The sequence below is a fragment of the Medicago sativa genome, chromosome 3, assembly GCF_051527215.1.
Source record: "Medicago sativa cultivar Bolivia chromosome 3, Bolivia_mono, whole genome shotgun sequence".
Classification (NCBI taxonomy): Eukaryota; Viridiplantae; Streptophyta; class Magnoliopsida; order Fabales; family Fabaceae; genus Medicago; species Medicago sativa.
The window spans coordinates 51,586,262-51,729,840 of record NC_140751.1 but is presented as its reverse complement, the minus strand read 5'-3'; the positions used below and the strand labels follow the sequence as shown (position 1 = coordinate 51,729,840).

Below are 143,579 nucleotides of genomic sequence, written 5' to 3'. Positions count from 1 at the left end.
CACTTACTCGAAAAAAACACCTACTTCATATCCCCTATTATCATCGTCTTATACCCCTTTTACTAAATCGTCTGTATTTAGACCCACCACGTACCCACACTATTTGCTCTACTAAATTCTCGTCTTATTAACGTTAATTAACATGATATCTTTTCTCACTGTTATTATCATCACTGGCCTTACCCAATGCTTTAACTCCTACCCACAACATAACCTTCTTCATCATTTACTCGTCACCCTAAAATAAGATACGTCGTCGGTATTACTCGTCATTTACAAATATCATTCATTACATCATTCATCATCACCATTCAACAATTGTTATTGTAATATCCCACTTTTATGATACGAAAAATTACTTGTTAACGATAGATTAAACGCGGTTAAGACTAAGGGTAAAATGGTAATTTCTCATGGAGGGGCTATTTAAGGATTTTTGGCTCAATAATTTCATAATTCTCACCATTTTCTCTCTCTAGGGTAAAGATTCAATTCTTCTCTCCCTTCTCTCTAGGAAAAAAATCGGTTCCCTCCTTCTCTCACTCTGCACAATCTTTGATTTTCATCTTTCCTCATGAAATTAAAGACAAAGATGGCTAGGGTTTATGGTGTTGGTTAGGGAAGTGATGAAGAAATCTTCTCTTTTCCCCTCTATTCATAATCTTTGCTCAATCTTCTTCTTAATCCTTTAAGAAACAAGAATCTAAGTTAGATTAGGGTTGGAACTTGTTGGTGACAAGTTGGAAGCAAGCTTCACCAACATCCCTCTTTCAACTAGGGTTTGAGCTTAGGGTTTGTTGTCAAGAACTTGGAGTTGTGTGCATATTCTCAGGTTAAACCAAGGTGAGTTCTAGGGTAGTTCCATTCATGGGATGATTGTTAAAGCTTGCAAGAAAACTATATATTTTTTTCTAGGGTTAATGTATAGGAAAGTTACCCCTTTGATGCCATGCATCTTTATACTTGTGAATACTTGCATAATAGCTGTTTTATAGGTTCTATATGACTTCTAGTACTATGGTATGCCTTGGGATGCCCTTGCTTTGAGGTTTTTTTGGGTGCAAAATGTCATTTTTACATGTTCTGAACTGACATAACTCGCCACGGCGAGCTATTACTCGCCACGGCGAGCTAGAAGTGCGAATGGGGGGTTCCACTCGCCCCCAACTCGCCTAGGCGAGTAACTACTCGCCTCCCACACCATTTTACTCGCCATGGCGAGCAGACAATGGGGGAGAGTCCTTGTTTTGCTCGTCATGGGTGGTTTGGGCGTTTCGCGGGCGGTTTTCTTAGAACAAATCTTGAAACGGTAACCTCTCAATTCAAGACACCAAGGCATAGTTTCCAAAAGAATGTTTCTTGAATGTTAAGCAAGTATTCATTATGCATAAATGAGCATGGCATACGAGGGAGTTTATTAGATAAGTTGAATGGGCATTATGTAATAGTGAAGGAGGGAAATGGAACTAGAGCCTCGACGTAGATGTTGAGAACTAGGATGTAGATCATGATAAATTATGTTAAGGGTAATGAATGTCTTTTATGCTTATGAACTTATATGTATTACCCTCAGGATCGATCAAGGATCCAAGTTAAAGGAATTTAACTCAAGTGGTTATAGATTAATCATTCATGTATGCATAAGATTATGACTAATACAAGATGTAGGTGTTCGTGTCTCTCGCTATCCACGTTAGGGGGATACGAGAGGTTCTCGACCTAAGGGGAACGGTTCAAGCCGCAAGGGACCCGCACGACACCGAGAGAGTCCGATGTACGTACATCGGTCATGTATGGGAGTGTACTCAGGGTTACTCCACCCGGGACTCTCCGTAAAATGAACCAAGATTATGTTTGATTGTTCAACCCTAACATAATGATATAATGAATGTATTCATGCATGATTATGATATGATAGATATGAGCAAGTTATTAAGGATTGCCAAGGACGATCCTAGGTTACCCTATTCGTCCGGTATAGGTTGTGCAATGATTTAATTCATGTTTAGGCTTCGATGCATTTAGTGTATCTTAGCAAAGCGGTTCTAGGAACCCTTAACCGCCATGGCACGCATGTTGTTAGCAAGCCTATAACAAATAGGAAAGACCTAAGACGAATATAGCATGCACGACCGTCAAAGGTACAAGTCCACACACGTATAATCAACCGCCAGGTTGTAAAGTAGACACGTGATAACCATAGGTTATCCCCGAGGTTATCACTAGCCTAGGGCTAGAAAGAACTCACTGAGACATTATGTCTCACCCAACTCCTTATTTGTTCAGGTTTACAGGTTGCGCAAGGAAAAGGTAAAGAAAAAGTCTTGGATTGATCGTGACTTCATGGAATCGCTTTGTTGTGAATTAGAGATGTATATGTTATATTATAAGATGTGTATTTATGGGTTTTGTATTTACCCTATGTATGTTAAACCTTTTGGTGTAATAATGTAACATAGAAGCTTTGGATGGTGTTGTAACCGAACTTCCGACTTGATGGCGTGTCTTGTATTTGTATAATTAATGTATCCAATATCAGTTTAACGCTTATTTGATTATTCTAGACACTTTCAAATTTAGGCGTTACAATTTGATTATCCAACGCACCAGCAGTCTTCATGGATTATATGAACCGGATTTTCCAACCTTATCTAGATCAGTTTGTTATTATTTTCATTGATGACATTCTGATTTATTCTAAGAATCCACAAGAGCATGCTCAGCATCTAAGAATAGTGTTGGATATCCTTCGGGAGAAGCAATTGTTTGCAAAGTTCAGTAAGTGCGAGTTTTGGTTATCGGAAGTCAAATTTCTGGGCCATGTTATTTCTCAAGGTGGTGTAGCAGTTGATCAATCCAAGGTTGAGGCTGTTCAAAGTTGGGCAAGGCCGAAGAATGTTTCTGAAGTTCGGAGCTTTTTGGGACTAGCAAGATATTACCGACGGTTCATCATGAAGTTTTCTGAAATCGCTTTGCCTTTAACTCGACTCACGAGGAAAGAGGTACCTTTTGTGTGGGATGAGGAATGTGAAAAGAGTTTTAGGACCCTGAAGACGAAGTTGACTCAAGCTCCTGTGTTGACAATTCCAGATCCAGAAAAGAAATATGTGGTATTTTGTGATGCATCGTCTAAGGGACTCAGAGAAGTACTTATGCAAGAAAACAATGTAGTAGCTTATGCATCTAGACAACTCAAGACGCATGAAGTAAATTATCCCGCCCATGATCTAGAGTTGGCTGCTATAATCTTCGTTTTGAAGATATGGAGGCATCACCTTTATGGAACGCATTTTGAATTGTTTAGTGATCACAAGAGTCTGAAATATTTATTTGATCAGAGGGATTTGAATATGAGGCAGAGGCGTTGGATGGAATACCTTAAGGACTTCGACTTTGATTTGAAATATCATCCAGGAAAGGCCAATGTTGTAGCGGATGCTTTGAGTAGTAAGGCCTTAGTTCAAGCCGAAGTTATGATGCACACTTGTAAGATGTATGAAAAGGTTCGTGATCTTAACCTTGGAGTTACTGATGTCGGTGATGGTATTTGTTTGTATAATTTGGAAGTCTCGTGTGACTTGCGATCAAGAATCGTACAAGCACAAAGTGATGATTTGGAACTTCGGAAACGAAGTGGTTACCCAGAATTCTCTATGGCTGCAGATGGAGCAATTTTGTATGAAGGAAGATTATGTGTTCCAAATAATCAAGAGCTTAGAAGATTGATTTTGGAAGAAGCTCATAAAAGCAGTTTTTCAATTCACCCTGGTACAACTAAGATGTATCAAGATTTAAAGAAAGAGTATTGGTGGCCCGGCATGAAAAAGGATATTGCTGAATTTGTAGCACGGTTTGTTGTATGTCAGCAAGTCAAGATAGAGCATCAGAGACCAGCTGGTATGTTGCAACCATTAGAGATTCCTCAATGGAAATGGGAGCACACTACCATGGATTTTGTAGGAGGTTTACCCCGTACTCAAAGAGGTCATGATTCAATTTGGGTAATAGTAGATAGGCTAACCAAATCATCTCATTTCTTACCGGTAAGGTCTACCTACAAGACATCACAATATGCATATTTGTTTATTTCCGAGATTGTCAAGCTACACGATGTTCCTGTGAGTATCGTATCAGATAGGGATCCAATCTTCACTTCGCATTTTTGGAGGGCTTTTAATAAAGCCTTAGGGACTAAATTGAAACTAAGCACGTCACATCATCCGCAAACCGATGGTCAATCAGAAAGAACTATCCAAACCTTAGAAGATATGTTACGTGCTTGTGTTTTGGAAGATGGAGGAAGTTGGAACCATCATCTACCTTTGATAGAATTTTCCTACAACAATAGCTATCATGCAAGTATCGGAATGGCACCATATGAAGCTTTGTATGGTAGGAAGTGTAGGACCCCATTGTGTTGGGCTGAGGTTGGAGACAAGAGCATCCTTGGACCGGAGATCATTCAAGAAACGACTTTGAAGATTAAGTCAATTCAAGAGAAAATGAAGATAGCTCAAAGTCGTCAGAAAAGCTATGCGGATCAGAGGTGGAGACCTTTGGAGTTTAATGAAGGTGATCGTGTGTTTCTAAGAGTTACGCCTAAGCTGGGTTTGAGAGGTGTTTTTAGAACCAAGAAATTAAGTCCTAGATATGTGGGACCACTTTTGATACTCAAGCGTATCGGACCAGTAGCTTATCAGTTGGCCTTACCTCCAGCTATGTCGGGTTTGCATGATGTATTCCATGTGTCGCAGCTGAAGAAGTATGTTCCAGATCTCTTTCAGCCAGTTGAATTAGACTCTATAGAGTTAAGATCAAATTTGACATTTCAGCCGGAACCAGAGGGTATAGTAGATTGTGACGTCAAATCTCTCAGGAACAAAGAGATTCCCATAGTCAAGGTTGTATGGAAAGGATCTCCAGATGGTGAAGCAACATGGGAACTTGAATCAGAGATGTGGAGTCAGTATCCGCATTTGTTTTCAGGTAAATTTCAAATTTCGAGGACGAAATTTTTTTTTAGGGGGGTAGGATGTAATATCCCACTTTTATGATACGAAGAATTACTTGTTAATGATAGATTAAACGCGGTTAAGACTAAGGGTAAAATGGTAATTTCTCATGGAGGGGCTATTTAAGGATTTTTGGCTCAATAATTTCATAATTCTCACCATTTTCTCTCTCTAGGGTAAAGATTCAATTCTTTTCTCCCTTCTCTCTAGGAAAAAAATCGGTTCCCTCCTTCTCTCACTCTACACAATCTTTGATTTTCATCTTTCCTCATGAAATTAAAGACAAAGATGGCTAGGGTTTATGGTGTTGGTTAGGGAAGTGATGAAGAAATCTTCTCTTTTCCCCTCTATTCATAATCTTTGCTCAATCTTCTTCTTAATCCTTCAAGAAACAAGAATCTAAGTTAGATTAGGGTTGGAACTTGTTGGTGACAAGTTGGAAGCAAGCTTCACCAACATCCCTCTTTCAACTAGGGTTTGAGCTTAGGGTTTGTTGTCAAGAACTTGGAGTTGTGTGCATATTCTCAGGTTAAACCAAGGTGAGTTCTAGGGTAGTTCCATTCCATGGGATGAGTGTTAAAGCTTGCAAGAAAACTATATATTTTTTTCTAGGGTTAATGTATAGGAAAGTTACCCCTTTTATGCCATGCATCTTTATACTTGTGAATACTTGCATAATAGCTGTTTTACAGGTTCTATATGACTTCTAGTACTATGGTATGCCTTGGGATGCCTTGCTTTGAGGTTTTTTTGGTGCAAAATGTCATTTTTACATGTTCTGAACTGACATAACTCGCCACGGCGAGCTAGAAGTGCGAATGGGGGGTTCCACTCGCCCCCAACTCGCCTAGGCGAGTACCTACTCGCCTCCCACACCATTTTACTCGCCATGGCGAGCAGACAATGGGGGAGACTCATTGTTTTGCTCGTCATGGGTGGTTTGGGCATTTCGCGGGCGGTTTTCTTAGAACAAATCTTGAAACGGTAACCCCTCAATTCAAGACACCAAGGCATAGTTTCCAAAAGAATGTTTCTTGAATGTTAAGCAAGTATTCATTATGCATAAATGAGCATGGCATACGAGGGAGTTTATTAGATAAGTTGAATGGGCATTATGTAATAGTGAAGGAGGGAAATGGAACTAGAGCCTCGACGTAGATGTTGAGAACTAGGATGTAGATCATGATAAATTATGTTAAGGGTAATGAATGTCTTTTATGCTTATGAACTTATATGTATTACCCTCAGGATCGATCAAGGATCCGAGTTAAAGGAATTTAACTCAAGTGGTTATAGATTAATCATTCATGTATGCATAAGATTATGACTAATACAAGATGTAGGTGTTCGTGTCTCTCGCTATCCACGTTAGGGGGATACGAGAGGTTCTCGACCTAAGGGGAACGGTTCAAGCCGCAAGGGACCCACACGACACCGAGGGAGTCCGATGTACGTACATCGGTCATGTATGGGAGTGTACTCGGGGTTACTCCACCCGGGACCGTAAAATGAACCAAGATTATGTTTGATTGTTCAACCCTAACATAATGATATAATGAATGTATTCATGCATGATTATGATATGATAGATATGAGCAAGTTATTAAGGATTGCCAAGGACGATCCTAGGTTACCCTATTCGTCCGGTATAGGTTGTGCCATGAATTAATTCATGTTTAGGCTTCGATACATTTAGTGTATCTTAGCAAAGCGGTTCTAGGAACCCTTAACCGCCATGGCACGCATGTTGTTAGCAAGCCTATAACAAATAGGAAAGACCTAAGACGGATATAGCATGCACGACCGTCAAAGGTACAAGTCCACACACGTATAATCAACCGCCAGGTTGTAAAGTAGACACGTGATAACCATAGGTTATCCCCAAGGTTATCACTAGCCTAGGGCTAGAAAGAACTCACTGACACATTATGTCTCACCCAACTCCTTATTTGTTCAGGTTTACAGGTTACGCAAGGAAAAGGTAAAGAAAAAGTCTTGGATTGATCGTGACTTCATGGAATCGCTTTGTTGTGAATTAGAGATGTATATGTTATATTATAAGATGTGTATTTATGGGTTTTGTATTTACCCTATGTATGTTAAACCTTTTGGTGTAATAATGTAACATAGAAGCTTTGGATGGTATTGTAACCGAACTTCCGACTTGATGTCGTGTCTTGTATTTGTATAATTAATGTATCCAATATCAGTTTAACGCTTATTTGATTATTCTAGACACTTTCAAATTTAGGCGTTACAGTTATCTTAGCATAGATCTTCATCATACGACAGTAACTTCTCATCATTAATCATCATGAAAACACACATCTATATCTCCCTAGATTTCTCATTCCACTATTTAACTACTTCTCTCTTTAGGCTCACTATTGTCTTTGGGATGATCACTTCTAATTATTCCTAACCACACTCCCTCATTTAATTATATATTTCCTCTTACCTTACACTCTAACGGCTTTCTTAAACTCACTATTGCTTTCATAGGCGTCTTAGAGTTAATTGAAAGGATTATGCTAAAAATTCACAAGGAACGAAGAATGACCCATGTGCGGTGTTTTAAGTCCAACTAAAGGAATATCAAAGTTAACATCCATCTCTATTAATTTCACGAAGGCACTCAAACCTAATTCGAAACAAAAAAAATGGTAGAAAGGTTGATTTTCCTAAGCCTGGGAAAATAGCTCGACCTGCAGACTCCCGTGTAGTATTTTAATCATATCTTGAGTTCTATATTTCTAAATTAAGCCCCTCCAAAGGCCAGTGAAATCCAACATCCATATCTACAACTTTCATGTTTACATCGAAACCCAGTTTGGAACGGAAAATGGTTAAAAAAAAACAGTTTTTGTTTGTTAAGTTGGGCTGACAAAATCGGGGGCCGAATTTCCAAAATCGGGGCCCGATTTTTGACGAATCAAAACTCCCAAAATCAGTCAAAAAATGCAGTTTTTACCCAGTAATCACTTTTAAATCAATTAAACTCAATCCCAACACACCCAAATCGTCCCTAATCATCGTATCTAGGGTTAGCCTACTGTTTGGGAGTTAATTCTCTCTTAACCTATCCAATGTTACATTCTTTCAGGATTAAGTTCATAACACTATTCTCTAAACTAGGTTCCCTTAGTTTTACCCTTTCCACAACAATTTTACATTCATTCATCATAATTTTCAGCGAAATACTTCATCATAACAACAATCATATCTTAAGAATTGATTAACCCCATCAACATTCTCATCACCATCATAACAACACTCATACTCTAATCCCTTTACAACCCCATAACAAAATATTAAACCCTAGAGATAAAGAGATTCTCCCCCTTACCTCGAATCCTTCGAAAATTCTGGTTTGTGGCTTGACCTCGCTGCCGCTAGGTTTTCTCCTCCTCTTTTCTTTCTTTTCCACGTTAAGCAATACTGACTCTTCTAACTCCTAACCTTTCTATTTATATTAGGGACGGTCGCTTGTTACGACTCTCTTCTCCTGTACTCACTGTTCTTTTACTCCTCCCCTCCCCCACTTATTTAAAAGTTATATTCTACACCCCCGACTCCACATTATTTTATTTTGACTCCTCCCTTCATTTTATTTAAATTCTCATACTAATTCTCAATCAACATCAATATTTCATTTTCTCAACAACAAAACAATACGCAAGCACAAGCAACATCAATAATAATATTAATCAAAACTTCACCTATTAAATATCATTGAATCAATTATAAATTGAAAGTTGGGGTGTTACACATATCACATATCAGGGCTTCGTAGGATGGAAGGAATGCCATTTGGGTATAAAACTAGTTAAATTTAATAGGGAGAAATGACGCTTAGAGGAGGCCATACAGCTTGTTAAACCCATTAAGATGAAAAATTATAGATGCAAGGACTGAGCTTGTGTCCAGTCCCAAACGTTCGGAAAGGATGATGAGAACAATACAAACCTTATGAAAAAAAAAAACCTTTTATCTCCTTTTTTTTTTGTAAACCTTCACAAGGTTTTTATTGTTCTCATTATCCTTTCCCAACATTTGGGCATGCACACGAGCTCAGTCCCAGCATCTGTGATTTCCCAATTTCAGTTCTCTATCATTATAGAGAACTGAAATTGTATATGAATAAAAATAAAATAAAATAAAATAATGGATTTGGGGGAAAAGAATGGTAAAAGAAGGCGTCACAATCACTTCTAATCCAAGAAGAAATGCCAAGCCAAGATGAATCGTCACAATGGTAAGGACGCCGTTAATAAGATTCGATAAACGAGTTCTAATCCAAGAACTCAAAGAGGAGAAAAATCTCACTCAAAATACACAGTGTAATTCTTATCCAAATTCAAGCTTCTTTTATTCATGAAATCACCCCCTATATATAGGAAAGGCTAAACTGGTTGCAAAAGACTCGTAACTCAATACATTTATGCCTCATAAAGAAAATAAAATAAATTGACTTTTATGCCTCCTAAATAATATTAAGACCTGACAAAAATGCAAGGAAGACTTTTAATTCCCAAATGAATTCACTGTTAATTAATGATCTTCCAATTATCCTTAATCCACCTTTGAATTCTAACGTGAGCTGTCCAAATATAATTCCACTAAAAGTCTTTCTTCACAATCAAATAGGCAACTTGTGGAAATGATAGTCTATAGAAAAATATAAGATGGTAGCTTGAAATTAAACGTAAAACGATGGATTAAACATGAATAAATCATTTTTAGTGCATCTTTTATATGTTTCTTTCCATATGCTTATTGAGCTTTTGATCTCATCACTTGTCCTTACTTCGCTTCCTGTCTATGTCATTTCCTTCTTCAAAACTTCATCGGATATCATCTCCTCTATTGTATCTCTTTTTATGTGAATATTAAACTCCTCTCCTTTTGATGTATTAAAGCAAAATTTGCTATCTTTCATTATAGTTTTCATAACTAGTGCCAAACTCATTTGTGTATTTGGGAATTAGCTAATTTATCCTTCAAATTTTTGAATTTATACTATATTTTTTAGCTATCTTAACTAGTACATCTTGTGTTGGGTTGATAAGCGGTTGGTAGTAATATATTTCATTTTTATCTTTAAAAAAAAATTCTATACATGTATCCAAAGAAAATCAATAAGTGAATTTTTTTTTTTTTTAGGGGTCAATAAGTGAATTGTATCCTAAAAGAAACTAACGAATGATAATTTCTTTATTATTTTTTATAAGATAAAAAGGGGGTGATTTTCACTAGAAGAATCGTGTTTGAGATAAGGATTGATGAGTAGGGCATTTTTATTTTTAGTGTTTTACGCTTGACACGCAAACAAGACAGCAACAACGAAGAAACAACATAAGGATTAACAAAAACGTCATCATTCGTGAACAACAAGCAAACAGCGCTTGTTTTAATGTTGCTGTCACTGTTACCGAATCCAACAAAATTCATTCCCTTTCTTCTTGTTCTTCTTCATTTTCATTCTCATTCTTCAATCACCATTCAATCTTCTTCGTTTTTTCTCCGACCACTTGGTACGTACATGTTTTTACTATTTTTCTTATCAAATTTATTTATTTTTTGTCTTCTATTTATTAATTTTCGTTATTTTTGTAGAGTTTGATTGGGTTTATTTGTTGAAAATGTTGGAGTTTGGTTCACTTTCATTATTTTGCCACTAAACCTTCAATTTTGTCCTTAAACTATTATTAGTTTAGTTATGAATTAAGGAGAGTGGTAATTTAGAGGCTAACTTGATAAATTGAGAGTTCTTTATTTGCATAAGCTATTATTCATAAGCTTGTCAAATAGTTTATGAAAAATCAGTTTATGAAGATACAATTTGAACTTATGAATTGACATAGGAAGTTATTTATTTACATAAGCTATTTTGCATAAGCTTAAAAATAAGCTGATCCAAACTGGCCTTATATTGCAATATCTACTCAGTTTTTGTATAGTAGCTTGCCAGGGACATATTGATTTAGAAAACGGTCCGTTGCCGAGGAAAATGCCGCAACAAAAGGTATAGCCGTATAGGTAGCCGACGTTATTGGTTTTCACCACTTTTACAATGTGAACAAAAACCACGACAAAACACTGTTACAGCCGCGACGAAACGCTTTTACGCCACAAAAAATGTTGTTCATGACAATAGACATAGAATCCGGATATTCAGTTTTTAGAATATGGTTTAGCATCCTCAATCTAGATTGAAGTTACACCAGTTATGATAGGCATGTGTAACTCTGCAGATTACAATCTCTATTTTTTGTTTCACTGGATTATGAATTTCAATTTACCGCTCAGTGATACTAGTTTATGTTACCTTGCAGTATTTAGTGAATAAACTATTCATCAATCGTCTTAACTTGTATGAAATTCTATCTTTCTTTTGTCCGAACATTAGTAATTAAATTTCATGACAGCATTGCTGCAATTTTAGTCTCATTCATTTGCAATAAAAGCTTTTACAGTTTACTTTCTTTTAATTAGATTCCACCATATGATTCATTGGTGCACTTTTTTTTTATACATCAAAATTACAGTCTTTATTAAACCCTCCGGTTGTAGTTATTTCAACTTCTCGCACGTTTTTCTAGGCATATTAATTTAAGGCGCGCCTTTGTTGTTGCTTCTCCTCAGAAACTTGTCTTCATATTGCTGTCAACAATCACTCCATGTACTTGCTGAACAGGCTTTGGTTTGGTAGCACAAGGGCAACAGAAAAGATGGATTCATCCATTGCTCAAGGACCAGATGACAACACACCAGCACTAGATCAACAGTTTGCCCAGTTTGGTGCCGGCTGCTTTTGGAGTGTCGAGTTGGCCTTCCAGAGAGTGGCTGGGGTGACCAAGACCGAGGTTGGTTATAGCCAGGGGCTTTTGCATAATCCAAGATATCAGGATGTGTGTTCAGGGACCACAAGACATTCGGAGGTTGTCAGAGTCCAGTATGATCCTAATGAATGTAGCTATGAGACTCTGCTTGATGTGTTCTGGGCTAAACACGATCCTACCACACTGAATCGACAGGTACATATAAAGTTTGTTATTTGGTCTATAACCCTTATAGTGTTTGATTATTTAATTGAATTGATCTTGTTTCTAATTTATATCATTTCTATCATATTCAAATGCGATCTCAAGATTTTTCTGATCTTGAATTTTATTCTTGGACTTTGGATTATCAATGTATTGGTTTTGGTTTCTCAACGATTAAGGTTTCTTTAGAATTATCCAATGACTCCTCCTAACAAGTTAACCATCTTGTAATACTTGTTTGTTTGTTGAGGTACTTGTCTAGGATGTTTTATTTTTTTGACCAAAATTTGTTTAGGATGTTATCGATTCTGTCTATTGCAAATTTTTATTAGATGATTTTGTGTTTGAGCTCTGGTATCATTTTTCGCAAGTTCTGTTTCAATGTTATCTAACTCTGAACTATTTGGCCAAGCCAAACCACTGATACATACCATCACACCTACACATCGTCCTTTTACATATTATTACAAGATTGCTCAACGAGTTGCTTTGTGTGAGTTCACTGCAAGTGCTAGCTTTTCCTTTTGCTTTAGATTGCAGTATAGAACAAGTTACTAAACTAGATAGTACTCATCATAGATATACTTCATAACATTGTTATCAATACGAACCTCTAGTTTGTACCGATTTTCTACATGAATCTCATCTTGAGTCCCAATACATTATGTGATGAACCATGATTCACTATCATAATCCCTAATTCATTTTAATGAATCACTATCTAAACTTAGCGTAACCAGCCACTCTTTCTGTCAATTTTGTTTAGCCGAACACTTTTGTTTTGTCGTTTGATTTCAGACTGAGTCTTGAATTATCGAGGTTGGATAAACCTCCAATAAAACTTGTGAACGTCTAGGCTAACTAGTTCGATATGGAATCATGGATATCTTTTATTGCATTTCTGTCTTCTCCTTTGTCTCTTCATCACAGTCATTTCTATCTTCAATTTTTCCCTTAAAGCACACCGCTTTTGCCGATTCTTTTTTATATTCAAATGCATCCATGTATGAACTTCAAATATACGATGAAAACTCACATGCCTCATTCACTCTTTGCCTTAAGCGATAAGTAACCTTTTGATCTTTCTATGCAACAGGGGAATGATGTGGGAACGCAATACAGGTCTGGAATATACTATTACACCCCTGAACAAGAGAAAGCAGCGCGAGAGTCATTGGAACAACAACAAAAGAAATTAAACAGGAAGATTGTTACTGAGATCCTTCCTGCCAAGAAGTTCTACAGGGCAGAAGAGTATCATCAACAATACCTGGAGAAAGGTGGCCGATTTGGTCGCAAACAATCTTCTTCCAAGGGATGCAATGATCCTATCCGATGCTATGGTTAAATAATGTGCTAATCACCACCAAGAACTAGATGACTAGTTTAGATGATGGAAATTGATATAATTTTGTTGATAAGTATTTGTTAATACTGTTGATAAAACAAAGTTGCACACGATATGCTCTATTCTATTTTTAGGTTGAAGATCACCATAAAATCAGTTCTGTAACTAGTGCTTTCCATGTATAATTTTGCAATGAAGTGTTCTAAATTTCTAATACCTTTAAATAGTGGCACTTTTTGAGTCACAATATTATTCTACCTTTGCACTTTTTTTTTCATCCACATTTAAGAGAGATTTTTCTGGATCTCATTAGTTAGTGTCACATGTCACAGCTCATAATGAAGACTTATGTGTCAACTACCAAATCAATGTGTGGCTAATGATGCAATTTCGTGGAACCTTTAAATCATTTTGGATTACAAATGCATTACTTTCGGTTGGTTATTCAGATTTATGTTAAGTCTCTTCTGCATACTAACAGAAAATTAAGATTAAGGCAATGATAAGAGAGAGATGAGTATTTCTACCATGGTACATCGGTTCTGCTAGCTTATCTCTTTACATTCGAGGAGTCTGAAGACTGCAATGAATTGTACTATGCATCCGATGCAAAGGATCATACAAATCATTATTGAATATGAATCTTCTGCAGCGGCGGTTGTGCAACCCACTTTAGAGCTGTCAGATCAAGAGAGATAAATAATCTAGTTTTTCTCTCTTAATACAACAACTCTGCAGTGAATTGTATTATGTAACCGCTGTAGAGGATCCACATATAATATTGTTGAATGTGAACCATTGCCGTGGTTGCACGTAAGCACGTTGCCACCCACTTCGGAACTGTTAGATTAAAAAAGATAAAATAATTTGATTTTGCTCTCTTTTAATGTAACGACATTGCAGTATTTTGCAATAGGGTTAAACGTAAGGCTACTAAAACTCTCGTTTTAGACTCACCATTAAATAATAAATTTTCATTAGATTTTAATAACAAAAAATCTCGTATATCAACATAAAAGGTTTCTTATATTAAAACTTGTTTTAGGCCATAGTTACCGCTAAAGTTTATATTGGCTGACCTTGCTATGAAATTGTTTCATATATCCATTAGACATTGATGATGAAGAAATTGTAAAATGAAATGAAATAGGCCTTTTACAAAGAGGGTGATTATATTAACCAGCTTTTATGATACGGTTAGTTGATCAATCACAATTCACAAGTTTGACACCAAACTAAACAATGGACCCAAAACGTAAGAGATATATTGCTTAGAAATAATTTGAAATCCTAGTGGTGGCATTTGCCCCACATCTATAGATTGTGTTGTGGAGGCTCTCTACAAGATTATTATTCTAAATTCTAAATGGTGCACAATTTGGAGTCATGACTAACGAGAATGGTGGCCCACATGTAAGGGTGGACCTTGTAGAGAGCCTCGTAGGATCGGATTTTTAATCAAAATAAACTCCTTTGTCTATTGTCTATGTGGTCATGTCTTTGCATGCATAGACATAATGAAACATATATTAATTTAACTAGCTTATTAAACAAATCTCTTAAAAATTAATTGGTAAGGATTAGTAGCCGTTAGCCACTTTATCATAGTTTAAAGACCACCTAGATCTAACTAGAAATAAATATCACACATATATGAATAAAAAATGTTACAACTATTAGATCTAATATAATTAAGCTATTCTTTGTTGTCAAAAAAAATATTGATTGAAGAATTAACCTGCATATAAGAAAGAGTATGGCACAAAATTAAAGTTGGGGATTTTTGGCAAGAAACCCATGTGGGTGCAGTTGGAATTTTGTTTGATGTGGCGTACCCTAGGATGGCCAAGTGGAAACTCCCTCGGATTCCTTGTTTGTTTAGTTGGACACTCTAAACATTAATTGAAGGGTTGAATTTATCTACTGAGTGTGTAGATATTTTCTGCACATGTATTCAACAATCAGTCCTCCAATCAATAGATAAAAATATTTTGCATTTGTAATTTATAAAAAAAAAAAATAGTTCTGATTTTTTTCTTATTATTATTATTATATATATATATATATATATATATATATATACACACACACACACACACACCATTATTTACACTTGAATAGAAGACAAGCGAACAACAAGTTGCACTTCAGGCCTTTTTGGATGACAAAATCAATCCTCGTAAACACAATATTCATGGATCTAAGAGAAATGACATTGTTATGCATGACCTTTTGTATGCAGAAGGTTAACAACTCTGGTGTTAGGAAATCGAAAGTGTCAAAAACAAATGGTATAAAAGCATTTTAATTGTCAGAATACGCTTTTTCATGTTTGATCACTTTGTTTGACGCAACTTTTAGAGCTACATGTCCTACCGTAAAAGACCCGATACCAGGGGCGGTTCTAAGGCCCGGCGAGCCCGGGCTCCGGCCCAAATTTTTTGCAATTTCTTATGTAAATCCCCTTGAATTTCTTATATAATCCCCTATAAATTGGGCAATTTCTTTAAATTTTTTATTATTTGCTTGCAATTTCTTATGTAAAACCCTATAAATGTATTGCAAATTTTTTTTCGCCCGGGCTTTATAAAAATCCTGGCTCTGCCACTGCCCGATACCTAATCCCACAAGTAGTGAAACCCCAGTCAAGTCTACACATGCATGTTCTCCTACCCATCCATACACCATAACATCCGCATGTCATCTTCTATCTAGTGGGTCAGTCAGAAAGTTCAGTTACACCTCCTTCTTCACTGATACTCCCGCCCGTCTGAATCGAATGTGTACGATATGAAAGCGAGCACAAACAGTCTAGTACCTGCACTCGCATAGATAAATATATATTAATTAATCTTTAAATAAATATATATAACTATAACAAATAAATTTTAAATATTAAATTGATCTAGCCGTAGTTTTAACAAATTATTTTTACATAATGACAATATAAATTCCTATACACCAACATCTAATAATTTTTATCTTTTCGACACATCATCTTAAAATAAATACTTAAATAAATCCAATGATCTATATTTCCTATATGCCATTTTCTTTCACATTGCGGTGGATTTTTTCTTCTCTTTGTCGGTGAAAATTAGGTATGCAACATAAGGAAACTTACCAAAACTTGTCAACCAAAAACATATTGCTAACAAAAAACTAGACACACAGGCAAAGTAAAACACCCTCTAATAATTGTTTGAGATATAATGTTTTGGTTCGTAAAAGACACACCAAGGTCTTTTGAACGAAAATTGAGAAAGAAAAATCATGTGTATATTGTAATAGATAAATCATCTGAACGGGAAGAAAATAAATGACTTAATTCTTACAAAGTATAAGATAAATGACTATAGGGGAATTTTTATCAATAATAAAAGAGTATGGGTAACAAGTATAAGTACGAACACTTATGTACCAAATTGGTATGAATGTGAGTATTGAAGTTGCTACCAACGCGGTCATATGGACACATGTTAGTGTACAAGTAATTTTCCGAATTGTGGATATGGAGATGTACACCATAGTACCCTACCCATACTCTACCGATTGTCATCCACACATGCGGTTGTAAAAGCTAATCTTTTTAGTCAAATAAAATCATAGTCTGTGGTAATGTTTTTTCTCTAAAGATTTATCAATGTTGTATTCAAACACAGATACATGATTAAACGGAAAGAGATATCTTATCGTATCATCCAAGTGCTCTCGCTTTAGTAATTGTTTTCTCTTTGCCCATCATCTATTTTATTTCCCTCCTCTTATTTGCAATAAGCCAGTCACACATGGTCACACGTTTGTTAATGTGTGTGAAGGAATCTTTTTGAACAATAATAATGGAAAAAACAAAGAGATGAATCTGTCTCGTTTCTACGGCCAAGGAGACAAGTGCATGAACAGATTACTGTGTACGAACATTTTCTATGTGACGACATTTGCGATAAAACCTTCACTCGCTGGCCCATGATTCTCTGCTAGCCTTAGATTCTTTTTTGTGGTAAATAAAACCTTCACTCTATTTTTAAACCCTCTACATGATATTTCAATATATATATATATATATATATATATATATATATATATATATATATATATATATATGGGGTTTGCTAGAACACACCCACTAGTTTTTATGTGGGAGTGTTTTAGCAAGTTATAACTAAAAAGTTAATAAATACACCTTAAGGTGTATGTTGCTATAACACACCTTCTAACAAAAACAAGTGGGTGTGTTCTAGCAAATCCTATAGGGGTTTGCTAGGATACACCCACTTACTTTTTAGAAGGAGTATTTTAGCAAGTGAATAACTAAAAAGTGGTTAAATACACCCTAAGGTGTAGCTTTGCTAAAACACTCCCACATAAAAACTAGTGGGTGTGTTCTAGCAAATCCCTATATATATATAGGGTCTTGCTACAAGCCACCCTTTGGTGGTGTCTTTTAGCAAGTCACACCTCAAGGTGTGATTTGCACTTTTTAGTTATAACTTTGCTAAAAGACACCTTCATAAAAGTAAGTTGGTGTCTTTTCGCAAATGCTTATAGAGTAACTTGCTAAAAGACACCTTCACAAAAGGTGTCTTCTAGCAAAACCCATATATATATATATATATATAATATGGTAATTAACTAGTACGTATAGATATACGTAATTTTTATTTTAAGCTTAAAGGAAAGGAAGACCTAAATCTAAATGGAATTATGGAGGCGGGGGAAGCTAATTGCTTTTATAATCCTAGAATGGACCTAATCTAAATTGAATAGCCATAAAGAAAAACACGTTAACGTACATGTGCCGTTTGTTCTGCTGAAAAGCATATTACTAATAACTTCTTTTTTTTACAAAATTAACTAATAACTTATGAAGTGATGATATGATTAATATTGTAACAAAAATAAAATAAAGTAATATAGTAACACTAAAGAAAACAAATTAGTGCCAAAAAAATATCATTCTAAATTTTTTTAAAAACCGATACAACAAAAATCAACATAACCAACCAAGCCCAAAGCAATTCTGACATAAATCCAACACGACAACATAAGTTAGTCACTCTCAATAACTAAGCACAAGTTTAGTTCACCGTTGATGAAAAATAAAATTAAACTCCTTCATTCGATTTTTTATTTTTGTTTTTAAGTCAACTTCACGTTAACAATTTAATATTAATACTTCTTTCAAAAAAAAATTAATATTAATACCGACAATGTCACACACCTTAGCCTCCATGTATTTAAAAATGCATCATTCTTTGATTTCCAAATGAAACATAAGTTGTTAAGTAGATAATTAGATAGGTAAGTAAATATTTTACAGGACACAATAGTGTTGCATATATAGTCTACAAACTACAATAGACATATGCTTAAAAATCGTTCATAATGTGTAACAGTAGACCAATTTTATTTGGAGTAATAGTCAATTTGATTTTGGAATGAATGTACCGCAAATTTTTAGATAGTTCTTGATTGTGCACTATATTAATAAAAACAATCTCTTGCGTTAAAATACTTTGTTAATATTGTATATTGATACTTCAATATACTTACTTATAGTCAATTAAAAACTATTTTAAAATTTTGATATATTAAAGACAATTGTAGTGTGACTACTTGCAACCAATTTAAGGACCAAAATTACTATTACCTTATAAGTTGTAGTTTATGTTATAACTTATATAAAATAAAAAGAAAAAAGAGATAAATATAAACATATAAGATATCATAATATAAGTGATTGAAATCGCAAGATTGAATATTATTTACCTTCTATTCAAGTGTAAATAAATGTTTATATATTATTATAGTAGGAAATGAAATAAGTTTTACTATATTCTTGTTCAAATTTTGATTTTCAAATAATATAAATGCTCTTTAAAAAAAAATATAAATGCAAAACAACTACTTACCTATAAAGTAAAGAAATAAATATTGAGTCAAAAAGAAATAAACACTTTTGCATCAAAAAAAGGAAAATAAATAACCACCAGTCAAAAAGTAAAAGAGATCACCACCACCACACCATTTACCAAGTTAAAACTACACAGTAGTACTACTGCAGTAAAGATTTTTCCATCTACATCATAGAAAATCTAAGGTAAAAATAGATTATACGTTGACCGTACACAAACACACTCCAATCTCCCTCTCTCTATGCTTCATTTTCTCACACACAACTCAACTTCCACAATCACACACAAAAAATAACAACCTCTTCTTCTCACTCATTTTCTCTCACAAACCTCAACACACACACACATACATTATTTGTAGCATTAACAGCCTTTAAACTTTAAACTTTGTATCCGACTCAAATACCGACTAATCCGAGAGAACCAATCTCACCGTAGCCGAGCAAATAACTACTACTTACTGAGAGGTTATTATATTTTTCTTAAATGGCTGATACTCGCCGGTGATAATGAAGATCTCCGGCGAATCTCACCGACATACTCCGTCATTCACGGCGAGCATTGCTTCCAACAACTCTCCCGATTCAGATCTTCGACCTCACCGGAGAACTTCTCGCCGGAAGTTCAAGACGCCGGGGAGTCGTTTGAGGAGAAGCGGTACGTCTTCCGGGAGACGGAGTAGGCCGGAAACTCCTTCGTCGAAGTGGAAAGTCCCTGAAGATGGAGAGGGGAGTGTTGTTGACGGTGGTGGTGATCTGGTGGAAGAGGTTTGTCGGAAAAGTGAGCAGAAGCAGAAGCAGAAGCCGGTGGTGACTGTGTCGGCGAGGAAGCTTGGTGCTGGACTTTGGCGGTTGCAGTTGCCGGAGGTTGCGGTGGGTGGTGATTGTGGAACACGTGGTGGTTTGAGACTCCAGGTAACTATGTTTTTTTGAAGATTATTTGTTTTTTGTTGCTTGATTTTGCTATTTTTGTTTGAAATTCGAGTTTTTGATTCAGCTTTGTGATTTCTATTCTAGTCTTTAGTTGTTTATAAACATATTTAAGTGCTTATCATATAAGTGTTTATGTATAAGCTATTTCTGTAACAAAGGATAAAATGAAGTCTAATTATTTACATATAAATTGTAAGAGTTGTTTTCATAATCTCTTACAAACAGTTTCACAAGTAAGTAAGCTCGAATGAGTCAATCTAAAATGAGCCATTTGTTGAATGTTTTTGTATGTTTTATGCATATTGTTTTTCAAGTTTGAGTTTGACCTTTGTGATTGCATCCTTTTTCGAGTTTTCATCATTCTGCATGTTCTATTTTGTGTCTCCAGAGGGAACTTTTATTCAGCTTTCATTTTCCATGATACCCTTTTTTTATTGGTTGTTGTTTATTGCTTTAAAAGTTAGAAGTTCATTTGAAGTAAATGGTTGATTGTTAATGATTAAAAAAATATGCAAGAAGCCATTATTGTGATCCATTATCTTCATTGAAAAGGAATCTGAAACCTCAAAAGTGTTGTGTTGTTGGTTAGCTCATGATTGGCTTAGGGACATTGCAGAAGCCATTATTGTTTTAGGTTATAATTGAAGAAATGAATTAGGGTTTGTTTGTTACTTGAGATTATTTAATTCATGGTATAAATGATGTGAATCATATCTATAGTGTCAATGTATTTGCATTCTGAATTCATGCTTTCAATGCTTACACTTAACAGAACTATGCAATCTGATGAATTGTAATCCTTATTTACTAGATTCCTTAACTGAACTGTACAAGTCTATTCGGTATATAATTATATATATATATATATATGCATTCATGTTGATGTCAAAAAATTTCAATGCACAATGTCATGTATTATTATTTTCAGATCTTGGCAGTTTGTTTGGTCAATAAGTTCAATAGCTTTCCACTTCTAGTTTATAACTGACATGACTTATATGCAGCAGAATGGAATTGGTTATGCAGACCACCCATGTCTTAGTAATCAAAATGCCGTTATGCATGGATCTGATATCAAGAATCCATCACAAACCCGTCGTTCCATTTCTAGGACAAAGGATGGACATTTTTGTGAGGTATTGTGTTTCCTATTTATTTCATAATTATAGCCATCACAATCATAAATGGCTCTGATAATTGGAGATTAATGAGTGAAGGCCATATTAAAATAAAGATCAAAAACTGAATTTAAATTGTACTCTTTCTTGCATGACAATATGTTTTGTTTTTTGTTTTTTTTTTTTTTTTTATATCAATTAAAGTGATACAGATAGAATTTTTACAATTGTCTCCGAGGGGATTTGACTTTGTTCCTTAAGGTTGGTCAAACTCTTACGATTGAGCTGACACCTTATGGACAACTAATAAACTAATCCTACGAGAAAAACTAAGACACTCTTAACATAATATTAAGATATTACAAAATATTTCATTTTACTCTATCAAGCTCCTTAGTTACTTTCTTCATTCCTGATGTTATATGATTTCCAGTAGTATTATCACCTTCGAACGTATAAAACAAAGCAACTTGCAAATGCATGTCTAATTTTGATAGTTGTATTCTTTGTGCCAAAGGAAGCTATTTCGCGTAGTTAGGCTATATATACCTAGTAGATACATATCAAACTGTACATGTGGCTGTGTTCTACAACCAAGGAATTTTGACAAGATGCCAAATCCATGCGCCATGGTACCTGTGTTTTCTCGAGGCTTATATGATAGCCACCCTAGTTTAACTTTCAAATGTAGATAGATCTAATGAATGTTATTTCTTGGAGCTGAGAAACGAAATATAGTGTTGCTTAGATACATGCTAAGGTAAAGTGCATGGGAAAACATTTTCATATTGCTTTGTAAACTGATATGGGTGAAAATAGCTTTTAAAATTACAGCCAGTGAAGGGAGTTTTTTTTTTTTGTTTGGCCATAAAGGAAAGAGTTCGAAATTGTCTAACTTACACTTTCAGAAGTGAAAGAACCAACAATTCAATTGAAGTGCTAATCTTAAACCTTCTTTGTTCTCTTGCAGCTCGACCCTTCCTTCCAGTTTTCCTCTGCTGCAATGGAGGGAATGACAAAGTGGGATCCTGTTAGTTTAAAAACATCCGATGAAGGGCAGCATATCTACAGCCAGATGGAACTTCTAGACCAAAAGGATAGCACTGTTTCTGCTCTTGAAGCAGAGTTAGAGCAGGCTCGTGTGCGGATTCAGGAGCTCGAGACTGAACGCCATTCCTCGAAAAAGAAACTTGAGCATTTCTTAAAGAAAGTCAGTGAGGAAAGAGCCTCGTGGAGAAGCAAAGAGCATGAGAAAATCCGTGCATATGTTGATGACATTAAAACAGATTTAAATCGAGAAAGGAAAAGTCGTCAAAGGGCTGAAATTGTCAATTCCAGGTTGGTTAATGAGTTGGCTGATGCTAAGTTATTAGCAAAACGCTGCATGCAGGACTATGAGAAAGAAAGGAAGGCCAGAGAATTGATTGAGGAGGTATGTGACGAGCTTGCTAAGGAAATTGGAGAAGACAAGGCTGAAGTTGAAGAATTAAAGCGAGAGTCTATGAATCTTAGGGAAGAAATGGATGAGGAGAGAAGGATGTTACAGATGGCTGAAGTATGGCGTGAAGAACGTGTTCATATGAAACTGATAGACGCAAAAGTTGCTCTTGACGAGAAGTATTCACAGATGAATGAACTTGTGGCATATTTGGAAACCTTTCTTAAGTCAGTAAATATGAACTCAGATGCTAAGGAGATCAGAGAGGCACAATCTCTTCAACAGGCTGCAGCTTCCGTGAACATTCAAGACCTCAAGGGATTTTCCTATGAGCCATCCAATCCAGACGATATTTTTGCCATTTTTGAAGATGTAAATTCTGGTGAACCCAACGAGAGGGAGACTGAATCATGCATTGCTTACTCTCCGGTGAGTCATGCCTCAAAGATTCACACGGTTAGTCCCGAAGCCAAATCCATAAATAAGAATAGCTTTCAGAGACGTTCTGACATATATATTGATAACAACTGTGATATTGAAGAAGATGAAAGTGGATGGGAAACTGTGAGCCATGTTGAAGATCAAGGATCAAGTTGTTCACTAGAAGGAAGTGCCCCTTCAGTGACTAAGAAAGGTCGTAAGAGCAATGTCTCGGGGATGAGTGTGATAGAATGGGAAGGAAATGCAGGTGAAGAGACCCCATTAACTGAAATAAGTGAAGTTTGTTCAGTACCAACGAAGCAATCGAAGCGAATATCATCCATAGCTAGGCTTTGGAGGTCAGGACCAACCAATGAGGACAATTACAAGATAATCTCTATGGAGGGAATGAACGGGAGACTTTCAAATGGAAAGGTATCTAATGGTGGCATCATGTCTCCTGAATGGGGACTTGATAAAGGTGGACTAAGCCCCCAAGACATTTTATGCCAGTTAAGTTCTCCCGATTCAGGAAGCGTGCATAATCGAGGCATGAAAGGATGCATTCCTCGCACAGGACCGAAGGGTAGTTTGAAAGCAAGACTTATGGAGGCTAGGATAGAAAGCAACAAGGTTCAGCTGCGCCATGTTCTGAAACAGAAGATTTAGATGTGAACTTAACCAAAGATTGCTCATTTGCATAACTGAAGAACGACACACATACAGCATTTTGGTTTGAATTGTTGGGAGTACAAATCTGCTGCTTTCTGGAAAAACTGCTCAGAAATGGCGGGGGTTCATAAATAAACGCAATTTTACTGCCTCAGAATTTACCCATGTTTTAATTCTTCATTTTCACTCATTAAGCATTTAGCAGATAATATTTTCCTCCCATTGTGCCAATGCCTCAATAATATACTCTTGGGAAATTTTGTAATCTATCATGAACTGGCCTTGCTTCATTTTTTGTAATGAAAACTATGAGAAGCATGTTGCTTTTGTTGTATCAAGACATATATCCAGGGAAACTAGATTAACATAAATTATAAATTATATCATTTTCTTTACCCCAATTTGATTTCTATCATGTGTGTGGATGTGGTTTGAATGTGTCATAGATTTAAGAATATAGTGAGTATGATTTTAGGTGCTATCATTTAAGGTGATGAAACTTCATACCTGAGCGCTTAGATAGGGACCACTTCCCCCATTTATGTTTCATTGTCCCTTGGAATGATGAGGTCTGTTTTAACGATACATTGATAAAGAATGAAAATAATAATTTTTTTTTTTCCTTGCCTTTTGTTTCCTGATTAATAATTTATATATTGTGGGAGTTTACTAAAACGGTTATTATGAGAAGCATTTTTCTTGAATTGTATCATTGTCAAGTCTAAGGACAACTCTATCATTACTCTATTTCTTCAAAAAAAAAAAAAAAAAAAAACTCTATCATTACTCAATGTTATGTTTGAGGTCTCTACATTGTACACGTTTATGAGAAATTGCGTCTAGTATTGGACTAACCCATTTCTCAGGCAACTCTATAAAAGCTGAATAAGACTTTAATTTGTACATCACAAGCTTGCTGTTGTTGTTTGGAGTTTAGACCTTACATCATTTTCAAGTGGAGAAGAAGCATATGGGAAGACTTTGTTTTAATTGAGTTTGAAACAGACAGTGTTGTCGATTTTCGGCCTCGAGCCAAATATGGTGACTTTAATGTATAGGAGATTGATGAATGATTAAAATAAATTATTTAAATGAGAGAGAATGATTGGTTCTTTGGTTTTTATTTCATTGCGTACTTGGGTGGTTATCTGTTTTATTGCCACGAACAAGAAATTCAGTAATTAATGTTACACTCCCAAGTTTGGAGTTACATGGGAAGACCTTGACTATAAGCTCGACTCTAAACATCGAATTTGGAATTTGATAAAATGAAAATAACGAGGAAAAATCGACACAAACACAATGGAGAACCATAATAAGGTGCTAATGCTAATGGTGTTTACTTTCTTCTTTTGCTTCATGGCCATGCCAACTTACTCTAAACATAAAACTTTTACTACCATTGCTTCAAATCAGTTTATGCAATACAGTGATACACTTGTTTCTGGAGCTGGATTGTTTGAAGCAGGATTTTTCAACTTTGGAGGTCCACTACGCCAATACTTCGGTATATGGTACAAGAGCATATCACCAAGGACTATTGTGTGGGTTGCCAATAGAAATACGCCTGTACAAAACTCAACAGCGATGCTGAAACTCAATGGTCAGGGAACTCTTGTTATTGTTGATGGCTCCAAAGGCGTTATCTGGTCCTCCAATTCATCAAGAATTGTGGGAAAATCAGTAGTGCAGTTGTTGGATTCGGGAAACCTTGTTGTAAAAGATGCAAATAGCAGCAGCGAGAATGAGGAGTTTTTGTGGGAAAGCTTTGATTATCCTGGTGACACATTGCTTGCTGGAATGAAGCTGAAAAGTAACTTAGTGACTGGTCCATATAGATATCTCACTTCTTGGAGAACCTCTCAAGATCCTGCTGTAGGTGAGTTTTCATATAGGATTGATACTCATGGTTTTCCTCAACAGGTTATTGCAAAGGGAACAACAATTATTTATAGAGGAGGGTCATGGAATGGATATGAGTTTTGGCAAAGAATTCATAGGGTCTTGAATTACTCATTTGTGATTACTGACAAAGAAGTCACTTATCAATATCAAGCATGGACCAATTTCATTATTACTAGATTTGTGCTAGATACATATGGAACTCCACAACGTTTTATATGGTCGGATTGGACACAAAATTGGGAGGCTACAGCTACTCGTCCTATAGACCAGTGTGAAAAGTATGCTTGGTGTGGTATCAACTCTAACTGCAATATTAATAAATTTCCAATATGTGAATGCTTGGAAGGTTTCACGCCAAAATTTCAATCAAAATGGAAGTCATCAGATTGGTCTGGCGGGTGTCTGAGGAGAACAAAATTGAATTGTCTCGATGGAGATGGCTTTTTGAAGTACACAAACATGAAGTTGCCAGACACGTCGGCATCTTGGTACGACAAGAGCTTGAGCCTTGAGGAATGTAAGAAAACGTGTTTGAAAAATTGTACTTGCACTGCATATGCAAATTTAGATATCAGATACGGTGGGAGTGGTTGCTTACTTTGGTTTGACAATATTTTGGACATGAGAAAACATCGAGACCGAGGACAAGACATTTATATACGGCTAGCATCTTCAGAACTTGGTATTTTCATTTCCTATTACATCTTTTTCCTTTCCAGTTAGATATATTGCACATATTTCATATATTTCAGCATTTATCTTGATAGTATTAAGTCGTGTTGAATACTTTTAAATTCTTATTTTGAGTAAGCTTCTATACGTGCTTGTTGACTGACATTTATTTCAACCCTCAGATCATAAAAAGAATAAGAGGAACTTGAAGCTTTCTGGGACTTTTGCAGGGGTTATTGCATTCATTATAGGACTAACCGTTCTCGTATTGGTCACGTCAGCATATAGAAAGAAGCTTGGTAAGACAAGTGAACAAGTCATGATAAATAATTCTTAACATTAGAATTAGTTATAACTTACAATGAACTCTGAAGTTTTATTGATGTGTTCGTGTACATTGTTAACATTAGACCAATTTAATTGTTACTTCAGGCCATATAAAAAAGTTATTTCACTGGAAGCAGAAGAAGGAGAAGGAAGATGATGACTTGGCCACAATATTTGATTTTTCAACCATCACTAATGCAACAAATAACTTCTCTATCAGAAACAAATTGGGAGAAGGTGGTTTTGGACCAGTGTACAAGGTAAAGTCTTGGCTACGAAGTTAGTTTATCCCCTTATTTCGCCAAGTACTATAAGTACTAAAATTTCCTAAAATATTCCTAGGGCATAATGGTAGATGGCCAAGAGATCGCTGTTAAGAGGCTTTCTAAAACATCGGGACAAGGAATTGAGGAGTTCAAAAATGAAGTAAAGTTGATGGCAACACTTCAGCACCGTAATCTTGTAAAACTTCTTGGTTGTTCTATTCAAGAAGATGAAAAGATGTTGATCTATGAATTCATGCCCAACAGAAGCTTGGATTTCTTTATTTTTGGTTTGAATTTTCACACCAACCCAATTTATTGATCTCAATTTTTCTCTTGCTAAAAGCTTAAAATGTAGTTCTCATGCTAACTTAAGAAAGTGAAATCTGTTAGATGCTATGCGAAGCAAGTTACTTGATTGGACTAAACGTTTGGAAATTATTAATGGTATTGCTCGGGGGCTGCTGTATCTCCATCAAGATTCTACACTACGAATCATACATAGAGATCTCAAGACAAGCAACATTCTTCTTGATATTGATATGATCCCAAAGATATCAGATTTTGGTTTAGCCAGATCATTTATGGGAGACCAAGCTGAGGCTAATACAAATAGAGTGATGGGAACCTAGTAAGTTCGACTTATTTTTCTTCTGTTTAAGGTTTAAATATCTCATTTGCTTATGTAGTATTATACATTGCAGTGGATATATGCCTCCAGAATATGCTGTGCATGGATATTTCTCAATAAAATCTGATGTTTTTAGTTTTGGAGTCGTTGTGCTTGAAATAATTAGCGGTAGGAAGAATCGCGGATTTTGTGACCCTCTACATCATCTAAACCTCCTTGGTTATGTAAGTTTTGAAGTGTATATGTTCTATCTTATGACACAAGAAATAAACCAATCAATCAAAATCCACTTCATAAATGTTGAGCTTACTCTTTTTGTAACCTTGATGTCATTTTAGGCATGGAGACTATGGATTGAAGAAAGGCCAAAGGAGTTAATAGCTGACATATCATATGATGAGGCCATATATTCAGAAATAATAAGATTTATTCATGTGGGTTTATTGTGTACACAACAGAAAGCAGAAAATAGGCCTAACATGTCATCTGTGGTTTTTATGTTGAAGGGTGAGAAGTTACTCCCAACACCAAGTGAACCTGGGTTCTATGCAGGAAGAGATAACAATACAATCAGCACAGCATCTTCTTCAAAAGTCTGTTCAATAAATGAAGCTTCAATCTCATTGTTAGAGGCCCGATAGAATGCCACTTGTTGCAGTTGGTTTTGAAGTTCTTTGTATTTTGTTATCACTTAAGCATTACTCAGGTTCTCGGGGTGTTGAGTACCCTCATCCTTTGAACTAGCTTCTGGGATGAGATGCAAGCCCATTTAACACCACTGTGACACTTATATGGATGAAATATTGTTAAAAACGCGCTAATATTTTTCTTTTGGCGAATATGAAGATAGATAGATCCCTAAAAAAGAATGAAGATAGATAGATAGATTATATTAGTATGTGACGCAGTACGGAAGCGTAGGGTTAGCAAGCGCTAAACCTAGATAGAAAAGAACAAGTTTGCAAGCGACAAACTTGTGAAAATAGGGTTGCAAGCGACAAACCTATCAAAATAAGGGTTCCGGAATCCACCAGAAATTGAGAGAAAATCTCGAATATTATTAATGAATAAAAAAGTGTACCTCTTAGGCTACATAAGTTCTGCTTATATAGTGAAAGAAATAACAAACCCGTGGGTCAAAATAAAATAAAACGTAATAATAATAGAAAATTCTAGAAAACTACTAAGATTTGGCTAAATAATAAATACTACTAAATTACTAGTAAAACCCTCCTGCATCAGTCTCTTCCACCTCTGAAGAACTCGACCCCGAGTTCTCGTTCTAATAAAGAGCTCTCCATTCATTGTTGACTCCTTCAATGAACAAGCGGCACCCACCTGGATCCCATTGAAAAAATGTAGTAGCATGTCGAATATTTTCTAGATCCTCCGTTTTACAAAACTCAGACAAATAATAAGAGTGACAAGACGGAAGCTCCTCGGGTTGGTTGCAACTAGCATTATCCAAGCACCTTGAATCCACTTGAGACTCCATGCCTTCATCTGCTTGAGACCCTTCCAGTATAGCGTATGCCAATTCCTTGCATTTTATGTCTTGAGCTTCAAATTCTTTTATCTTGTCCTGTTGGTCACTTATGACCACAAACATATCACCATTAGCAGCAAACTTCCAAGTTCCGTGCTTAGGAGGTAAAGTCTTCCATTTGAGTATAATTGTTGGAGCACGAATACTTCCCCTATCAATCATTTTTCTGTGTAGATCAGCCACAACATAATGTTTTTGACATTCAGACATAATCATATATTTGAAGTAATTTTCATGATATTGCAGAACACGTTTAAAATTTAGCTTCTGCCACTTCAGGGAATTTAGCTCTAGATTTAGAAACAAAACAACATTCTCTCCAATAACTTCTTTTAAAGGAGATTCACTTATTACCATTGTATCATCACAACTTTCTTTCTCCAAACTAACATCAATGAGAGAAACACAAGACTTTGCAACCGGGAGGTAGCCCAAGTGATGATGGAGTGACCAACTATTTGATAATTCTGAATTCTTTCCATCATTCATCAGTACTATATCATGTATCTCAACACTTGAGCAAAAGGAAATTAGATAGAGAGATTGAGACGCCTCATAAACAAGATTTATTTTCCAATTCTTCAATCCATAGGTAGCAAGAAGAAACAATAAAAATTCTACAGCATAAAAATTCCTTTTGCTAGTAGTATCAAGCCATTTTTGGACTGAACGGAACTCAATGGCAGTTCCTATATCTTCCTTTTCTTCTGAACTTTGAGAGGTCAAATGCACAAACACTAAATCTCCAACATGTTTATTCCACATGATATATACTCCAACAGAAACTTTTATTGCAGCAAAGAATTCCAAGCCTAACACAAGCCACATTGTAATAAAGACATCATCAATTGACATGCCAAAACATTCAAAGCTAGAATTCATATTCACATAAACCATCTTGAATCCATAACATCTTTCAACTAACCACTTATTGAACTTCATGAAAGGTAGCAGTGAAGTGATTTCATTACTACTAGCTTTAGAAACAAGCACATATCCTCTGCCCCTTGCATTATGATTAAAATAGTAGAGAATATTTGTCGAAACATAACAACAACCATGAAGAAAATAATCAATTAAGTAGCTCCAAGTGTGGACATGATACAGTTTGGTGATCATGTTAGAATTGCAATTAGGAACCTCCAATTTATTACTGAACTTAACCATGTAAATAAGGCACGTTTGAGCTCCTTGTAGGCCAATCTGAGAAAAGGACTTGTTGATCAAATTAATCCCAAGACAAACTGCTCTCACTGTTTTGCTAATAGAACCAACATGCCTAACAACCAAAATTCCCCTTTCAACAAAAGTATCCATATGTCTTACAAGTCCATTCAACCAAGAATCTCCCAATATATTTTCAAATTCAATATCCTTCAAATTGTAGAAGTGAGAATGTTTATTTAGGCATGACAAAGTGTTAGTGTCATAGTATTTTTGCAAAGCAACGAATAGTATAACAACGTTATTCATCTCTTTGTTTCCAACCGATAGAGATTCTTCTAACATGGAACATAATGGACAGGGAACGAAATCAAAATAGGCAGAAACACGAACAATAATGATATGTCGGGATCGAAACTTCGGTGACTGTCACTACAAACAATCAATTTGAGAGCACAATCTTGCACAAAGTTAAGACTGTACCTGAGGGGTATTTCAACAAACATGTAATGGGCACAAGAAACCGATGTTGTTGTGATGAATTTCCCCGATCTATTTCCGGTGTCTAACGGTGCGGGAAGTGGTGGAGGCAAGGTGAAATTATGTGTCACTTGAAAATCCACGAGAATCTTCTGATAGCTTCGATCCGGAGGTTTGGGTAATGGCGGCAGTGTCGGAGCGAATATACATGGATGTGAAGGTTTCGGTGGTGGCGCCGGAACAAACAATTTTGCAATATCACTGCCAGAAATTACCGATGGCTTTGGCTTTGTAGGTATACTCCATGACTGAAAATCAACATATGTGGCTTGCACAATTTTCCGTTTGATAGCTTGCTTTGTAGCTTCAGCAACTCTTTGCAGCACTATAAATGAATATTCATCCGAAAATTGCATTGATGTCATACCTTTTGTAGTAATTGAGAAAGGCAGACTGAGTGATGATGTGTGAATGACATCAGGTGGTTTCAGAGGCAGTGCAATCAGGTGATTAGATGAGAATGGTTTACATTTTACTTCACTTAAACATTGCAGATTGGAGGGAGAGGTCTGATTTTGAAAACATGATCTCAACGCAACTAGAAATCCGCCGGGATCGTAACATCGGAGACTGTTGAAACTTAAAAGCACTAATTGCTCGGTTCCGCCGATTGTGTTATGTGAGAGGGATTGGAACTTTACCTCACCCCAAGCGTTGCGGAACGAATGACGAGAATGCTTTAGTTGGAATTTGTTTGTCCAACAACGTGGGTTTCTCTATCTCCATGTTTATTTCTGAAATTGAATTCGAACCCGAGTTAACGACTAAATCAGAATCAATTTCCGAATTAGGATCCAAAAACTGAGAACTTGAATCTAATTGCTGCGATAATTTCCGAATTGTTGGTGCCACTGACATTGAGATTGAACTCTCAATTGTCCAAGATACAGATGAACAAGTTGCCTCCTTGAGGATTGTTGATACTTTTAAGCAATATTCATCGTTATTTTCTTTTACTGTCGCTGGCCTTTCCTCATCTTTATGGTCCTCTGAAAGTGATTCTTTCTCAAAATCCATTGCTTGATTACCATGTGTAGTATCTATTGTTACGTCTTCACATGTTACCTTACTTTTTGCTTCCTGATCCTTTTCAATAGATTTAGCAGAATCGGTCTGTTCTCGTAAAATCTGCAGCTTCTTCCAATGATTCGACATTATCTCTTCAAAATCAGTTTTCTCCACCGTTGAAGAATTTGAATCCTCAATAATTCGATTGTTTTCACCACGAACCCTAATTGGTTCACCTCTCCTGTTCTGATTGTTTTTGTCGTCGTAGTTGTGGTTGTTGCGGTTGTTGTTGTTGTTGATGTTGCCGATCTTAGCTGTTAATGCCACCATCTGATCTAACAGAGCTTTGGCGGCCATATGTAAACCGTCAAATTCTGCTCTCGTCACCGGCTGATCACGTTAGAAAAAGAACAGGAGAAACCTGCTCTGATACCAACTGACGCAGTACGGAATCGTAGGGTTAGCAAGCGCTAAACCTAGATAGAAAAGAACAAGTTTGCAAGCGACAAACTTGTGAAAATAGGGTTGCAAGCGACAAACCTATCAAAATAAGGGTTCCGGAATCCACCAGAAATTGAGAGAAAATCTCGAATATTATTAATGAATAAAAAAGTGTACCTCTTAGGCTACATAAGTTCTGCTTATATAGTGAAAGAAATAACAAACCCGTGGGTCAAAATAAAATAAAACGTAATAATAATAGAAAATTCTAGAAAACTACTAAGATTTGGCTAAATAATAAATACTACTAAATTACTAGTAAAACCCTCCTGCATCAGTATGAGTCTAGATAAGTTCCTTGAGTAAAAAGCAATGTTCAAAAACTTGTTTGAAAGGAGATGCCTTCTGTATCTGGTATTATAAATCAGATGTTGTTGCAAATTTTGCAATGTAATAGAATTTTAAAGAGAAAATTGAAATTACTACTCGAAATCATACATGTGCCGACCATTTTGGAATCGTTTGATATCTGAAATCTCCTTTTCCAGCTTATCAAGTGTGATTGGTTATATGTAGCCATCAACCATGACAGATACGGTGCGCAAACATTATTGTGTTAAAAATGTTTTTTGTCCTTACAAAATAAAAGACCTCTTAAGTTTAGCCCTTAATTACTTAATTTTGCTAGTTGTTTTAGGACTTACAAAAAATTTCGACACAGTTTTAATGCTTGGTAAAACCAAATTTGTTTAATTATCCTTAAACTTTTGTACAATCTTTTGTATTCCTCGCACTGGAGGCTATAATAGAAAGCAACAAAGTTCAGCTGCGCCATGTTCTAAAACAGAAAATTTAGCTGTGAACTTAGCAAAAGATTGCTCATTTGCATAAACTAAAGAATGACACACAAAATAGTTAAAAACTAAATGTCCTATTGTTGACTCAATAATAAGTCTCATAAGAGACCTAAAGGTGCTAAGCACCAAACTAGCGGACACAAAATCTATTTATGGTAGGTTAGCATTTTTTCTCTCTTCTAATTTTAACTATCTTTCTCCTTGTCAATGTAATAAACAGGTAATTGAATTATATGAACTTGCTCAATGAGAATAAAATAGTTATTAAAAGTTTTAAAATCAATATAATTTGAATTTTACTTATATTTGTTTGGGCATATTTGTTTAAAAAAATGGAAAAGAAGAAAAAAAATATATATTAATAAAAGTGAAACTAATGACCATTTTACAACCGTTTCAAAGGGAAATTAAACTTTGTCCCTTGAGATTACAAAATCAAACTCTTACCATTGAACTAACACCTCATATTTACTTATATTTTTTCGAATGATTTTTACTTATATTTTGGATCATCTCTTATTTGAGAATCATCACTTATATTTTGAATCATCGCAAATTAGATTAGTCGTTAATTTTGATGTTTCTAGCACTTAGAAAATTAAACATGTTTCTTTGTGTCTAACTTTTTTAGATAGTCAACTTTTTATTTGTTTCTAACTTCTATTTATCTATGCAGGGAGATTAGATCAACATAAATTATAAATGATAGCATTTTCTTTTCCAAAATTTGGTTTTCTATCATGTGTAGATATGGCTTAGAATTCGTCAAAGATTTTAGATGATAGCGAGGGCTATTTAACTATTTGCTGATAAATAATGAAAATATTATTAGATTTTCTTACCTTTAATTTACTGATTAATAATTTATGTATAGTGGGAGCTTAATGAAAAGCTGTCAAGAGTCCCCCTTAGTTCCTTTGACGGACGTATATAAAAATATTTTTTTAAGTGTTCTTTGAATTTTAAGGTCTTTCTTATTTTTTAACTTGGGCATCAATTGTTTACTGTTGTTTAATAGATGATGATAGCGTAGAAAATTATGAATATGTTGTCTAATAGAGTGGGGAACCATCCCCTCACTCTGCATTATTCCACTATTACTTTAACTTTTGGTGTGTTTTTCTTTTTCTTCATAAGCACTTGTTGTATGCCTGTATTTATCAACTATATAAGAAAAGTATGAGTATGGTTTGAAATTTGAAAGATTTGACTAAATACCCAAGCTTGATTATAGATTATAGCTTATGAAGAAGGTTTAGGATAAGAAACTCATATTTTATTTATCTTTTGTGTGAACTGAACCCATTTAGTTAAGGGTAAACATAAAATGAATGGACACTGTCGGGGGAGGGAGGGAGGGAGGGAGAGTAGTCCCCTTCCACTTTTGATTTCTGATGATTGGATTTAGGAAAGTAAACAAAATCGTTTACCAAGTAATAAAGTGCAAGTAAAGTATCGTATCCATATGGGTTGTTGTTTCAACCAGGTAATTGGTGGTACTTATTTAAGAACACAAAACAAATAAATAAAGATAAAAGGGGTGTTTGTGCAATTTGATCTGTTTGCTCAGGGCTAGAGCTTAGGAGTAACCTGTTTTTTATTGCATAATGTTAGCGGCAGTTAGGATTTTTCGAATCTTCTATATACATTTGTTAGAATTAAATAATAGTCGAGTGTTATTCTGGTATTGGTTAAATGTCTTCTATTTAAGTATAAGTTCGCGGGGTGTTGTTTCTCTCCAACTGTCGAGTTGCAAACTTACACCAAAGTTTCTACGCGAGTCAATGCTTAGGGTCGTCAATCTTATATGGAGATGCGCCTTCGCACATAGATGTATCTGAGGCTCTTACTACCTCAGAGTTAATTAAAGCATACACTTAAATATTAGAGTTCCTAAATTCTCAATGGTCCTAAAGGTTCCATCCCTATATCGTCTACCTTACCAAGGATGTAAGAAGAGTAAAATTATTATGCTAGTTCCTAGGTTCGTTTACCGTTGTTACTTAGTCCTAGGTTTGTTTACCGTTGTTAATTAGTTACACTGTTATCTTAGTTACTTCCTGATTCGGGTAGGTTTTCACTGAACATTAGGCATGTCACTTTCCTAATCACTGTTATCTCAGGGTTGATTCATTTCGGATGAAATTAAGAATTTGCATAATAAAAGTAAATAGGATTCATAAAATAATTGAATAAAGACTTAAAATAAATAAATCCAACAAATAAAATAGAGGTTCGTCTTAGAACCCTACTCTAATAGGGTTTAGTTACTCATGGTACCTAAAGACAAATTACAAAATAAATAAAACATACCCTAGAAACTTAGTGAGGAGAGAGACTCCTCCATTGAAGCTCATTGTGCTTGCCTTCCTCTTGAACTACTCCGTTATGAGTGCCAGGAGTTGTATTAATAGGCTTGATTGTCACTTGGGTTTGAGCCTAAAATATGAGCCTTTTCTACCCAAAAGTAGCAAAGAGCAGTTATTTCCCGAATTCAGCATGCACGGGGCGCGCAGGTTACACTCTAGAGGCGCCTAGGTGTATTTTGTTTTGAATACTCAAGGTACATGAAACACTCCCATGGGTGCATGAGTGTCATTCTACGTGCCTCGGGCGCCTGGTTCACACCCGGGAGGCGCATCAGTGAATTTTATCGAGCGTAATCGTACATTTCTTCGTCTTTTGAGTGTTTTCTTTCATATAACTTGTCTTAGGACTTCGAACAAAATGTACCCTTCTTATAATGCCTTCAGAGGCCTCTTGAATCTTCATTCATTGTCTTCTCAAATCTTCTTGGATGTCTTTGCTTTGCCAATTTGCATGATTTTGCCTTGAATTACATCAAAAACACCATGAAATTGTTAGGTTTCGGGAAAACTATAATTACATGACTCGAAATGAACATATTACAAAATGTCCCAAAAACCATAGGCAATTATTCTAAAACTCCCCAATCTTGGATCAAAGCAATAAAAAGGGCTGAAAAATATGCTTAGAATAACGTAAGATAACATGTTATCACAACCCCAAACCTAAAATGTTGCTTGTCCTCAAGTAACGAAAGAGAATAAATTTTAAGGTTTGTATATTTTTAGGAAAAACATACCTTTTAGAAGAGGTTGCTCAGATCATCATCTCATCTCATTTACAAACTTGACTAACTTACCACTTCCATGCAAGCGAGATAGGCTTATAGAAGATAGTTCATACACTAAGCCACACTATTTTCCAGTCGAGCTGGTCATGACATTTGTTTACTCCAGTCATCACATGAACATATCTTGCTGTAAATTTGAAATAATTCTAAACAGATATTCAAGATCATACTATATACACACTTTGAAGTCTTTCAGGGTTATAACATGGCTTATGTTAAGGCGGGATATATTTAGGAAAGTAGGCTGGTAAAACAACTTGGAGTTAGATTTTCAGCCTACAAATTCCTACTAAACATTGAAGTATTGCCAACCTTCATTTCTTAAACCAAAACAAGATGGGTACTAAGTAAATTTTTTATATTTTTTTTCTTTCAAGATAGATACATTTTATTGAAGAGACCAACATTTAGGTGTTTTGGCTCTTGATTTTTTTTCTTCTTTTTTCTATTTTTGTTTGTGTAAACCCATACTTTTGCATGGTTTATTCTACATTTTTTTTTTCATTTTTGATAAATAAGTTTTACTAGTACCCCACCTAAACTTAAAATGTTGCTAATTCCAAATAGCAAAGCCAAACTTAGTTTCAAATCATACCAAGTTATTAAAAATATTTTATCTAACTACAAGAGAAATCAAATAGATGACATTAAAGTTCAAAACTTGTGACATAACTCGTCACTTAGTAACAACAAATAAAATTATTGCATGAAGGCTCAAAGTGGTTTCACAAAGATGATGATGATGATGATGATGATGATGATGATGATGATGATGATGATGATGATAATAATAATAATAATAATAATAATAGTAGTGGCTTGATAAGCTCAGAGTACCCAATTTTTTTTCCTCGTATGTAGTATAACATGATCGATAGTCCATAAAGAACGACAAAAAATTCGAGCAAAAAAAAAACATTCATAGGGAACACTCAATATAGAAAGAATTATAGTAGAAGAGTAGATTAAACATTTGGCTCAAATTGACACTGATTATGCTATACAAAAAAGAAATGGTGATTGTTATAAGTATCTTATGCACCAAATCTCAATAGTTATCGTGCTCTTAAACTTCGGGGGTAAGTTATCCCTCTGCTATACATGTTCTGGAACAAATTTATGAGACTAAAACAATTTAAGCTTGAAATGGAAATGTTATATAAGTAATTCAAAAACTAAAATTAATAGGCTTAATAAGTCATTTGGTCCCCTAATTAATTTCTAGTTTTCATTTTGGTCTCATAATTAATGAAACTCATGTTTTGCTCCCTCAAGTTTGTCTCTATTAGTCAAATAAATCTCTGACTGTTAAGTTTAAACCCAAATGTCTATGGTGGACCAACATTATAGATAGTCCATCATAGACCTTATTAATTTATTTAATTTAAATCATTCGATTTATTTTTTAAAAAGAGGATCGTTGGATCACGAAGGTCCTTTGTATATTACAGTATACCATCAATAGCTAATATTTCCCCATTTCTTCATCTTCTTCCTTCATCAACATACCATCTTCATCATCAATCTTCAGAAAGAAAAAAAAACCCAAAAAAAAACCAGAAAAATAATCAACATTCAAAAGCTTTCCAAACCTTCATTTTCTTCCATTCATTTGAGAATATATTTCTCTACACTCTCACCAAATCAACTCAGCAAAAGTGTTCACCATATTAAAACTCACCCTTCGTTTTCATGTTTGTTTTCCCTTTTCTCTTTTGCAAAAACTCAGCATAAGCATTCACTTTGGTTTTCCAGATTCTTTTCTCTTTTCCCTTGTAGAATTCTCGTTCTCCATTCTCCATTCGTTGCATAAAACTCACAAAATAATCACTTATTTCAACTGTTAAATTCTTAATAATCACTTATTCCATAACTTGTAACAAACCCATAATTCGAATTCGAATCCATAAAACTCAATAATTCAGAGAAATTAAAGATTGCTGCGACATAAACAGAATTCAAATCCACCTTCTTTCAGATCTGGGTAGCTTTTTATGGAAAATCGATGGAGGAATTATTTTTTCTAGGTAGGAAAATCGATGAAGGAGTAGCTTTTTCGGTGATGGAAGTGTAGTTGTTGTTGTGAAATCTAGATTCCATGTGTTCATAGATTTCAAATTGGCATGGCGATGTTGAATAAGAACAGTGATAGATATGTAGTTGTTCTTGTGAAATCTGGATGCCATGTGTTTATGCAATTTGAGAATTAATCAACCAGAACAGTGAAGTACTAAAGTAACGATGATGGAATCGTTGAGTTTATATTCTGCAACAACAATGCTACCTTTTTTCTTCATTTCCCTTTAACACGAAAGAGAATGGTGAGATTATGTGTTGCTTTTAAGTTGTTGAATTTATGAATTTGTAAGTTAAAATTAATTAATCTGGGGGTTTATTGGTTTTGGGAGAAGGAGAGATGAAGATTGAAAGTTGAATTTGAGTTGTTGAATCTAGATGCCATGTGTTGTTGTTGTTGTTGTTGTTGTTGTTGATGATGATGTTGTTGGTATATGATGAATAAGATGAAGGAATGAGAAAAAAAAAATTAAGTGTTGATTGTATACTGTAACATACAACGGACCTTCATGATCAAACTTTCCTCTATTTAAAATATAAATCGAATGGTTTAAATTAAATAAATTAATAAGGTCTATGGTGGACTATCTATAATGTTGGTCCACCATAGACACAAACATAATTCTCAACTTATGGTACTAGACATAAACATAATTCTTTTCCAACTTATCGAACTAGGCAAAAATATAAGTCTTACTTAAGAACCAAAAAATTACAATGACTTAGAAAACAATTACAATAACTTGAAAACAATTGAGAAAAAAAAATCCAAGACACAATTAGTGCAACAATGAGTCCAAAAAATTTCTTCTTCTTATCTTCAAGCTTCTTTTTGACTTTCTCATGCTTCTTTGAGCTAATTTCTTTTCCATGCTCTTTTCCATATTCTTTTCCAAACTATTTCCCAAATTCTTTTCAAACTTCCTTCCCAATGTCTTTGCCAAATTCCCTCAAATACTCCATTATCATTTCATAGTTGTTGCAACGAACATCATACTTCAACGCAGATGAGCAACCAGCATGATACTTTTTTGCAGATTTTTTTTTAAAATTCATCAAGTTTATCATCCCAAATGAACATATAACAACCATACTCAACCTGCAATAAATTTCAGCTAATGAATTCAACTGTTACAAAACAAATGTTAGGAATATTTGAAACAAACAATTTCACTTTCCACTCCATAAAATCTACATCTCCAAAACATCTCTTCGGATTTTCAGTTGTGTTTGAAATCCACATCTTGATAACCTTTTGACACCTACAGATTGGTGGTCTGCTTCCACTTGAATTCCCAATTGATGTGGTTTTGCTTCCACCCATTGCAAACCCTAATTTGTTCGTTTTAAGAGGAAATGAGAGGATGAGTCGAATAAAAGAGAGGACGGAGGGAAGAGGATGAAGATGGAAGAAAAAATTTCGATGGAGAGAAAGAGAAAGAGGATGGGTCGATGGAGATGGAGAAGAGAGAATGAGAAAGAAGATTTATTCCTTGAACTTTTATTTAAATTTAATAGGAATAAATGAGATATATCCGGTGGAAACAAAAAAAAACTAAAATAAATAACATGTCATCATGCCACATCAGCTCATTAATCCAGTCAGATGGTTTAGGAAGTGAGAACCCAAGAATCTTCATGTTTATTTGATGGGGGTAAAAGTCTTTTAACTCTTAGTTGTTTATAATTTAATTGTTTATTTGATGGGGGTTAATTTGATGGGTTAGTTGGTTTTATTAGGATTGAGGAGTAAAGGGTATTTTTGATAATTTAGGAGAGAAGTGTATTTTTGTGAAGTTATTAGAAAATAAGAGTTTTTGAGGAATTAAGATAATAAGGGTGTATGAGTAAAGGAGAGGTTTGAGTGAAGTAATTGTGTAGTTTTTCTTTATAAGAAATGAGTAGAGACTGAGCCCATTAAGAGTTGTGATAACTAAGCCCAAGAATATAAATAGATTGTATTGTGTTATAAATTAGGGTTAGAACTCATTGTGATATTTTGGAGAAACAGACAAGAAATAGAGAAAGGAGAGAAGAAGAGATCTAGACGAAGAGGAGGAGAAACTTAAAGAGTCAAAGAAGAGAAGGTGACCCAATCTTAAAGGGAGGCTATCTTTGAAGAATAAAAGGTGAGGGGGGAGTTATATTCTCATTTGGGGTTTTTATGAACAATTGCGTAGTGACTTGGTTTTGTGTGATTCTTGTTAAATTCATGTTCTATTGATAAATTGACATTTCTTCAGATCTTTTATCATAGTCTTTTAGCTCCTCATGCTCTTATACATGTTCAGATCTTGTTAAATTTTATTTTATGGTACTGCACACTTGAACATATATTAACATATCCAATTGTTCTTCAATACTTTGTTATCATCAAAACTCTAGAGGAATTATACAAAACAAATTTTGTTCCAACAAATTTTATGGTGAATAAAACAAAAAGTATGAATGCTTATAGGATTAAAAGTATATTTAACCATTAAATTATTATGATGATTTTAATAATACCTTTGTTTCGTAGAGACTATGCTAAAATGTTAGCTATTTTTTGATAATTTTTTTGTAAAATCGTTTAATGTGTGTAAATATTATTTTTAATATTTTTTTGGGATTGTATTGTATTTAATGTTAAATATTTTTTTTCATATTTGGTTTTGTTAACAATTTATATCATGGCCATAAAAAATAATATTTTGGTATTAAATATTTTCTAAAAAATTATAGAAATTCCTAAAATACTCAACCTATACTATATATATATATATAGTATAGAAATTAAAACATATTTTACTAGAAGATAGTACATTGACCAATACACTTCTTAAATATTTCAAATATTAGAAATGATTAATAGTATATTTTAAACATTGACCAATACACTTTTAAATAAATATGTTTGACCTCAATTTCTTCAATAAAGTTTATCGTTTGTTTCTTCTTATTTCACCACAATTGGAGCGTCTCTGTGTTTATCTAAAAGTAACAAAGGACAAAATTGAAAACTTAACTTCAATTTTTTTACTCACTCAGTTGATATAACTACAAACACTATGGATTTGAATTCACACACTCAAATCTCGCAGGAAATGAAGAATGACGATTCACAGTCATCAATTGTTCCAGAAGTTGAGAAGGAACATGTGACCCTCTCAATCTTACTTGAACGAGAGGATCAAACTACCCCTTCTTCAGTATCTCATGGGAAAATAAATAAAGAGGTAACAAAGTCTAATTATTTTATTTTAAATCTCATTAGGTTTTCATATAAATTTGTATGTTGTATTTGTTTCTTGAAATTATTCTCTTTTCTTTAATAAATTTTGCAGTTTTTATGAAAGATTTTCCTTCCTCACAAATCAATTTTTTAGTAATAAATTATATTTAAAATAAAAAATATGATATTGATCTATAGCATGCATGACCAGAAAAATATTAATTGTTTCGAAAATTAGTGGATCTTGATTTGATTTTTAGATTTTTTTTGTTGTCTTAGCAATAATGGCGTAATTTTTATTAGGCATGTCAGAATTTTTTTCTGTGTTGTTATTTTATATAATATTGATCTATATTGATCCATTTTTCTTCCTCACTGATAAATTCTTTATAAATAAATATATTTAAAATTTGAAAAATATATAATATTGATCTATAGTACAACCACGAAAAAACGAATTATTTCGAATAGCAGTGAGTCTTAATTTGTTTTTTAGATTTTTTGTTGCCTTAGCAACAATAGCTTGATTCTTGTTAGGCATATCAATTTTTTGTCCATTTTTTATTTTATCTTTTTCCCTTTTTTTAAGGATCTCAAGAGGAAAGATGATATAAAGCTATATATTTTTATGTTATATTTTTTGACAACACTCAATCCAACTTATAAATGTCAAGCTTGAATTAAGTCAACATGTTTTAATGATGTGAAAAAATTGATTATACAAGGAATTTCACACTCAAAATGTATCTAAAATTCGACACTCTGAATGAATCTTCGATTATATATATATATATATATATATATATTGAAACTTAATCTTCACCATCCTTTGAGAGTTATATTTAGTACCAATCGGGAGGCCAATGTTTTGGATCATAATGAGCATTTTTTTTATTTTGATGTGGACACCACAACTTTTGGTCTATCATACAATGCCATAATAACTATTTTGTAAAAAAATAATATGTTTAGTTGTTTGTTATTTTCATTAATGTATAGATAGTAAGGCTTATTCATATATTTTGTCCCTATAAATAGGAGTCCTTTGAATTTGGTCCCTGAATTTACCAATCCTTCCAAACTTGCCCTGCAAATATTAATCACTTGAGTTTTGGTCCCTAAGCCCACAATCTTGCTGATGTGGTCGTGATTAGCTGACGCGGCGAGTGTTGATGGAAAATACTTGGGTGACATTAAGTCACCGTGACATTAAATCTGGGCCACACAAAGTTGTTGTGTTGTGTGGCCCAGATGTGTTGTAAGTGTTGTGTGGCCCAGATGTTGTGTGGCAATGTGTGTTGTGTGACCCAGATTTAATGTCACGGTGACATAATGTCACCCAAGTGCTTCCCAGTGTTGATTGGGAAAGAGGATGTTGAGTCAGATTTTATGACATAAATGGACATCTTTGCCCTTAATGAAATAAGTCCTCATGGAAATGACTAAAATACTTTATTTTTCTTCCATGCCTTTCTTCATCCACTATCATTCCCAGCATAACTTCGTATGTTTCTCTTCTCAACCAAAACCCAAATAATCTTCTACAAAATTAAGAACCACAATCCATATCAACCTTCAACAAATTGTCAAAGTTTTGATTTCTTAGGTCTAGGACCTAGAAAACAACGCCAACATCGCTACCATCGGCCGAACACAAATCGCCATTCTTGTAAAAAAAAATAATTCCACACTTTCACTAAAACTCCCAAAAAATTCACAACTAAAAGACACTTTTCTCACAGATAAAGAAACAATTTGACTACAACTTAAACTTTTTTAGATCTTCACTTTCGGAAATCCTTCACCCAAGATTGTTTGCTCTGTTCTTTCATTTTGAATAGTAATCACAACAACTGTCTGATCCAAATATTTGCTTATCAACCACCAGAAAGGAATATACATTGTTCCCTTGTCTTCGTCTTCTTTTACCTTATGCAGAAGTTTGAATGGTCTCGACGAGGTTTTTCTCTGCGAGTCTCGTGGTCTTCTGTAAAGGTAATGGATGGTGGATGGTTCATGTGCAGTGGAGGTTTGATGGGTGGTGGAGGGTTCATGTGTGGCGGTGATGGTGGAAACAAAAGGATTGATGGGCGGTGGAGGGTTGATGAATGACCGTGGAGGGTTGGATGGATTGCAAAGAGGAGTGAAAAGGATATATAAGAAGATGAATAAGAATTTATGAATATGAGAGTGAAGATGATAAAAAAGGTTTATGTGAGGGAAGAAGAAGAGAGCATAATGGTGATTTCCGCATGGACCTGGTTTCAGTAAGGGTATTCTCGTCCAGTTATGTCAAAATCTCTAAGTCAACAATCACTTATCTCAGATAACACTGGCCACGTTAGCTAATCACGAACACATCAACGAGATTATAGCCTCAGGGTTCAAAACTTAAGTGATTAATATTTGCAGGACAAGTTTAAATGAATTAGTAAATTTAGGGGCCAAAATTCAAATTACCTCTATTTGCAGGGACTAAATGTATAAATAAGCCTACATTTCATAAGACCAACAAAATAGCTAAATTTCAAGACATATCTATCTTATTAAAACCACATTTACATTTTTTAACAAAGAAAGATATACTAACTTTCAAATTCTAGGGATATTCTAAGACAATTGCAAAATGCGGTAATGAAGAAGATTCAACATAGTATAAGTTATAGAAGTTAATCTATCTCAACTATTCCTAGATCTATATCTTAATAATACATATCAACAATGACATGGTTACCACTGACATAGCATCAAAATTGACCTATAATATATGAACATTAATACATCTAAACAAATTCACATACAATAAAGTCATGTAAATCAACATTGAAATCCCCTTAGTGCTATTTAATTTTTATGGAAACACTGATTCTATGTTTATTATTTTATATTTACCTTTTTTTTTCAATTAGTATGTTATTGGTTATAATAATTGTTAGTCAACTTTGTAATTTTTTTATTATTTCACCATTTTTTATCATTAATAAATTTGATTTATAAAAAAACGATAACAAATCAATTTCATTGATTGAAATTAAATTCTTATTCAAATCATTCCATTGTTTGCTTGAGTGGTATTTTTGGTCATAAGAATTAAAATAAAATATGCACTCAAACACACACGTACCTAAAAAGAATTCTAATCTATCATATTTTCCCTTTAATATTATACCTAGATTTTTAATGAATAATAATCTATGCTACCTAAATTTTGACGGGTTCGCTAGCTAATACACAAGTAGTTGTTAGATCCAGATCAAGACCATTCTAATTCCAATGTAGATTTTAAAACTGCACCGTCTTATCGCAATTTAACGATCATGAATGTACTAACTATGTTAATGATTTAAAATTTGACCACACAAAATCATGGTCTCAAACAACCAAATGATGTTTTTCCATTATTAATAGCGTTTATAAGATAAAGTTATATTAAATTAACAAAAAAATAAATTTCTTGCTGATTATAAAATTTTCTATCTCGTCAATAAATGTATCAACAGAATTATATATTCCAATATATAATACATAGTTGATGTATTTTTATGTTGTAGGGAAGAAAGAGGGGAAGACTATCAAAAGTTTCCAATCCTCCGTGGCTTGGAAGGTCATGGGTTAAGCGAATTGGAACAAGGGAAAATGGAACAGAAGATGTTGTAAGATCACTTATTATTTCTATTATTTATTCTACTTTCTAGTTTCTGTTGTTGGTACTTTGTTCAATTATAAATAAATGTCATATGATGAATAATTTCATATTTTATAATTGCAAACTAGGTGAACTTTTTTCTCATAATGATCTAATGCATCTTATTCATTCATTTGGAATTTTGATATTTTGTTTCTTATTCAATTATGTTGATATTTTCCATTTGAAATAATACGATGAATGTTACAGCAATATCTACAAAATTGATGTTTTGCAGTACTATATTCATATCTATGTGCCCGGACTTAGATGTCGAACTAAGAGAGAGGTGGAGAATTATGAGAAATATGGAATTCGTCCTGGAAGGCAATTCAACTTGTAATGAAAAGATTTAGACAAGAGATTAACTTAAAACAGACAAAGGTTAGTATATCCTTCAACATGTTGTTTCGTGTTGTATTATAAATTTTATCAAATGATATGTTATTGAGAAAAATCATTTATCAACCTAAGTAATTATGATTATTTTAAAATATCACTAAACAATTGAAATTTATCTCGAGTCCAAGAGCTGATCCTTTCAATAGTTACACACGTTCTATTTCTGTTATGGTTGGAGAGAAATAATAGACGTTTCAATCACCGTCACTATAGCATGACAAGAATTGTAGATGACATTTTGGTAGAGGTGAGGCTAAGTACTATTCTTTACAAAGGGTTCATGTCTTATGGTATGGAGATAACTTTAAAGCGTTTCAATTTTTCAAGGTACCTGGTAAACCCTAGAAAAACCGATAGCATTTTAGAAATCAATTAGAAGGCACCAACTGATGGTTGAGTGAAAGCAAATATAGATGGGTCTGCTCTTGTTGATCCCACAACAGCTTCCATAGGTGTTATATTTAGAGATTCTAAATCTTGCTTCATTGGTAGCAATACCATAAACATTGGTTACAAACTTACAATAGTGCTATTATATATGGAAGTATTTGTTGTTTCCATCTCTGCTATTGAGTTAGCTACATTGTGAAGGTGAGAAAAACACAAGAAGGGGGGTTGAATTGTGTTTTAGAAAAATTCTTCGTTTCTCCTAAAAACTGAACACACTGATCAGAAGCTAAGCGAGACAGCTTCTGAAGTGATAATCAGAATCTAAATGCAGCGGAATAAAACAGAGAGAGAGAAGAAGAACGACACAAAGCAATTATACTGGTTCCTTCCACAATCCGGAAGTAGTCCAGTCCCCCTTGCACTTCCAAGGAGATTTCACTAAGAGTAATATCTGATTACAATTGCTCAAGCACACAAGCAAGAGACTTCCTTTGCTCAAGCACACAAGCTAGAGACTTCCTTTGCTCAAGAACACAATCAAGAGACTTCCTGCTCAAGCACAATTGCAAGAGACTTCCTAACTAAACAAAATTACACAGAAAATTGTTTAAGGTTGAACACTTGATATACAATCAGAGGTGCTCACAATACAAATCAGATACAGACTCAATGGACTTAAGAATTTCTAAGATATGACTTTAAGACACAGAAATTCTAAGTGAATGCAGAACAATTTCAGCAGAGGTTTGGCACTTGTAAAAATGTTGTGAGTCTTTCGTTCAGCATTACCAAATCTCTAAGTCTTCACTCCTTTATATAGAGGTGTGAAAGAGACGTTGTGAAATTGCCAGCACATCAAAGAGTCGTTGTTGAAGCTTGATCTTTCACCAATGATATTTTGCCTGATTTGGTTGTTGTCCTATGAAGAACCAATTTGAAATCCATTCCTTATCCAAAGGAACATCTATGCAGGCGAAGCCGTATTCTGGAGCTGTTTTCTTGTCTTGTAGCGTGGACACAAAACAGAGTAGTGGAGAAGGTGGTTGTACAGTTCGTACAATAGTACAATGTCAACGCTTTCGTCCAAATTGCAAGCACATGCCTTCAAACGCCTTTGAAATGACCGTTGCAATGTTCCACTAATTTTCTGCTATGTTTTCGAATCCAATAGACAGCTTTTGCAATGTAGATTCTTCAATCTTTGAATCTTTTGCAAATCCAGTTGATCTTCAGCTTCTGGTGAAATGACTTCTGATGAGGCAGCTTCTGATGATGCAGCTTCTGATGAAGCAACTACTGCAGCTTCTGATGGTGCAGCTTCTGATAATTGTGGCTTCTGGACCTCTTGTCTTCAGGAGCACTATTCTTCAGGAGCACTATTTCTTCAGGAGCAGCTTGACTTCAGGAGCGCTTTTACTTTCAGGAGCGTATTGCCTTCAGAATCACCTAAGCTTCATTTTCTTTTGCTCTTTATTTGCTCATTCAGAACCAATTAATGATGTAACTTTTTAACTGTGGTCCTGTACACTTGAACAAATATTAGCTAGTCCAATTTACAATTTTTAATACCTTGTTATCATCAAAACTCTTTAAGGTTCATTGTTAAACATATTTTGTTCCAACAATCTCCCCCTTTTTGATGATGACAAACAATAGTATTTAAAATTGATCAATTGTTGTTAATCTAATTAACAAGTTGACCTTGGGGTTCTGAGGTTTGTAAGCTCAGAGTCTGAGGTTTGTAAGCTCTAACTCCCCCTGAGTCTGATAGTTTTTAAGGTGAGGTTTGTAAGCTCCCCCTAAGTTCTATCCAGGTTAATTAAATTCATTTTTCGCACAATAATATCAGAGCTTAAAAAAAATTGAAGGAATTGACTTATAGATAAGAAGAATGGTTCAATTAATTTTTATTTGAAATTTGATACTCCCCCTTTTTGATACACCGATAAAAAGAGATAGAAATTTTCAAAATTTTCAAACATTAATTAATGGGGCTCAGAGCCTTTAAATACTATCACATATACTCCCCCTTTTGTCATTAGCAAAAAGACATAAACAAAAAGAAGAGATGAGAAAAACATAAGATTAAAGGTTCAGAGCATAATTCAAATCATTTTAAAGCACATTGACCATCTTCAAAGATTAAATAAACAGACATAGCAAATAATAACATACAAGGTATAAACAGTTAAAGATTTTCAGAAGCAGGAAAAATTCAGAAGCATCTAATATCAGAAGCGAAAGAAATCAGAAGCAGAAATGAACATAGAGTATCAAAAGCCTAAAAAGACAGAAAAATAAGCTAAAAGTGTGCAACTATGGGTTTGGCTTATTCCTCTAAAATCTTCTTCAGAAGCTCTTGAACATCAGCATACTTCTTGTCCATATCTTTTCTGTAGTTGTCTTCTCTAATCTTGGCTTCTTGCATGTCAGCTTCCAACTTTGATATCTTCAGCTTCTGCTCTATTAGCTCTGTTTCCAACCTCTCATTTTCTTCTTTGAGCACCTTGTTCTCCTGAGCTAGAGCCAGGTTAGGTGCATCAAACTTTTCTAGGATCTCAGAAGGAATACTCAGATGCAGCTCCTTAGGCAGGAATTCATCAGGTGCTCTGCCTCTGATACTGAGTGGATTCTTCACCCAAGTACCAAGAATTTCAACATCTCCAGTATTCTCTTCTATGCCATTCAACCAATCTTCCAGCTTCTGCTTGGCTTGCTCTTGAGCCTCAATACAGGAATCATGCAGCGCTGAAATTAGGTTGACGACCCTTTCCTTGATCCTTCTCCATTGCTTCTGATAGCTTATTGTATGACCCAGGTCATTTCTACTTGCTATCAGTCTGAGAACTTCAGAAGCAATATCTTCCCACACATCCTTTAGAACTTGAGAATCCAGGTATATGGTGGGAGGTGAAGGTTGTTTAGAGGGTTTTGGAGGGGCTAAGGGAATAATTGGTAGGTTTGGTGATGATTGGTCATTTGTAGTTACGGATTGGCTGGTTGATGGTTGGTCAGGAGTGGGGTCAACTACCATATCAGAGGCATGATCATTTTGATCATCCTCAGAGGTTAGCTCAGGAACAATGTGTTCAGGAGCGGCAGTTTCAGGTTCAGGTTCAGTAATGGGTTTAGTAACTGGTTGTTCAGGAACAGAATGTTCAGGAACGGTCTTTTGAGGAGTTGGTTGTTCAGGAACAGATAGTTCAGGAACAATTGGGGGTGATGAAGTTGTAGGGGGTGAAGATTGAGGGGGTGAAGAGGCTTTTTCTGGTGAAGGTTTTTGTTGAGGGGGGTCTTCTGAAACAACTTTATCAGAAGCAGCTGCTTCTGGAGTTGTCTCAGAGGCTTTTTCTGAGGTGGAGTTAAAGTTAAATTGGGGTAGTTCACCTAGATAATGACTTTCTAGGTGATCTAGAAAGGAAGTGTCTTCAGAAGGAATAGAGGATGTGGTACAAGATGTGTGAGAAACTTGAGGTACCTTAGATAACATTGCTGAGTTATCTACTGCTTCTGAAGTTCCATCTTCTGGAGCATCTTCAAAAATGATCATCATTTCTTCTTCCTCATTGTCTTCATCAGTCTTACCAGCAATTGTTCTTACTTCGGCCAATTTCTCTTTGAAGAACCTATCACAGTCTTCCATACCCAAGGTCTTGAGCTTGTCATCTCTTTGTTGAATGTATTGTGCTTTTAGTTCCTTTTTGCTTGATAAAATATCAGAAGCATGTTCATCTGCCATCCTTTTCATTCTTGGAGTCATCTCAACCATAGGACTCACAAGTTGAAGGGGAGCCTTCTTCTTCTTCAGCTTGGGCTCAGCCTCTTCTTTCTCTATTTCTTCAAGAGCTTCCTCCAGCTGCTCTTCGGTGATTACCAAATCTGCCTTACCTTTTCTTCTTTTCTGAGGAATAGAAGCAGCACCAACCTTCTGCATCTTTCCTTTATCCTTGGCAGAAACAGATTTAGCTTCAGACTTAGCAACTTTTTGCTTCTCAGTTTTAGCAACAGCAGCTTCTGACACAGTACTAGTTCTGGCCCTCTTTCCTTTAGTAGGAGCAGCATCAGATTCTGAACTAGTTCTGGCTCTCTTTCCTTTAGGTGCATCAGAAACAGCAGCTTCTGACACAGCAACTGCCTTGGCCTTCTTGCCTTTCCCTTTAGCAAGAGCAGCTTCCTCCTGAGAACTAGCATCTTCCTCCAAGACGTACTCAGCTACTAATTTAGCTAAGTGTTCAGGATTACTTTCCTTAACAATGGAAGGAAAGTCCCTGATAATCTCAGATTCTTCTGTGGTCATCTCCAACCACTTCTCATCTTTAGGGGCTGTCTTGAATATGTGCATAGAATGCAATGTCTTGCTACTGATAGTCTTCTCTGCAGTAGAAACTACGAAGCATTTATCAGAAGCATCCCTTGTCCTTCTCAATAAATCCAGCACTCTCCCTTGATAAAAGATTTCAGAGAGCAATCTTCCATAGGGCACTTGTTTCCTTCCTTTGACTGTGCCTTCATTAATAGCCCAGCAGAGATGATCCAATACATATCTTGGGAAGTTTATCTTTTCCAGATTGGTCATGAAGTAAATTGCTAGCTTCTGTTGGTTGTTGGGTTGATCAGACCCACCTGCTCTTTGAAAGAAGCAATCGTTACTGAATTTCACCAACATTCTGTTGTGAATCTCCATTTCAGAAGGCTTAGCATCTTTGTTACCACCCAGAAGAGTGTTGTAGTAGTTTTGCAGCAGGACATCATCCTTCTTAACTATTTCTTGAAACCTTCCTTCTGCATTCATTCTACAAGCTTTAGCAATTATCTCCTATGTGATGATTACGGGAATACCCATCACTTCAGACCTTATCTCAAGGCTACTGAAGGAAGTGGGATTCAACTCAATCTCCTTCTTTCCTTTCTTCGACCCAGCTTGTTTACCTGCTACCTTCACAGGCTTTCCATTGACGATTTCAGCCCTTAACCAGAAATCTTTGACCAAGTTCACATACGTTGGCCCATTTAGCATCTTGAAGTAACCGGACAGTTTCTGAGTTTCTACATAACCTTCCATGTCCACTTCGTACTTCTTAAGTGAAGTGAAGTCCACTGGCGATTCTATTTGGACGATTAAGGAATTCCATGGAATATCCATAGTCTTTTCTTTGTAGACTGACCCAGATTCTGTTGCGCCTTGCTTGCTTGAAGTAGATTCTGAAACTTTAGAGCTTGATGATGCCATTTGATAATGATTGAAGAAGATTTAGAGAATTTAGGGTTCTAAGGTTTTTGCGCTTACTTCGCAAGAGGTTTGAGAGCAAAATGTGTTTGTTGTGAGTGAGTAGTGTGTGAATTGAAAAAGTGTTTAAGAGTAAAACGATTGCAATTCAAAAGAGACAAACAAACATAACATTAATGACAAAATTGGGGGCGCGTGAAAAGTACTTTCAAAGCTATTAAATCATCATTGCCCTTTTAGTTATACACCAACACATACAGGCCACGTAAGAAGTTCACAGAGTAACTACCAAGTTAGTGGGCCAGAAGTTACTTTTAAAAAGTAACTCCCAACGTTTCCACTAATTCAACTATTCGAAAGCAATAAATCCAGCTTCTGGACTTCAGATGCTGACGTCATCATCAGAAGCGAGTTTTCCTCAGAACCTCAATAAAGAGCTTCTGATGGACTACTGCTTCTGAACTAACTTCAGAACCTAAAATCCTATTCAGGAGCAAGCAAACATCTAATCAGACATGTAATGCATGTTCAAATTTTTCTTTATAAAATCAAATCTTTCAACAGTTAAAGGCTTAGTAAATATATCAGCCCATTGATTTTCAGTATCAATGAATTGTATATCTAAAATTCCTTTTTGAACATAATCTCTGATAAAATGGTGTTTGATTTCAATGTGCTTAGCTCTTGAATGCAAAATTGGATTTTTAGACAAACAAATAGCAGCAGTATTATCACAATAAATGGGAATACTGTTAGCAGTTATCTGATAGTCTTCCAACTGATGTTTCATCCAAAGTAGTTGTGTACAACAACTTGCAGCTGAAATGTATTCTGCTTCTGCTGTAGACATAGCAATGGTTGTTTGTCTTTTGCTAGCCCAGGATATAAGATTATCACCCAGAAATTGACAATTGCCACTGGTTGACTTTCTTTCAATCTTATCACCAGCATAATCAGCATCACAAAATCCAATTAGCTTATAATCTAAGGATTTCCTATAAAGGAGTCCAAGATTAGTTGTTCCTTTCAAATACCTGAAGATTCTCTTGACAGCAGTCATATGAGATTCTCTAGGATCTGATTGGAATCTTGCACACAAGCATACACTGAATAAAATATCTGGCCTAGATGCAGTGAGGTATAACAAAGAACCAATCATACCTCTATACAGCTTCTGATCTACTTTAGCTCCTTCATCTTCTTTGCTTAAGGTGCACGTAGGGTGCATTGGAGTGTTCATCACTTTACAATCTTCAAGTTTGAACTTCTTCAGAAGCTCCTTTGAGTACTTTGATTGATGAACATAGACTCCATCTTTGCATTGATTGATTTGAATGCCAAGGAAGAACTTCAGCTCTCCCATCATGCTCATTTCAAATTCATCCTGCATTAACTCAGAAAATTCCTTGCAAAGAGATGCATTAGTAGAACCAAATATTATATCATCAACATATATTTGCACAACAAGAATATCTTTCCCAAGGGTCCTTCTGAAGAGTGTAGTATCAACCTGTCATCTTTTTAAATCATTCTTGATTAAGAAATTACTTAGTCTATCATACCAAGCTCTGGGAGCTTGTTTCAAGCCATATAGTGATTTCTTCAGTTTAAAAACATGGTCAGGATATTTAATATCCTCAAATCCAGGAGGTTGCTTGACATACACTTCTTCTTCTATGACACCATTTAGAAATGCACTCTTGACATCCATTTGATATAATATTATGCCATGATTAACTGCATAGGAAAGAAGTAACCTGATTGCTTCCAATCTTGCAACTGGAGCAAACGTTTCAGTGTAATCAATGCCTTCTTGTTGACTATACCCTTGTGCAACAAGCCTGGCTTTGTTTCTTGTTACTTCACCTTGCTCATTCAGCTTGTTTCTGAATACCCATTTTGTTCCAATAATGTTCTTGTGCTGAGGTTTGGGTACCAGATCCCACACATCATTTCTTTGAAATTGATTCAACTCTTCTTGCATAGCTAGGATCCATCCATCATCTGAAAGTGCTTCATCAACTGTTGTAGGTTCAATCATTGAGATTAGTCCAATCATTGACTCCACTTGTCTGAAATGTGATCTTGTTCTTCTTGGACTATCTTTGTTTCCAATGATTAGCTCCTCAGGATGTGAAGACTTGTGTTTGAATGTGTTTCTGGGAGGATCTGCTTGATGTGAGCCATCTTGTGCTTCATCAGAAGCAGCTTCATCTTGCGCTTCTGATGTGGGTTCAGCTTCTGGACTATCTTCAGACTCAGCTATCTGATCAGGTTCTGGAGTAGCTTCAGGAACCTGTATCTCTGCAAAACTTTCACCTTGCTTTGAAGTTTTATCTTCAAGCTCCTTGTCATCAAATTTAACGTGCATAGATTCTTCAACACAGAGTGTTTCTGAATTATACACTCTGTATGTCTTTGACCTTTCAGAGTAACCTAAAAAGATTCCTCTTTGGGCCTTGGCATCAAATTTCTTTAGGTAGAGCTTGTTGTTCAGAATGTAACATGTACATCCAAATTGATGAAAGTAAGAGATATTGGGTTTTCTTCCTTTAAAGAGTTCATATGCTGTTTTCTCCAAAATAGGTCTAATATAGATCCTGTTTTGAACATAGCATGCTGTATTCACTGCTTCTGCCCAAAAATGTTTTGGTAAATTGTTTTCATGAATCATGGTTCTGGCCATTTCTTGTAAAGTTCTATTCTTTCTCTCTACAACCCCATTTTGTTGTGGTGTTCTAGGAGAAGAGAATTCATGGAAAATTCCATGTTTTTCACAAAAAGCTCCAAATGGCTCATTTTCAAATTCTCCACCATGATCACTTCTGACTTTCAAAATTTTTGATTCTTTTTCAGATTGAATTTGAGTGCAGAAGCTACTGAATACATCACATGCAACATCTTTACTCTTTATGAATTTCACCCAAGTCCATCTGCTGTAATCATCAACAATGACTAATCCATATTTACTTCCATATAAGGATGCAGTACTCACTGGTCCAAATAAATCAATATGGAGTAATTCTAAAGGTCTTGAGGTTGAAACAATGTCTTTGGTTTTAAAAGATGATTTCACAATTTTCCCTCTCTGACATGCACCACAGAGTGCATCTGAATGATAGTCAATGTCTGGTAGCCCTTTCACAAGTTGTAACTTACTAAGCTTAGAGATTAACCTCCAGTTAGCATGTCCCAACCTTCTGTGCCACATCCATTTCTTATCATTCACTGATAGTAGGCAAATCACTTTCTGATCAGCCAGTTCAGAAAAATTGATTTTATAGACATTGTCAACTCTTTTTCCCTTGAACACAATGGATTTGTCTTCCTTGTTGATTACTGTACAGTTGGGTTTTTCAAAAAGCACATCATAACCATTATCACAAAATTGACTAATGCTCAAAAGGTTATGTTCAAGACCATCTACCAACCATACATTATTAATTGAGTTAGAGGAGTTACCAATAGTTCCTGTACCTATGATCTTGCCTGACTGGTTGCCTCCAAATTTCACATTTCCTCCCTCTTTCATTGTTAGGCTGAGGAACATGGACTTGTCTCCTGTCATGTGTCTTGAGCAACCGCTGTCTAGGTACCATGATCTTTGCTTTGGCACTGCTCTTAGACATACCTGCATCATTGACATTTTTAGATTTAGGTACCCATTGTTCTATGGGTCCTGGAAGGTTAGTACTTAAGGCTTTACTCTTCACTTCTTGTACCTTGTGCTGTGAGTTGGGTTGCTTCTGATTAACCATCACCTTAGGTTTTGGTACTTCAGAAGCAGTAACTGACTTCTTCTGAAATTTAGAATTCAGAACCCCAGATTTTGGTTTCACCAGACTCTGAGGAATAGGTTCTGATCTTTTCAGGATCCTAACCTTTGAAATCTTGGAATCAGATTTGATCATAGCCTTTGACTTAGAGTTCTTTGGCTTTGAAGTAATCTTAGCCTTAGAACTAGAAGCTTCAGGTTCTGATTGAACAACAGTTTCCAACTCAGCCCCTTCTGGTACAAAGAATGTTTTCAGACCTTCCTTGATGCATTCACAACAAGACTTTAGATTGGTTTTCTCAAGTTTCACTTCTGGAAAACCAATTCCTCTGCCATTGTTCTTGTAAATGCTATAAATCATAGAAGCTACTCTGCTTCTGTCAATGCCAGATATAATAAAATCTTCAAGAGCAATTTCATGATTACTTAAAGGTTTTTCATTACACTTTTCTTGTAGCTTCTGACATAAGAACCTGAGCTGATCTTCATATGTTTTACACATGAAGTCAAAGCCCCTAAGTCCTTGTTCAGAAGCTTTCAGATCCAATAGAGTTGATTTTTGCTGTTGTACCAAATCAGCATATTTTTCTTTTAAATCCTTCAACTCATTGGTTCTTACTTCAAAATGTGTAAGAAGTTCTTTAAGTGACTCAACAAGTTCATCTCTGGGAATTTTGGAATATACCTCGTTTTCATCTTCTGAGTCTGAATCTGATCCAGCTTCTGAAGTTGCTGTTGCTACCAACCCAACAGCTACCTTTGCATCTTCATCAGCTTCCTCTTTATCAGATCCAGATTCACTACCCAAATCATCCCAGGTTGCCATTAAACTCTGCTTAATCTGCTTCTTGAATTTGCTTGGTTTGAATGTAGACCTCTTTGACTTGTCCTTTGACTTTTCTCTTTGAAGATCAGGGCATTCAGCAATGAAGTGTCCCGGCTTCTTACAGTTGAAGCATCCCTTCTGATCTTCTTTCTTTGAACTTCTGGAGTTACCCCTTTTGGAGAGAAACTTTCTGTTCTTCTTGGCCAGATATTGAAGTCTGTTTGAGAGCATGGCCATTTCAGCAGCATCTGGTTCAGAATCTGAACTTGACTGTTCTTCCTCTTCAGATTCAACTACTTTGAGAGCTTTTGATGACTTGCCTTTGGATGGAAGAGCTATTGATTTACTCTTCTTAGTAGACTCATGTTCATTAAGACTTAACTCATGAACTTTGAGAGAACTAACAAGATCTTCGACACTTAAAGTGTTTAAATCTTTAGCTTCCTCAATGGCAGTCACCTTTGGTCTCCATCTGGCAGGTAAGCTTCTGAGTATCTTGCTTACATGATCAGAAGCAACATAGCTCTTCTTTAGAATCTGTAGCCCAGAAACTAAGGTTTGAAACCTTGAGTACATCTCCTCAATAGTTTCATCATCCTTCATCTTGAATAACTCATACTGATGTACAAGCAGGAGAGCCTTTGCTTCTTTGACCTTCTTGCTCCCTTCATAATTTGAACAGAGAGAAGCAAACATAGCTTTAGCAGTGGATTTGTCACTCATCTTCATGTACTCTGCTTTGGGTATGGCAGTGACAAGAGCTCCTCTGATAATATGATGCTTCTTGTAGAGTTCCCTCAGTTCTGGAGTATGTTTCTTTCTATCCACAGCAGCTCCTTCTTCATCAAGGACTAAATCACCAACACCATCTTCCAGAATATCCCATAATTCTTCATCTAGGCTCATGATGTAACTGTAAAAGTTGGTCTTCCACCAAGAGAACTCTTCAGCATCTCCATTGAACTTTGGAACTTTTCCAACACTGGTTTTCTTACTATCACTATAATCATGTGAGACATTTTTATAGCTAGTATCACCAGGACCAGTAGGAGGAGGAATAGACATGTTTTTCTCAGATCTTTGACTGTTGCACGGTTAAGTGTTACACAACAGACCAAGGCTCTAGATACCAATTGAAGGTGAGAAAAACACAAGAAGGGGGGTTGAATTGTGTTTTAGAAAAATTCTTCGTTTCTCCTAAAAACTGAACACACTGATCAGAAGCTAAGCGAGACAGCTTCTGAAGTGATAATCAGAATCTAAATGCAGCGGAATAAAACAGAGAGAGAGAAGAAGAACGACACAAAGCAATTATACTGGTTCCTTCCACAATCCGGAAGTAGTCCAGTCCCCCTTGCACTTCCAAGAAGATTTCACTAAGAGTAATATCTGATTACAATTGCTCAAGCACACAAGCAAGAGACTTCCTTTGCTCAAGCACACAAGCTAGAGACTTCCTTTGCTCAAGAACACAATCAAGAGACTTCCTGCTCAAGCACAATTGCAAGAGACTTCCTAACTAAACAAAATTACACAGAAAATTGTTTAAGGTTGAACACTTGATATACAATCAGAGGTGCTCACAATACAAATCAGATACAGACTCAATGGACTTAAGAATTTCTAAGATATGACTTTAAGACACAGAAATTCTAAGTGAATGCAGAACAATTTCAGCAGAGGTTTGGCACTTGTAAAAATGTTGTGAGTCTTTCGTTCAGCGTTCTTGCATTACTAAATCTCTAGGTCTTCACTCCTTTATATAGAGGTGTGAAAGAGACGTTGTGAAATTGCCAGCACACCAAAGAGTCGTTGTTGAAGCTTGATCTTTCACCAATGATATTTTGCCTGATTTGGTTGTTGTCCTATGAAGAACCAATTTGAAATCCATTCCTTATCCAAAGGAACATCTATGCAGGCGAAGCCGTATTCTGGAGCTGTTTTCTTGTCTTGTAGCGTGGACACAAAACAGAGTAGTGGAGAAGGTGGTTGTACAGTTCGTACAATAGTACAATGTCAACGCTTTCGTCCAAATTGCAAGCACATGCCTTCAAACGCCTTTGAAATGACCGTTGCAATGTTCCACTAATTTTCTGCTATGTTTTCGAATCCAATAGACAGCTTTTGCAATGTAGATTCTTCAATCTTTGAATCTTTTGCAAATCCAGTTGATCTTCAGCTTCTGGTGAAATGACTTCTGATGAGGCAGCTTCTGATGATGCAGCTTCTGATGAAGCAACTACTGCAGCTTCTGATGGTGCAGCTTCTGATAATTGTGGCTTCTGGACCTCTTGTCTTCAGGAGCACTATTCTTCAGGAGCACTATTTCTTCAGGAGCAGCTTGACTTCAGGAGCGCTTTTACTTTCAGGAGCGTATTGCCTTCAGAATCACCTAAGCTTCATTTTCTTTTGCTCTTTATTTGCTCATTCAGAACCAATTAATGATGTAACTTTTTAACTGTGGTCCTGTACACTTGAACAAATATTAGCTAGTCCAATTTACAATTTTTAATACCTTGTTATCATCAAAACTCTTTAAGGTTCATTGTTAAACATATTTTGTTCCAACACATTGGGGTTACCTTTTAAGAATGTGTTATGAATCATGGAATTGTAGGGAAGAAGATCATAATGATCAGCAAGAAAGCAAACATAGGACCATTTATGAGGGATATACTCACAGAGATTCGTATACAATTAATATAGATTTATAAAAGATAATGGAAATAGTACAATGAGTGTTCTTATATATAGAGATTAGTTTGAGTAACCAACTATAACTTACTTTAACCAAGCTACTAAGTCTAGTTAACCTATCAACTAACTATAGTTTATTAACTATAATGTAATAGACTGATAGCTTTGTTCCTTGGTAATATAGGAGTAGATGGCTCAATAGCAAAGAAATCAGAAGAAGCATGTATTATATCATAACTCGGATACACATAGAAAGGAGTAACATTGTTGACACCTTAGTAATGTTTGGACACAACATAGTAGATGATTTTTAGTGGATTGGTCCTCCTTGTTTTATTTTCTCCTTCTACTTTTGTCCTTCTTCTTCTTAGAAAATAATTGGAATCGCCCTATCTAGCGTTCCATAATGAGAAGATTGTGCAAGTAACTTTAAGATACATTCTATAACTTGCATAAAATTTTACTATAAGGTAATATGCTATTGATATTGTTGTCAAGATGTCATCTAGAGCTTCTTTAAATTCTCCTTGAACAACTTTGCCACTATTCTGCTTTTCACTTCTTAAAAGTTTAGGAATGTATTTGCTTTTGGTATTTAATGATTGGTTCTTTTGATGGTGATTTGGTTATCATCATGATTTGATCTTTTGTTGGTTATTTGGTATTGTGACTATATCCATGGGTATATGTGTATCCAAACAATTTTTTTTTCTTCCAAAAAGTAAAACCTCTAAGAAAGGGAAAAGAAAACTCAATACACTTTCAAGGAAATCAGCATTAACTCTGATCCAAGAAGATGATGCAATCGATGAAGATGACAAATCTATACAGATACATATTCTGTCTAAAACAATGAAGGAATTAGAGCCTGATTAGACCACTTACCATCCCAATGAAGTGGTAGTTCAAAAATGCATGACCTCAAAAAAATAAAGAAGAAAAGGTGGAAAAACACAAGTGCCATGATGGGACGAAAGGTGCAAAAATGCTGAAAATCTAGTCCTAAATACAAAAGAAGAACCAAAAGTTAGTGATATAGAATCTAATTTAGTTGGAAGCATTGTTATTTCTGAACCTTGGAAAATTAAAATAGAGAGTATGTGGAATGTTTCGAATAACAATGATGATGTTGAATCTAATGCTCTTCATAAAGGAAAAGCGAAGATGATTCAAACTAATGTAGAGTCAGATTCTTCATCCTTTTCTGAAGATGAGGAGTTAAGATTAGCATTACAAAATCCGTTGATCTTTCAATATCCACTACAATTTGGGGATGGCACCTCAAAGTCTTTTCTAGAAGGAACTAATTCAAGGAACCAGCTCAATATTGAAGAAGAAATTAATGAAAATTCAATGGAATATTTTCACATTCCAAACAATATCCGGGTAAATACTCTTAACTGATAATACTCACTTTCTAAAATTATTTAATGCATGCTTGAATTGATGATAGAATTGACATAATTGTGGCATGATTCTAGCTTTTTTTGTAAAATTATTTTTCTAAAATTATGGCATGATAGAATTGACATAAGTGTATGTTGGAATGAATAGGGAGCGAGTTTGGTAAAATCACCATAATTATGTCAATTCTATCATCAATTCAAGCATGCATTAAGAAAAATAATTTTAGAAAGTGGGTATTATAAGTTAAGAGTATTTACCCGGATATTGTTTGGAATGCGAAAATATTCCAATGAATTTTCATTAATTCCTTCTTCAATATTGATCTAGTTCCTTGAATTAGTTCCTTCTAGAAAAGACTTTGAGGTGTCTTCCCCAAATTGTAGTGGATATTGAAAGATAAACGAATTTTGTAATGCTAATCTTAACTCCTCATCTTCAGAAAAGGATGAAGAATCAGACTCTACATTGGTTTGAATCATCTTCGCTTTTCCTTTATGAAGAGCATTAGATTCAGCATCATCATTGTTATTTGAAACATTCCACATACCTTCTATTTTAATTTTCCTTGGTTCGGAAATAACAATGCTTCCAACTAAATTAGATTCAATATCACTAACTTTTGGTTCTTCTTTTGTTTTTAGGACTAGATTTTCAACATTTTTGCACCATTCGTCCTATGGCACTTGTGTTTTTCTACCTTTTCTCCTTGATTTTTTTGAGGTCATGCATTTTTGAACTACCGCTTCATTGGGATGGCAAGTGGTCTCATCAGGCTCTAATTCCTTCATTGTTTTAGACAGAATATGCATCTGTATAGATTTGTCATCTTCATCGATTGCATCATCTTCTTCGATCATAGTTAATGCTGATTTCCTTGAAAGTGTATTGAGTTTTCTTTCCCTTTCTTAGAGGTTTTACTTTCTGGAAGAAAAAAAATTGTTAAGATCCACATATACCCATGGATATAGTCACAATACCAAATAACCAACAAAAGATCAAATCATGATGATAATCAAATCACCAAAAAAAGAACTAATCATTAAATACCAAAAGCAAATACATTCCTAAACTTTTGAGAAGTGAAAAGCAGAATAGTGGCAAAGTTGTTCAAGGAGAATTTAAAGAAGCTCTAGATGACATATTAACAACAATATCAATAGCATATTACCTTATAGTAAAATTTAATGCAAGTTATAGAATGTATCTTAAAGTTACTTGCTCATTCTTCTCATTATGGAACGCTAGATAGGGTGATTCTTTTGTACTCCTTTGCTCTTTTTACTTAAATGATGTCATTAAAGAAAAAAATAAATATTTGCAACCTTCCCTATGATTTGTTCGAGGAATTATTTTATCAATAAATTGAATCTATGTATAAGGAAACTAACCCAACATTTAACTTTCTCTTATTTTAGTTTTTCTTCCTCTCTTCCCTTTCTCTTTGCTTTCACTACTTTCACCAACATTTCCAACACACTTAAAACAAATGAATAAAAAATTTCGTATTTTTATTCATTTTTTACTTTCTATGATTCAGATAAACAGTTTATAGATGATCATCATCATCATCATATTCTTCTAGTGAAAGGAAAGTGGTTCCATATGTAATAGTTCATTTTCTCATTTTCCATGACCTCTAAATCAACACTTTTTTATAGACTGAGTGTTAAGGAAATAATTGAAGGACTGCGAGCAAAATGGGTAAGTTAGAAAAAATTTAAGGTTCAAAGTGAGGGTGTTTGTGTTCCCTCTAACTAGTTACATCAAAGATATGGATACATACTGAAAGATAAATAAACATAAGAATCTACTAGACCATCGAATAAGTTACACGTTGTATACTATGTTGATATTAATAAGTCAATTTGCTACGCTTTAACAATGTACTTGATAGTTCATATGATGTGTAATACCTTATATTAATCGCATCATGGTTACATTAAGCACATCGTTAGTTGCTATTAGTTACAATACATCAATATTCAAGGGGAGTCATTTCAACATTTGCTCTTTGATTGCAATATGGCTAGAAAAATTTGGCACTGGCTCGGTTCAAAGTAAGATACCCTATGTAACTTCTCATCTATTGTTGAGGCTTTAGATATTTGTAACAGACAAAGTTCTCCTCTTTGCAAGCTGGTGGTTCTAACTGCAGTTGTTTTTTGCTTCAACACCATTTGGTACTGCAGGAACCAAAAGAGGTTTAATAGCAAAACAATACCCCTTCGTGCAGCCCTCAACCTTATTATAACGGGTACTTCTTTAGCTGGCAACCTTATTATCTCCTCAATGGCAAAAAAATTTCTTCTTCATGCTTTTTCTGTTAAAATCAAACGTGGAAATGCTCCAAGAATTAAAGAGGTTCTTTGGCAACCCCCTGTTCTCAACTGGATTAAATGTAACATAGATGGAACTTGCAAAGTTGCAAAGGAAACCCCGGACCCTCTAGTTGTGGATGAATTTTCAGAAATTCTGCTGCTGAATTTGTGGGAGCTATTGCTTGCAACTTGGGGATATCAAACTCTTTGATTACTGAGCTAAATGGATCCATGATAGCAATTGAAATCGCTTCTCAAAAGGGGTGGCAGCACATTTGGTTATAAACAGTGGCGGATCTTGAATTTTTTTTCCAGGGGTGCCAATATTTGAAGAATATATATTAAACAGTTTCAAAAATTGTACATTACCGGAAATAGTTGTGGTGGTAAGATTGCCATGATTCAGGCATAGGGATGCTGGTTCAAATCATCCCACCATAACCAATTTTTTGATTTAAACAAGAAAAATTCGCTTAGAATTATAAAAAGAAGGGCGCTAGGGATCGAACGCGCGACCTAAAACACACTGGGGGGACCGCTTGACCGCTGGAACGGCAATGCATTTGGGAAATATCATGGATAATATGAAATTTATATTAAAACTGGGGGGTGCAGTGGCACCTGGGGGTCTCTAAAGAGATCCGCCCCTGGTTATAAACAGATTCAGTGTTGGTAACTGCAGCTTTCAAGTCTATTAAGATCGTTGCTTGGCACTTAAGAAATAGATGGAAAAACTGTCTTCATCTTTTCTCCTCTGTCTTTTTGTAACTCATATTTATAGGAAAGGTAACCATTGTGCTGACAAACTAGCAGACATTGGTTTCTCCATTCAATCTCAATTTTGGTGGGATAGTATTCCGAGAGAAATCATCTGGGACTTTGCTAGAAATAAATTAGGTTTACCTCTTTTTAGGTTTTGCTAGCCTTGAGGGTCAGGTTCTTGCCCCCCCCCCCCCCCCCCCCCCCCCCCCCCCCCTCTCTTTTGTAGTTCCTTCTTTTTTTTAATATCTATCTTATGGGGCTTGTCTGTTGGAGAGTATTTGAAATTCCTTCATTCATAAGTTGAGTTAGAAAACCCTATTTTTAATGACATTATGAAGTGGGTTATTCTATTTTATAAGTTAGTTTGCCTCGATCATCTTAGAGCGCCTATATCTTGAGCTAGAAAACTTATTTTTGAGTTGAACCAGTTGTGTTTAAAAGAGGGAATGTTTTAGTTTATTCATATTAAATTTCATAATTTTACTATGCAAATATATGTCTCAATAACTTTGTGAACACAATTGCTCTATCATAGAATTTAAAGCAATGTTGTTAACTTTTAAAAAATCGTAACTTGATATATATATATATATATATATATATATATCGATTTGAAGTGAAACTAACTGAATTAAGATGATGATTGATGTATGTTTATGAATTGTTATAATGATGAGCATATGTGATGAAATAGATGAATGTTAAGTGGATTATACTTAGAAGGTAGTTAATGTTATAATTGCGTATAAAATTTATGTGAAAGTATTGATAAGATAATGAGGTTTTATATATATGGGAATACACCTTAAAAAAATTAAGTGGGAATATTGGGATTCACCATATCTAGGAGGACATTTTTTCTTTAATTTGATGGGACATATGTAAGTATGCGTAAACAGGACACCGTTTAAAGAAGTTAATTTATCTATGCCTTAAAAAACAATATTGAAAGATAAAAGACATGTTAGTGATGGTTCCATATTCATGATCCCTTATGTTTGAAGTTTGTCCATGTTCGGTAATCTAGACAATCAGTTATGTGGAATTAAGTGTGAACGTTGGGATTCGTCCTATCTAGTTGGATCCATTGTCTTTATCTTAACAGATTGTGTAAGTATGGGTAAACGAGGTATCATTTATGGGAGTTAATTTATTTGTGTCTTACCAAACAATATTGATAGATAAATGACATGTTAGTGATGGTTCCATTGTCATGATCCCTTATGTTCACAAGTCGGTTAGTTTAAGTTATCGGAGTTTTCTCATGTTCGATAATCTAGACAATTATGGTTAGAGGTTATACTAGAAGTTACATTAGTATTTGTACTCTAAATATAAGTAAGATAGGTTACAATTTAAATTATAAGCTAGAGTTAAGGTTGAGTTTCCGTGTCCGGAAACCAACTAAGATAGTTAAACTCACATCATCATTATTTAATTTTTACAGGAAAGGATTTTGCAAGTGAAGCATGAAGTAGTTGGAATTTTATTATGGCGATGATGTTTATGATGTATTTTACTTTAAATATGGGATTGTCTACATGTGACTTCTTCTATGTACTTTTTTATTTAAGTATTAGACTCCGAGATGGTTTTTTCCAATTAAATTTCAAAGACCGCATTTGTATTATTGTAATTTTTAACATTGTTATAATTTAATCTAGATTTCTATTATAGTGATGTTACACCTGTATTAGTGATGTACTTCGTTCAAAGTCAAAGTGTTTTAGGGTTAGGTGAATGAATGGTTTTTACTTTCTTAGTTATCTTTCCATTTTAAGTTTAATATGACTTCCTCAATTCTCATTTAGGTTTCACGGCTAGTCTACCTCTTAACCCTTGTTAACCTAATCATACTCATACCTGAATTGTTCGGATTATTTTCCCTGGGAATTATAGGAACGCCAAGGTGTGTAACTCGAATATGGGAAAGTAGACTAACTATAGCAAAGGTGGCCCAAAGGACTTTTCGTTCTTTTGATGCTCGAATAGAGTCCTTTAAATGTCTGCAGTACTCAAAGTCTGATGTTTATAATGAAGAGATGCTTTAAAGATTATGCTCGGCTAGAATTCTATACTGGTCGACAAACCCCATGCAAGAAGCATGTAAAGGAGGTTTTAAATATAACGTGTGTGTGGGTGTGTGTCATTTTATAACTTTTTTAGCTTCATGTTTACTCTGCAAGAAATAAAATCTTCTCAAGATTATGAACCTTGAAATTTTCCACCTAGCTATCAACCATTTGTCTAAAGTTTTTTTTAGTTTTGGGTGTTTTAAATATAACTTTTGTGTGTGTGTTGCGAAAAGAATCATTTGGTATATACAAAGTAGAGATTAATCAACACTAGCAAAATTTTATGTGATTTCTTTCAGGAATTATTTTATCTATAAATTGGCTCCATGTATCTTGAAGAAAACTCATTGAACACTTAAATTTCCCTTCTTTTAGTTTTTCCTCATTTACTTCCCCTTTTTTTCTACTTACACTATTTCACCAGCATTTCAAAAACATTTAAAATAAAGGAATAAATGTTTTTGTACTTCTCTTCACCTTTTACTTCCCTAGTATTTTTTTGGATAAATTATTAAGATCCTTGAGTTGGAGAATGCGGTAATGGTTTCTACAAGGCTTCCCTCCATGTCCATTTGGTTTTACCTAATTTCTATAACTATTTATCATAAGGGTTGGAAGGAAGATTAGGATAAACATTTTAAAGATCATTTATGTTTGTCATGATCCTTAGATTCTTCTAGTGAGAGGAGTTCCATATGTGATAGTTTATTTCCTCATTTTCCATTGGGTTGAAACACAAGAAAGGGGGTGTGATTGGGTTTCAGGGTTTTAAAAAGCTTTTTGTTATTAACCATTTTCTTAAAGGCGGCTTGGCTAGAAAAATTTTGAACGTATAATAGTTCTTTATCAAAAAATTAGAGTAAATTACACTTCCCTCCCCTCCCCTCAAAGATGCTTGAATTACACTCTCCCTCCCTTCTTATGTTAAAATATACACTTCCCTCCCCTCTTATTCAAAATATATTAAAAAATATTTCACTCCCCTCCCTTGAGAGAAGCTTGAATTACATTCCCCTCCCTTTTTATGTTAAAATCTACGCTTTAATCCCTCAGTATTTTGTTTTATAATTTTTAATAATCTACCAAAAAAATAATCTAACACACTTAAAAGAAAAATTGCATTGCGGATTCATTTTAATATAATCAAATTTTGAATACATATCTTTCTCTATTTTTTATTCACAATTTCATTAACATGTAGTTTTAAACCCTATTATAAAATATGAAACAACCCAAAATAAAATTAAAATATGTGAAAAATTACTAAAATCGATTAAGTATGGTTATTTAAAAAGAGAAATGATATTTGTACAACCATTTTGCAACAACTTTTGGACAACTTTCTCTCTCATACTCACATGACATTCTTATTCTCTTTCTTCCTTTTTCTCTCCCCATTGTTTTTGACCAATAAGAAGAGAGAAAAACAAGGTTGTCACCAAAGTTGTCATCAATTAGATGTACAAAATCATTACTCATTTAAAAATGAATTTTATACTCTAAATTATAAAATTAATAACAAAATATTTAAATTTAATTGATATTGACATTTAGATTATAAAGAAACGAATTTATATTTTTTAAATGGTGATTCAAAATTAATATATATTATACAAATATTTATTTATGTTAAAATAGATTAAAGTGTAGTCCATATTTAATTATTAAGGGAGGGAGTTGTAATTCAAGCATCTTATAGGGGAGGGGAGTTTAAATTTTACTTTTCAAGGGAGGGGAGTGTATATTTTAACATAAGAGGGGAGAGGAATGTAATTCAAGCATCTTTGAGGGGATGAGAGTGTAATTTACTCAAAAAATTAACTTCATTTAAAAAAAATAGAGAAACAAGGGGAAGTTAATCATAAAGAACTCGAAATAAACAACAAGTAAAGAGAAAAGGAAGAGAAAGAGAAGAAGAAAAATGATATCAAAAGAACGAAGAAAAAAATAGACACCAAGCAAAAACAATAAAGTAAAATATAAAGATATATGAAGAAGAAGAAGAAGAAAAACCAAAAAGAGAAAACTATTTTAGATAAAGTTAAGACTTAAGACACCAATTATTATACTACCATTTGATATCAATCGAGACATAGTAAGGCTAAACTAAGCTGCAACTCTAAAAAAAAAAACCTGATTGTTGTACCACTATCTGATATTAATTTGAGATATGCTAAAGTAAAATCAAACTGGAACAATAAGAAAATATTTAAAATACCACTAACATATAGTAGCAATTAAACAGGGACCCAAAAACAAATATGTACATAAAACATAAAATAAATATATGTACAAAAGTACATAGCAAAACACACAAGAAACACAGCACAAAACAAAACACACTTCAAACGAATAAATAAACACAAGTAAAAACAAAAATCTACACGAGGAGAGGGAAGAGTAATAAGTGAAAATCAATTTCAAAAGCCACTCATTAATATTAGAATCAATACAAGAATCTATTATTACAATTTTTTCTGAGGGAAGAATCAATAAAAATTGTACTTCCTCCGCTCTAAATTACTCCCTCCTTTTCAAAATATATGTTGCAATTTTACAATGTGCATTATTCATGTAGGTTACTTTGACCATATTTTTTAACTAATACATAAATACAATTTGACTCAATAAATATTTTCAAAATATCAAATTTTTATAATTTTTTATTATACATAATTAAAGATATAAATGGTCAAAGTTGTGTATTGGCATGTGTACTGTGAAGTGGTTGACTGCGACATGTATTTTGGAACGGATGGAGTATTTACGATATCTAAGAATCATTAATGTTTATTTTCCTATTATGTCTCGTACTATCATTGCTTTATCTTTTTCCCATTCTTTTAATTTGAATTTTTCATACCATTAATAAATGATATTTTTGTAAAAAATCTCACAATTACTCTTTTGTAAACAATACTAAACATATTTCTTAATCTATGTTAAATTGACGTATAATTTGAAAACGGAGGGGGTATTGTATTACATTATTAGTTATTTTCAAACCGACTTTAAGGAATACGTGACCCACTTGTACCAACAAAAAAAAAGATATACTTTGTTTTTTTTGTAGTGGTAAAAAAATATTTGCTTTGTGATTTTTAACTATATTTCAAATCAATTGTTGCAAAAAAAAAAAAAAAAACTAATTTAAAACCAATAAATATTAATGAGTTTGTTTTTTTTCGAGAGGATTAACGAGTTTATTATACAGATAAAACTCTATAAATTAATAATGTCAGGACCGGAGAAATTTATTAATTTAGAGAGTTATTAATTTATCGATAAATTAATAATTATTAATTTAAAGAGTTTTTAAGTAATTATATTGTACATACCAAATAAAAAGGCAAATTAGTCTACGCCTCTTAGAATTACGTTGCAGCGAACCTTAGGACTCAACGTAAATTAATAACTACTGTGTTCATATGCATTGGAAATCAATAATGACTTTTGAAGTACGGTAAATGTAAACAAGAGGAACAAATGTGTTCAATGTATTTTTAATATATTTTTTTCGGTTTCTATGAATTATTAATTTATGATTTTCTTGGGACCGAAAATTATAAAGGGATCTCCCAAAAAATTATTATCTTATTATTTTATCGAGTTTTTCAATTTTTTACATTGGCCCAAGTCGGAACCGGACAAATTTATTATTTTAGAGAGTTTATTAATTTACCGAGTATTAATTCAAAGAGTTTCTACTGTATCTTCAATCTATTTTATTTATTGAGTTTGTTATATGTTCTACTATTTTTTGACGTAATCTGAGAAGATTTTGTTAAAAAGTATGTATACGAAAACGCCTATAAATATGAGAATACCAATATAGTTTCAATCAGTCTCCCAAATTTCCAATAAGAGAAAAAGTTAGGACAAATCTACGATCTTGTTGGAGTAGCTGGACGTTTGCTTAAGAGCTAAGGACATTATTTAAGTATTCAAAGACAATTTTGTCGTAAAAATACAGGTCAAATATGTCTCAAAATAATAAATACATCCCTTTTCATTAAAACTTAGAACTTTGAATTTAAATAATGTCCTAAAACCACTTTTTGGCGTCCTTATATGAATTAATGATTAAAAAAAAAAAAAAAAATAGTTTTTGATTTGTTAAACAATGTCATAATCGATGGTCAAAACTACAGTTGATTTTGTGACTACTGATGATCATGAACAATGGAAAAAGGATGATTCACAGTTGTACAAGCTATCAAGTTTTATTTCAATCATTCTAGTAAGCCTATTTTTTTCATTTGCACCTCTCAAGAAAATCGGTTTAGGAAAACGCCAAAGTAGAGAGAGAGAGAGAGAGAGAGAGAGAGAGAGAGAGAGAGAGAGAGAGAGAGAGAGAGAGAGAGAGAGAGAGAGAAGAGAGAGAGAGAGAGAGAGAGAGAGAGAGGAGAGAGAGAGAGAGAGAGAGAGAGAGAGAGAGAGAGAGAGAGAGAGAGAGAGAGAGAGAGAGAGAGAGAGAGAGAGAGAGAGAGAGAGAGAGAGAGAGAGAGAGAGAGATATTTTTTAGCCAAATCAAACTCCCCATAAATCTAATTTCATTAAAATATCACTTCCCGATTAATTATTATATGCTTGTGACCCTAAACATTTCCATTAAACAAGCGATAATTACAAGACTCTTTTGAAAATATTTTTTTGTCCCTTTTTATAAGATTCATTCAGTATTTCCATCATTAGTTTCTTAATCAACATACCACTAAATATGTTATATCTTTTTCTCAGTCATAATAAATACTAAATACTATGTTGAAAATATAAATTGATGTTCTCTCTTTTAAAGGATAAAAATAAAAAATAAAAAATAAAAATCATTTATTGCAAAATGAATTACTTTATTATGTTATATAGTTAATAGCATAATAAATGATGCCATATAATATATCAAAAATCATATATGTGATTTAAATTCATGATACGAATAATAAGTTATGAGAAATAGATTACAGAAAACAAATGCAGAGCATTATTATTGCAACTTTGTGAGCAAAATATTTCACAGCATTATGGTTTATGATTCATTACCACCTACTTTATTTATGCAGGACTGATATTCTAGACAACAAATACATGCCACATTTCCTGAACATGGTCAAAATAAGAGATCATAATCATAAACCAGATTTAGAACTAAACAAGATTTGAGGATATGTAGTAGAAACTCTGCAGCACACACTCTTGGCAAAATGGTTGCTGTGGCAGGAGACCATCATCAGTGCAATTGTTCTAGCAGAACTTCCTGAATTTACAGTATAACAAGGATTTTTTAGCATTTGTTCTAACATAGATATAAAGAAGGAAAAACTATTTCTGCGGTCCTTTAAGAATGACCATTTTCTCAGATTGATCCTTTAACTTTAAGGCTAACGGTGCAAATAAAAGTAACATAAAGGACCAATTCGAGAAAAAATAACTTCAGTGACCAATCCGAAATAAGGATCAAACTCAAAGGTCCACCAATGTAATTTTTCCTATAAAGAAGGATACCATTAATACCTCTAGAAAAGTCATTCTCAATCGAAGTTCTCAATTTTGACAGGAGTAATATCATCAGCAACATTGAAGTGCCCAATCAATCGCGCAAAGAAAACCATTTGTTGTTCAAGTGTATACTTGATGTTCTCAGCCTACATCCAACCCATTCGGTTAGTGCATATTGTATCTGTTTCCTACATAAACTACATTTATGAAAGAATTAAACCAGTGTATACCTTTCGGAAACCATGTTGTTCTCCTTCATACTCAATAAGAGCAACGGGCACGCCTTTTTTCTTCAATGCCTGGTAAATTTCACGAGCTTGACTCGGCGGCACAACCTGCAATGAGTATAATTTATTTATCGAACTGAAATTTGTTGATTAGTTTAACTAGATTTATATATAGGCCAACAGTTTACACTTTAGAATCTTTTTTGATTCCTGAACTAGAACTATCACCCTTTCTCCGATTTGGTCTCAAAGTTATCGAGATATAAAAAATTGTTCCTTAACTATTCTCAATCAATCATGTTAGACGCTAAATAATCACTCTCCCTCCTATTTTTTTTTTTTTTGACAAGAAAAAAAAAAAAAAAAGTAACTTAGAGACAAACTAGATGAATTGAAGATAATTTATGGATGGTTTATTATATATCTATAGTTCAAGGGCCAAATTGAAGGTTTACTTGCTACGTTACTAACCTTGTCCTCCAATCCTTGAAATAAAATAATGGGACAAGAAAATTTATCAACGTGGTTGATTGGGGATCTTTCAAACCACGCCTTCTCGCCTCCTGCAATCAGTTAAGAGAATGAATGAACTCCAAATAAAAACATATCAAAAAAGAGCAACACGATGCATCAAGTGATCATCATTGACTTACCAACTAGATTATCAATGTAATGAGATTCAAACTTATGAGTTTCTTCTACCAATAACTTCAAGTCAGCTACCTGTTTGAGAGACCAATTGGCCAATTAATTACATTGGAAGGATAACTATTCAATTGAAGTTATTATAACGCATGCTATGTTATCAAATAGCAGCTAAAAAAGGCTATGAAAATGTTTAGAAAAAAAAGGCTAAAAAAGGTGCATGCAGCTGTAAGCCATTACATGGATAATTAAAACCAGTGTTGTCAAATAGCAGCTATAACACCATAACGTAGCAAAATTTTGACAAACTGTTATTGTTCCGCGATATGCAGTTTAGTATAAAGTGTTGTCAAATTGCGGCTAAAGTGCTGTAGTGTAGCAAAATTCGAACAAATCACTAGTTTCTGTGATCGGCAATTTACAAACCTAAATAAAACTAACCACTTAAAAGAATATTAAAGCAGAGGGAAAAAATTGTTCATCACATTCTTATCTTTATTAGTGACAAAGAAATGAAAACAAATAAAATGTACAAAAAATCCAAAAATAATTGGAGTTGATGACAAGTCGGAAAGTCCACAAACACTCATCTTTAGGAAAATGAATTGTCTACGGATAATAAGAGTGAAAGTGAAGGGTAGGAAGATGAACTTACACCATACAAAGAAGCCCCAGCCTTAAAAGTATCTTTAAAAGCAAGTGCAGCTAAGGTGGTATATCCACCAGCAGAGCCTCCTGTTATACACAGCCGCTCCCCGTCAACTTTTCCGCTGTCCACCTAGAAAATAGATTATATAACCATTCTCACACTATATTCATCAACCACAAATGTATGTAAAAAGTAATGGAATAATACTTTCATATTTTATCACTACAATCTTGGACTATTTATATAAGAAAAAAAAATTACACTATTAGTTGTCCCCTTAATTAGGACTAATAATGACAATCAAATAAAATAAATAAAATCACGGATAATCTGTTAGGATATAGAATAATGACAAATTAGAATAGTTAAAGTAGTTAGGAGTTGTTATAGTTGGTTAGTTGAGGTTATTATAAAACCCTTGGAGATATTACTCTTATATTCTCTTTTATCCTTTCTTAATATTTCAATAAAATTGTTCAATTCTTGAGTTCCTAGCAGAATCAAATGAGATTTTTCCAAATTCTCCTACACTATAAAACAAATAATTACCAAATATGTAGCACAACTGCAACAGTCATTAACATCCACTATTCCCCAGCGTCCTAAAAGTCGGTCCCTGTACTCCCTGCCATAACCTTCCAAACAATATGCATTATATAATTCAGCACATTATTTTGTAGGAGGCAAAGCGAGAAACAAACCACTTCTGAGAAAAGGGTGAGAAACAAACCAGTGCTTCCACCGTAATTAACATCAGCGAATGCCCAACCACGACTAGTCCAGTACTGAATGCTCAAATTTAAAATTCCGTGTGTTTCAGCTGTTGGTCCTCCTGAAATATTCAAGGAAAAATAACACATTTAAAAGTGGTCGTTCTACAACTACTAAGTGATGATTCCTATAAGGGGGTGGTTGCACTACTACTAAGTTATTGGTACACAATTTTCATAAACCAACAAATTAAACTGTAATGATTCCTGCAGGACCAATATTTACCATGGCTCTTCAATAATAATGGAGGTTTTTCCCCTTCAGTGGCTCGGTATGTAGGATTAGATGGTGGATAAAAGTATGCGTACGCATTTTGACCAGGAACTTCAGTTGGGAATTCGATCAGCTCTGGCTTACTGATGTACGAACTATATTTTAAACTATCCGGTGATGAGGACCATATAACATTGAAGTCAACCACTTTTGATTTCTTGTCATCTAAAGTCACCTGAAAAAGCAAGAGAGCTATCAGGGAGTGAGCATTAATGACTTTAACATTAGAATGGTGAGAGAAAGAAGAAATCACCTTGGCCACAGATGATGGAAGAACTGCGGATGCTCCTTCGACAAACAGGCAATCAGTACCAGAAGTCTGCAATGGCACAATTACAAAATTAAAATTATTATTGTCTGAGTACTCACAAAGAAGCCAAAGATATAGTTATGAAAATTACAATGTTATCGATATCTGTGAAAGGGATATCAAGCACGGTGAGGTTTGAGCCCTGCGCATCTTCAATAATACCAAGATATGACACCCCCTTCTGTCTGCATACACAATCAAACCATTGAATTAATTGTACCGCAGATTCTTAAGTTTCCTAGGCCACTATGGATTGCATAAAAGGAAAGATGAAAAGAGACAGATAAGTAGCAGACTAAGAATCAATCACCTGTAACTGCAAGCAATTAAGTTTCTCTGTTTAGGACTTTTCACGAATTCATAAGAATTCATACCAAAAACCCATAGTGGCCTAGCAAACTCGGCATCCAAAGAATAAACAGGCACGGCCTTATTTTCTGACTCAATCTGTAACAAATTGAAGAAGTTAGAAAAGAAAAATAAAATGTAAATAATTAAAAAATAGCACTCAAACATGCTTGCAACCAAATTGTTTGTCACAATCATCTTGCTGAAAAAGGAATTCGAGACAAACAGCAAATTAGGATGATAATTGAAAATTTAAATTATCAACTAAGAGCATCTGTAGTATTAAAACAGAAGTATTTATTCACAAAAATAGTTGACTAGAATGCATAGTTTTCTTGTGAATTTAAAATTACACAAAGTATTTATGAACAATTATCAATACAGACGATCAAAAGTTAATTAAAACTATATATATAATTCATGGCAAGCAGGATTGATCTGTGAAATATAATTACCCATTTATGGAGATTCCAAAAACCACTTCCCCTATCCGTGATGAAAAAAAGTTCCCCTGCATAGTTAAAATAAAAAAATGTGTATATTAAACAAGAATTCACAGACTTTTGTGGGTGTTACATAAAATTTCTAAATTAAGTACCATCAGAGGACCACTTGGGCTCAGTTGGAGACTCCACAACTGAAGGATCATTCCCAGCTACACAAACACGCTTGTAGATCTCTCTGCATGGAAAGTTAGATGATTATGCTTCAAGTTGAAATGTAACATATACTTATAATATGAAACAGTAACATCAACTATTATATGGACCTCGAAAACTAGATCCAAGAGACAAAATAAGATCCAAAATGGAGGAATAAAATCTATGCATGCGGCTTTATGAAAACAGTATATGAAAGTTGTTAAAATTAAGAATCTTTAGATATTCCTTTAATTGTACAACTTCCTAGATTGATTGTTATTACTCCTAGACATATACAACTTCCTAGGTTAGTGCTTACTAATTAAGTATTCAATGTATTTATTGTAAAATCATTATAAATACAAGATGTGTGATCTCATTATAGACTCGCGGAATTTACACAAAGAGTATCAACACCAACAACTTCAAAGTATGTACTAGTTGATACAACTCAAGTAATCGCATCTTTTTTTAAGGATATTTAAATGAACCCCTATAGTATATACTTAATCAACAAAAGATGCGCTGTATGATTCAGAAAACAACTATATATCTGCATAAGTATCAACTTTTCATATTTAAAGAAAGGCTGCATCTATGGTGCAAGAGTGTAGTAAGTCTAGCATGGTGCAACACGTTTGTTTATGGTTGGATTGAGTAGTTTCACCGCATCTCATGATGGACCTTTAACATAGGATTTATTACCCTTTCCCTCACGCTCGCCGAATTTTTTTTATTTTTTATAAGCCCAAGTACTGATTTGTTGGCCCCCCACTCCACGTTTCCTCTCCCTCTTCTCTTCTAGCATCACACAGTCAGTAAAAAAGCTCTCTCAAAAGAACCATGGCTTCTGTACGTTGTCTGTAAAATGGACCAATTTTATTAAAATTCAAACCAATGCCCAGACCTTAAATAAATTTGTTATTTTTCTATGAAATCTATTATGAAACTACAGATTTGTAAATGATTTTGTTTGTAGTGAAAGGGACCCAAAATGGAGGCTTCGTAGAGCAGAGGAATGAATATGTGTTGCTGTGGGTGGCTGTGCCAAACTAGTCGGAACTATAAAGAACGGGAAGTGGAGGAGGAGAGAAGTGTGTTGTTAATAGAGCTTGAAGACACAACACAGTTCAAAATAATCAAACTGAATTATCATATACAGGGCAAGTTAAACTGAATTCTATTCCACTGTGATGATAGTTTGTGAAAAAAAAGATATTAGAAGTTAAAATAGATGACATCTGATTAAGAAAATGTTGTGCACAATAGAAGACTTAAGTGAGTCGTGCATGTTAGACAAACCCTTAAAGAAATCATATACAGGGTAAGCAGACTGTCTTAATTCTTACACAAGTTACAACTAAGGCAAAGAATTCTACTCACCCGTTTTCAGAAATATAGCCAACCCAAAGTTCTGATTTATCCCAATGCATATTAGGGTGACTCCACTGTATCCATGCTATTCTTTCACTTTTAGGGTCTAGACGTGGGAAAGCATAAAAGTCACTCCCACCGACTAGTACTTCTGGATCTGAAAGTCAAATGATACAGTCAATAATGGTTGTAATACCGTATATCAAAATAGAACAACTTTTGAAAACCCCTAACTAGCGACAAATAAATACATAATCTACAGTATTCATTAAACCCCTCCAGAGGTTAAACTCACAATTAAGATGGAAATAATTACCGTGATCATCATTGCTGCCAAGTGCTATCGATACAATAGTTGTAGGTGGATTTTGACTGCTCTCCCTACGATCTAACAATGTGATTATATATTGACCAAATGAATGAATAATTTAAAAAGTAACAAAACACAATGAGAGCATTCTAACATAAACCTCAAGGATAGACCAGATCATAACCCCTTACCTTCCCTTACAGCAATAAAACGGTTAAAGCGTGTATCCAATACTCCATCTGCATAGCTTACAACTGGTCCACCATAATCCGGAGTGAGAGGTATAGGAGGCACATCTGCAAGAGAAAAGCACGCACACGGAACAAAAAAGAAAAAACAGCACTAGTTAACAAAACACCGAATCTACATTCTAAGGTTGATCGAAAACAATATACTCCCTTTGTCCCTAATTATAAGCACTCTTTAAGAAAAAAAATTGTCCCTAAGTATAAGCCCTTATACGAATTACTAGATGCATTTATTATTTTTTTTTTTCCAAAACATACCCCTAATTAATACTACTGGCTTCTCTTGAAATATGAAAAGTCAAAGTTAATACACATACAAACTTCCAGAGGTCTCAGATTCGATTCCTTCTAGTGCCAATTTCGGTGGGCTGCCCCGCAAGTGGGCGGTGGGATTGGTCCCCTCGGATTAGTCGATTATTGGATCGGATACCGAGTTTTAAAAATAAAAAAATAAAAAAATACACATACAAACAAAGGATAATTTTCAATCACAAAATAGACACATTAATTGTACTAACAACTTTTCTTAAGATCTACAGGGACGGAGCGAGTATAAGTAAACAAAGTGTATGTTTGGATTGGCAGTGAGTTCGGAAAAATCATGGTGCCATGGTGATTTCGTGAAACTCACCGTCAGTCAAAACATGGACTAAGATTAACTGTAAAGAAAAACACAATGTGATGAATGAACGAAACTAACATAAGTAAGACAGTACATCAAAGGGGCACAAAAAAACTGTCATTTCGTGTCAATAATAAAACAGCTAGACATATAAACTGATGTTGCTTCCTCACCGAGAGAAGTGATGGATTGTTTGTATAATCTCTGATCTTTATAATTTGCAAAAAACACAACATTTCCTGCAACAGTAAAAGCACCACCACCATATTCCTGAGCCAATGTTCTAACTCCAAACTCCTTTGGAGTAATATCCACAGCCTCACCCCCTGGATTTTCTGGCTCAAGAACTAGAACCGCCCGTCTAAAACAAAAAACAAAATAAAAAAGTAAATTAGCATCTATTTTGATTGCCTTGTTTGAGTTTATCTCTTGACAAAAGCACTTGCGAGACTGTTTTGAAGAGATAATGAAAACAACATATGATGCGTTTATATGCCGTTTTAAGCTTATTTCCATAAACAATGCAGGATAGTGTATGAGTTATGAAGACAGCTTATTGCTTATATCAAAAGATCAAGACAGTTTGACTTTATTTTTTTGTTACTCAAAATAACTGATACATAAGTATGATAAACGATTATAGCATAAGGACTTAATTAAGTTGTTTATTCAAATTCGGTCTTAATGGCCAAAAGGGTCATCTTAAAAACTCCAAAAAAAAGGGCAACCCGGTGCACTAAAGCTCCCGAATACGCAGAGTCCGGGAAGGGGTCCCACCATTTGGTGTATTGCACGCAGCCTTACCCTGCTTTTTACACAAGAGGTTGTTTCCAGGACTTAAACCCGTGACCTTTCAGTCACATGACAACAACTTTACCAGTTGCGCCAAGGTTACCCCTCATTTTAAAAACTCCAAAAGATTAAAATTTTCAGCTTTTCCCACTTCCAACTTATCCAAAAATGCGTTTTTTAAGCTAATCACACAAAGGGTCAATGAAACTTACCCTGATATTGTTGGACATGATTCAAGTCAAATGAGACAGCCACAGCCATCAACAGTTTATACATATGTGAGAGCTTATGCTATAAGCCTATAAGAGCGTATGGAAACAACTTGTAACATGTGCGTAAGTTGTTTTCAGCTTATTTCCAATAAACACTATCCAGAATAGCTTAGTTTGACTTTCTTTTATCTTTTGTTACAGAAATGATTTTACACGTGTATGAGCGCTTATGCTATAAAAGCTTAATTAAGCTGTTTTATCTGTGTATGGATGACTAAAAACTCCAAAAGATTAATTTTTTAATCATTTTTCCACTTCCAGCTTATCCAAAAGTGCTTATTTTAATCTCAAAACACAAATGGTCAATGAAACTTACCCTGATTCAGTTGGACGTGATTCAAGCCAAATGAGACGACCACGTCCATCAACAGCGGTGCCACCAAGTCTCTTGGAAGCTCCAGAGACAACATCAGCAGTGATGGGTGATTTCCAAGAACCATAAGGGGCGGTAGTGATTGGATCGGTATCTGAGGGGGGTGTATAAGAAGCCATTGTCTTTGTTGTGGAGGTGTTGAAGGAGCAAAAACGACGTCGTTGATGGTGCGTTTTGGAAGAGAAATGGTTGAATAAGCACTTAGAATAATGAGAAGAAGAAGAACGAGTGAGAGTGATGAGAGTGAGAGCAGAACTAGCTAACGTGGCCATTGCACCATGTTCTTTATAATAATAAAACCTTATACTCCATGTCCTTATTATAAAAAGGTTAAACACATTTTTGGTCCATTATTTTTATTTCGAAGTTTATATTGATTCCTTGATTTAAAAAAAGAAGTGGATGTTTAATTTGTTTAATTGGTATTATGTTAGTCTTTTACATGCAAATTCGTAGTTTAGTACGAGATGTACGTGAGTTTGTGTTTGATCCAACCTCTGTATCATTGTCCAACGATTTCAGAAATGAAGTTGACGAGGAACCTCGTAAATTTGATATGTTGGCTTTCCACCTTACATTAAATAAAAAAATTTAACCTCACTTTTAAAACACTTAACTTGATGCATTTGTGGGGATTTAACCAAACAATTTAACCTTGAGGGGGTGAAACATGCGGTGTGGACGATGTTAGGCGATTGAAAAAAAGAGATGCTCCTAAAGTGGATTCTGAAAAGGATTTGATTCAGTTGATTGGCGTTATCTTGATGTAATTATGTATAAAATGAATTTGTCAAGTTTGTGGCGCCTGTGGATTATGGAAGGTGTTAGTACGGCTCTAGCGTCAGTTCTTGTGAATGAGTTCCTGACTGATGAATTCAAATTCAAAAGAGGGCTTAGACAAGGTGATCCACTTTTACCTTTTTCTCTTCTTGATTGCTGCTAAAGGCTTTAACGTTATGATGAATGTTATAGTGGAGGTCGGCCTTTTTTCAGGTTATATGGTTGATCGATCAGATAATATCTCTATTTCTCACTTACAATTTGACGATGATACATTGTTAGTGGGAGCCAAAAGTTGGGTGAACATTAGAGCTTTAAGAGCTTTGCTTATCCTATTTGAGGCGTCGTCAAGTCTAAAAGTTAACTTCCACAAGAGCATGCTAGTTGGTGTAAATGTTGGTTATTCTTGGTAAATTGAGGCTGCTTCGTTTTGAATTGCAAAAGGGGTTGTTTACCTTTTCTTATCTGGGGCTACCTATTGTGGTGATTCCCGTTAGTTGAATTTTTTGTGTTTCTTGCTTGATCTATCATATTAATCACAAGAACTGAAAATAAGACATTAATAATGACTAAAAATAAGACATTAATATTGGTTAAGGGTATAATAATAGAAAATACAACAATAAGGGATAGTATACGGCGGTAGAGGTTAGAACCCAGATTTTTTACATTTTCACTTTAAGGAATGAATTTTTAATCAATAGACTAATTGACAAAAATAAAAAGGTCTTAAGATGTTGTACACTAAAAAATATTTAAGATTTTGTGTACAAGTCCTAGCTCAATTGTTAAACCAGGGTTTAAACCTAAACTTTTAGTTGTGTTAAGGTTTTAAATTTTGAAACTCCTTTCTGAGATAGAATTTTGGATAGAATTTTGAAACTGGTAACATTTTTTTTTTGAATGGCAAAATATATTATAAAAGGAATAAATCCCAAGTATTACACCAACAAGAGGAAATAAAAACACCAAAAAACCCCAGAGAACAACCAACAGCACCCTCAAAATGCCGACTCCCCTAACTACATCTTGTTTATTTTGGTTGCCTTTTTTAATTCGTACAGTATGGATTTCTGTGATTTTGGATTAAGTTCTATGATTTATTAAAATTATAATTAGAAAACGACGTATGTAAATGAATTCCTTCTCTTATAAAAAAAATGAAATCCTGAGATGAAGTAATAAAAGATATATGCTACAAGTTTCACAGACACCCAACCAGACCAATTAATTTTGTGAATTTTTAGCACAAGTGCCACATACTACGTACATAAATCAAGCATTTTTACCACTTAGGCATAACCTATTTGATTCATTTGAAGAAACTATATCACATCAGAAAATATTAGAGAAAACATCAAAATTTAAAAATCTCTAGAATCCTTGGAGGAACAAATGGTTGTCAATCACTTTATGTACTTAAATTAGCCTCATGAGCAAGAGGGGGGGAAAGAAAATGCAAGAATTATTTTTTCTATACTTGTCAGAAGGTATCGGTGATGAAAACTAATGTCTTTAATTTCGCTTGCGCCTCATCAATGTATTCACGGATGATTGGAAGAATCCAACTTGTCTTTGTCATCTTCGTCTTCTGGCTTGTCTTTGTCATCTTCGTCTTCTGAAGGTGTCCTGGATTTCACTATGTTGTGCATTCCTCTGAAAATCCGTCAACAGACATAAATTAATTTTGATATAAAAGCAAGGGATGGTGATCATAAAAACATTCATAGAAACATATAAGCAATGTTTTACAGAAGCAGGTGTATCATTCAGAATGCTCACGATAAATTCTTTCCCTATCAGATCTATTCATATCATGTGGATCTTTATTAAACATGAACATGTTTAATTAACTGATACTACTATGATTCTGTAAATGACCTTTCGATTTTGTTTGTATACCATCAACTCCGAAAAACCTGATTATTTGGATAGATCCTCTCAGACTCATCAATTTATATCATATTAATAAATTACAAAAAAAAAAAAAATTCTAAATCCTCAAATTTTAGGGATTTATATATCTATTTTGCTTTTCAGACTTACGATACAAGACATCAACTGAATCAAACCCTATCAACACTCCCTCACAAACATAGATGATGCATATTCATCTTATGCACTAAGCTGATGCGTATATGTAAGTGTATTATCCTAGAACGTCGAAAAGAATTGTGAAGATCTACTGGTTGATCAATCTAATTAACAAATGTGGTGTTATTTCTCTAGAACAGAATTTATTTATTTTTATGAAACTACAACGAATCTCTCTGTATTTTATAGTTCCACTCATAAAAGACATGGTTGCTTGATAATCACAAATCAATTTCATAAAGTTTATTTTGTATCTTGAACCAGGTCAGTCTATGAGAGGAGAGTTTATGGAAGTGGTCCTGGCCATAAAAAGTCGTACTCACCAAAGTTTTGAAGTGCATAGGGGAAGGGAAGATTATACTTCAAGAGTTGGTAGGTCCTCTCATAAGTTCAATAGAATCCCCCATTTTAAGAAATTACATGATAGTCCCTTAAGAGGTCGCTCTGAGTTCTTTAGGACATACAAAAGAATAGCTGATGTAGTATATTGGCAAGGAATGAGGAATGCTATCAAGAACTATGTTATTATTGAATGTGAGGTCAGCCAGAGAAATATAGTCAGCACCTTAACTCCAGCTGGCTTACTGCAACCTTTGCCAATTCCCAAAAAGGTTTGGGCTGAGATATCTATGAATTCTATTAGCACGTTAACCAGATCGCAAGGTAACCATATGCTCATCAGCAGTTGAGTTCCCACCCATTTGAGTAACTCCTTCCAAAATTGACTCATGAATAGTGGATGACAGTCTAAGATATATTAGATGTGGTTGGGCACACAAAACTGGCTGTGAGGTGAGGATTGCCCCCACTTTTAAACACATGTTCAGGCCATCTCACATCCAATGAGGGACTCTTTTAACATGGTTTAACTACAATGATTCAGCAAAGATGTCTCCTTTTAAAGCATTTTATGGACAAGATGAAGGGCACCCCTATACCTTCTAAATTAAGAGATGAGTAGAATGACAGAGCAAAGGGCTGTGTTGCTAGAATGGCACCTAGTTTGGTTCAATAATAACACTCCTCTTGATGTAGCATAAATGAGGCTAACATTAGGGTTCACAATGCTAATGGTATATGATATCTAATTTATTATATCATCATGGTTAAGAATAACACTTCCCTTTATGTAGAATGAATAAGGTTAACATTAGGATTCACAAGACTATTGGTTGGTTCATATTAAAGGAAATTGAAGGAGATGATAGGTTGAATCTTATGCACCAAAAAAAGGACCAACCAGAGAGTGAGAGGAGACTCAAATAAGAATGATCACAAAATGCCAAGCAAAAGATGTCATGTGAGTTTCCCATGGTGATATGGTAATTCGTGTAATGGCCCATGTGGGCACATCTAGCATTTTGTGACAGTAGGTCCTCTGGAAAGGCTGGTTGTCATCCAGTTATGAGGTGATTTGTCTCCTCGCAATGAGAAGTAGTCAGAGCAATTACACAATTTATGCCATAGTGATTTACAAACACTTCTAAATTTCTAAATTTTTTAGATTGATACATCTATTTATCGCAAGTTCACATTTCATTTCCTGTTCTAATGATAGAATATATCAAACCAAATCAAACCATATAACCAGAAAATGACAAATATAAACTAATATTAAGGAAAACAGAAAGGATAAGCACTATACCTGTTTAGCTCCTCTATTGCGCTCTTAATATGACTTGACCATAATATTGGGTCGACATTCTTAGGATAAGATTCTTGTTGTTGCACCTTCTCTGTTAGCCAATGCTCTGCTTCATTGCTAATATCAATGATCTGAAAATAAAATAAAATCCCAATTAAAAGCTTATCTTAAGAGCAGCATCACAATAATATATAGTGGCCTGCTAGTTATCTTACCTGTTCTTTTTTCTGGGGTGGAACGGAATCTGCAAACTTGCGAATATCTGAAATGAATTTTGATAAATCTTTTATAGCTTGTGTTCTTTCTTCATCATCTTTGTACCGAATCTCAATTGGATCCACCAGCTACAGAAATAGTAGATTGGAAACAATAAGTATAACAAGAGAAACATTGAAAATAGAAAAGCAAAAAAATACCTTTTTCAGATCTTCTAGTTTTGAGGTATAAGCGTGTTCAGTTTCATCATCACCGTCCTCATAAAGCCAATCCTCAGTCTCTTGCAAACTCCTAGATATGACATCCCTCTCTTGGTCACTAGCAAAGCTCCGATATGTGTTGAAGAGCTGTTTATGTATGCAAATTAATTTAATTAACAGAATCTTCAAATGCATGCATAAAATCAATAGCATGAAATAAGATAAAAGTTTGGAAATTTGAAATTTGAGACCCTGTGCAGATAATATTTCATAGTATTGTAACAGCTAAGCAGTTCGAGTTTTGCATTTACTAAAGGGTCGTGAGTCGGGACAGAAAGGCATGAAAACAATTCTTCGGTAATTAAACCATGAAGTTTTTATTTTAATCCACTCAAAACTTCCACTTTACTTGATAAAGTTATAGCATGGGTTCTTTAAAAAGGAGCATCTAACATTTTTTCTTTTAATATGAGAATCCAAAGGATATCATTAGGGGTTAGGAGGAAAGCGAAGAGAAGAATCCACAGTAGGGTTCTGTGGATCAAGTGCTGACACTTGAAGGGTGAAAAACAACGGATCTTCCAACACAAGGTTTTAGAGGGAGGTCTTTGGGAGCCACAAGGAAGTGCAAATGTTATGTGGGGTAAGATGGCACATGGGGATTAAAACACCGGAGAAGATCCTATGGATGGTAGTCAAAGCACTAGAGGCAGAGGAAGACCAATAAAAAATATAAGATAATCTATTAAGAAAGATCTAGAGATCAATGAGTTGGGTAGAGATATGGTATATGCTAGAACATTATGGTGTCGATTAATCAATGTAGCCAACCCCACTAAGTGGTGGGATTAGGCTTGGTTGTTTTTGTTGTGTGAATCCAAAGGATAAAACAGTGTAGTAAAGTTCATTTCTTTTTAATCACTGCATTTTAAAACTATTTTCTGTTTTTAAAAAGTAAAATAGTTGTTCGGTTGGTATGTTTTCTAAAAATGTTTTACAAAACAGTTTCTTATTTCATATTTTTAAAAGTAAAAAGCCAAAACCGACAACACTTGATCTGAAACAGTTTTTCAAAATTGCTTTTAAAAATTATAAAATGAAAACACAATCACTCAAAACCTCAGTGTCTGACTGCATAAACAAGTATCATGAATCAAAGAAATTAGTCAACTGCGTCTTATTTATATTTTTAACCAGTACCTTACTTCTCGTCTCATAGACATAGGACTCCAAGGTGTTCTTCTTTTCTTTGGTTAGCTCCACAGCTCTGTCCTGTTGAGCTAACTGGAGTTCTTTTTCATGGGCTTCAGAAATCTCTTCCATTGTCATTCCACCATAGAAATTCTCATTCACTGCAATAGGAATCCTTCTGTTCGCCTTATCTTTTCTTAGACAATCTGCCTGTAAAATGGTACGACAGAAAAACTGTTATATACTTGAAAAAACATATCTACAATCAAAACTATCACTACAAGATAAAATCAAATAAAAAACTAAGCATACTATAGTGATTGTGAAAGTCAGTCATAACAGATGTCTCAGAATTTGTCATAAAAAATGATTGCCATATTACATTTATGGGTTTGTCTATCCTATGCAATATATAGGATAAGAGTTAAGACGACTAAAACTAGTAAAAAAAAATCTTGAAAACAACAATTATTTATTACAAAATGTATTTAATATTAACATTTACAAGTTTTGACTTCTTATATTATGTAAGTTCGCATATGATAGAAAAACTCTACTTTGATAAAACTTTTCATGCTCAAATGATAAATTTACTAGAAATCTCTAACATCTGATATCTCTCCAAAAGAAAAAGAAAAAGAAAGAAAAGAGTTAAGTCACTTAAGCAGGGATTAACATGACAGTACTTACATAACTTGGTGGAGAATCACGCTTATTGGTACTATCTTCAGCGCCATTGGCAACAGAATTGGTACTATCTGAGGTCTCGGACTTAGGATCGACATCCATTGCATCAAAATTTGAATGATGATCATCCGTGTGATCCTTGATCAACTGAAGCCACAGCATAACTAGATGTCTCAGAAAAAATCATAATTTATACCAAAAAATGGAAAAATAAAACCTCCTACTTACTGTAGCTGAATCAATACTGAAAATGCCATGCAGATTTAGTTGAACTCGAACTTTAACTTTTTCCTTACTACCTTGAGATCCATGCATAGGACCGATCTGAAAAGAAGTGGTCAACAAATGTGTAAGCATGTAACAACCTGTATGCATGCAGGTAATGTACACTGAATCAATAGCACAAGAATGTGGCTAAATCTACCATATATACTTCCTTTTAGCAAAGAAAGTGCACATCTATAGAAAGCTGATTCTGGCTTTTATTCTAATGCATAATTAGTTTTACAACATTAGCTTTCTTTGATGTCAGAACAAGCAATAATCACAGACCTCATAGCAATGAAGTCTATACCTAATTCAGAAATAGGGTGAGGTGTCTTGCAATGGCCCCAGATCCATTCAAGTTAAATTTCTAACTTGATGCCAATAAAACATAAATCAGACAATATTTGGAGATGCTTACAAATATAATGTATGGCAGCTTATAGACTATGAAGCCTGGATACACAAAAAAAAAAAAAAAAAAAAAAAAAAAAAGGAAAAGTATTGGTGTTGTATCCGTATCCGACACCATACTCATAGGTTATTTCATGATACATGTCCCAAAAGAGTAACCTGTTTTTAATATTTCTTAGAAACTTTGTTTTAGGATACTCCCCGAGAACTTCTTGAAACATGTTGAGTTACATAGGGTAGAATATATTATGACATAAGTGGAAACTCTTATTTCAGTTATGATCACAAGTATCTTTTTATAAATTGTGATCATCACAGTTATATATTATAAGGAATGATGAGTGTATGTTCTTTTACAAACATTCTACATCTACACAAATTGTTTGTTCTATAAAATTTGTTAAGTTACATGTGTTGTATCAGACCAAGTCTTTGTTTAAGGATACTCCTCGGGCACTTCCTGAAACATCTCAGTTCTTCTACTAAATGTACTTTTGTTGATAATATCCTAGCAGAACTTATCTTTTTAGAAAGCGTGATATACTACTACAGAATGATCAATGTATCCCTCTTTACAAGCATACTCCGTCTATATCTATATAAGTTTTTGTTTTATGAATTGTTGTTAAGGTATCTAGGCTATATAGTATCCTGAAATTCAAAAAAATAATAATAATAATCCTTGTACGCATCTTACCATACCCATGTCTTACTACATATCCACTATCTACGCTTCATAGCTTCTATAAATAGATTATTATAAATAACAGCTCAAAAGGGAAAGCTCTTGGTTGTGCTAATGATGAAAATATCTACTACACAAACTTTTCTGTGGATTTAAACACTAATATAAGAAAATAAAGGTAAAAAAGCTCACAGATTTACATAATAAAATATCTCACATAGAAGCTATACTACACGCCTAGTACTAAAAACAAAAACACCAAGACAGAAGAGCATGCGCAATAACTAACAAGGAAGGGGGGAGTGAGAAGAAATACATAACAAATAAAACATTCGCAGAAGAAAATTTAACTTTATCACATTAGCCAAATGTTCTAAACTGAGCATACCGTGAAGGAACTAATTTTTGGAAACGTTCCAGGTGGTAGTTCATGTTCATTTGCGTAGAAAGCTTCCAAATGGGACAAATCAGTTGGCTTGGATGGGAAGACCACAGTACTTGGAATGGGATGGCCTTTTGGGAAAAGTACACCATCTGGTCTATCAGAAATTCGAACTTTATCTGATTGAAGTCCATATGAAAAAGGACTAATATCCTGGACCTGAACAAACATGAGAAATTGCATTGATTTAAACGGGTACAATATTACAAATAAAGGCAATATCAATCAGAAATCAAAATAACAAAAATTCCATTTTACATCAGCAAAAAAGTAATAGCAGTGGAAGATAATTTAAATACTGAAAATAAACCTTTAAGGATAAACCTAGGCAGCAATTTGGTTTTTTTGACAATTGTTAAATTACATTTCTAAGAATCTAGAAACCCAATGATCAGTGTTGTCGATGGCGGAAGGTCAAAATCTGCCACATAAACATGCCATTGCAGCCTATGGCGCCACCATGGTGAGATCCCTTCACAAATTGCATATGGCAGTGGTCAAAAAAAAGTACCACACCACTACACCATGGCAGCCCCATCGCTTCCATTTAACAACATGGGCTCTAATCTGCAATATATAACATAGACATAGAATAAGAAGAGACTTAAAAATAAACAAACCTCGTATTCTCGCACACGGTATGTGGGACTGAGCATAGCACACTGTAGAGCACAACCACGAGCTACACACTCACTTGCATTCAACTTTCGGCTCGGTTCTCTCTTGAATAAAGAAGATAATAATGTACTCACTGCTGGAATCCTAGAACCTGAACCAACTAGCTCCACAGAAGAAATCTTCTCTGCATTCAAGCCTGCTTCAATTAATGCTTCGTTGCAAGGTACTGAAATTCTCTCCAATAATCCAGATGCAAGATTCTCAAATTCTTCCCTTGTTATAAAGCCCTTAACATCTTTCTCATCCATCAGACACTCGATATTTAGCGGTGCCTCTGGATTTGCACTCAAAACTTTCTTCAATTTCTCACATGCAGCACGCAGCCTAATGCAAGCCTTGGCATTAGAATACACATCAATTTTGTACTGTTCCTTGAATTTTTCAGCAAAATGAGTAAACAGAACCTCGTCAAAGTCCCTCCCCCCTAAGCTCCTGTCAAAAGCATGTGAAAGTATCCTCATTTGCCCAAACTCAAACGCTGCAATGCAGACCTGAGTGTCACATTGACCAATGTCAATAAATGCAACATAACTTGGACCATCACTCTGAAAATTTGTTTTGTAAATTCCATAACTAAGAGCAGTTGCAGTACAGTCGTGTATCAGCCTCAAAGGCTTCAACCCAGCAATTATTGCCGCGTCAAGATATGCCCATCTCTGCAAGTCGGTGAAGTATGATGGGATACCAATAACACAATCCGAGATGGGTGCCTCCAAATCTTTTTCTGTCATAGTCTTCAAGTGAGCAAAGAGCATAGACATTATTTGAACTGGCGTAAACGTATGAATCCCATCTAAGTATTTCAAATGAAACAAAACGCCACCATCCGGCCCTTGAGAAGTTTCAAGAGGGAGCATTTTCAGATCCTTTTCCATATCAGGATCCAGAAATCTCCTGCCTATAAATCTCTTCACTTGCGATATGGTTGACTTTGGGTGCATCATAGCAGAAGCAGCACCAGCAGACCCTAAAAACCGCTGCTTCTCGCCAAAGCAGACGACAGCAGGGGTTTCCCGTTTCGATTCATCATTCAACAAAACATCAATCCCGCGATGCTTTGCCACAGCAATAACACAGTTCTCATTACCAATGTCAAACCCTACCACGCTCATTTCAACTCACCTTATATCAAACCAAACTACAAGCAAATTAATGGTCCAATCCAATTCACACAATCTACTTCACAAACACCCCAAAAACTTCACCTAATTACTCAAAATCAGCCCAGAAATCTAATTTTCACCACAAATCACTACAAAAGAAAATTAAAAAGGATCAGTAAGACACATCAAAAAGAAAACATTTATCATCAAAATTTCTAAGACAAAAAAACACTAATAAACCAAACTCCATCCATTCTTGCTAATTAAGGACCTGTTTGGATTGGCTTATTTGAGCTTTCTCTACAGACATAAGTTTTGTGAGACTGTTTGGGAGAACTTATGAAAGCAGCTAATGACAATTTTCATAAGCTTTTCAAAACTTATTTTTCATAAGCTCTCCAATATAGCTTCTAAAAACAACTTATAGCATATACAGAAACAATTAAACTTTATTTTATCTCTATACATAAGCGCTTATCGTGATAAAGTCTTGTGTTATAAGCTGCAAATAAATTGTTAATCCAAACAGGTCCTAAATCCTTAAACTGTAAATAAAACAAGTGAAAGCAAGAATTTTTACTTAAAAAGAGAGAAAAATCAAACAATTTAACACAGACCCATTTCGAAAAATTCAATTTTTCCTTGGAATTTTGATCCAATTTTTGGAAATTTTGGCGAAAAATTAAGTGGGTCATGCTTATATTGCAAGAAAAAAGTGATAAAAAAGAATGAAGAAAGAGTGAAAGAATCTGAATTGAAGAAAAAAGAGTGAGAATTGAATATACCTTGTGAATGGTGAAAATTGCGGAGAAGATTGTGAGAGAAGAATTGTTCGCTTTGATTCAATGGAAGAAAGCAAAGACTGTGGTGTAGGGGTTTTGAAAAGTTAGCAACGATGTGTGTATATATAGATTAGTATTAAAATACCCTAATTTTAATTTTTTTATTAAATCTTTAATATATATCTTTATTTAATTTGTAAATATTCACCCAACAATATAAAGCTGTTCTATTCCTTCAAAAAAAAAAATATAAATCTGTTCTATATTTTGTCCAAAAAAAAAATGAATCTATTCTATATATAAAGGAATTTTACACACTTTTTCACTTTTAATTATACCCTTAAATAAATTTGTTTTATAATAATGTTATATTGTTGGTCTTATTGAGAAAGATAAAATTTTATATTATATTTATTATATTGTTGGTGTCATTGAAAAAAATAAATATAGTTTGTTACAATATAAAATCGTAAAATATGTATATCTATAATTTTAATCAAAAACAAGATTTTATAAAAACTATTGTTTGTAACTTAACTTCAACTAAGATATTTAACAAAATAAAATAAAAAAAAACTTCAACCATGATATTTAATAAATCAACTTCTTTAATCTCTTAGTTTAAATCAATTGAGTTATCCAATCCTAATTTAAGAGTAAAATTGTTAAGAGTAATTTTTTTTGACAATAGTAACTTGGATATTTATGGACTTGGAAACATAATGACATTTTGGAAGTTGGAACATATACATAAGTTCCGATGACAAATATTAAAACACATAGAAATAGGAACACTTACTTCCCTAAAAAAAAAAAAAAAAACAAGAAATAGGAACACTATTAAAATATTAAAATTTTGTTTTTTAAAATAGTCTCTGACCCCATTTTTTGTGATTATTTGCATACGTGGCACATGATGACTGAACACATTTTGTAGTTTTTGGTCCCTGCAAAATATTTTGTTTTTTTAAAAAGGTCCCTGCAATTTTTTTTTACAGGGACTAAAATCAAAACGAGACATATTTGCAGGGAATAAAACCATATTTTAGCCTTGGATAATTATAGTGGATTAAGTCATCAACCGTACCAAGGCGAAATCTCTCTTATGACTGGGCAAGAAGTAGTTACTCCCTCTGTCTCTAAATAATGGTCGTTTAAGGTTTATGCACGATTATTAAGAAAATGATTGTGTTGATTTTGATGGTAAAATTAGTATCATTTACTAAAACACCCTTATTAATTGTAGTTAGTGGAGTAGTTAAGTTGGATGAAATTCAATAAATAAGGGTATAATAATGGAAAAAAATAATAAATGTTGCATTGATATTCTAAAGTGACAATTATTTTGAGAAAAAGAAAAAATGGTAAAGAGACAATTATTGTGAGACGGAGGGAGTAGTTGTCATGTAGATTGTGAACTAGTATAAATATACTATATTCCCCTTTCTCTAGATTTTATTTAGATGCACAAAGTTCTCTATGATTTAACTCTAACATGTTTATTTTCAGTATATTTAAATGATTTGATAACGAACCAATGTGTTTAGGAAAGTCTGTTAAGAAATATTTGAATAAAAAGATCTTTCATAACTTGATTTAAACAAAATGTTTAAAATGTTCAACACAATTCAAAAACCTTTTTCTTGTGTTTCCTCTGCCTTCTTATTTTATCAAATAACCATTTTGTATAAATAATATAGAAATTCGACTAGTTTGGTGATTACTACTTTAATCCATCTGGGTATGATGTACGAGATTTTGGTCCTTACTTTTGTTAATTGTCCTTGCCCTTAAATGTATATATGAAATAAATATATTTGGAGCGGATGATTGATCAACCCACACATCCATTACTATAAGGGTGTAATAGAAAAAGGGGTTAGTATGTGACATTGTGACTCATACATGTACTGGATTATGTGCTCAACCCATATCCATATTGGTGTAAATCCTCTTAACTTGGAGAGGAAGGTAGAGCCGACCTTAAGCTAATATTTGGAGCAAGTAAACAAACTAGACTTTCGGAGCAAGCAATAAGGCAAAACTCATTCTATTCGTCTCTCAATAGCTATAATTCTTTCACCTTTTACCCTTGAAATATTATACAATAAAAACCGATCTTGAACAATATCTAATCTAATCAATATTTTTAAGGTTAGAATCTTCTTATTTTATATTAGCGAAAAGACGGCACTAACATACATGTCTTTTCGCCACTTTCATCACGCCAACACTTATAAGTTATGAACCATGTTTTTTTTTTATGAAATTTTGATTTAATGTATAGAGATAAGATGTATGTGAAATTTAAATTAGAAGAAACCAAAAAATCATGTTCATCTTTTTGAAGCAAACCCAACAAATCACAATTTTTTTTCTCAATGATACCAACAATATAACATCATTGCAGAAAAATTTATCCTAATCGACAAGTGCAAGTCATGTATAGAACAAGTAAAGAATGTGATACTGATGACGATCATAGGTTTCCCCTAATCGTCCGGTTTAGAATCGTGTCATGATATGTTATGTTAGGGCCTCGATACGTAGAGCGTATTCTTGGCAATGCGGTTTTAGATTCCCCTTGACCGTCATGACACGTATAAGAAGTGAAGCCTATAACAAGTAAGATGAACCTATGACGGTTCTAGCATGCACTACCGTCTAGGAAAGCATGACCACACACGTATAATCAACCGTCAGGTTGTATTGTAGACACGCGGTGACCGTAGGTTTCCCCTGAGGTTACCTATAGCCTAGGATTTAGGGGAACTCACTGAGACATTATGTCTCATCCCAATCCTTTTTGTTTCAGATATCAGGTTGGACGTCAAGGTAGTAGCCGGATGGATTATTCTGCAAGAGCTCGTTCGTACCCGCGGCGTGGAGTTTATGGATTTCAAGGATGTATTTATCTTAACTTAGACGAGATATGTTGTATTGATAATGTATGAACGCGTTTATTGTATAATATATTCATTAGAAGATTTTATGTTGTAAATTTTTAATGTATCCTGTACTAAACTAACGCACATGCTAGACTTTCTAGATACGTCTAGTATGGGTGTTACAACGATCTTTCTTCGCAGGGTCGTAGATGCGGATCGCCGATGTTCGTCACATTTCCGGTGAAATATGTTGGTTTTAAGGGGAAGATTTGGAGGTCGAAAGCGATGATGTTATCGTTGAAAGTGCTTGTTGATGCGGGTGTGGAAGGTGTTGTGGTGGAGATTTGGTGGGGTGGGGTTGAACTTGTTATGATGGCTTGTGTTTCATCAACATGACACTGATGGCAGGGACCAATTGCACTAACGAAGGAAAAATGTAGGGATTCTAAAAACATTTATTGAAATGTAGGGACTATTCCCAAAATCGCGTAAAATATAGGGACCAAAAACATATTTAACTCTAAAAATTATCATAGCTAGGGAACATGAAAAGTAGTAGTTCAAAAGTTGTGTGAAGTCTTTGTAAAAATATAATAAGATATTAGTAATTAATAAAAATGTAACTAATTTTCTCCAAAAAAAATGTAACTAATGAGTTTATTAATATAATTATTTTAATTTGTAACTTACAACCTTTCATTAACCTTTATTATTTTTTTTTGGTTACCTTTATTCAACTGTTCTTAATATTTTAAGAAACATAATTATATTTTGGCTAAATTTATTATTTGAGTGATCATTTTATTTTGTTCATTTGTAACATTTTTCTACAAAATTTATTTTATTGTTATTTTATTTTACATAATATTAAAATATCTAAGTTGCAAAGTTCATGAGAAAAATATTATTATTTAATGAACAACATTTTTGTGTTCTATATTTTTCAAAAGTATATAAACATGATAAATAAATAAAAAAATATTAAAAATATAAGTGTGAAAATAAACACATATTTTTTGGATAAAAAGAAAATAAATATAGATGATTATAATTATCACTATGTTCATACAAACTAAATTCAAAAATTAAAATAATTCATTCAAATTTATATTTATAATTTTTTTTAAGGATATTTATAAATTGTTGAATTTTATCCAAACTATTTGGTCGATCTAAAAGATAAAAGGAACTTGAGTTTCTATCATGTCATAGAAACCAAAGAATAGCCAAGAGATGAAGAGTAAAAGAAAGAAGAAAAATTATAATACCAAATTGAAGAGCTACCATCTAATAGTTTCTTAGAGAGAATGACGATGAACAACCATTTTTCATAAACTTCTTCTTGAGCAACTACGATGCAACCAAATTAAAATAAAAGTATCTTTTATCTTCTTTTCTTAATTCACATAAAAAAAATTACATACACATTAAGGAATAAAATAAAATATGAAAGAAAGTCCAAAAAATAGACAAACAAACCTCATATAAATAAAAAAAAGTTATTGTCAAAAAAAAAGTAGAGCTTAAATATTTGACCAATCTAAATGTAACTTGACTCCCTTTCATATCATAGAAACTAATTGATAATCAAGAAATGAGGAGTAGAAGTGAGTAGAAAAACAATAATACAAAATTGAAGATGTTCCATCCAATTATTGCTTGAAAGTGGCGATGAAAAACCCAAAATTTAGTGCAAAAAATCACATATTTCAATGTAGGACAAATAGTCTCATTAGTAGAAACTAAAAATATGGAGCTCATATTAGCGGTTGTATATGTAATGAGTGAGTGAATGTTTGTAGTTAAGAAAGTATAAGTTATGGAATAAAAAAATAGTTGTTCAAAGGTTAATAATAATAATAATAATAATAATAATAATAATAATAATAATAATAATAATAATAATAATAATAATAATAATAATAATAATAATAATAATAATAATTCAATAAAAATGAATGCATTGGAGTTTATGATTCATAATAATAAACACATAAAGAATGTGTGAAGGTTTTGTAGATGTGCCACATCATCACAATTCTAGCTCATGAATAGCTCAAGTTTCTTTAAGATGCTTTTTTAGAGACCACATCATCACAATGGAAGCCTAAGAATAGTTCAAGTTTCTAATTCAAAATAGTATATAATTGTATGACACTCTACCATCTCTTCCTCGTCTCGTTCCTCTTCTTATTGCGCGCGTTTCAACAAAAAAAATCGAACAATTTTCTCTCAACGAAATCGAAATCTCAACGCAAACCAATCTGCACCTCCCAACACTGTAATCTCTTCTTTCCCTTTCATCAATTATCTATTTTTTGTTTGTAGTTTTATTTTTCAGCGGTTTCGATCAAACCCTTATTAGGGATTTTATGGGGGCGTTTTTTTTATTTTTATTTTAACTAAATTTGGAAAGTGAAGAAAAAAGTATAATGGTGGAGGTGAAAATTTTGATTTTTAGTTGTCATACGAAAATTTAAACCCTAGGATTGTAGATTTTTTTAGGGAGGATGAGAGGTTTCTACTAAATTAGGGTTTTTTTTTCATTGAATTTGGGAAAATAAAGAAAAAAAATTTAATGTTGGAGGGGAAGAATTGGATTTTTATTTTGTTATGTGAAATTTAAAAATCTAGGATTCTGTTTTTTTTTAAAGGGAGGTTTCCATGAAATTCATATTAGTTTTTTTTTTCCAACATGAATTTTTTACTGGTTTGAGAAAGAAGAAAATTATTTAATGGTTTTTTTGTTAAGTTTAAACCCTAGAATTTTTGGTGTATCGGTTATTAATTAGAAGGGAATGTTTAATTCTTCGGGGTTGTTTTAATGTTGTGATAATTGATATGTTGTTGATGTCTATCTGGAATTAGTCTTTTATTTATCATTGATTTGTTTTTTAAATTGTTGCAGGTATTTGTTTATTTATCATTGATTTGTTTTTTAAATTGTTGCAGGTATTTGTTTTGCAGCCAATGTTCCAACACTGAAAGTGGAAAGAGGTACTTGGTTGCTAGTAATTATGTTGTTGTTGATGAAAATTCGAAAAAATATTTGAAAATTCGAAGAAAAAACCAGTTTAAATTTTTAACAATTTTGTAAATTCGAAAACTTATAAAAAATTACATTTTTTGAAACAAATATTGCTAAAAGTGAAGTAGACATTAATTAATTAAAAAAATATTTAAAAAATAAATCGACGTATTTAATTCCCTAAAAAAGTGAAATATTTAATTGATAGGATTGAAAGTATTATATTTAAAAAAAAATTGAAAGGATGATTGAAAATATTACATGTATGTTGAGATACTTCTTCTACATAAAATATTAGGAATTCAATAAAAAAATAAATAAAATATTTAGTGGATAAGATCAAAAGTTTGTTAAGATATTTATGTCAAATAAAATATTTGTTTTAAAAAAATAGAAAATATAATAAAAATATTAAGAATTAACGTGGAAGTGACACATGACATAAAATGCTTACTTTATATGAGAACATATACCATGAGAATGACATTTTTATGTGAGAATAGTAAGAATGAATAATAGCCATGAGATTAAAAACCATTGATTGAGATTAAAACATTCATAAATGAGTCATTTGTCATTGATATCATTGTATAATTATGTCGTTTCATTAATATTCCTATCTTTGAACATTCCTAAAATATAATTCTGAATCCTCATTAATCAAACTTCATAGAACATTTGTTTAAAAAAAATGCTTCTTAGAACATATCTTTTTTATTAAAAAAAAAAACTTAGAACAGTGAAATGAGTATCAAGCTTCTTCCTCATGGATCAAACTGGATCACGACAAAATAGAATAAAAAATGGCTCCAAAAGACAACAATTTAGAAGGAAAAAAAATTGAAATCAAAGAAAGGGATGGATGTGTATTTTTATGGTGTGATAAGAACCAAATTTTAGAGGAAACCAATGAACTGATGAAGCATTGATATCTTGAAATGGAAATTAGGAATTTTTCAACGGAGGAAATGAGAGATGATGACCGAAATAAATGAATAATAATGACACCCTTTTTAAAAAAAGAATATTATTGATACAATAAAAATCACAATTATATCATGATGTTAATGACAAATGACTCATTTATGAATGTTTTAATCTCAACCAATGCTTTTTAATCTCATGACTCTTATTCATTCTCACTATTCTCATAAAAAAAATGTCATTCTTATAGTATATATTCTCAGAGTCGGGATCTGCTCCAGTTAGTAACATTGTCCAGTTTCCCAGTTGCCTTCATAGATGTACGCCACATGTCAAATAAAAGTTCAACGGTTGGGATTAGAACTCTAACGGTGGAATTTTTTAATAAAATAATATGTTTCCTAAAATTGGAGCAGATCCAGTCTCCTATTCTCATACTTTATATATATACTATTAATTGATATTTATCTTTTTCAACATATCAATAAATAAATATAATATCTTTAAAAAAAAATAACAAATATAATATATATTGCCACATGATCAATGGAACCCACCAAATAATCCACGTGTTAAAATCTCATTGCACAACACCACACTCTACTAACCTACTAAGAGTGATGTGTGAGCGTGTCACACAGTACACTGTATTACACTGTACCATCTCTTCCTCGTTCTCTTCCCTCTTTTTATTGCGTGTGTTTCAACAACAAAAAAAAAAAAATCGAACAATTTTCTCTCAACAAAATCGAAATCTCAACGCAAACCCTAATTCTTCAAATCCAATCTGCACCTCCCAACACTGTAATCTCTTCTTTCCCCTTTCATCAATTATCGAATTTTTATTTGTAGGTTTTTTTTACCGTTTTCGATCAAACCCTTATTAGGGATTTTCTGGGGGCGTTTTTTTATTTTTATTTTATTTTAACTAAATTTGGAAAGCAAAGAAAAAAAGTATAATGGTGGAGGTGAAAATTTTGATTTTTATTTGTCATACGAAAATTTAAACCCTAGGATTGTAGATTTTTTTTTTTTTTAGGAAGGATGAGAGGTTTCTACTAAATCAGGGTTTTTTTTTTTCCATTGAATTTGAGAAAATAAAGAAAAAAAAATTAATGTTGGAGGGGAAGAATTGGATTTTTATTTTGTTATGTGAAATTTAAAAATCTAGAATTCTGTTTTTTTTAAAGGGGGGAGAGAGGTTTCTATGAAATTCATATTAGTTTTTTTTTTTTTTTCCAACATGAATTTTTTACTGGTTTGAGAAAGAAGAAAATTATTTAATGGGTTTTTTTTTTTTTTTTTTTTTTTAAGTTTAAACCCTAGAATTTTTGGTGTATCGGTTATTAATTAGAAGGGAGTGTTTAATTCTTCGGGGTTGTTTTAATGTTGTTATAATTTATATGTTCTTGATGTTTATCTGGAATTAATCTTTTATTTATCATTGATTTGTTTTTTTGTTTTTTTAATTGTTGCAGGTATTTGTTTTGTGGCCAATGTTACAACACTGAAAGTGGAAAGAGGTAGGGTTGCTAGTAATTATTTTCCTTGATAAATTTAAATTCATTGATTGATTTGTGTAATGAATGAATATTTGTGTGATTTCTGCTGGGTTTGTGATCTATGACTATGAGGCTACTAGACATTGTGTCCTCATGCAATTTACCGAGTCTCTTAAGTCTCAGCGTTCACACGAATTCCAAAGAATCAAAATTGATTTTTTTTCCCAAAGTACTTGTCTTGATGAACTTTGGTGCTTTGAATTCGCATATGGTTTTCCAATTCCAAACACATTTGGCTTACCTTTTCTAAACTTTGTATCATAATTATTTTTGGTCTTTGGTTAATCCAAATCTACTCACGGACTAACTTGAGGAGAAGAAAATTCTTCCAACTTCCTTTTTCATTCACATAACTCAAACTCTAGATCTTACTTTGATGGGAACCATAGTATTTACTACTTAGTGAACTTATTGGCGTTGGTCATCAATCATAATCACCATCGTTTGCATATATACTGTACATAGTTTTATGATATTTAATGTTTTTTTTTATAAGCATACTGAATTGGTTTGTATTTGTGCTATGTTTTACCCTCAATCCTTTTTGTGGTCAGCCTCTATCTTGGGTTGAGGATTGATTGACCGCTTTTCTATTCTATTGCCTGCTTAGAGCTTGTATTTTTTGTTGTTGGGAAATTCAGAACCACTCTTTATTTTCCTATGAGTGTCACAATTGTATGGTGTCATCTGTGCTATCACCACGATGTGTTGTTGAAAATACCCCACTTATGGCTCGCAAGTCATTTGTAAGGATAAATTAGTTTAACTGGGTTATAGGAGACAAATGAGAAATAGAGATTAAGGGAGAAGAAACACTATAGTTACTTAAAAATAGGTTACTTAGGTTAGATGGTACCTGACATATCCCATTCACAACCTCATCAGAGCCGTAGCCATGCGTTTTCTTTTTAGCATTAGAATGTATTGGCATTTTTTTCTTTTCTTTTTGAAACATTTTAGAGTGTACTTGGCATGTACTGATATACACATGTTTCATACCCATACCCAGTATATTTATGGCTCATAAAATGGCATGCCCATGTTTCATAGTTAACTTCTCTAAATCAGACATGCCTTTTGTATTGAAATACTGTATCAAGGCGTGTTTGATACATACTGAGGCGTACTGCATGTAGAAATAGAACTCTCCAGCCTTGCATGACATAGTAACATGTTAACAGCTCTAAGTTCAATGCCATAGTAGAAGTGAGGAAGACTTCATAGTTCATACCCATATTTATAGTAAGTCATGTTGTTTTCTCTTTTTTGTATTGTGATGTACATTATTCCAAGCAGTCGTGTTAATTTGGGAAGCTTCTGTATTATCTGGCAACACACTAGTGCCAACATAAAATTCTGTCAAATCTACTTGATATGTATCAGTTTAGACTTTAGATGTAATATTGTTGTCAGAATAGTGTTATAATCTCAGTATTTTAGGCCAGCAGATTATTCATTGTCTGAGATGCAGACTTCATAGTTTTTCTTGTTTCTCCTTCCCTTTTCAAATTAGCTTAAGTACATCTGTCCTCTTATTGCAGACACTACTTGAACAGATAAACCAAGATGGAGCAACAAAACCAAAATAATACGCCAGATGGTTCAGGAGATGTGCCTATGAAGCGCAAACGTGGTCGCCCACGCAAATACCCAAGGCCAGATTCAGTGGAGAGTCCCTATATGCCAAGTCCAAGCAAAAAGCAGACTCCTGTTCGTGTTGAACCAGCCCCATTACCTCCTGGAGTTCAAGCAGTTAACGGAAATCAACACCTTCAAAGGGTCCAAGAAAGGGAATCAAATGATGTAATGGTGGGCCAGGCTGTTTATGGTGTAATTGAGGCAGTATTCGATGCCGGATATTTGCTCAGTGTTAGAGTTGGTAATTCTGATACTACTTTGAAGGGATTGGTCTTTAAGTCTGGACATTTCGTTCCTGTTTGCCCCGAGAATGATGTGGCTCCAGGTATTCCAATGATCCACAGAACGGAGGTTCCCTTCCCTTCAAGACCTAATCAGTTTCAAACTCCTCTCCCAAAGGAAAAGAATGGACAACCCGTGAGTGCTTCTAGAATTGAAACCCTTCCATTGAATGGTTCACAGTCTGCCCCTCTGGTTCCCAGAGGAGCAGTTAGTTCTAATAACTTGGTTGCCGCTCCCAGAATGAGCGTTCCTTCGATAACCGGCCAAATTAACGATCAACTAGCCAGAGGTAATGTGGTGCCTGCTTTGTTCCAACCTAACTTTTCAAACGGGATGCCGGTGTCCACTCCACCATTACAAGTCGCCCCAATTTCTCTTGCGAGTGGCGTGATTGTGGGAAAGGAAATCCCGGTAGATGGAAATCAAACACTCGCCCCTCCTGCTCAAACTACTAGCCAGAATTCATTTCCAAGTAGCGTGCAAAGTGAAGGTGTTATTCCTCCAAATTATCAATCTTCTTCTGATGTGCTGAATAAAATCGAAGACAAATCATTACCAGTAGCTGGCATGACTCTCGAGAAAATGGATGTGATGGATACCAAGACTGGAAACACCATACCTGGCGATAATACAGTGGCGAAGGATCCAATCCCTATGCAAGTAGACAAAGCCAATGACGTGGGTCAACCTGTTTTGAATCAGCCTCTGCAAGCTGTACAGTCTCATGTTGAGGAAAATTCTGCTTCTGCTCCCAAAGTTTCTGACTGCACTGAAACTGGCAAAATGACTGAGCTTTTGCAGGTACAACAAGAAATAGGATTCCCTGCTGTCGGTATTTTCCGGCATTCATGAAGTAGACATTGGTAGTTGTCCGATCTTGGTCATGTCAAAAAAAAAAAAAAAAAACGCAGATTTTTATTTTATAGTTTAAAATACCGAGCGTAAACGTAGACCGTCCGATTGAACAACTACCGATGACCGACTGCTTGAATGTGAACATTCTGACCGCAGGGGACCGTGATCCGTTTCCTATGATTATACTTTTATGTGTTTAAATTGTAACATACTCGTTTCTCAATTATAAGCAAAAATACCTAGATTCACGCTAATTAAGAATTTTGTTAAATACAATTAATTTTCTATTGATATGCTGTAATGTGATAAGGTTTTGCAGAATAATAAAACAGAAAACCAGGAATCCAAAGCAGCAGAAGCAGGATCTGGAGACAAGTTGGATGATATAAGGAGTTTTGGAACTGGACTTCAAGATGCTGGAACTGTTAATTCAACAAATCCTTTCTGATTATTGAATGCTTAATTTATAATTTTTTTGAATTATTGTTATTAGTGGCTATTGGGCCAGCAGGATTATTATCATAATCATAAAATAGCATTAGTTATTGGCAAAGTGAAACATTTAGAATTTTCAAGTTTATCGTTTTTTAGGATCTTTAATAAATTAAATTGCAAGCCTTATTTGGGTTTTGTGGATTTCACCTTGAAGTTTGATGTTAATTACTTTTCAAGTCATTTTATGCGGTGTGTGATTTGTGATTCTAATTTACAATGTTGCTTATATTACTTTTTTTTTTGCTCTTATACATCACTGTATATTTTGTTACCTGAGGTGCATAGATTAGAGAATTCCAGTTATAGTTTTGGAGCTTAATTTCATCTGTTATTGAAAATAACTTGTAGCAGTTTATCTCCAACTTAGGATCTGTATATGATTGTCGGTGACTTTGATTAAAATAAATAAATTAACCATATGAGTTACTAGTATGGATGGTGAAAAATCATGATGGTTTGAAATAATGTTGTGCTTTATAGTATATATTGGTTACGTGTAATCATCATTAAAATTGGTTGGTCATGTGTAATCATCATTAACATTGGTTAATTTAAAATCCCATCAATATTTCATTATCATTGTTTTATTTGTCACTCATTAATATTTTTTGTTTTCCCTTAAAAAAATTGTTTTGGTCCTTGTGAACGAATACGAGGTCATTTTGCTCTCTTGTAACCCTAATTGTGGTAAACATGGTTCATCTTTGACGTCAACTGGTCTGAAATTCCACTCTCAACCCCGATGTCATCCTCTCCGAAGTAGTTACGCATTCTCAATCTCAACATACTCCCTCATTGATCTCTATTTCACCGTATGAAGCATCGTTGCCATCTCCACTCCCTCAATTCACCCTTAACCTAGATTGACCAAAATCCAACTCAATTCTTATGAACCCTACAAATGTCGTTTCTCCTGCACTAGCTTCCCAAAGAAAAATAACTTTAAAAGTTTGACCAGCCTTTTAAAATAGAACACATTCATTTGTGATTTCGTGGTGGCATTCCTCCCCCTACATATAGCAGTTCTATTTTTTAAATGATGAACATTATTATTGTTGATATTCTACTGGGAGTGAGGATCAAACTCTCAACCTTCTTATTACTCTGCTCCTTACCTCCTCCATCACAACCATCAAGTCAACCTTATATTCCCTAAATCTCAACCCACTGTGAGGTAACATCATAACTCATTGCTAAAAGTGCAAAGTATGAATCAACTTTGATGATTAATTTATGCTAGTGAATTCAATTGACCGCCATTGTCCTCAATCTTATTAGCGTCCTATGTCTTCAATGTTGGTCCAAGGCCTAAAAGAGTTTCTAAAGCATTAGGACAATTAATCTCGACAAACATACTTCTTTGTTTATGATCGCATGAAAGCCGAAAAGCCAAATTTGGAAAAGCTACACACCCATCCCACTCCCGTCGAGGCTTATCCATCCAAACAGGTGAAAAATATCGGTTTGTCCAAATTTATCCGTCTGGACACGAGAAACAACAGAGGGAGTAAAAGTAGCTTTCAAAACACAAAAAAGGTATGCAAATGGCTACCTTAAACAAAAATTTCATTATGTAAGGATCAAAATAAACATTGAAATTTGAATGTCAAACCCATTTAAGTTCAACTGCCAAACGTACAATATCAAGTATCAACTCTAAAAGAAAAAATCTTTCTTCAATTCCCAAGACAAGAATTGAAACCTTAGTACCTTATCTTCACATGATGACTCGCAAAATTTCTTCTAAAAAAATATAACCCTAAAATTTCTATGGAGCCAGCACAAAGCTACTATACACTTCTCACATAAGCGAAACATAAATGAAACAAAACAAAATTTTGATATCAATTAAAAAAATGGAAATAGAGACTGAACTTTAACTCGGAGAAAGGGATAAAACAGAAGAATTTGAACGAATGTTTCATGAAAACTTAGTGCCATAGAAACCATCTGGTCCTGGGACTGAAATAGCTCTAGGTACCGAAAAGCCAGGTTGCAAAATTGGAATGTGGCTTTGAACTTCATAGGGTTGTTGTTGCAAGCTTGTTATGACAGATGGGGGGATAACAACTGGTATTGCTTGACCATGTGTTCCTCCTGTTTTTGAAAAATAGAACAATTAGCCAAAAAGATATGCAGGTTCATATTCTCATTCAATATGGATGTCAAAATTATTGGAGTCCCAAGATTCAATTATGTTTCATATCGAAAGGGAAAATGCTTGAGTGTCTTTATGACATTTCTGTTTGAAATAGCTTATTTTGAGAAAATAATCACTTTCTTTTGGCAGCTTCTTGAGAGAGCTATTGAAAAGAAAAACAAATGCAATAAAAAGATACTCATTATGTTGTTACCTTGATGCTTTTGAAATTGTACGTGATTCAACGGGGGACGGGTTGAGAATGGAGCCGTTACACCATGTACCATATCCTTCAATCACAAGTAGAAAGACTTAGCTATGATGGTCAAAAAGAGATGGTTGACCATGGAAGTATGAAATATAAAAAAATTAGCCAAACTCTTGATGCAGTTAGCAAATATAGATAGATTGATGCATTTTCACAGAAGTCGCGTTCCCTTTATAACGATCCATAAGATACTACAACTATCATTATCTGTTTGGGATAGATTTACACAGGTGAAATACAACCGTAAGTTAGAAAATTAGTAAAAGAGATTGGTTGATATTATGTAAATTCAATTCAGAAATAATATTCAGTAGAAGTTATCTTTCTACTTGGTATCAGAGGTCTTTAGATTTGGGAGATTCTGTTTCCGCATCAAAACCCCTTAGTCGCTTCATTGCATCCATGTCTGACAGCAGCTGCCTTTCTTTCTGCTGCCCTATTATTACAGCCTGTTCATACCTTACGTTTTTTCCTTGGGCCACCGAGAAAGGCCATGCTGTGAGTAAACCAACGGAAACCACCACAGACAGTCCAGTATAGCCCCAAAAGCCCACTGCCCAGAATACCTTTCACATGCCCTTGCATGCTGGTGAAATTATCTGCAAGTGAGCTAACACGCCTTGCTTCTAGCCACCATTTGGGATACCATTTATTTCACTTTGCTTGACTCAGTGTCATCTACTCATATTAGTAACCATGACCAACTGACACCAGGCTGCCAGTGGCACTTTTATACAGCTGCTATTTGCTAACTTTTACCTTAAAACCCCAGATTTTTGTGAACTGCTTTTGATATTTCTGTTCGATGTTATTCCTTATTCGGGTGCTGCTATGTATGGAATCCCGGCCCTCAATAAGATTGAGTTAAAACATTTGCATACCCTTATTGTCTCTCTTAGCAGCCTTTAACCAAAAAGAGCCTTTGTTTTCAATCCTTTATGCCTCTGCACTGTTTCCAAGGATTCTTGGTTAGAGCATATTTCACTCATTACTCATATGTAGGTTGCTAAGTGTTAACCATGGCGATTTAAAAGTTTGACCACCTATTATCGTGAATAACCTCAAATAACCTCATTTCCACTCACAAACTCAGTTGAAGACTTGAATTGTGCAGTAAACCTTTTCAAATTCTCATTGGCCTAAGGAACTGAGAAAATTGTACATTTTCTAGGCCAAGGATGATGAATGTGATCCTAACCAAAGATACACATTCCCTTCCATCAGTTGAACCTCTAAGAGTCTTGCTATTCAAAGTTGGCTTCAATGCAAGCATTTTAGACCCTTGCTTCTTTATGTAAAGTCTACGTTTTCATCTTCATTTTCATCAGTGTCAGTTAAGTATGTTGTGCTGTGCCGAGTTTGTAAAGTATTATTGTGTAACATTGTCTCTAACATTCTGTCTCTCCAAAGTGGCTGATTTGTTCCCTTATTTTACAGTTTTATTTTATTTTATGGGTCAGTGTTCTTTTTGATCTCACTCTAGCTAACAATGATCTACTTCTCTGCTATTTCTTTTTTATTCTTCTTTTAGCTTCAAGATTCCTAGTTTCCCCAATTCTTGCTCCCCTTCTTTTTTTTATTAGTTTCTGCCCTATGCTCCATTGGTTCTTGGCTCTAGACTTGAGCCCAAACTGGAATATCTGAATCAAATATTTGCTGGAACCCTTTCAGCACCGCCATCTAAAAAATCCAGTATGTTGCACCCCGGTTGCTTTCTTTGAGGGAAATCCACCAAATTGAGAGAGCTTCATCCCCTCCTATGAAGCCCACACACTCCAAAGTGGAAAAAGCATCGGTATTGGATATGTAACCAGACATTGATTATCCTAGGATACGTGCCCCAGAAGTACTCAACTTGTTTTTATTTTATTTGAAAATTATGTTGCATGATAAGTTTGAGATACACCGTGGACCTAACATGACATAGCAAGACACATCTTTGTTGGTGTGTCTTGTTGAGGTGGATATAAACAGAATAGACACGACATAGTGAATCATTATGTTTTTTAAGCTCTATTATTTCACATGTTTTTATAGACTAAAATACATTTATTTGAACATTGAGTTTTTAGATTTTGAAAGAAAAAGAAACCATCTCTCTCCCGTTAACAAAGAGAATTCCCAAAACCCCTTTCTTCTTCGTCACAACAGCTCCTGTGTAGACGACGGCGTTAAAATATATATTTAAAGGCAAAGTTCTAATTTTTGTTATTATCACAAGTATACTTTTTGCAAATCGTGATCACTATAGTTATTATATATTAACCAAGTTTTGTATCTATGTAAGTTTTTTTTAGGCTTAATTACACCACAGGTCCTTTAAGTTTGACGTTTGTAACATATAGGTCCTTTAAGTTTGTTTTGTAACAGATAGGTCCTTTAAGTTTGACGTTTGTAACATACAGGTCCTTTAAGTTTGTTTTGTAACAGATAGGTCCTTTAACTTTGTAACAGTGTGCAACTAAGTCATTCTGTTAACTCACCGTAAAAAAAACGCTGACGTGGCTGTGAAGTCTGTCAATTTCGTCTCCTTTACCCTTACATTTCCCCAATTCTCAAACCCTGACTCCATTTTTATTCATACCAAAGCTTGAATTCGTCAAATCAATGGCTTCCAAGTGTAATACCAGCATTATTGCAGGGGAAGAACGCAGGATAGATGATAACAATTTCTTATATAGAGAGTTGAGTATATTTATCATCGGTTTCATCATCTCAGTTATTGCCTTTGCAATGTACTTGGTAATCTTGGACAAGAACTTATAAAGTCCAACAATTAGATTTCGTGTGGTAGAACTGTTGTCTTCTTTCCTTCGGTTATCTTCTCCTGATTCTTCAAAAAAAACTGGGTGTAGTAAAGGAGATGAAATTGACAGACTTCACAGTCACGTCAGCGTTTTTTTTTACGGTGAGTTAACAGAAGGACTTAGTTGCACACTGTTACAGAGTTAAAGGACCTATCTGTTACAAAACAAACTTAAAGGACCTATATGTTACAAACATCAAACTTAAAGGACCTATCTGTTACAAAATAAACTTAAAGGACCTATCTGTTACAAACGTCAAACTTAAAGGACCTGTGGTGTAATTAAGCCTTTTTTTTATAAGATTTTGGTAACGTATCTACGTTGTGTTGTATCTATGTTGTATTGTACTTGTTTCAGTATTATATATTTGGGATCCGGTACTTTACGGGCCACAAACAATGCTCTGTATATATATTAGCCACTGTTGAGATATGCGTAATAATAGTATCATTGACTGATATATTATCTCCTTATTTATATTATCTTTATTTCCTTGTAAATATCTCTTATATAATTAGGACAGATTTACTCCCTATGATCATGGGATTTACTTTGTACATATTCTTATTATAAATACAAAATGCTGAGAGCTAATCTCTCAAGTTATTCAGCACCAGAAAACCTTGTTCTCAACTTGGCATCAGAGCTCACGATCAGTGGGCCTGAGAGCAAAAATCTAAAATCTCAAAACCCTAGCCGTCAAGTCACAAATCTAGTTGTCCCGTCGGTTGATCTATACCGCCGGCCCTAGGTATCACACCGCCTCTGATATTAAATCCTTCTTTGGCTCAATTTGGTCGGTAGGTTCCACCTTTCCGCTGTTTTTCGGTGATCTGTGAACAGTTTTTTGCACTGTTCCGAATCTGTCCTTGATCCCACTTACACCCCAAGTGCTGTCAAAGATGACTTCAACATCAGATAAGGCTGGATCCTCTGTTAAGAGTCTTGTGTCCTATGTTTTCTCCGGCAATCCCTCTATAACGTCGGAGAAACTAAATGGTGATAATTATCTCAATTGGTCAGCTACTGTTAACATGTGGTTTCTTGGACAAAAGCTCGCAAATCACCTCACTAAGCAGTCCTCCGAAATTGAAAAAGATCTGTGTGATGAATGGGAGCAAGCTGATTGTCAATTAGTCTCTCTTTTGTGGCAAACCATTGAGCCCTCCTTGCTGGTCCATTATCGCTCGTACACCACTTGTTATGATATTTGGCAGAAAGCTAAGAATGTCTATTCTAATGATATCCAACGTCTTTATGGTGTGATTCATAATCTAGCCACCCTGCAGATGACAGAAGATGACATCAAAACTTATGCTAATAAAGCTCAGTCAGCCGTAACTGAGTTCAAGCTCCTTGTGACTGACAACGACCCAAAGAAGATGCTTGAGAAATTGGATAATGTTTGCATGGTTTATGTCCTTCATGGTCTTCATGAAAAGTATGACTCAGTTAGGAGCAACATTCTTTCTGCATCAGATATTCCCTCGGCAGAGGATCTCATCAAGCGCCTCACACGTCTTCCTGGTCCGAAAGGATCAAGGGGGGAACAGGTCTCAAACTGACTTGGAATCTTCTGCTTTTGTTTCAAATTTTACAGGTCGTGGAGGACGCGGCCGTGGTCGTAGGGGAGGCCGAGGAGGTCGTGGTGGTGGCCGTCCTCAGTGTACTTATTATAAACGCTTTGGTCATTATGAAGATCAGTGTTACTCCATTATTGGCTTCCCAGAAAAATCGGTGAATGTGGCTCAGTCTATTGATAATGGAAACTCCAAAAACAATGTCATATCTGATGAGGAGTACAAGTCATACCTGCAGTTTAAGGCTTCACAAGCCTCATCATCGGCAAGAGTTGCTCACACTGGTAATTCTACTGTCTGTCTCTCCCAATCATCATCTGTTGGCCCTTGGATTTTGGACTCTGGAGCTTCTGATCATGTGGCTGGTAATCCATCTCTTTTATAAAAAATAACCCAACCTAAAATCCCACATCATATCACTGTTGCAGACGGCTCTAAAGCTAAAGCAATTGGTGTCGGTCAAGCCACTCCTCTCCAATCTTTAAATATTGACAATGTTCTTTTTGTTTCCAACTGTCCATTCAATTTGATTTCTGTTAGCCGTTTAACCAAGAGTCTTAATTGCTCTATAACTTTCATTTCTGATTCTTTTGTTATACAAGATCGGAGTACGAAGCAGATGATTGGTACAGGCTATGAGTCACATGGACTTTACTACCTTCAGTCTTCATCTACAATTGCATCCTCTTCTACTACAGAGTCTCGAAGTCTTCTTCATTTTCGTTTAGGTCATCCAAGTCTCAAAAAGCTTAGAGTTATGGTTCCTAATTTGTCTCAGTTGCAGTCATTGGATTGTGAATCCTGTCAGCTTGGGAAACATGTCCGGTCTTCCTTCCCTAGCAGTACTCAGTCACAAGCCCGCTCTCCTTTTCATGTCGTTCATTCTGATGTATGGGGACCAAGTCGAGTCACTTCAGTTGTAGGACATAGATATTTTGTTACTTTTATTGATGAGTTTTCTAGATGTACATGGATCTTCCTACTCAAGGATAGATCAGAACTATTAAGTGTATTTCAAAATTTCTTTAAGGAAATTCAAAATCAGTTTGGTTGTTCTATTCGCATTTTGCGCAGTGATAATGCAAAAGAGTATTTTTCAACATCTTTTAATTCTTTTATGTCTGAAAACGGAGTGATACATCAGTCATCTTGTCCCCATACCCCACAACAAAATGGCATTGCTGAACATAAACATCGTCATATAATTGAAACAGCACGTACCTTGCTCATTAATGCCAATGTTCCTTTGAAATTTTGGGGTGATGCTGTCCTCACTGCAGGATACTTGATTAATAGAATGCCATCATCTGCAATCCAAAACAAGGTTCCCCATTCCATATTGTTCCCTGATGAACCTTTGTTTCGTATTGCTCCTCGGGTTTTTGGATCCACTTGCTTTGTTCATGATCTTACTCCAGGTTTAGATAAATTGTGTGCTCATGCAATTAAATGTGTCTTTCTAGGCTATTCAAGAGTTCAAAAAGGATATCGGTGCTATTGTCCCTCCACACATCGCTTCTACAAGTCTGCTGATGTCACATTCTTTGAGGATACACCTTTCTTTGCGTCTTCCATTGAGTCTGAGTCTATCTCTCAAGTATTACCAATTCCTTTCCTTGTCCCGGTAATTCCACCCACGCCTGTCATTGATCAGTCAACTCCATCCTCTTCTACAGAACCCCCTAGTCCTCCTCCACCTCCACCTCCTCCACTGCAAATTTATCAGCGTCGTCCACGTCTCCCTCCTACCGATCCACAATCTACAGAAAGTCCAAGTGACTCATCTCCTGCCCCAATCTCGTCTTCTACTTCAGATCCGCCGACATTGTCAGATGACCTTCCTGTTACTTTACGTAAAGGTACACGTTCCACCCGTAATCCTCATCTCATTTATAATTTCCTAAGTCATCATCGTTTATCACCTACACACTGTACTTTTATATCTTCTCTTTGTTCTGTCACTATTCCTAAGTCTCCACAGGAAGCTCTTTCACATCCAGGTTGGCGACAGGCTATGATTGATGAGATGACAGCCTTGGAATCTAATCAGACATGGACTCTTGTGCCTCCTCCTGGAAAATCTATTGTTGGATGTCGTTGGGTTTATACTGTTAAAGTTGGTCCAGATGGGAGGATTGACCGATTGAAAGCTCGTTTGGTGGCTAAAGGATACACTCAGGTGTTTGGCCTAGATTATAGCGATACCTTCTCTCCTGTGGCTAAAATGGCTTCTGTTCGCCTCTTTCTTTCTATGGCTGCCATGCGACATTGGCCATTATATCAGTTGGATATAAAAAATGCATTTCTTCATGGAGATTTAGAGGAAGAAGTATATCTGGAGCAACCTCCTGGTTTTGTTGCTCAAGGGGAGTGTCGTGGGTATGTTTGTCGTCTTCATAAGGCCTTGTATGGTCTCAAACAATCCCCTCGAGCATGGTTTGGGAGATTCAGTAATGTTGTTCAACAATATGGCATGATTCGAAGTGAAGCCGACCACTCTGTGTTTTATAAATGCTCATCCAACAAATATATCTATTTGGTCGTGTATGTTGATGATATTGTTATTACAGGTGATGATCATGATGGGATTGCAGGACTTAAACAACATCTAGTCCAACACTTTCAGGTTAAAGATCTAGGTCGGTTGCGTTATTTTCTCGGTATTGAGGTGGCTCAATCTAAGGCAGGAGTTTCTATTTCCCAGAGAAAGTATGCTCTAGATATCTTGGAAGAAACAGGTATGCTTGATTGCAAGCCGATTGATACTCCTATGGACCCAAATGTCAAGCTGCTACCTGATCAAGGGGGAGACCTTTTCAGATCCAGGAAGGTACAGGAGGTTAGTTGGGAAGCTGAATTATTTGACCATGACAAGACCTGATATTTCATATGCAGTCAGTGTTGGTAGTCAATTCTTGAATTCCCCTTGTGATATTCATTGGGATGCTGTGGTTAGAATTCTAAGATATATCAAGAGAGCCCCTGGAAAAGGTCTTGTTTATGCAGACAGAGGTCATTCAGATATTGTTGCGTATACAGACGCAGATTGGGCTGGAAGTCCGTCTGACAGAAGGTCCACATCTGGATATTGTGTTCTCATTGGAGGCAATTTGATTTCATGGAAAAGTAAGAAGCAAAATGTCGTTGCTAGATCAAGTGCAGAGGCAGAATATAGAGCTATGGCACTTACTACATGTGAGCTCATATGGCTCAAGCATCTTCTCCAAGAGCTTCACTTCAGTAAAATAGGCACTATGAATATCATTTGTGACAATCAAGCAGCCCTACACATTGCCTCTAATCCAGTCTTTCATGAGCAAACTAAGGATATTGAGATCGATTGTCATTTTATTCGTGAGAAAATTATGTCCGTGAAATTGCTACTTCTTTTGTTGGTTCTAATGATCAACTAGCCGATATCTTCACGAAGTCTCTTCGAGGACCAAGGATCACTTACATATGTGACAAGCTTGATGCATATGATTTGTATGCTCCAGCTTGAGGGGGAGTGTTGAGATATGCGTAATAATAGTATCATTGACTGATATATTATCTCCTTATTTATATTATCTTTATTTCCTTGAAAATATCTCTTATATAATTAGGACAGATTTACTCCCTATGATCATGGGATTTACTTTGTACATATTCTTATTATAAATACAAAATGCTGAGAGCTAATCTCTCAAGTTATTCAGCACCAGAAAACCTTGTTCTCAACTGTAAGAATCATAGGAATTGGTTCAAATAGGGACCGTAGAGAATGTATTTTTATTAAATGTACAAAAAGTTTGTTTGGATATTTGAGAGATCGAAGACTCTCTAGTCACAATTCTAATTCTCACAATATGACTACTATCCCTCTCAACCCCATTTTCTTATATAGGTTACATGCCTTATCCATTTCTTCCATCTACCTTAGCCTTAATAACTAACTAACTAACTAGCTAGCTAACTACCAAGTCTCTTAACCAACATACTATTGAACACATCACAATCATGTATCAAAGAAACAAGAACTTGTCCAACAGACAACCCAATCATCAGCACTCATTGACGGTATTGATTCTTCAACTTTTTGCTTGATACCTTAGATATGCCTTTCAACGTTTAGAATCCTAACCCAAGTGACTTACCTATTCCCTTGAGAAAAGGAAAATAATTTTCACAATACACCAATTGGTGGGACCCCTTCCCGGACCCTGCATATGCGGGAGCTTTAACCGGGTTGCCCTTTTATCTAGAAAATATTTCCTAGAAGTACTAGAGTTTCATTTCTTCTCTAGACTCTAAAAATCCCAATAACAATATTCCTAACAAGGCCTCTTCATTTTCCAAAGGAAATATGATCTTGACGTTCTTATGGGAAATAGGAAATTGGGTTGTAAGGATACCATTGTACCCATCAAATAATCGGGATTGGAAATTATGAACAAATTCCTTTGGTTGACAAAGCTCAATATCAAAGGTTGGTGGGAAAATCTATATATTGTGCTCATCATACTAGACCTGCCGAAGCTTATGCAATTGGTATAGTTAGCCAAATCATGTATGACTTGAGAGTGAGACATTTACAAGCACAATGTAGACTTTTACAAATTTTGAAGTCTACACACCTGATAGAGGACTACTATTTAAAAAAAAGGAGATTCATGTACGGAAGTTTATACATATGTTGTTGACTATACACGATCAGTCACAGATGGCAATCAACTCAGATGGGAATCAACTTCTGGTTATTGTATGTTCTTGGGTGGAAACTTAGTTGCATGGAGGAGTAAGAAACATAATGTAGTTGGTTGGCAAGTGAAGCAGAAAAGTTGAATTTTGAGCCATGAGATAGGTAACTTGTGAACTACTATGATAAAGTGTATGGATAAACAAAAACTTCATCAAAGAGAAACTAGGCAAGGGTTTGATCACTACAACTTATGTTCCCTCAGGACATCAAAATTTTCTTTTTCTTTTTTTAAATGACAAATGTTGAATTGTAAGTGTTATGTTGTGGGTGAGAATAGAACCCTCAACCTTCTCATCACTCCACTCTATATCTCCCTTAATATATATTAGTCTATATTATACATTTGCACATGAAATTCAAGTCAATAGTATTCAGTAAAAATTCTCTTAAAACTTTATCCAGCGAAAATTCCTTAATATTTTTTAAAGCCTTCTATAGATTTAATTCTGTCCAGTTTTGGCTTAACTTTGGTAAATAAAAAAATGAAGAAACTCCTTAGGTGAAAAGGGTTATAGGCATGCTATCTTACGTGGGAAACTTGCTGAACATAGACTAACTGGGTGGATCGTCCAACCATAACCTGCACTCAGAAAGAAAGACATTATCTCGTTGGGAACGTGTGATTCCTCCTAAACAAATTAATCATCTTTAAAGAAGAAATCTAAAATTAGATTGAAGGCGCATTATATCTTTCTGTACTTACCGCAGGAGAGCTTGTTGTTTGCAAATAAGCAGGTTCAGATAAAACAGGAGTGTAATGTGCAGCATACTGGAGAGGTTGTGTCCTTGTCAGTTGGCCAACAATCTGTCGCCAAATAATCCAAAAATGATAATAATGAGTGCCTAAGAAGTGTATACTTTTTTACAGTACCTACTAATCAAAGAGACATGATCATGCAAGCATTGGTGCACACAAGACAGAATATCAACAAATTTGTTAATACATACAGGTTGTGAAAATTGAGAACCACTGCCAGGAGGAGAACTATTTGGCAAGTAAACCATGTTTGCAGGTGGTGAGCTATTTGGCAGGTAAACCATGTTTGCAGGTGGAGAGCTATTTGGCACGTAAACCATGTTTGCAGTTGTTGGCACTGTTGAAGTTGCTGAATTAGGATGGACAAAAGACGGGGAGAAAATTTTGGCAGCTGGGTTGAGCTTAAATTCCTAAAGAAAGTCACAATGAGAAAAGTTAAAAGTAAATCAACAAGAACAAAACTAAAAAGAAAACATTATCTCAAAATTAGCACTGGCTATCTATCGTGCTGTTGCGTAAATAAAAAAACTAAAATCTATGGAAATTTAGATCAATATTCTAAGTTTATAGTCGATGGATGACGTATCTAGGGAGCAATGAGTTTTAGATAAAAGGACAGAAAAATAATAAAAGCTTGAATATCGTTGATGATAGTTTGATAGTAACTTGATACAAAAGACCACATATTATCCCTATTTATAGGGATACAAGACTCGTAATCTTAAATAAATAAGGAAATTTGAAAACAAGTCATAAAAATGTTGAGATAAACTAAGCTACTCGAAAAATTATAAACTGATCTTACAAGATAAACTAAGATACTAAACTATAATATAAAGATATTATAGATATTTTCTAATTTCTAATATTCTAACAAGATAAAAATCTAATAGACTACCAATTCAAAATGTTAAGCGATACTATAGCTAACTGAGTATTAGGAAGATGAATATCTGATGTATGAACATTAGCACAAGTATCCAAAATGACTTTCAGTTAAAAAAGATGTGTCGTATAGGGACAAAAAAGCATCTGATGTGCTTTGCTATGATAAAATAAACTTTCCACCTACATCATTTTTATCAGGACTGTTTAGCCAGCATCTGTTGATGGAAGTTAAATGGATTTATTTACCTTGGCATTTCTGGTACAATCTGTACCCCTTGGAGCAGATTTTTCAATGAATTTTGCTGGAGAATTATGTGATGCCTCATAGAGATCTTCACTTAGGGTGGAATGTGTAGAAGTAGAATCCGGTGAAGTAGACCTTTCACTACCCTGATCATTGGCTTTATCAGCTTCAACACGGTCAAGACATGCATCAACTACAATGTGAGTACATGAGAATTGAATAAGGGAATATAGAATTATAAAATAAATGTTCTAATCTTGTGCTAGGAAGAGAAGATTCAATTATTACGAGGTGAGAGATCAAAGGCAATAGCAAGGTTTGAGAGGAACATATGTCGGTTAACTAGAAAAAATAGAGACATTAATGTAAAAATGTTGGAAGAAAACAATGTTATTTTTTTTTTCTTTCTGTATATACTTTGCAAAAGGGTATATCCTGAAGATGTAAAAAGATCCAAAACAACATGCCTTACACACATTTTTCAACATACAAACTTGTTAAAGAAGTATGTGTACAAACTAATAAATGTCCAAAATCGTTAGAAGTTATGCCATTTCAATCAATAGTGTCTACAAATCAATTTACATGAAACAGAGATCAGGGAAATCCAACTCACTTTCATGGCCAGAATGAAGGCTTTGAATCTTTTCATCCTGTGGAAAATCGCAGCTTTAGAATTAAAAAAAGAAAATCAAACCGCCAAAAGTCTAGCTACGAATATGCCAAGTGCCAACATACTTTGTTTTTGTTAAATTCAAACTTCTGATTGCAGTCATCAGGTTTCCCGTTGGAGTTGTTATCTCCAGCTTGTCTGTCAATAAAAAGTTGGCAGGAACCCAAGGAAAAAAAAAATAATGTCATGAATCTGTGTATTCGGAAAAAAAAAAACATCGAGTAAGTGCTAATTGTTTGTTATGATAGCCACTAAGGATTCTTATATTAAAGTTTTAACAAATTAAAATTGTACAGTAGTGCACTATTTTATCTACATGCTTAAAAACTGTGCTTCAATAAGGAAATAATCCAGAGAGTTGACATCAAGTCATATATATTACTGTTGAAATTTGGAGCCTAACTCATCCTTACAAAACTGGCTTGTAAGGTGAGGAGTGTCTCCTCTTTATAAACTCTTCTCAAGAGTGCTATCTATCCGATGTGGAACTAAATCCACCCCCTCAAAGCCAACACAATGAAGGTGTTGGAGGCTGCAATGAAGGCTAACCAAAGGTCGCAATTAAGGCGGAATTTCCAACAATTACAAATGAATCAATGTAAGAAGTCCACCACACTTAATATTTCGTTTATGGAAATTAGAATTTTTTATTTAGTGAAATAGTTTCCTTCATTTTTGAATTTTGATGGTTCATTTCCTTAAATTTGCTATCAGTAGGAGGAGAAGGTAAGGGGCATGGTAAGGATGAACATGGACTCAAATGGTATTTAACTATGCTTAGTGAAATGAAAAATGAAATAACATTTCACAAAAATCTATATCTAATATATGAGCCAAGTGCAATCTCAATATCCATTTTTACGTCAAAACAACAAAGTAAAATACTATTAATATGTACATGATAGGGGATTGCTATCAGCCAAAGAAAATAAACATAATTTCTATTGAAAACTGATTCCAATAAAGCACACTATTGATTCAAGTATGATCCCGTAAGCTTGAAACAACTTTTGTTAGCAGACCTCCTATTAATAATGTTTATGAGGCAGAGGCCCAATAGACAAAGCCCAATATAATATATAATATAATTAAATAGAATGAGGATGGTATTGTGTCTGCCATTCGGTTGTTTGATGTTTCGTTGGTTCGGAGAGACTGGGTCTCTCTAATTCTTAGAGGTTGAGTTAGTTACTAGCAGTTTTTTTTTTTTTTTTTTAATTATTTGAGTTTGTATTTCTCCCTGTTCTAGTATATATACTATCCATCCCTTACCCATATATTCATGTTCTATCAACTTTCTACAATCAATAGTGACTTCCTACATGACTCTAACAACTTTCACTTTGTAATTTTTATGGTGAGAATTAGAGAAGAATTTTATATTATTCTACCTTTTTTTGTGATATCATGATATAATTTACATTATTTTAACAAACTGGTTGTAAATATGTTGGTAAATAAACCCTAAATCTTACAATGTGTTAACCATACATTACTAAAGACAGGCATACAAAATGACAATATTAGAAAAAAGAAATTAAATCCAGACATATTGAGCAATTTCAATTTTCTTCCTTGAGTTGAACAATCAATACATTTTACATCTAACATCATTAGGTAACACCCCAACTAGCAACTAACAATGTAACTTTGAGTAATTTTCAGTGTAATCAATTGGAGATCACAGAAAAAAGCTGGTTTCTTCGAAATCTGCTATGCAACACTCCTATAGTGCTGTGGTAGCTTCTATTTTACAATATTTTGTACTAGATAGCGTATAGCGATGCAATAGAGGTTTGTTCGAATTCCACTATGAAATAGCACTATAACGCAGCCAGAGCTGCTATTTAACAAAACTGGCAACTGTAATTCTAAGGATTAAATGTTAAAGCTAGAGCTATTGGTGGTAGCAGTAAGTTACTTAAGCCAATCTTTACTGCCTAACAAAATGCAGGACTAAACAACAACAAAAAAAAAATCACATGATATCGTGTGGGACACAACCAAGCCACTTGATATTCCAATTCGTTATGCAACAGTGTCCTACATTATTTTTTATTTTTCTCTTCTGTGAATCCATGAGGTGTAGTTCAGTAGTAAGAGTTTGACTTGTAACCAGCAATGACTAAATCGAAATACATAAAATGAGTTAATTTCAATTGTGAATAGATGAAGGCTTCAGAATATTTCATAGTGAAGGGCTTACTTGAGGTATACGAGTTACTTCAGACATGAACCAAAGGAGAAATAGTTAACTGATGTATGACAAAGATTATACATATTTTTCTGGCTTAATAAGATAGAAAAATCCTAGTATCGTTGAAACTCAAGTTGTGAGAACGTTTTGAATGTATTAACTTAGATTGTTACTTGCTAATATAAAAATCTTGATTCTTCGTGTATTAGAAAAAGGCAGAAAAGCACCTACACTTAATAAAAAACACTAATAACTAAGGTCCAACATTCTAGAAGAGATAAAATGTTTTGTACATATGTTAACTTAAAAATGGTATGCTGGGGTAGGTGCTTAATTGGATTTATTTGTATGAGAAAATCACATCAAAAGCTAGAAACAATTGGCAAGTAGTGAAGATACTGTCAAATTCAATGCTTCTTAGGTTGTTGGTTATGAAACATGATAACAAATTAACTTGGCTATGCATAGCACACATTTCCATCCATTTGAATGAATTTGATAGACAATACCTTGATTGATTAACCTGTTCTGCATCCATCGAACGACTCTCAGCAGAACAAACCTCATGTGTAACTGCTTCTTCATAATCACCAGTTATATTTCCACCAACACCATCTGCAGGAAGCATTATTCCCTACACACAAAGTCACATGTCCCTTAACCTTAAGAACATAGTTATACTCTAAAATGATATGTATGCATCAAAGATACATTGCATGACACAAAATTACGAACGGCTTACCTTAGCAACAACTTGCACAAGATCATCTGATAGAATCACTAGTGTATCTACCAAAGTCTCATTTCCAACATTACTGTGGCCCCTTCCCTTCTTGGTCATCCTTGCTTGCTTCAAAACAACCCCTAGACATGCAACAAAGTAAGGGAACACTCATGAGTTTCTAATTGTATAACAGACAAAAATAAAATTCAAGTGAGGGATTTCCTACCAAACAAAAATTAAAAAGGTTAACAATCTAGGCCTGCTTTGCCTATTACTAATGCTATTCTCATTCCCAACAGTCGAAAGAAACTTCTGGTGGAAAAAAAACTATCATAATTTTTTTTGTATGATATTGTTCGTATTTTAACCACACTTCCATTATCATGCTTCAGAGATTTACTTTTTTTTTGTCCACTGCCTCCACTATTTTCATCAAAATCAAGTGATAGAATTGAAATACAATAAAAAATAAAAATAATTTCTGCTAATTCTCCACTGTCCGTATGTTTTTGCTGTATTAACTATCAGGAATTAATCAAGTAAATGGATATGGTTTGGTACGTACGGTACAAGTACTATAGGATTACTCGGTACGAGTGTTGTACATGTGCTCGGTACGGGTACTTCACCATTTAAGGATTACCCATATTTCAGAGACAAGTACATTACTTGACTATCAGATCCAATAGTATAACATATGACACAATCACAGACATAGACATTGAACATGACACACTGGTAATTCCTAACTTTAGAAAATGAAAGTGATTTAGTGTAACTACATGTGTCAGTGTCATTTGCCACACACAACACACGTCTTCAATCAGAAGTGTCGGTGCTACTATAACCCATACAATCAGTAATTTAGCTCATATGAATTTTATGATTGAATTGCTAATTCAATCCCTAAGATTTTCCTAGATAACAAGAGTCACACAAAATGAATGAACCCAAAAACCATCAACTCTATTAGGATCTACAATTCATGTTTCATCAAAATAGTTTACCATATCACCAAACATTAAAAAAAAATAAAAAATGGTGTAAACAATAACAACAACAAAAAACGCCACACCAGCTGAAAATTACACACAATTATTCACTAATCATTAGAATTGTCCAAATAAATGAAATTTTTTTCACAACCCAATTGAGCTATTGAGTAAATCAATACAGTAAATAAATTTCCTAAAAAAAAGGTGAAGAAATGAATGAAAAAAAAGGTATACCGAAATTTGATTGAGTAGAAGCAGTGAAGAAGATTCCAGAATATACAGAACCATCTTTAACGTGAACATCAACAGGTAAACCAATGATACTCATAGTGATTGCAAGCATTGCTTCACTCAATGATTTATTACAATTTGAAGAAGAAATAGTGTGATCCTCTTTCAACAGGTTCTTTTTTCTGTAACCCATCTCAAAATTGATGATTGAATGAATGAAGAGATCTGAAAGATGCAAAAACGAGAATGGTTATGATGGTTTTGTTCTTATATTATTCTTGATCTTGGGTTGTTGTGTTCTTTCTCCAACCTAAATTACAAGAAGGATTAATTATTGATTGATTAATTATTGAATTTTTCATGTTTGCAATATGGTCATTGTGTTTTACAATAATTCAACTTGTCACGTCTTAAAAAAAAAACCGCTAAATTGCATTTTTGGTCTATTAACTATTTAGGTAGTATCGCTTTGGTTCCTTAATTAAAATTCGATTTATTTTAGTCCCTTAACTTCTTGTTGTTGAAGGTTGATGAAGATGATATGAAGATGAAAAAGAGGAGAAGAAGATGAAGAAAACATAACGTTTTTGAATTAAAACTAATGGAAATGACCAAAATGTGTAACGGAGAGAAGTTAAGGGACTAAAATAAATCGAATTTTAATTAAGGGACCAAAGCGATACTACCTAAATAGTTAGGGGACCAAAAATGCAATTTAGCCAAAAAAAAACTTAATGGTCTTGTTAACGAGTGTCCCGGTCACTCTTTAAGATTCAAAAACAAGAAATTATTTTATAAAAAGTTAAATATTTTGATTTTCAATGCATTGATTGAGTAGTGCTAGCAACACTCTCTTTTGAACACTCTCTTTAATATTCAATCTTTTATTGGTTTAAATAATTATGAGTCTACACATTGGAAATAGAACCCACAAAAGTGGTGGGACATACATGAATTACATCCAATAAAAGAGTGAGTGCCAGAGAGTGTAAAAAAGTGAGTGTTGCTGTCATTTCTCTTTTAATAAACCACCTTACCATTTGTTCTCTCTTTAAGTCACTCTGAGATTAATTCATGATTCTATTCATATTTTAAATTAGTCTCTGACTTTGTTAATTTTTTTATTAGATCTCTCTGATGCGACAAAAATATAAAGACAATAACCTATTTGATAATTTTTTTTTTTATAAAGACATAGACTAATTTAAAATATTAATATTAAAACCCCCCTGAATTTTGCAAAACGTCAAAACCCCCTTGAAATTGTCAAGCGTCTGTCAATTACCCTCCTTCATTAATCCCCTGAAATGTAAAACTTATATGCAAAATTCCAGGGGAGTAATTGACAGACGCTTGACAATTTCAGGGGGATTTTTGACGTTTTGCAAAATTCAGGGAGTTTTTGACAAAAATTACAATTTCGAGGGGTAATTGACTATTTACTCTTTTTTTTACTCTAGATTTTTTCTTTACGCTGTCTACTTTTTTTAGGTATAAAATTAGTGTTTTTTTTAGCTCAATTAGTTAGTGGAACAATTCTTTGTTAATCAATCTATACTTAACTCATGTTCGAATTTCGAAAAACCATAATTTATTTTTTCTGTGAAACGAAGGGTTAACGTCAAAAAACAAATTTAGTGTTTCTTTTTATCAAAATTAGTGATTTTTCTTTTGTGTGTGAACATTCTAATTTCTAGAGAAAATAAGTCTTAATAATTTGAAATTTAAGCCCTATTTAGATTAGCTTATTTTAGAGCTTATGCAAAACAGCTTATGTAAATAAATACGTCTTTATGTATTATTTACAAGTTTATTAATGTAATTTATGAAAAAATAATTTATAAAGGTACAATTTTCACTAGCGAAAACTTATGAATTAACATAAAAACTTATTTATTTGCATAAACTCTTTTTCATAAGCTCAAAATCAGCTCAATCCAAACATGACGTTAGTCTATAGATGAATAAATAAAGACCGACAAAAAATAAAATTAGTTTTATGCAGAAATAAATTTATATATAATTTGTCTCCATCAAACATAATTTGACAATAATAATCGGTAACATCCCCTCAATAAATAAAATATGAATAATAATAATAATAATTGGTAACATATTTTATGTAAGAGAAATGATATTTTTTGTCAAAAAAAAAAAGAAGAGAAATGATATTTATACTACCGCTTTATTACAACTCTTTGACAATTTTCTTTCTCACACTTACATTATACTCCCTCCATCCCAAATTGTATGTCGTTTTAGAGAAAAAAATTTGTGCCAAATTATATGTCGTTTTACAATACCAATGCAACATTAATGTTACTTTTCCTATTATAACCTTAATTATTTATTACTCTCTCTTCTTTCAATTTTTTCATTTATCTTTCCCATATTATTTATTAAGGACAATTTTGTAAAACAACTCATAATATCTCTTTTTCACACAATATTAATTGTATTTCTTAATATGTGTGAAATGCCCAAAACGTCATACAATTTGGGACGGATGGAGTATTTGTATTCTCTCTCTTCCTTTTCTCTCTCTATTGTTTTAGACCAATAGGAAGAGAGGAATTGAAAGTTGTCAACAAAGTTGTCACATATGGTTGTACATATATCACTACTCTTTATGTAAACATAGTTTTGTTTTGACGAAATAGTTTTTGTTTTTGTATTTTTATTTGACATTCAAACTATGTTGACATCTCGTAACTACCAACTATTTTAAAACATTTTGTGTTGAATTGCCAACAAATATTTTGTTGTCTCTACACATCTAACAAATTGAAAAATTAGAACGAAACCCTAAATAATTTAGAGTAACAATTATAAATAATACCATTCACAATAAATATATGATCTATCAGTATACCCTCCAGATTTGTGTTTATATACCCTCGAGATTTGTGTTTTATCAAACAAATGGATTGCATGGTTGAGATGAAATCCATCATCATTCTTGTGTCTTTACTAGATGAAAACCACAGCGGTTGTAAAGCATTTCTTCAACTAAGAAAAGTTTTGGAGAGCGACATGAGAGCTTGAACATTTCCACCGTTTATACGATTTTTATGGTTTTGAATCATATTCGTTCTCTTACTCAAGTTTCTGAGCCTCCTTTATTTTGCATTCCACATCAATCAATTGAAGCCATCACTTTTTGATATTTGTACTCTTCAATCAAATTTTGGAACAGTTTAAAGGCCTTGTTTTGTCCCAAGCTTCAACTTTCTCTAAAAATCCCTTGACAAATATCTTTTCATCTTCATTTGTTTTCTTAAGCCTCTTTCTACACCATCTCCATTGGCAGTGGATCTCTGCTGCCGCTTTTTCAATACCAAAATCCAAAAAAGTTGATCGATCTTATTGAAAGTTTCATCTCTTCGTGCAAACCTCGAACCCCAACAAATACATATTTCTGGTGACCTAAACCTCATAGGCTATTTGAGCGAAGCTTATGTTTGCGTTGATGCCTTTTCTGCCCCCTTCCAATCAACTCTATTTGGTTAAGATAAGATTAATCAAACAAAATATTTGGAAAACTTAATTGGAACTAAAAATTTTGAAAAAAAAAATATTCTTTTGAATATTATTGGACTATTATGATCATTATATAATCCTCGGTATAGTGGAAAACTTAAAGTTGCAAGCTTCTTGTAAAAAAAAAAGGTTATGTATTGGTTTTTTTTTGGTGGTGTTAAAGGTTATGTATGGGTCGATGTTAAATATTTTGATCGTAAAAAAATATATAAATACAATGAGTGTTTTTATATAAGACAAAATACAAATCACGAGCAATTGATTAATACAAATCACGAGCACTTGATTATAATGATTTTTGTACCAAAAAAAAAGATTATAATGATTTTATTTCATAAAAATAATTTATTTTGATTTTAGTCGAGTTTTGAGATCATCACCCTCATGTAGTATACAATTAACTATTCCAAGAAATGAAAAGAGTTAACAAGAATTTGTTTTTTCAGTAAGAAAAATAAGAAATTGATTTTTGATTAGAAAGATAAATTCTGTTTTAATTAAAAAAACCAAACAAGAATCAGTTATAAATGCGGAAAACTTAAAATAACAAAAATTCCCACATCACTTTGTCAAAAAAAAAAAAAAAAATTCCCACATCATTAAACTTAATATTTTAAAACTAGACGAGGACTTTTTTTTTAGGGAAAAACTAGATGAGGACTATAAATCATATTATAACATAAAAAAATATATAATTAAAACCAAATTTATAAAAACCATGGTAAGAATTTTTTTTAAAAAATAACCATGTTACTTGCATTCTCAAAACAAAACATTATCCTTTCACTTTATAAAGAACTTGATCCATATTCACATGTCATGTAAAATACAACACTAACTAAAGTTAAGTAGGGCATGAACAACATTCACACCAAATGCACATGCTAACTCACACATTAATCCTTGCAATATATTATCACATTAAGAGGACATGCTCAATATATGTTGCAAGTTTGTGTGAATGATAACTTGCCTAGACTTAAACATGCACCAAATTATGGGCTTTTCTAACCTTTTTTTTTTTCCCCCCTCTTATTTTTTCACCTTTTGTGTCAATGCCTATATTTCTTTATATAGTTTAGTTACATACAAGTTGTCCTAAAAAATAATTGTTCAAATAACATTTATCTTCTTAAAAAGAGAGAAGTTTCTAAAAAATATGTAACTCCATACAATATTTAATTACTCTTAAAACTATTTTTTTTTATCAAAATAATTTAGACCTTTTCTAATTACACCCTGTATAATCCTTGTTACACCCCAAAATGACAAAATCACCCTTTCATAAAAACTGATTTTCAAAATGCTTATTCCTTCTTTATTGGTTACACTCCAAAACCCCTCTTCCCTAAACATGGTTTAAGTAGGTCATGTAAACTTAGTTTAAGTAAGTCATATCAACCTTGTTCAATGACTCTACGTAATCTTATTTTAAGTATGTACATGTAAACTCAGTTTAAGTAGGTCATGTAAACTCAATTTAAGTAGGTTCATGTAAACTGAGTTTAAGTATGTCATGTCAGATTAAGTAGGTTCTTGTAAACTTAATTTAAGTAGGTCATGTTAACTTAGTTTAAGTAGGTCATGTAAACTCAGTTTAAGTAGGTTCATGTAAACTACTTAAACTATATTTAAGTTAACCTCGACAATGTAAATTGAAACCGTTGTACAATGCAGTTGAACAAGAAGAAAAAAATTAAAACTAGCATTATTGAAAAAGAAGAAGAAATTCACTTTTACTTATATGCAATCGAGTATGGATGAAATATGTTTTGATTCACTCTATAATCTTCCATAGAAATTGATTGAACATCAGATTGTTTGATCGTTTGTGGGTGAAAGAGGGTGAAACTCAGTGACACCGAATAAAATCAAAGTTTTAAGGAAATTTATATAAAATGACAATTTAGGTATTATATAAAACTTTTGAGAAAATTTGGGTGTAACAAGGAAAGGAAATATATGAAGTGTATAGAAAAGTTAATAATTTATCTTGATCGTTCCTTTATTATTATTTTTCAATCAAAATACATTAAAATCATCCAAATTTAAAACTCAAAGTCATTATCCGTATTTTCCGGTTTCTTAACACAAATTATGAAAGCTTTATTACCTGAAAAAGTAATAAAACAAAAAAGTGTCACATTCAAAACAGTGACAAAAAGCAAAAAGGTACACGACAAAATCCACCAACCTCAATAATGACACACCGACTGGTCACACATGTTACGGGGTCGGGAGGCACTTCAGTGCCTTTATGGCGCCAAAGGCAGGTGCCTTTCAGCAAATCGTGTCCGTCGAATTTCTTGAATGAACCAGATCATGCCACATGTGCAACCTTTATTTACAAAGAAAAAAGAACAAAAGCTGTGAGAAATCTAGAAAAAACATAACGTGAACAGTTCCATCCTCCTCCTGCCATCTGCAACTTGACATCAACCCACCATTTTCTTGTCTTAATTTTTTTTCTGAATCAGACACAACACACTCTTTGTCTCTCTTCTTCCCCCACTCAACCAATATAAATTCACAATCCAAAAGAGAAAAAAATTCTTCAAATTCAACTTTGCATGTGGTTTTGTTTTTCAAATCCCGCAGCCAAATCTCTTCAATTCTCCACAAGACCCATTTATATACTCAGTGAAAAGAAATGTTTTGTTGCTTTTTATTCTTGAATTTGAATAATTTTTTAGATACCCATAAAGTAATTAGGATTTATAGAGAGAAAATTGAAGTGAGTTTAAATCAAAGTTTGAATTTTGAGATTGAGGGAGGAAATGACTTTTCTGATGCTGAAATTCATGAGGACCTGTATGAACAACAGTCGACGGTTAGGCAGCAGCCAACGGAAGGCAAGTTGATGGTGGCTGGACGGGTGGCACTTTGGTGACATTAATGTCACGGTGACATTAAATCTGAGCCACACATTGTCATTACCATTGCATCTGGACCACACAATACATCTAATGTCACCCAATGTGTGGCCCAGATTTAATGTCACCGTGACATTAATGTCACACAAGTATTTCCCGTGGGGGGACTCCACAACTTCCGTTTTTGTTCTGTTTTTCACTTGTAAAAAAGATTGGACACGTGGCGTAATCTTTGCACTGCAGGAATCGAACGGACTGGATTTGTTGAAAGGCACCTGCCTTTGGCGCCATAAAGGCACTGAAGTGCCTCCCCACATGTTACATAGATCCCTGAAGTACATTCTTGTCCTGCATTATTTCCAGCATAACAATGAAACTCAAACTGATTCTAACATTTTTACTGATCCTGTCAGTAACTTCAAGTTCAACTGCTGATGACTATGTCAGACCTCCTCCTAGAAAAACCTTACATCTTCCATGGCATTCTGAACCCTCTTCTTATCCTCAACAGGTTCACTTCACACACACACCCTTCATTTATGATCTCATATTTTACTGAAAAATAACTACTTTTGTATACCCTTTTGCTTTATTACTTGATCAATGTTACTATATTTAAGGAGTATCTTTTTGTAATTTTGTATTTTTGTTTTTGTCATGTGTTTTTGGTTTGGTTTTGTAAAAGTACCACGTTTATGTTTCTGGCATTTCTTTATTTAGTAAATCTTCACTTTAATTTCATGTTGCACATGTCAAAAACTTATTTTTGTCCTCATAGATCATTTAGTGCAATTTTTTTTTTTGTTCTTTTATGGTTTCTGGATCCTTGCTACAGTAATAATCTCTCTGATTTTCTTAAATCCATGATGGATTGTGGTCGCTAATAGTTCTGATTTATTGTGAGGAACCAATTTTTCAGTGAAGCTGCTTGGTTGATTCGGGAAATGGATTCCCTGCAGAGTCACTGCAGTCAATCACAATTGCTGGATGAAGATCAGACGACTTATATTTAGGATTGCTTTTAAAATCGAATTTACCGAGCTTAAAATATGAAACGTTCTATCGTCATCTAAAGATTTCGACTTATGAAGTTATGAATGTGTGGAATTGTAACCGTAGTCTAGTCCATTGATGTTTTAGTATTTGGTTGAGTGTGTGGAATTGTCCCCTTTTTAAAAGATGGGATATATAAGTATTATAGACTTGTGTCTGGTGATGAAATTCAACCTTCAACCTCTAATTTTTCCGATTCTCATATTTAGGGATGATAACGCTTGTGTTCATATTTAATCAGAATTCAGAATGACATCTATTTGAAATGATTGGTTAATAATTTGTTGTACTGCTTATTTTTTATAGCAGATTTGTTGTACTGCTTGTCCTCAGAAAACTAACTAGTACTATATTATTGTTTAAATTTAAACATCTTCCTTCACTTTTCGTCTTTAGACTCTTCAGTCTTTATGTAGGCGATCATGAGCCTGTTTGGACCGACTTCTTTGAGTTTATCTACTGACATAAACACCTATGAGACTGTTTGAGAGAACATATGGAAACAGCTTATGACGTGCCTAGAAGCTGTCCTCAGCTTATTTCCATAAGCTCTCCACGATAGTTTATAAAAACAGCTCATTGCTTATTTGAAAACAGTTTTACTTGGTATTAAGCATGTTATTTTATGACACTATAATTTCATATATTTATTCAGATTCTTATATGAAAAGTGGAATCCAGGTACACATTTCTTTGGCTGGAGACAAGCACGTGAGAATCACCTGGGTTACTGATGACAAATCTGCACCTTCAGTTGTAGAATATGGAACATTGCCAGGGAAGTATGACTCGGTAGCTGAAGGAGAGACAACCTCTTACAGTTACATTTTCTACAGCTCAGGAAAGATACACCATACGGTAATAGGTCCTTTAGAGCCGAATTCTGTTTACTTTTACCGATGCGGTGGACAAGGTCCTGAGCTCCAGCTCAAAACACCACCAGCTCAATTCCCAATTAGTTTTGCTGTGGTCGGAGATCTTGGCCAAACTGGTTGGACCAAATCAACATTAGATCACATCGACCAATGCAGATACGATGTTAACCTGATTCCTGGCGACCTTTCGTATGCCGACTATATACAGCATCGTTGGGACACGTTTGGTAGGCTTGTGCAGCCACTTGCTAGTTATAGACCATGGATGGTAACACAAGGGAATCATGAAGTAGAGCATATACCTTTGTTAAAGGATGGATTTATATCCTATAATTCGAGGTGGAAAATGCCATTTGAGGAAAGTGGATCAAGCTCGAATCTCTATTATTCTTTTGAAGTTGCTGGTGCTCACATTATCATGCTTGGTTCATATGATGATTATGACGTGTACTCAGAACAATATAAATGGCTAAAGGTTAGTTGGTTGCTCAATTGATCAAGTGTCATTACATTCCAGACAAATCGAATGGGCTCTATTTCAAGCTATAAGCGTTTTTTCCAATTAAAGTATGTCGTGGCTATATCTTGCATTTGAAACTCTAATTTACATGATATTCACCAAACTGGCTATAAACTATGAACTCCGACAGAGACATGGACATCGGGCACGACACGGACACCGACACGCCGACACCGATAATAATTTGAGAAAATGACATAATTTAGTGTAATCATCAGTGACAGTGTCGTGTCAGACACTGATGCGTGTCCGACACCGGGATACACCTAATCGAGGAATGTCCGTGCTTCATAGGTTATAAATAACTGTGAATGTGGTTATACTTATACCTTACAACAAGAAGTGAAAAAATATAAGAAGTTCATTATCCTGTTTTCTTGATGCCTCCAATTGTTCACACATAATATTTATTTTCCACTGCCATAAATGCAACTGTTTCTAGTTTTCTTCATTTGTCTTGTTATAAATTTTTTCCATGAACCTTGTGATGTTTCGTGTTATAGGTTACACTGTCTGTTTCTACTAAACTTTTAGGATTTATGTTTAGCTGTATATTGCTTTCTAGTCTTCGAAATAGCGGCCATCCTACTAAACAATATTTTGCTTTAGCAGTTTTGGGATTATTGGAGAATATTCAATCTCAAGATGATATGAAACACACAACAACTGAATTAGTTGGAGATTAGTTTGGTAGTTATAAGTTTGTTATGAAACTGTAAATAATACTATGCAGTAGAGTCCATAGTAGTTAGCATAGAACAACACATCAGATTGTATATAAGTGAAAGGTGTACACTAGTAAAGATCAGAACAGAATATTGATTAAAATGAATACACATGAGATTTCTTTCTCTTTTACCTTTCTGAAAGTTCTAACTTTTCTGTTTCTCATTAGGGATCACGCACTCCGCGCTGCTTTACGGAATTATCAACACAGCAATGACATACATTCATATGAAAACCTAGGACTACCCCCATTACTTGCATTGTAACCAATGAATGACAAACATTTAGAAGTTACGAAACCAGAAATAACCGTTGCTTCTTTCTTCCCTTGATAATGATGAAGTGCAAAATCCTTGGTGAGAGATGCATGCATTGCATTTACATATGGCTAGGATAAGCCACATACATAAAAATAGAAGCCTTCATAAAGATATGCATGCATTGCATTTAGAAGTCTTTAAATTCAGATATTAGAGACTTAAGCAATGTGAAAATGAAATATCCTCCCTTATACATATTTATTGAGAGAGAGGAACAGAGACAAACTCTGAAGTTATTATAGTAGGTTTTCTGCTAATATTGTTTTGACATTGTGCCCGTCTGTTCATTTTTCTTTTGCAATTTGTTGTATATATATTTTGTTGTGTTTTATTGTATAATTTTCTGTTAATTTAATTTGCTTGTTTCAGTTTTGTAAATTTTAGTTTCAATATATTCATGTTTGTTTTAAATTTAATTCTGGAAAAAAAGACTGTGTTGTAAGGGAAAATAGTCTGACCGAAACTAGTAGTTCTTGTTGAGTTTTAAAGTTCCGTTTATAATAATTATCATCCCTTTATATCTTCGTTGTGATCTACAGATGGATCTGTCAAAGGTGGACAGGAAAAGGACACCTTGGTTGCTTGTCATATTTCATGTCCCATGGTATAATAGTAACACAGCTCATCAAGGTGAAGGTGGTGATATGATGAAAACCATGGAGCCATTGCTTTATGCTGCTAGCGTCGATTTAGTTTTTGCTGGTCATGTCCACGCATATGAACGCTCGGTAGGCTTATAAGATATTTTTTTGTAAATTTACTTACTGGTCATCATCGAATCTTAAGCAATTCTTGTGTGATTGACAGAAACGTGTATATAATGGAAAATTGGATCCTTGTGGTGCTGTTCATGTAACAATTGGTGATGGAGGGAACAAAGAAGGATTGGCTCATAAGTAAGTTAATTGATTCTAACAGAAAATAATATTTGAAGTTGTTTTCAATTCAACCTTTCTGTTTTCTCGGATACTACCTCTATTCCTTTTTAAGTGTAAATTAAGATTCTCTTATACTATTCTTACCATGTTTGGTAGGTATATAGATCCACCGCCAAAGTGGTCAGAATTCCGTGAAGCAAGTTTTGGTCATGGTGAGCTAAAGATTGTAAACTCAACACATGCCTTCTGGAGTTGGCACCGGAATGACGATGATGAGCCGGTAAAATCTGATGATATCTGGTTAACCTCTTTAGACAGCTCAGGATGTGTTGATCAGAAGAGAACTGAACTTGAACATGCACTTATGACACCCTAAAATTTCTTGATCTTCTCTATTTTCTCAACAACGGATTAGCAAAGAGTTTGGTTGTTAATTCAAAATTCAAATCATGAAAGAAATCCTGAGATTAATATATAGCAGCTTGAGTAGGTTGGCCTTCAGTCCTTGGAGTGAGTAAGCTGAGATATCTTACTTTGATATATGGTTGTTCCTATATTTACTTTTTTTCACAAAAAAAAAAAAAAATGTAACTAAAGTTGGTTGTCTCTTACACTCTTGGAAATATGGTATTGCTTATACATAGTTGTCTTAACTTCAAAGATTGTTGGTTTTCTAAATAAGAAAGTCAAAAGAATGGTTGTATGTGTGATCAATGATTACTGACTTCCTTATTTTGTGTATGTCAAAAAGGGACAATTAAAAATGAACGAGGTAGTATTATTTATTTATTTTGATTTTTTAAACAAGCTTGTTAACGAATTTTAGATTATTTTTATACGTTAAAGTTTAAAAGTCTATACCTACTTGTACATATGTATAGGATGGAACAAATAACAAAATAAATTCTTATATGAGTACCTATTTTGAAAATCTTGGTACTCAAATCTTTAAAATGGTGGTGAGGTGTAGAGCTTTGGTATGATTGAAAGTGTCAATAATCTTTGTGGGAACATGTTGGTAGGTAGAGTATTTTTGAATTTTGATATACATTTTTTTTGTGAATGTGATATTGACTAAATTAATGGAACAGACTAATTAAGTTTATATAAATGGATATTGCTTATTTTCATTACATTTCCCTTTATTTTACTTTGTTTCCTTCTTCCGTGCTAAGTTTCAAACCAAGTTTCACAGATAAAAGGTTAATCTTACAAAGTGACTTCTTAAGAAAATGGCCCCCTTCATTTCACTATATACAGTTAAAACTCTATAAATTAATAATCTCAGGAATGGAGAAATTTATTAATTTAGAGAGTTATTAATTTATCGATAAATTAATAATTATTAATTTAAAGAGTTTTTAAGTAATTATACTGTACATACCAAACAAAAAGGCAAATTAGTCTATGCCTCTTAGAATTACGTTGCAGCGAACCTTAGGACTCGACGTAAGTAACTACTGTGTTCATATGCATTGGAAATCAATAATGACTTTTGAAGTACAGTAAATGTAAACAAGAGGAACAAATGTGTTCAATGTATTCTTAATATATATTTTTTTTAGTTTCTATGAATTATTAATTTATGATTTTCTTGGGACCGAAAATTATAAAGGGATCTCCCAAAAAATTATTATCTTATTATTTTATCGAGTTTTTCAATTTTTTACATTGGCCCAAGTCGGGACCGGACAAATTTATTATTTTAGAGAGTTTATTAATTTACCGAGTATTAATTCAAAGAGTTTCTACTGTACCATCAATCTAACTCAATTTTGTGTAATGCTTTTGATTTTATTTACCTAAAATAACAACAAATATTTCTCATTAATTCATGTAACAACAAATATTTATAATGCAAGACGATGAGTTTTTATCATTGTTATCTGTCTCAATTTTACCTTTGTATTATTTTATTTGATAAAAACAAAATCTAAGAGAAAAATCAAAAGTTGGAAAAGCCCAAAACTTAATTGAATATCAAAAATTACACAAAAGGGAGAATAAAAAAGCAAAGCATGAAAAATGCACTACACACAATACAATTGTTATTTTTAGAATAAGCCAACTAAACTTCATGATTGTTAAAAACATATGAAGATCTACACTTCACCACCATGAATCCCAACTTCAACCATATTATTATCAACCAACATTTTAAGCACTCTAACAAGTAACAAGTGCACCTCTGATCCTTGTGATCTTCCCCTCTCGTTTTAAGTTACATTATGAGTAAATCAGAAATGATGTGACAAATTCTTTTACTTTTTGCAAACAAAAGGTTATCCACTTGATTTGGTTTCAATAGAAGCGTTAATCATTGTAAATGAATGGGACTAGTTAAAAAAAAAAGTAATCATGATATTGTACGAAGTATATACAATTTAGCATGACTAATTCTTGTCGATGAACCGGCTGGACTCCTCCACTTGACTACATTTGTTTGCTACTTGATTAATAAACTTAACTCTAAAATTTGCTGAACAATTAAAGTCGATGTGATCCTACGCAAGTCAAAGAAATCGTTCGTAAATGATGAGTAGATTTTGTCCATTGTTTCTGTGTAGAAAAAGTTGGTTTAGTTGTTGGGGATTTAGATTTTGTCTTGGTAATGTTATATTGAGTGTTGACTTGAACTCTAGCGTGTTAGCTCGTAAACTCGTCAGAATGGCAAGTTTGTATTATTAGGTGTAAATTTAGTGTTAACTAGGTGGTATGGTAAGCTCGTATTTTGTTTGTTTGTGAAATTATAGCTTGCATTGAGTTTAAACAATTTAATTGCAACAAATTCGGTGAAATCGGATAAACTAGTTCGATTTTAAGTGAGTTTGTGATTTTTCTGACCCAATTTTTTCCCGATGAAATCACAAAAGAATGCTCATGACGTGAAGAAGAACACAATTAGTTCATGAAGATCGAACAAGGATTTGCAAAGAAACGATCGATCATTGATCAATGTTGAATGCACAGCAAAAAACTGTTAAGAGATTGTAACAACCTTTGCCGTGTGAGAGAAAGAAGTTGATACCATACTATGAACTGAATGAATGGAGTTATTTCATTGCCGAACTTGTAAGCAAATATGGTTCTATACATTAGCTACTATATATGCATTTGCCTACAACTAATCACTCTAAACATTGTACTTATATAGTTAGTTCAGTTGCTTAACAAGTAAGTAAACTCAGTCAACCCGTTTTTTTGACTTCTTTAGTCTCATGATGCAAGGAAAACAACATTAATTGAACGATCAATTTCTTTGCTACGCATCATTTTAAACAAAAAAATTTGGGTTTTGTTGTCTATGTATAAAGATTGCATGTTGTAGCATTTTATGTAATATCTAATAAATCCTAATTCGAACAAAAATGTAATATATAATAAAATAGAGTATATGATAATATATGTATTTCAAAATTTTATTGTTGGTATAAAGCAAAGCAGGACAACGACCGAGGATCAAATGGTACAAAAATATCAACCAGACAACATGAAAATGCAAAAGCAGCCCACAAAGTTTACTTCTACTTCAACATAAGTTTGTAGTCTAATGACATTGTAAAATGAAAGACAAAATATAAAGTCAAACTAAAGTTTGTTAGTTTTGAGACAAGTTTCTGTCCCAAAAACGAAACAGAAAGAAAAACATGTTGACCCAAATAGTCTTGACCATGAGAACATACCAAATTGTAAACTTGTTGTAAATGTGGATATTCATATACTAATAGACATATCTAAATCAAGAATGTTGATTTGAAGGGTAAAAATCAGTGGAAAGCCCTATTAGTTTGTTGAGGGTGGAGGTAAAACTTGATCATCACCTTCCCCATGGTCTTCTCCACGTGGCGGCTCCACATTTCCCTGTTGGCAAAACTCATAATTAGCTCATTCAAAATTCAAAACTTCACATATTGTATTAATCTGGTTAGGACTTGTTAATTAACTTTGTGGGTACCACAATTAATGTTATTTTACTAGATAAAGGGTAACAAAATTCTGATTCAAAAGAAAAAAAAAATTTGACCAAAAAAAAGGAAAAAATATATTATTTTTTGCATATAAACTACTATCCATAACATGTTCATAAAACAAATATCCATGACATGATAATAAAGTTATAGGAAATCAATCTTAAATAATTCGTTTTTTTTTTTTTTATATTTGAGAAATCTATAATAATTTGTTAAAAAAATCAATCTTATATAATAAGTCAAGATCAATTTTTTTTGGTGAATTCAATATTCTTAAATGGAACCAGAGACCAATCTATTGAAATATTGAAGTAAATTAAAAAATTGAAATCACCCAATAAGACCGGTTTGAGTCAAAATGTGTCATGCTATACCGATTAGGTAAAGTTAAATGAGATTTATTGTAAATAAAAATAGAAATCTAATCCTCACCACATTAGTTTCAGTCAACACATGAGTAGGTCCTTCATTTGATCCAAACACTTCTTCATACTGCTTAGTATTATTCATAACAAACAACCCATTAAAATCTCTAATAGAAAAACTTATTAAGGGCTTAAATGGAAGAGGATAAACCAATGAAATTGCCATATTAAATTGTACCTTTTGGTCACTACGATGTTTTATTAGTTCCTTATTTTCATTCTGATATTTGTGAATCTTTTCCTCAATAGCACTCACTAACATCTTTCCCTTCAATCAATTTGGTTGCTGCAAGAGGGAAATTAAGTAGAGTATAATCATCATCATTAAAAATAAATCAGTAAAACTCATTAAGAGAAAGTAGCTAGAATTGCTTACTCATGTCCATTGCATCCTCCAAGTAATCTTCAAGGATGGAAAATCATCTTCACGCTTATTGAATCTATAAATTTGCAATATTTAAATTTAAGTAAGCAAAAATGGATATTTGAACACTAATTTAACATAAGATGAATCTATAAGTATGATATATATACTTGTTACTTTTATACAAAATGTTCAAATCTAATACTATATGCATTACTTTTTGTGGTAATAATATATATATATATATATATATATATATAAGTTCTAGATATATTGATTACGTACGTACATTCTAGCAATCCTGCGGAGGATAGGATATCTTGGGCCCTTTGTTGAGTTGCATCATCTTGAACACAGAAAACCAATTTGCTATTACCAGCTTTATTTTCCATCTCCCCCTCTGTTATTTTTTTCCTCTCACCTGTAGTTTTAAGAATTCAATGAATTTTATATGAATCATGAAGTCTACTAGATATATAATATTAAAATGCAACAAAAACATTATCAAACTACATGACTATGCAAACATAATTAATAGTACACTAATTATATGTAACAATGATGCGATGCGACATCGATCAGAAAACACAACACAACACAACAAAATGAAATAGTAACGATTAAAACATATTTGAACATGTTACACTCATACATTTGGTACATGTATGGACTCATCATGCTTTAATTAAATAAACTTGTCAAGATCACAATTATAGACAAAAATGCTAGAAAAATTGTTCAAGACGAATCAGAAATTATAAAAAAGATAATTAAGAAACAAGATTTATCAAAGCCTGGTTTGTTATCATGATAAATGGAGTGGGAGAACAAATTATCTTGAAATGAAGAAGAAAGAAAGAACAAAGATTTATATATATATATATCTTGAAATGCAAGAAAGAACAATCGAGTGTGTGAGGAAGAACAAAACCTTTCGTGTGATCTTCTTCTGTTAAAACTTTGTATTGTATTTCTTCAACTTCTGTTACTGTAGTGTGGTGTATGGTGTGTGGTTCCTCTTTTTTTCTTGTCTCAATGGTTATTTCGAACCAACATAACTAACTAACTACATCTACATATAGAAGGAATGTGATGTGATGAGACCAATTGTTCTTTCAAGTTTCATTCATATTCGGTCTCTTTTTATCCATCTATATATTAAGTTTCTATTTGACACATGGATTCTAAACATGATCAGCTACACCATTGAATTTTATTATAAAAAAAGAACAATATAATGGTCCATTCAAACACATTATTCATTTCCAAGTTTTTAAATCTAGAATTTTGAACTTTATGATACTAAAAATTCTTCTCCTTTATTTTTCTTTTTGTGATGGAAAACATGACGCATACTATCTTTTTTGGTTTAATTATTTAATTATTTCCTCTTTCCATATTTTTTCAACTGCGTATGTATGTATAAATAAATAAAATTACTAAATATTTGTGACCAAACACTATTTTCCATTAAAATTAGCTTCACATATGCTAAGCTAAGGTGCAGAGAGACTTGTGTCCATCCTCAACAATTTCACAACATCATATTAATTTATATACAAGAAAAATAAATAAAATTAGTATAGCTAAATGCCAAACAAACCATTCAATTCAAATGTTATTTTTTGAACAGAAGAGGAAGCAGCTTTTAGACAGTTATTATAGTTATAAGAAACGGGACCCACATAATCATACTTCAAAAAGCAAAACCAAGAAAAGTAACTAACAGAAACAAAAGGGACCACAACTCTCACTCAGGTTTTTGCTATTTTCTTTCTTTCTTTCTTTCTTTCTTTCTTTCTTTCTTGTGTTTCAAGTTTTACACAAGCAAGCTACTGCATTTCAAGGTTTACAATGTTTTGATAATTTCTTCTCTTATCTTCTCTTCTCTTCTAACATTTCATATTATTCATTCATTCTTGTTCAACATAACTACAATTTTCTGATACTGGTACACCGTACATGTTGTTGATGAGTTTGTTCATTATTAGTACTATTCCTCGATTTTGTTTTGTTTTTGAATCAGTGGCTCCAACAACAATTGTGACAAACTATTTGTTATTGATTCTTTAGGCTTTTATTACTATCTTTTATTTTGTATCAACTCAAACATTAATTAACTAAAGTATGTGTATGTTTTAATCGGTAATGGAGGTTATGAATTGGTTGTGTTTGGGGAAATAAAACTTCACCTGTTTGTGTTGGTAATAATTACCAGGGTTCTGAAATCGAGTGCATCCATCTTTGTGTTGGAAATTAATCAAAGCATTTTATTTTGCTGTTTTGTGTTTAATTACTCTTTCTTGAACTACATTTTCCATAGTTTTAGGTTAGTTTGGTCTGTTCTTTAATTTCACAGTTTCTATTTTTACTGCTATAGCTTTTGGTATATGTATCTTAGTTTAATTCTTATTCTTACCTTCTCTCCCTCACAGATTTCCAGATACAGAACAAAGACGTGAAGAGTTCAAAATGGACTTGTCAATAAATGATTTGACAATCCATTTTCCATTCCCAGAGGTATATAGTGAGCAGTTTAATTACATGAGGTTCATAACGCAGGCCCTGGACGCCAAAGATCATGCCGTCATTTCGATGCACAAAGCCAAGGGCAGAGGACAAACCGTGGCAATGCTGTCTGTCTGTGCTTGTCAGCTACATTTTGTCTAAGCCAGATGAGTCAGTAAAAGTACTCTACTGCACCAAAAACGCCGAGCAAGCAAACAAGGTTATGGACACGCTCAAATTGGTGTACGATCACTGCCGCAAAGTCCTAGGTGATGGTTGCCCTAACATACTTGCAGTGGGATTTGCATCCCGCAAGGAACTTTGTATCAATTCCAATGTTGTCGAGACATCTGCGAAGAATGAGAATAAGATGGTAGCAGGCTGTCGGAAGCTAACAGCAAGCTGGGTTAGAGAGATTGCGATAGAGGATGCTTGCCCGTTTTTCAAGAATGTGGAAAGTACCGTGCTGTCTCCTGGTATTTACAGCATTGAGGTAAGATGTCATGATAATCAAATTCAAAACAAGTTATATCACAAGATGAACATTTGAGAGAAAAATTAGATGAATTGATTGAGATTTTACTTTGATGCATGATTACAACAGTTCATCTCTTATTTATAATACCTCACATGTTACCATATCTGCTGAATTCAGTAAGTAACAGAAAATGAAAAGTAACTAACTGAGTAACTTGCACAGCAAGTAAGTAACAGCAAACTAACTTTAGTTGCTATATTTTGACAGAAGTTATGGTATTATTTATTGTTGTGGTTGTAGGAGCTTGTTGATTCCGGCAAGGCTAATGGTTGGTGTCCCTATTTTGTGGCTAAGCGCGCATTGCAATCTGCCAACATAGTGGTATTTGGATATGAGAATATGCTGGATCCTAAGTTTGCTGGAATCATTTCCAAGGAGATAAATAGTGACTCAATAGTAGCATTTGACAATGCTGACCAGGATGGTGTTGAGAAGTTCTGTACTGAGGCACTCACAATCGGTCTAGATAAGGATACATTTCAAGGCGCCAAGAGAAATATGGAAAGATTATATCAAGAGATTGAGAGGTATGCAACTGCATAGTTATTTGCTTAACATTCATATTTCATTTTCTTTTGTCATCTGTTCAATTCAGCGTAAGGTGCTTATTTCCTCTTCTAACTGTATGTTTTAAACTTGTTGGATTTGGAAGGGCTGGGACCAATGATGAACACCGACTCCACATGGAATATGAAAACCTTAAGAATGGTTTAAAAGATGACCTCCATCCTACTGATTTATGGCTAGCTAATCCAGCTTTGCCTGAGCACTTAACAGTGCAGCCTATGCCTGGCCATATTCGTCGCCCTAAACACTTTCTCTTCCACTTGGACTTGCTAGTTTGGTACCTTGAAAGCAAGATAGGAACTAAAAATAAGGAAACTCAAACCCCTCTGGATTTTCTTAGATCTTTTTATTTCGTCAAGTGCCCATTTAACACAAATTTCTTAAGGTTCTGTGATGAACGACTTAGCTCATTGCTTACAACCTTAAAAATTGTGGACACTGATGAGTTCCTCTGCATCCAGAAATTATGCCATTTTGCCACACTTTGGGGACATTATTTTGAATTGATTGATAAATTTCAAATTTCAACGGGACCTTGCCTTGCCCACTATGATGAAGATGGTGATCCATATTATGATCCTGCTGTGAAGGTTGGCACTCATTTTTTTAAAATTTAACTTTTAAACTAGAGTTAGGTGTGTTTGTGCGGTATGAGAAATTTATTTAATTTAAAATGAATTTTAACGTTTTTGTTTTATTGTCATTTCAGCTAGGTTGCACGGACCCTTCCCTGGTCATGAAATCGGTTTTAAACTGATTTCGCTCTGTGTGCATCAATCTCAAAGACAAACCGGCTGATACATTCACCACTGAGATGAACTTTGAGGCACATGTCTGCCAAGATATTGTTCCATCAAGGAGGCCGAGGATACAAAGTGATGACACAGACAGTGAAGAAAAGGAAATCAGTGAAGAAGAGGAGAGCAGCTAAATATAGGCAGGATTTTAAATGAGGTATGAAACCAATTATTTTTTTTTTTTGAGAATTTGAATCTTCATTAGCAACCATGTGATGTGAGAATTACCATGTTAAGCTTAACTTTTGAGATTTGATATCTTTATTTCACATCTCTAATGAGGCTCCATTGGAACATGTAATGTCTCAGAATGTTACTTAGTCATTTATAATCACACGAGTGAGAAAAAAACCTTCCTTAGCAATTTAGCATTGGATAAGATTACAGATATTTGCTTAATTTCATGCATGCAGATCAATGCAGTGTAAACACCCTTTTACAAATTGAATCTTTGTATTTTATTTTAATAATGGAATGTCTTATAGGCAGAGTCCAATCTGACTAGTGATCCAAAGTTTGTGGTTTTAAAGAAACATTACATTGTTGAAAGACATAGGTGTTTTTAACCAGTAGGATTTTGATATCAAATCCTTGTTTTATGTATTTAGTTTGTGTATTTAGAAATATTGACTTATCTTTGTAATGATTTAGTTTGTTTTTCAGCTTGATGAACTTTCCTTTTCTTTTCAAAATGTGCATATAATAGCTTAATTGGTTTTTGGTTGCAGTGACAGATTGCATGATGTTAATCTTGACCACATGTGGATATGGTTCTGTAATTGACTGATTAGACTTTGTATCCTTAGTTCATGTTGATAACTGATGACTTACTAGTAGAAGGAAGATGATGTTAATTTCAGGAATGGCACTGTGTTTTTAGATATCTGGTTGTAACCTCTGACAATAGGAAAGAAAATGATGTATCCTTCAATCATGACTCATGCTATTAATCTGTGTGGTTAATGGAAATGCAGTTTGCTCCTAGATATACATGTTAGTTTTTGGTTAAACTATAAGATAAGATGAAGTTGGTGCTTCTAATGCTTTTCATGTGGATATAGAATTGTGCATGGAAAAATCTAACCATATCCAAATGTTAAAACTTATGAGCAATGCTATATCTCTAGAAAAATATCATCAAGAATAAAGAATAGTCAATCACAATGCACTATTTGCCACAATTCAAGGAGGTGTGGCTGAAAAATAGGAAGTGGACAAATTAATCATCCAATTAAAATTTGCCAACTGTGTCTTGAAAAATTCTTGAAGCTATTTTTCTTGAGAAGTAGCATTTTCCAAAACGTATTTGGATTGGATATTAAAACTAAAACAAAGGGAACTCAATATTAAACACTTTTGTATTTTTGTTTTTATGTTTAGCGATTGACACTTAAAATAATAAAACAGATTTAAAACAGTAACATAGTAGATTAAACATTTTTTGGAAAATTTAAATTAAGTTAAATGTGAATTAAATTTTTAATTTTCTTTTACTGAGAATGAATGTAAAAAAGTTAAATTATTAATGTAATTAAAAGAAAAATGTTCAAGAGTGTCTCTAGAACATTCTTTAACGATTTAAAATCCGTCTTGCTTGAGACACTGCTTAACAAAAACCTATAAAACAATAATGTTTTTTTTTTGTTGACCAAACAATCGTGCATTAAACTACCTGTGAACGTGTACGAAAGTAACGAAAACTCGAGAATTTAAAACCACGCAACCCTTTCTAAAAATTTCATAGTTTTGGTACTGTATATGAATTTGTTTGTTTGTGGTGTAGTTGATAATTGAATTAGTGTGGGAAAATGGAAGAAGTGAATCCGTGTAAAAAATTAGCGGATAGGTATCTAAAACGTGAAGTTCTCGGTGAAGGTACCTATGGTGTCGTTTTCAAAGCCATCGATACTCAGGTTGCTTTCTTTCTTTTTCACTCTTCTCACTTCAAATATACTCCCTCCGGTCCTAAATATAAGCAAATTTCACTTTTTAGGTTCATTCAATTAATGATGTATGTGGTTCATATTATGGACCACATACATCATTAATTGAATGAATGTAAAAAGTCAAATTTGCTTATATTTAGGACCGGAGGGAGTATTGTTTTTTTTTTTTTTTTTTCTTCTTCTTGGTATGTTAATTGGGTTTTCCATAGAATTTGTTATTTTAGTTGTAGGGAGACAAAGGGAAGAGAACATGTGGCCCTAATTGCTGATGTGTCGTACATGTGGATGTACAATGTATGCGTGACCCTAGTTACGGCCATTCATAATGGCCGGTGTTTCACTTAAAAAGGCACATCGTAGAGTAGATAAATATGATGCTTGTAGAGATTTTTATTGAAATTTAATAATTTCGAGTTATTGGTGGGACCAATAATTTTTGGTTAGGTTTCTGATTGGTGAAATTGAGTGTTTATTAAGTTTTAATATAAAAAATTATAAAATTGGTGATGCGTACATATATTGGTCCAAATTAAGCATCCAAAATGGATGCTCTACTGTGGATGGATGGTCTTAACGTAGATTGTTTACGACAAAGACTAAAAGATACATTCATGAACTATTTGTAACAAAGACGGAGATGAGTGTTTACTCTTTATTTAGAATAATCAGTCATTTTGGTTTGTAAATGTGTAACGAGAGATACATTCAATGATTTTTTATTTTTTTAAATTTTTTCATTAATTTGAAAACTATAGCAACAATGCCCAACACATCCAAAGACTAAGCTAATTGTGTACTTTTGGAGGGGTGTTGGTTGGTATACTAGTTGGTTATGTTCATTCTGTTATCATGTGGTTCTTAACTTCTTTTAAACACTTTTTCGTTTCATGGACAGACAGGACAAATGGTTGCAATTAAGAAGATTCGGAATCGGATTGATGAACCGATAGACGGAGTGAATTTTACAGCTCTTCGAGAAATTAAGCTTCTCAAAGAGCTCGAACATCCAAACATTGTTGATTTGATTGATGTATTCCACTATAAACAGAATTTGCATCTTGTGTTTGAATTCATGGAGACAGATCTTGAAGCTGTTATAAGAGACAGGAATATTTTCCTTTCGCCAGCTGATATTAAATCTTACCTTCTAATGATACTACAAGGTCTTGCTTATTGTCACAAAAAATGGGTTTTGCATAGGGATGTCAAACCAAACAACTTGTTGATAGGACAAAATGGACAGCTCAAACTTGCAGATTTTGGTTTATCGCAGATATTTGGAGACCAAGATCACGAGTTCCCTGATCAGGTTTGTTTCTTTATGGATAATAATAGCTTATGGGAGTAAGTGCTTGGACGCCTTTGAAAATTAACTGATTACTTTTAATAAAAGTCAGCATTCATAAGCTGTTGTCTATGAAATTACAACTTAGATCATACCGTTAATCATTCCGTTTCCTCATTATTTTGAAATCAAACCAGCAAAATTTGCACAAATTTTGGATGATTACAGTTCACAAGGCTGAAAAGGTTTTGTTTACAGTCATGTTTGACCAGGGTGTTATGCAGTGGAGTTAACCTTGTATTGCATTGTTGGATGGTCGGGAAGTTTTTATTCCCCAGACCTAACAAGAACAAGCAGTGGGAAAAATATTCTTCTAGATTATAGAAATTTACTAGGTGTTGGTGTATGTGTTCAAGGATTGTGATTCTCGACAATAACCATGTCTTAGACTGACTAATTGCGAAGAGTGGTGTACAATCTATTAAACTAGTAGCAACATACGTACCTGCTTCTATAGGATAAATTTTTTCTTTTGGAACCCTTGTTTTGCTATATCTTGTGCATAGTATCGAACATTACTTGTTTCATATTATTTGTTTCTATTTTCACCTTTTCATAATGAATTTACAACTGACTCTTATACATTAATAGGCATTTGCTCGGTGGTACAGAGCGCCT

At 34.0% G+C, this 143,579-nt stretch overlaps 11 protein-coding genes and 1 long non-coding RNA gene across 29 annotated transcripts in view; 8 read left to right on the top strand and 4 right to left on the bottom strand.

Annotated features, from left to right (window-relative positions):
• The first annotated feature begins 9,565 nt into the window (after positions 1-9,565).
• Positions 9,566-13,653, top strand: LOC146938150 (peptide methionine sulfoxide reductase-like). 3 transcript variants are annotated; one of them, XM_085752160.1, is made up of 3 exons: positions 9,566-10,546; positions 11,658-12,049; positions 13,155-13,653. In XM_085752160.1, the coding sequence occupies exons 1-3, from the start codon at positions 10,426-10,428 to the stop codon at positions 13,404-13,406; spliced, it is 765 nt and encodes a 254-aa protein (XP_085608286.1). In that variant the 5' UTR covers positions 9,566-10,425; the 3' UTR covers positions 13,407-13,653. The 3 variants fall into 3 exon arrangements, with proteins under 3 accessions (XP_085608286.1, XP_085608288.1, XP_085608287.1); XM_085752162.1 differs by having other exon boundaries at positions 10,276-10,546; positions 11,615-12,049; XM_085752161.1 differs by having other exon boundaries at positions 10,297-10,546; positions 11,710-12,049.
• Positions 13,654-19,577: 5,924 nt separating this feature from the next.
• On the top strand, positions 19,578-24,302 carry LOC146938149 (uncharacterized). 2 transcript variants are annotated; one of them, XM_085752159.1, is made up of 3 exons: positions 19,578-20,235; positions 21,261-21,389; positions 22,342-24,302. In XM_085752159.1, exons 1-3 carry the CDS (start codon positions 19,831-19,833, stop codon positions 23,896-23,898), a joined length of 2,091 nt encoding a protein of 696 aa, XP_085608285.1. In that variant the 5' UTR covers positions 19,578-19,830; the 3' UTR covers positions 23,899-24,302. The 2 variants fall into 2 exon arrangements, with proteins under 2 accessions (XP_085608285.1, XP_085608284.1); XM_085752158.1 differs by having other exon boundaries at positions 21,258-21,389.
• Positions 24,303-25,158: 856 nt separating this feature from the next.
• LOC146938148 (G-type lectin S-receptor-like serine/threonine-protein kinase At4g27290) lies at positions 25,159-28,568 on the top strand. Of its 2 annotated transcripts, none has more exons than XM_085752157.1 (7): positions 25,159-26,488; positions 26,709-26,777; positions 26,911-27,065; positions 27,148-27,358; positions 27,462-27,699; positions 27,773-27,923; positions 28,038-28,568. In XM_085752157.1, the coding sequence occupies exons 1-7, from the start codon at positions 25,204-25,206 to the stop codon at positions 28,338-28,340; spliced, it is 2,412 nt and encodes an 803-aa protein (XP_085608283.1). In that variant the 5' UTR covers positions 25,159-25,203; the 3' UTR covers positions 28,341-28,568. The 2 variants fall into 2 exon arrangements, with proteins under 2 accessions (XP_085608283.1, XP_085608282.1); XM_085752156.1 differs by having other exon boundaries at positions 26,661-26,777.
• Positions 28,569-40,504: 11,936 nt separating this feature from the next.
• Positions 40,505-64,871, top strand: LOC146938147 (uncharacterized). Of its 5 annotated transcripts, XM_085752152.1 has the most exons (5): positions 40,505-40,617; positions 41,519-41,706; positions 45,254-45,355; positions 45,626-45,771; positions 64,639-64,871. In XM_085752152.1, the coding sequence occupies exons 2-4, from the start codon at positions 41,539-41,541 to the stop codon at positions 45,728-45,730; spliced, it is 375 nt and encodes a 124-aa protein (XP_085608278.1). In that variant the 5' UTR covers positions 40,505-40,617; positions 41,519-41,538; the 3' UTR covers positions 45,731-45,771; positions 64,639-64,871. The 5 variants fall into 5 exon arrangements, with proteins under 5 accessions (XP_085608278.1, XP_085608277.1, XP_085608279.1 ...); XM_085752151.1 differs by lacking the exon at positions 40,505-40,617 and having other exon boundaries at positions 41,402-41,706; XM_085752153.1 differs by lacking the exons at positions 40,505-40,617; positions 64,639-64,871 and adding an exon at positions 62,301-63,358 and having other exon boundaries at positions 41,402-41,706.
• A 5,292-nt stretch (positions 64,872-70,163) lies between these two features.
• Positions 70,164-78,909, bottom strand: LOC146938146 (alpha/beta-Hydrolases superfamily protein). The gene is made up of 19 exons (XM_085752150.1): positions 78,561-78,909; positions 77,354-77,541; positions 76,502-76,606; positions 76,317-76,388; positions 76,010-76,157; positions 74,584-74,666; positions 74,441-74,496; positions 73,948-74,084; positions 73,729-73,822; positions 73,581-73,646; positions 73,280-73,502; positions 73,014-73,115; positions 72,833-72,918; positions 72,290-72,412; positions 71,643-71,712; positions 71,461-71,552; positions 70,993-71,097; positions 70,778-70,908; positions 70,164-70,520 (listed from the first exon to the last, which is right to left on the bottom strand). The coding sequence occupies exons 1-18, from the start codon at positions 78,887-78,889 to the stop codon at positions 70,795-70,797; spliced, it is 2,193 nt and encodes a 730-aa protein (XP_085608276.1). The 5' UTR covers positions 78,890-78,909; the 3' UTR covers positions 70,164-70,520; positions 70,778-70,794.
• Positions 78,910-80,571: 1,662 nt separating this feature from the next.
• LOC146938145 (heat shock 70 kDa protein 16-like) lies at positions 80,572-89,896 on the bottom strand. Its single transcript, XM_085752149.1, has 10 exons — positions 89,802-89,896; positions 87,856-89,165; positions 87,182-87,394; positions 85,659-85,754; positions 85,434-85,577; positions 84,753-84,953; positions 83,553-83,699; positions 83,352-83,480; positions 83,137-83,267; positions 80,572-81,053 (listed from the first exon to the last, which is right to left on the bottom strand). Exons 2-10 carry the CDS (start codon positions 89,023-89,025, stop codon positions 80,942-80,944), a joined length of 2,343 nt encoding a protein of 780 aa, XP_085608275.1. The 5' UTR covers positions 89,026-89,165; positions 89,802-89,896; the 3' UTR covers positions 80,572-80,941.
• A 4,946-nt stretch (positions 89,897-94,842) lies between these two features.
• LOC146938144 (AT hook motif-containing protein) lies at positions 94,843-101,650 on the top strand. 7 transcript variants are annotated; one of them, XM_085752145.1, is made up of 4 exons: positions 94,843-94,967; positions 95,639-95,683; positions 99,757-100,921; positions 101,286-101,650. In XM_085752145.1, exons 3-4 carry the CDS (start codon positions 99,767-99,769, stop codon positions 101,421-101,423), a joined length of 1,293 nt encoding a protein of 430 aa, XP_085608271.1. In that variant the 5' UTR covers positions 94,843-94,967; positions 95,639-95,683; positions 99,757-99,766; the 3' UTR covers positions 101,424-101,650. The 7 variants fall into 7 exon arrangements, with proteins under 7 accessions (XP_085608271.1, XP_085608273.1, XP_085608269.1 ...); XM_085752147.1 differs by having other exon boundaries at positions 99,742-100,921; positions 101,295-101,650; XM_085752143.1 differs by having other exon boundaries at positions 99,742-100,921.
• Positions 101,651-103,019: 1,369 nt separating this feature from the next.
• On the bottom strand, positions 103,020-120,001 carry LOC146938143 (uncharacterized). 2 transcript variants are annotated; one of them, XM_085752140.1, is made up of 11 exons: positions 119,719-120,001; positions 118,508-118,629; positions 118,275-118,399; positions 115,634-115,706; positions 115,512-115,548; positions 114,898-115,088; positions 113,955-114,173; positions 113,710-113,811; positions 113,536-113,586; positions 103,825-103,900; positions 103,020-103,567 (listed from the first exon to the last, which is right to left on the bottom strand). In XM_085752140.1, the coding sequence occupies exons 1-11, from the start codon at positions 119,906-119,908 to the stop codon at positions 103,392-103,394; spliced, it is 1,362 nt and encodes a 453-aa protein (XP_085608266.1). In that variant the 5' UTR covers positions 119,909-120,001; the 3' UTR covers positions 103,020-103,391. The 2 variants fall into 2 exon arrangements, with proteins under 2 accessions (XP_085608266.1, XP_085608267.1); XM_085752141.1 differs by having other exon boundaries at positions 114,898-115,061.
• Positions 120,002-126,480: 6,479 nt separating this feature from the next.
• LOC146938142 (purple acid phosphatase 18-like) lies at positions 126,481-131,214 on the top strand. Of its 2 annotated transcripts, none has more exons than XM_085752128.1 (5): positions 126,481-126,639; positions 127,863-128,531; positions 130,162-130,350; positions 130,430-130,518; positions 130,657-131,214. In XM_085752128.1, the coding sequence occupies exons 1-5, from the start codon at positions 126,499-126,501 to the stop codon at positions 130,874-130,876; spliced, it is 1,308 nt and encodes a 435-aa protein (XP_085608254.1). In that variant the 5' UTR covers positions 126,481-126,498; the 3' UTR covers positions 130,877-131,214. The 2 variants fall into 2 exon arrangements, with proteins under 2 accessions (XP_085608254.1, XP_085608255.1); XM_085752129.1 differs by having other exon boundaries at positions 127,048-128,531.
• A 3,033-nt stretch (positions 131,215-134,247) lies between these two features.
• On the bottom strand, positions 134,248-135,176 carry LOC146938141 (uncharacterized). The gene is made up of 3 exons (XR_015033351.1): positions 135,075-135,176; positions 134,904-134,963; positions 134,248-134,361 (listed from the first exon to the last, which is right to left on the bottom strand). It is a non-coding gene; the product is annotated as an uncharacterized LOC146938141 (long non-coding RNA).
• Positions 135,177-137,841: 2,665 nt separating this feature from the next.
• Positions 137,842-139,630, top strand: LOC146938140 (general transcription and DNA repair factor IIH helicase subunit XPD-like). The gene is made up of 4 exons (XM_085749590.1): positions 137,842-138,261; positions 138,547-138,833; positions 138,959-139,463; positions 139,583-139,630. The coding sequence occupies exons 1-4, from the start codon at positions 137,842-137,844 to the stop codon at positions 139,628-139,630; spliced, it is 1,260 nt and encodes a 419-aa protein (XP_085605716.1).
• A 1,648-nt stretch (positions 139,631-141,278) lies between these two features.
• The window catches only part of LOC146938139 (cyclin-dependent kinase D-3-like), a 6,142-nt gene continuing 3,841 nt past the window's right edge, over positions 141,279-143,579 (top strand). Inside the window, exons 1-3 of one of the 2 annotated variants that reach the window (XM_085752131.1) lie at positions 141,279-141,583; positions 142,512-142,925; positions 143,553-143,579. The exon at positions 143,553-143,579 is cut by the window's right edge and continues 99 nt beyond it. In XM_085752131.1, coding sequence (XP_085608257.1) covers positions 141,479-141,583; positions 142,512-142,925; positions 143,553-143,579 — 546 coding nt within the window. In that variant the 5' untranslated portion in view covers positions 141,279-141,478. The remainder of the gene's footprint in view (positions 141,584-142,511; positions 142,926-143,552) is intronic. The other variant, XM_085752132.1, reaches the window with a different exon arrangement.

Excerpts from the sequence above, each read along its gene's own strand:
- LOC146938147 (XM_085752152.1), top strand. The coding sequence starts at position 41,539 with ATGGATTTGAATTCACACACTCAAATCTCGCAGGAAATGAAGAATGAC. Across the intron at positions 41,707-45,253 it reads ATGGGAAAATAAATAAAGAG|GGAAGAAAGAGGGGAAGACT; the intron begins GTAACAAAGTCT and ends TTTATGTTGTAG. Across the intron at positions 45,356-45,625 it reads AAAATGGAACAGAAGATGTT|TACTATATTCATATCTATGT; the intron begins GTAAGATCACTT and ends GATGTTTTGCAG.
- LOC146938148 (XM_085752156.1), top strand. The coding sequence starts at position 25,204 with ATGGAGAACCATAATAAGGTGCTAATGCTAATGGTGTTTACTTTCTTC. Across the intron at positions 27,066-27,147 it reads GTTTTGGACCAGTGTACAAG|GGCATAATGGTAGATGGCCA; the intron begins GTAAAGTCTTGG and ends AAATATTCCTAG. Across the intron at positions 27,359-27,461 it reads CTTGGATTTCTTTATTTTTG|ATGCTATGCGAAGCAAGTTA; the intron begins GTTTGAATTTTC and ends GAAATCTGTTAG.
- LOC146938142 (XM_085752128.1), top strand. The coding sequence starts at position 126,499 with ATGAAACTCAAACTGATTCTAACATTTTTACTGATCCTGTCAGTAACT. Across the intron at positions 126,640-127,862 it reads CCTCTTCTTATCCTCAACAG|GTACACATTTCTTTGGCTGG; the intron begins GTTCACTTCACA and ends AGTGGAATCCAG. Across the intron at positions 130,351-130,429 it reads TCCACGCATATGAACGCTCG|AAACGTGTATATAATGGAAA; the intron begins GTAGGCTTATAA and ends TGTGATTGACAG.
- LOC146938145 (XM_085752149.1), bottom strand. The coding sequence starts at position 89,025 with ATGAGCGTGGTAGGGTTTGACATTGGTAATGAGAACTGTGTTATTGCT. Across the intron at positions 84,954-85,433 it reads GTGATTCTCCACCAAGTTAT|GCAGATTGTCTAAGAAAAGA; the intron begins GTAAGTACTGTC and ends ACCATTTTACAG. Across the intron at positions 83,481-83,552 it reads AACTAGAAGATCTGAAAAAG|CTGGTGGATCCAATTGAGAT; the intron begins GTATTTTTTTGC and ends CTATTTCTGTAG.
- LOC146938144 (XM_085752145.1), top strand. The coding sequence starts at position 99,767 with ATGGAGCAACAAAACCAAAATAATACGCCAGATGGTTCAGGAGATGTG. Across the intron at positions 100,922-101,285 it reads AAATGACTGAGCTTTTGCAG|GTTTTGCAGAATAATAAAAC; the intron begins GTACAACAAGAA and ends TAATGTGATAAG.
- LOC146938150 (XM_085752160.1), top strand. The coding sequence starts at position 10,426 with ATGTTGCTGTCACTGTTACCGAATCCAACAAAATTCATTCCCTTTCTT. Across the intron at positions 10,547-11,657 it reads GTTTTTTCTCCGACCACTTG|AAACTTGTCTTCATATTGCT; the intron begins GTACGTACATGT and ends GCTTCTCCTCAG. Across the intron at positions 12,050-13,154 it reads CTACCACACTGAATCGACAG|GGGAATGATGTGGGAACGCA; the intron begins GTACATATAAAG and ends TCTATGCAACAG.
- LOC146938149 (XM_085752158.1), top strand. The coding sequence starts at position 19,831 with ATGAAGATCTCCGGCGAATCTCACCGACATACTCCGTCATTCACGGCG. Across the intron at positions 20,236-21,257 it reads GTGGTGGTTTGAGACTCCAG|CAGAATGGAATTGGTTATGC; the intron begins GTAACTATGTTT and ends ACTTATATGCAG. Across the intron at positions 21,390-22,341 it reads AGGATGGACATTTTTGTGAG|CTCGACCCTTCCTTCCAGTT; the intron begins GTATTGTGTTTC and ends GTTCTCTTGCAG.
- LOC146938143 (XM_085752140.1), bottom strand. The coding sequence starts at position 119,908 with ATGGGTTACAGAAAAAAGAACCTGTTGAAAGAGGATCACACTATTTCT. Across the intron at positions 115,549-115,633 it reads TTGAATTTAACAAAAACAAA|GATGAAAAGATTCAAAGCCT; the intron begins GTATGTTGGCAC and ends GATTTTCCACAG. Across the intron at positions 113,812-113,954 it reads GTTCTCAATTTTCACAACCT|ATTGTTGGCCAACTGACAAG; the intron begins GTATGTATTAAC and ends ATTTGGCGACAG.
- LOC146938140 (XM_085749590.1), top strand. The coding sequence starts at position 137,842 with ATGCCGTCATTTCGATGCACAAAGCCAAGGGCAGAGGACAAACCGTGG. Across the intron at positions 138,834-138,958 it reads TTATATCAAGAGATTGAGAG|GGCTGGGACCAATGATGAAC; the intron begins GTATGCAACTGC and ends TGGATTTGGAAG. Across the intron at positions 139,464-139,582 it reads ATTATGATCCTGCTGTGAAG|CTAGGTTGCACGGACCCTTC; the intron begins GTTGGCACTCAT and ends TTGTCATTTCAG.
- LOC146938146 (XM_085752150.1), bottom strand. The coding sequence starts at position 78,889 with ATGGCCACGTTAGCTAGTTCTGCTCTCACTCTCATCACTCTCACTCGT. Across the intron at positions 74,497-74,583 it reads GCCCAAGTGGTCCTCTGATG|GGGAACTTTTTTTCATCACG; the intron begins GTACTTAATTTA and ends TTAACTATGCAG. Across the intron at positions 72,919-73,013 it reads TAATTACGGTGGAAGCACTG|GTTATGGCAGGGAGTACAGG; the intron begins GTTTGTTTCTCA and ends ATTGTTTGGAAG.